This window comes from Pinus tabuliformis, chromosome 7 (assembly GCF_031772625.1).
Source record: "Pinus tabuliformis cultivar Carrire ecotype Pingquan chromosome 7, CPIR1, whole genome shotgun sequence".
Taxonomy (NCBI): Eukaryota; Viridiplantae; Streptophyta; class Pinopsida; order Pinales; family Pinaceae; genus Pinus; species Pinus tabuliformis.
This window is the reverse complement of record NC_142293.1, coordinates 114,578,084-114,705,381: the sequence shown is the minus strand read 5'-3', so window position 1 is coordinate 114,705,381 and position 127,298 is coordinate 114,578,084. Positions and strand designations below refer to the sequence as shown.

General features: G+C 53.9%; 108 non-coding genes and 4 pseudogenes across 108 annotated transcripts; all 112 read left to right on the top strand.

Moving 5' to 3' along the window:
- The first annotated feature begins 27,868 nt into the window (after positions 1-27,868).
- Positions 27,869-27,987, top strand: LOC149245968 (5S ribosomal RNA). Its single transcript, XR_016268158.1, has one exon. It is a non-coding gene; the product is annotated as a 5S ribosomal RNA (ribosomal RNA).
- Positions 27,988-28,583: 596 nt separating this feature from the next.
- LOC149245967 (5S ribosomal RNA) lies at positions 28,584-28,702 on the top strand. Its single transcript, XR_016268157.1, has one exon. It is a non-coding gene; the product is annotated as a 5S ribosomal RNA (ribosomal RNA).
- A 596-nt stretch (positions 28,703-29,298) lies between these two features.
- On the top strand, positions 29,299-29,417 carry LOC149245966 (5S ribosomal RNA). The gene has a single exon (XR_016268156.1). It is a non-coding gene; the product is annotated as a 5S ribosomal RNA (ribosomal RNA).
- Positions 29,418-30,013: 596 nt separating this feature from the next.
- Positions 30,014-30,132, top strand: LOC149245965 (5S ribosomal RNA). The gene has a single exon (XR_016268154.1). It is a non-coding gene; the product is annotated as a 5S ribosomal RNA (ribosomal RNA).
- Positions 30,133-30,728: 596 nt separating this feature from the next.
- Positions 30,729-30,847, top strand: LOC149245964 (5S ribosomal RNA). Its single transcript, XR_016268153.1, has one exon. It is a non-coding gene; the product is annotated as a 5S ribosomal RNA (ribosomal RNA).
- Positions 30,848-31,443: 596 nt separating this feature from the next.
- On the top strand, positions 31,444-31,562 carry LOC149245963 (5S ribosomal RNA). Its single transcript, XR_016268152.1, has one exon. It is a non-coding gene; the product is annotated as a 5S ribosomal RNA (ribosomal RNA).
- Positions 31,563-32,158: 596 nt separating this feature from the next.
- Positions 32,159-32,277, top strand: LOC149245962 (5S ribosomal RNA). Its single transcript, XR_016268151.1, has one exon. It is a non-coding gene; the product is annotated as a 5S ribosomal RNA (ribosomal RNA).
- A 596-nt stretch (positions 32,278-32,873) lies between these two features.
- On the top strand, positions 32,874-32,992 carry LOC149245961 (5S ribosomal RNA). The gene has a single exon (XR_016268150.1). It is a non-coding gene; the product is annotated as a 5S ribosomal RNA (ribosomal RNA).
- Positions 32,993-33,588: 596 nt separating this feature from the next.
- On the top strand, positions 33,589-33,707 carry LOC149245960 (5S ribosomal RNA). Its single transcript, XR_016268149.1, has one exon. It is a non-coding gene; the product is annotated as a 5S ribosomal RNA (ribosomal RNA).
- Positions 33,708-34,303: 596 nt separating this feature from the next.
- Positions 34,304-34,422, top strand: LOC149245959 (5S ribosomal RNA). Its single transcript, XR_016268148.1, has one exon. It is a non-coding gene; the product is annotated as a 5S ribosomal RNA (ribosomal RNA).
- Positions 34,423-35,018: 596 nt separating this feature from the next.
- Positions 35,019-35,137, top strand: LOC149245958 (5S ribosomal RNA). Its single transcript, XR_016268147.1, has one exon. It is a non-coding gene; the product is annotated as a 5S ribosomal RNA (ribosomal RNA).
- Positions 35,138-35,733: 596 nt separating this feature from the next.
- LOC149245957 (5S ribosomal RNA) lies at positions 35,734-35,852 on the top strand. Its single transcript, XR_016268146.1, has one exon. It is a non-coding gene; the product is annotated as a 5S ribosomal RNA (ribosomal RNA).
- Positions 35,853-36,448: 596 nt separating this feature from the next.
- On the top strand, positions 36,449-36,567 carry LOC149245956 (5S ribosomal RNA). Its single transcript, XR_016268145.1, has one exon. It is a non-coding gene; the product is annotated as a 5S ribosomal RNA (ribosomal RNA).
- A 596-nt stretch (positions 36,568-37,163) lies between these two features.
- On the top strand, positions 37,164-37,282 carry LOC149245955 (5S ribosomal RNA). Its single transcript, XR_016268143.1, has one exon. It is a non-coding gene; the product is annotated as a 5S ribosomal RNA (ribosomal RNA).
- Positions 37,283-37,878: 596 nt separating this feature from the next.
- Positions 37,879-37,997, top strand: LOC149245954 (5S ribosomal RNA). Its single transcript, XR_016268142.1, has one exon. It is a non-coding gene; the product is annotated as a 5S ribosomal RNA (ribosomal RNA).
- Positions 37,998-38,593: 596 nt separating this feature from the next.
- LOC149245953 (5S ribosomal RNA) lies at positions 38,594-38,712 on the top strand. The gene has a single exon (XR_016268141.1). It is a non-coding gene; the product is annotated as a 5S ribosomal RNA (ribosomal RNA).
- A 596-nt stretch (positions 38,713-39,308) lies between these two features.
- LOC149245952 (5S ribosomal RNA) lies at positions 39,309-39,427 on the top strand. The gene has a single exon (XR_016268140.1). It is a non-coding gene; the product is annotated as a 5S ribosomal RNA (ribosomal RNA).
- A 596-nt stretch (positions 39,428-40,023) lies between these two features.
- On the top strand, positions 40,024-40,142 carry LOC149245951 (5S ribosomal RNA). Its single transcript, XR_016268139.1, has one exon. It is a non-coding gene; the product is annotated as a 5S ribosomal RNA (ribosomal RNA).
- Positions 40,143-40,738: 596 nt separating this feature from the next.
- On the top strand, positions 40,739-40,857 carry LOC149245950 (5S ribosomal RNA). Its single transcript, XR_016268137.1, has one exon. It is a non-coding gene; the product is annotated as a 5S ribosomal RNA (ribosomal RNA).
- A 596-nt stretch (positions 40,858-41,453) lies between these two features.
- LOC149245949 (5S ribosomal RNA) lies at positions 41,454-41,572 on the top strand. The gene has a single exon (XR_016268136.1). It is a non-coding gene; the product is annotated as a 5S ribosomal RNA (ribosomal RNA).
- Positions 41,573-42,168: 596 nt separating this feature from the next.
- On the top strand, positions 42,169-42,287 carry LOC149245948 (5S ribosomal RNA). Its single transcript, XR_016268135.1, has one exon. It is a non-coding gene; the product is annotated as a 5S ribosomal RNA (ribosomal RNA).
- Positions 42,288-42,883: 596 nt separating this feature from the next.
- On the top strand, positions 42,884-43,002 carry LOC149245947 (5S ribosomal RNA). Its single transcript, XR_016268134.1, has one exon. It is a non-coding gene; the product is annotated as a 5S ribosomal RNA (ribosomal RNA).
- A 596-nt stretch (positions 43,003-43,598) lies between these two features.
- LOC149245946 (5S ribosomal RNA) lies at positions 43,599-43,717 on the top strand. Its single transcript, XR_016268133.1, has one exon. It is a non-coding gene; the product is annotated as a 5S ribosomal RNA (ribosomal RNA).
- Positions 43,718-44,313: 596 nt separating this feature from the next.
- Positions 44,314-44,432, top strand: LOC149245945 (5S ribosomal RNA). The gene has a single exon (XR_016268131.1). It is a non-coding gene; the product is annotated as a 5S ribosomal RNA (ribosomal RNA).
- Positions 44,433-45,028: 596 nt separating this feature from the next.
- Positions 45,029-45,147, top strand: LOC149245944 (5S ribosomal RNA). The gene has a single exon (XR_016268130.1). It is a non-coding gene; the product is annotated as a 5S ribosomal RNA (ribosomal RNA).
- A 596-nt stretch (positions 45,148-45,743) lies between these two features.
- Positions 45,744-45,862, top strand: LOC149245943 (5S ribosomal RNA). The gene has a single exon (XR_016268129.1). It is a non-coding gene; the product is annotated as a 5S ribosomal RNA (ribosomal RNA).
- Positions 45,863-46,458: 596 nt separating this feature from the next.
- Positions 46,459-46,577, top strand: LOC149245942 (5S ribosomal RNA). The gene has a single exon (XR_016268128.1). It is a non-coding gene; the product is annotated as a 5S ribosomal RNA (ribosomal RNA).
- A 596-nt stretch (positions 46,578-47,173) lies between these two features.
- LOC149245941 (5S ribosomal RNA) lies at positions 47,174-47,292 on the top strand. Its single transcript, XR_016268127.1, has one exon. It is a non-coding gene; the product is annotated as a 5S ribosomal RNA (ribosomal RNA).
- A 596-nt stretch (positions 47,293-47,888) lies between these two features.
- LOC149245940 (5S ribosomal RNA) lies at positions 47,889-48,007 on the top strand. The gene has a single exon (XR_016268126.1). It is a non-coding gene; the product is annotated as a 5S ribosomal RNA (ribosomal RNA).
- Positions 48,008-48,603: 596 nt separating this feature from the next.
- Positions 48,604-48,722, top strand: LOC149245939 (5S ribosomal RNA). Its single transcript, XR_016268125.1, has one exon. It is a non-coding gene; the product is annotated as a 5S ribosomal RNA (ribosomal RNA).
- Positions 48,723-49,318: 596 nt separating this feature from the next.
- On the top strand, positions 49,319-49,437 carry LOC149245938 (5S ribosomal RNA). The gene has a single exon (XR_016268124.1). It is a non-coding gene; the product is annotated as a 5S ribosomal RNA (ribosomal RNA).
- Positions 49,438-50,033: 596 nt separating this feature from the next.
- Positions 50,034-50,152, top strand: LOC149245937 (5S ribosomal RNA). Its single transcript, XR_016268123.1, has one exon. It is a non-coding gene; the product is annotated as a 5S ribosomal RNA (ribosomal RNA).
- A 596-nt stretch (positions 50,153-50,748) lies between these two features.
- LOC149245936 (5S ribosomal RNA) lies at positions 50,749-50,867 on the top strand. Its single transcript, XR_016268122.1, has one exon. It is a non-coding gene; the product is annotated as a 5S ribosomal RNA (ribosomal RNA).
- A 596-nt stretch (positions 50,868-51,463) lies between these two features.
- LOC149245935 (5S ribosomal RNA) lies at positions 51,464-51,582 on the top strand. Its single transcript, XR_016268120.1, has one exon. It is a non-coding gene; the product is annotated as a 5S ribosomal RNA (ribosomal RNA).
- A 596-nt stretch (positions 51,583-52,178) lies between these two features.
- LOC149245934 (5S ribosomal RNA) lies at positions 52,179-52,297 on the top strand. The gene has a single exon (XR_016268119.1). It is a non-coding gene; the product is annotated as a 5S ribosomal RNA (ribosomal RNA).
- A 596-nt stretch (positions 52,298-52,893) lies between these two features.
- LOC149245933 (5S ribosomal RNA) lies at positions 52,894-53,012 on the top strand. The gene has a single exon (XR_016268118.1). It is a non-coding gene; the product is annotated as a 5S ribosomal RNA (ribosomal RNA).
- Positions 53,013-53,608: 596 nt separating this feature from the next.
- On the top strand, positions 53,609-53,727 carry LOC149245932 (5S ribosomal RNA). Its single transcript, XR_016268117.1, has one exon. It is a non-coding gene; the product is annotated as a 5S ribosomal RNA (ribosomal RNA).
- A 596-nt stretch (positions 53,728-54,323) lies between these two features.
- On the top strand, positions 54,324-54,442 carry LOC149245931 (5S ribosomal RNA). Its single transcript, XR_016268116.1, has one exon. It is a non-coding gene; the product is annotated as a 5S ribosomal RNA (ribosomal RNA).
- Positions 54,443-55,038: 596 nt separating this feature from the next.
- On the top strand, positions 55,039-55,157 carry LOC149245930 (5S ribosomal RNA). Its single transcript, XR_016268115.1, has one exon. It is a non-coding gene; the product is annotated as a 5S ribosomal RNA (ribosomal RNA).
- A 596-nt stretch (positions 55,158-55,753) lies between these two features.
- LOC149245929 (5S ribosomal RNA) lies at positions 55,754-55,872 on the top strand. The gene has a single exon (XR_016268114.1). It is a non-coding gene; the product is annotated as a 5S ribosomal RNA (ribosomal RNA).
- A 596-nt stretch (positions 55,873-56,468) lies between these two features.
- Positions 56,469-56,587, top strand: LOC149245928 (5S ribosomal RNA). Its single transcript, XR_016268113.1, has one exon. It is a non-coding gene; the product is annotated as a 5S ribosomal RNA (ribosomal RNA).
- Positions 56,588-57,183: 596 nt separating this feature from the next.
- LOC149245927 (5S ribosomal RNA) lies at positions 57,184-57,302 on the top strand. Its single transcript, XR_016268112.1, has one exon. It is a non-coding gene; the product is annotated as a 5S ribosomal RNA (ribosomal RNA).
- Positions 57,303-57,898: 596 nt separating this feature from the next.
- Positions 57,899-58,017, top strand: LOC149245926 (5S ribosomal RNA). The gene has a single exon (XR_016268111.1). It is a non-coding gene; the product is annotated as a 5S ribosomal RNA (ribosomal RNA).
- Positions 58,018-58,613: 596 nt separating this feature from the next.
- LOC149245925 (5S ribosomal RNA) lies at positions 58,614-58,732 on the top strand. The gene has a single exon (XR_016268109.1). It is a non-coding gene; the product is annotated as a 5S ribosomal RNA (ribosomal RNA).
- A 596-nt stretch (positions 58,733-59,328) lies between these two features.
- LOC149245924 (5S ribosomal RNA) lies at positions 59,329-59,447 on the top strand. The gene has a single exon (XR_016268108.1). It is a non-coding gene; the product is annotated as a 5S ribosomal RNA (ribosomal RNA).
- Positions 59,448-60,043: 596 nt separating this feature from the next.
- LOC149245923 (5S ribosomal RNA) lies at positions 60,044-60,162 on the top strand. The gene has a single exon (XR_016268107.1). It is a non-coding gene; the product is annotated as a 5S ribosomal RNA (ribosomal RNA).
- Positions 60,163-60,758: 596 nt separating this feature from the next.
- Positions 60,759-60,877, top strand: LOC149245922 (5S ribosomal RNA). The gene has a single exon (XR_016268106.1). It is a non-coding gene; the product is annotated as a 5S ribosomal RNA (ribosomal RNA).
- A 596-nt stretch (positions 60,878-61,473) lies between these two features.
- Positions 61,474-61,592, top strand: LOC149245921 (5S ribosomal RNA). Its single transcript, XR_016268105.1, has one exon. It is a non-coding gene; the product is annotated as a 5S ribosomal RNA (ribosomal RNA).
- Positions 61,593-62,188: 596 nt separating this feature from the next.
- Positions 62,189-62,307, top strand: LOC149245920 (5S ribosomal RNA). The gene has a single exon (XR_016268104.1). It is a non-coding gene; the product is annotated as a 5S ribosomal RNA (ribosomal RNA).
- Positions 62,308-62,903: 596 nt separating this feature from the next.
- Positions 62,904-63,022, top strand: LOC149245919 (5S ribosomal RNA). Its single transcript, XR_016268103.1, has one exon. It is a non-coding gene; the product is annotated as a 5S ribosomal RNA (ribosomal RNA).
- A 596-nt stretch (positions 63,023-63,618) lies between these two features.
- Positions 63,619-63,737, top strand: LOC149245918 (5S ribosomal RNA). Its single transcript, XR_016268102.1, has one exon. It is a non-coding gene; the product is annotated as a 5S ribosomal RNA (ribosomal RNA).
- A 596-nt stretch (positions 63,738-64,333) lies between these two features.
- Positions 64,334-64,452, top strand: LOC149245917 (5S ribosomal RNA). Its single transcript, XR_016268101.1, has one exon. It is a non-coding gene; the product is annotated as a 5S ribosomal RNA (ribosomal RNA).
- A 596-nt stretch (positions 64,453-65,048) lies between these two features.
- Positions 65,049-65,167, top strand: LOC149245916 (5S ribosomal RNA). The gene has a single exon (XR_016268100.1). It is a non-coding gene; the product is annotated as a 5S ribosomal RNA (ribosomal RNA).
- Positions 65,168-65,763: 596 nt separating this feature from the next.
- On the top strand, positions 65,764-65,882 carry LOC149245915 (5S ribosomal RNA). The gene has a single exon (XR_016268098.1). It is a non-coding gene; the product is annotated as a 5S ribosomal RNA (ribosomal RNA).
- Positions 65,883-66,478: 596 nt separating this feature from the next.
- LOC149245914 (5S ribosomal RNA) lies at positions 66,479-66,597 on the top strand. Its single transcript, XR_016268097.1, has one exon. It is a non-coding gene; the product is annotated as a 5S ribosomal RNA (ribosomal RNA).
- A 596-nt stretch (positions 66,598-67,193) lies between these two features.
- LOC149245913 (5S ribosomal RNA) lies at positions 67,194-67,312 on the top strand. The gene has a single exon (XR_016268096.1). It is a non-coding gene; the product is annotated as a 5S ribosomal RNA (ribosomal RNA).
- A 596-nt stretch (positions 67,313-67,908) lies between these two features.
- LOC149245912 (5S ribosomal RNA) lies at positions 67,909-68,027 on the top strand. Its single transcript, XR_016268095.1, has one exon. It is a non-coding gene; the product is annotated as a 5S ribosomal RNA (ribosomal RNA).
- A 596-nt stretch (positions 68,028-68,623) lies between these two features.
- On the top strand, positions 68,624-68,742 carry LOC149245911 (5S ribosomal RNA). Its single transcript, XR_016268094.1, has one exon. It is a non-coding gene; the product is annotated as a 5S ribosomal RNA (ribosomal RNA).
- A 596-nt stretch (positions 68,743-69,338) lies between these two features.
- Positions 69,339-69,457, top strand: LOC149245910 (5S ribosomal RNA). Its single transcript, XR_016268093.1, has one exon. It is a non-coding gene; the product is annotated as a 5S ribosomal RNA (ribosomal RNA).
- Positions 69,458-70,053: 596 nt separating this feature from the next.
- LOC149245909 (5S ribosomal RNA) lies at positions 70,054-70,172 on the top strand. The gene has a single exon (XR_016268092.1). It is a non-coding gene; the product is annotated as a 5S ribosomal RNA (ribosomal RNA).
- Positions 70,173-70,768: 596 nt separating this feature from the next.
- Positions 70,769-70,887, top strand: LOC149245908 (5S ribosomal RNA). Its single transcript, XR_016268091.1, has one exon. It is a non-coding gene; the product is annotated as a 5S ribosomal RNA (ribosomal RNA).
- A 596-nt stretch (positions 70,888-71,483) lies between these two features.
- On the top strand, positions 71,484-71,602 carry LOC149245907 (5S ribosomal RNA). The gene has a single exon (XR_016268090.1). It is a non-coding gene; the product is annotated as a 5S ribosomal RNA (ribosomal RNA).
- A 596-nt stretch (positions 71,603-72,198) lies between these two features.
- LOC149245906 (5S ribosomal RNA) lies at positions 72,199-72,317 on the top strand. Its single transcript, XR_016268089.1, has one exon. It is a non-coding gene; the product is annotated as a 5S ribosomal RNA (ribosomal RNA).
- A 596-nt stretch (positions 72,318-72,913) lies between these two features.
- Positions 72,914-73,032, top strand: LOC149245905 (5S ribosomal RNA). The gene has a single exon (XR_016268087.1). It is a non-coding gene; the product is annotated as a 5S ribosomal RNA (ribosomal RNA).
- A 596-nt stretch (positions 73,033-73,628) lies between these two features.
- On the top strand, positions 73,629-73,747 carry LOC149245904 (5S ribosomal RNA). The gene has a single exon (XR_016268086.1). It is a non-coding gene; the product is annotated as a 5S ribosomal RNA (ribosomal RNA).
- A 595-nt stretch (positions 73,748-74,342) lies between these two features.
- On the top strand, positions 74,343-74,461 carry LOC149245903 (5S ribosomal RNA). The gene has a single exon (XR_016268085.1). It is a non-coding gene; the product is annotated as a 5S ribosomal RNA (ribosomal RNA).
- A 594-nt stretch (positions 74,462-75,055) lies between these two features.
- LOC149245902 (5S ribosomal RNA) lies at positions 75,056-75,174 on the top strand. The gene has a single exon (XR_016268084.1). It is a non-coding gene; the product is annotated as a 5S ribosomal RNA (ribosomal RNA).
- Positions 75,175-75,771: 597 nt separating this feature from the next.
- LOC149245901 (5S ribosomal RNA) lies at positions 75,772-75,890 on the top strand. The gene has a single exon (XR_016268083.1). It is a non-coding gene; the product is annotated as a 5S ribosomal RNA (ribosomal RNA).
- A 596-nt stretch (positions 75,891-76,486) lies between these two features.
- On the top strand, positions 76,487-76,605 carry LOC149245900 (5S ribosomal RNA). Its single transcript, XR_016268082.1, has one exon. It is a non-coding gene; the product is annotated as a 5S ribosomal RNA (ribosomal RNA).
- A 604-nt stretch (positions 76,606-77,209) lies between these two features.
- On the top strand, positions 77,210-77,328 carry LOC149245899 (5S ribosomal RNA). Its single transcript, XR_016268081.1, has one exon. It is a non-coding gene; the product is annotated as a 5S ribosomal RNA (ribosomal RNA).
- A 597-nt stretch (positions 77,329-77,925) lies between these two features.
- Positions 77,926-78,044, top strand: LOC149245898 (5S ribosomal RNA). The gene has a single exon (XR_016268080.1). It is a non-coding gene; the product is annotated as a 5S ribosomal RNA (ribosomal RNA).
- Positions 78,045-78,638: 594 nt separating this feature from the next.
- LOC149245897 (5S ribosomal RNA) lies at positions 78,639-78,757 on the top strand. Its single transcript, XR_016268079.1, has one exon. It is a non-coding gene; the product is annotated as a 5S ribosomal RNA (ribosomal RNA).
- A 602-nt stretch (positions 78,758-79,359) lies between these two features.
- LOC149245896 (5S ribosomal RNA) lies at positions 79,360-79,478 on the top strand. The gene has a single exon (XR_016268078.1). It is a non-coding gene; the product is annotated as a 5S ribosomal RNA (ribosomal RNA).
- Positions 79,479-80,075: 597 nt separating this feature from the next.
- Positions 80,076-80,194, top strand: LOC149245895 (5S ribosomal RNA). The gene has a single exon (XR_016268076.1). It is a non-coding gene; the product is annotated as a 5S ribosomal RNA (ribosomal RNA).
- Positions 80,195-80,802: 608 nt separating this feature from the next.
- Positions 80,803-80,921, top strand: LOC149245894 (5S ribosomal RNA). The gene has a single exon (XR_016268075.1). It is a non-coding gene; the product is annotated as a 5S ribosomal RNA (ribosomal RNA).
- A 609-nt stretch (positions 80,922-81,530) lies between these two features.
- Positions 81,531-81,649, top strand: LOC149245893 (5S ribosomal RNA). The gene has a single exon (XR_016268074.1). It is a non-coding gene; the product is annotated as a 5S ribosomal RNA (ribosomal RNA).
- Positions 81,650-82,921: 1,272 nt separating this feature from the next.
- On the top strand, positions 82,922-83,040 carry LOC149245892 (5S ribosomal RNA). The gene has a single exon (XR_016268073.1). It is a non-coding gene; the product is annotated as a 5S ribosomal RNA (ribosomal RNA).
- Positions 83,041-83,647: 607 nt separating this feature from the next.
- Positions 83,648-83,766, top strand: LOC149245891 (5S ribosomal RNA). The gene has a single exon (XR_016268072.1). It is a non-coding gene; the product is annotated as a 5S ribosomal RNA (ribosomal RNA).
- Positions 83,767-84,351: 585 nt separating this feature from the next.
- Positions 84,352-84,470, top strand: LOC149245890 (5S ribosomal RNA). Its single transcript, XR_016268071.1, has one exon. It is a non-coding gene; the product is annotated as a 5S ribosomal RNA (ribosomal RNA).
- Positions 84,471-85,066: 596 nt separating this feature from the next.
- LOC149245889 (5S ribosomal RNA) lies at positions 85,067-85,185 on the top strand. The gene has a single exon (XR_016268070.1). It is a non-coding gene; the product is annotated as a 5S ribosomal RNA (ribosomal RNA).
- A 606-nt stretch (positions 85,186-85,791) lies between these two features.
- LOC149245888 (5S ribosomal RNA) lies at positions 85,792-85,910 on the top strand. Its single transcript, XR_016268069.1, has one exon. It is a non-coding gene; the product is annotated as a 5S ribosomal RNA (ribosomal RNA).
- Positions 85,911-86,514: 604 nt separating this feature from the next.
- On the top strand, positions 86,515-86,633 carry LOC149245887 (5S ribosomal RNA). The gene has a single exon (XR_016268068.1). It is a non-coding gene; the product is annotated as a 5S ribosomal RNA (ribosomal RNA).
- A 608-nt stretch (positions 86,634-87,241) lies between these two features.
- On the top strand, positions 87,242-87,360 carry LOC149245886 (5S ribosomal RNA). Its single transcript, XR_016268067.1, has one exon. It is a non-coding gene; the product is annotated as a 5S ribosomal RNA (ribosomal RNA).
- A 609-nt stretch (positions 87,361-87,969) lies between these two features.
- LOC149245885 (5S ribosomal RNA) lies at positions 87,970-88,088 on the top strand. The gene has a single exon (XR_016268065.1). It is a non-coding gene; the product is annotated as a 5S ribosomal RNA (ribosomal RNA).
- Positions 88,089-88,694: 606 nt separating this feature from the next.
- LOC149245884 (5S ribosomal RNA) lies at positions 88,695-88,813 on the top strand. The gene has a single exon (XR_016268064.1). It is a non-coding gene; the product is annotated as a 5S ribosomal RNA (ribosomal RNA).
- Positions 88,814-89,409: 596 nt separating this feature from the next.
- On the top strand, positions 89,410-89,527 carry LOC149245883 (5S ribosomal RNA; annotated as a pseudogene).
- Positions 89,528-90,838: 1,311 nt separating this feature from the next.
- On the top strand, positions 90,839-90,957 carry LOC149245882 (5S ribosomal RNA). Its single transcript, XR_016267406.1, has one exon. It is a non-coding gene; the product is annotated as a 5S ribosomal RNA (ribosomal RNA).
- Positions 90,958-91,563: 606 nt separating this feature from the next.
- On the top strand, positions 91,564-91,682 carry LOC149245881 (5S ribosomal RNA). The gene has a single exon (XR_016267483.1). It is a non-coding gene; the product is annotated as a 5S ribosomal RNA (ribosomal RNA).
- A 607-nt stretch (positions 91,683-92,289) lies between these two features.
- On the top strand, positions 92,290-92,408 carry LOC149245880 (5S ribosomal RNA). Its single transcript, XR_016268063.1, has one exon. It is a non-coding gene; the product is annotated as a 5S ribosomal RNA (ribosomal RNA).
- Positions 92,409-93,013: 605 nt separating this feature from the next.
- Positions 93,014-93,132, top strand: LOC149245879 (5S ribosomal RNA). The gene has a single exon (XR_016267502.1). It is a non-coding gene; the product is annotated as a 5S ribosomal RNA (ribosomal RNA).
- A 607-nt stretch (positions 93,133-93,739) lies between these two features.
- On the top strand, positions 93,740-93,858 carry LOC149245878 (5S ribosomal RNA). The gene has a single exon (XR_016268062.1). It is a non-coding gene; the product is annotated as a 5S ribosomal RNA (ribosomal RNA).
- Positions 93,859-94,463: 605 nt separating this feature from the next.
- LOC149245877 (5S ribosomal RNA) lies at positions 94,464-94,582 on the top strand. The gene has a single exon (XR_016267501.1). It is a non-coding gene; the product is annotated as a 5S ribosomal RNA (ribosomal RNA).
- A 1,321-nt stretch (positions 94,583-95,903) lies between these two features.
- LOC149245876 (5S ribosomal RNA) lies at positions 95,904-96,022 on the top strand. The gene has a single exon (XR_016268061.1). It is a non-coding gene; the product is annotated as a 5S ribosomal RNA (ribosomal RNA).
- A 607-nt stretch (positions 96,023-96,629) lies between these two features.
- On the top strand, positions 96,630-96,748 carry LOC149245875 (5S ribosomal RNA). Its single transcript, XR_016267506.1, has one exon. It is a non-coding gene; the product is annotated as a 5S ribosomal RNA (ribosomal RNA).
- Positions 96,749-97,355: 607 nt separating this feature from the next.
- Positions 97,356-97,474, top strand: LOC149245874 (5S ribosomal RNA). The gene has a single exon (XR_016268060.1). It is a non-coding gene; the product is annotated as a 5S ribosomal RNA (ribosomal RNA).
- Positions 97,475-98,078: 604 nt separating this feature from the next.
- Positions 98,079-98,197, top strand: LOC149245873 (5S ribosomal RNA). The gene has a single exon (XR_016267500.1). It is a non-coding gene; the product is annotated as a 5S ribosomal RNA (ribosomal RNA).
- A 606-nt stretch (positions 98,198-98,803) lies between these two features.
- Positions 98,804-98,922, top strand: LOC149245872 (5S ribosomal RNA). The gene has a single exon (XR_016268059.1). It is a non-coding gene; the product is annotated as a 5S ribosomal RNA (ribosomal RNA).
- Positions 98,923-99,527: 605 nt separating this feature from the next.
- On the top strand, positions 99,528-99,646 carry LOC149245871 (5S ribosomal RNA). The gene has a single exon (XR_016267498.1). It is a non-coding gene; the product is annotated as a 5S ribosomal RNA (ribosomal RNA).
- Positions 99,647-100,962: 1,316 nt separating this feature from the next.
- Positions 100,963-101,081, top strand: LOC149245870 (5S ribosomal RNA). The gene has a single exon (XR_016267404.1). It is a non-coding gene; the product is annotated as a 5S ribosomal RNA (ribosomal RNA).
- Positions 101,082-101,687: 606 nt separating this feature from the next.
- On the top strand, positions 101,688-101,806 carry LOC149245869 (5S ribosomal RNA). The gene has a single exon (XR_016267453.1). It is a non-coding gene; the product is annotated as a 5S ribosomal RNA (ribosomal RNA).
- A 606-nt stretch (positions 101,807-102,412) lies between these two features.
- Positions 102,413-102,531, top strand: LOC149245868 (5S ribosomal RNA). The gene has a single exon (XR_016267413.1). It is a non-coding gene; the product is annotated as a 5S ribosomal RNA (ribosomal RNA).
- A 604-nt stretch (positions 102,532-103,135) lies between these two features.
- LOC149245867 (5S ribosomal RNA) lies at positions 103,136-103,254 on the top strand (annotated as a pseudogene).
- A 604-nt stretch (positions 103,255-103,858) lies between these two features.
- LOC149245866 (5S ribosomal RNA) lies at positions 103,859-103,976 on the top strand. Its single transcript, XR_016267537.1, has one exon. It is a non-coding gene; the product is annotated as a 5S ribosomal RNA (ribosomal RNA).
- Positions 103,977-104,579: 603 nt separating this feature from the next.
- LOC149245865 (5S ribosomal RNA) lies at positions 104,580-104,698 on the top strand. The gene has a single exon (XR_016267489.1). It is a non-coding gene; the product is annotated as a 5S ribosomal RNA (ribosomal RNA).
- Positions 104,699-104,883: 185 nt separating this feature from the next.
- LOC149245864 (5S ribosomal RNA) lies at positions 104,884-105,002 on the top strand. Its single transcript, XR_016267551.1, has one exon. It is a non-coding gene; the product is annotated as a 5S ribosomal RNA (ribosomal RNA).
- Positions 105,003-105,608: 606 nt separating this feature from the next.
- LOC149245863 (5S ribosomal RNA) lies at positions 105,609-105,727 on the top strand. The gene has a single exon (XR_016267405.1). It is a non-coding gene; the product is annotated as a 5S ribosomal RNA (ribosomal RNA).
- Positions 105,728-106,331: 604 nt separating this feature from the next.
- On the top strand, positions 106,332-106,450 carry LOC149245862 (5S ribosomal RNA). Its single transcript, XR_016268058.1, has one exon. It is a non-coding gene; the product is annotated as a 5S ribosomal RNA (ribosomal RNA).
- A 606-nt stretch (positions 106,451-107,056) lies between these two features.
- LOC149245861 (5S ribosomal RNA) lies at positions 107,057-107,175 on the top strand. Its single transcript, XR_016267552.1, has one exon. It is a non-coding gene; the product is annotated as a 5S ribosomal RNA (ribosomal RNA).
- A 604-nt stretch (positions 107,176-107,779) lies between these two features.
- Positions 107,780-107,898, top strand: LOC149245860 (5S ribosomal RNA). The gene has a single exon (XR_016267530.1). It is a non-coding gene; the product is annotated as a 5S ribosomal RNA (ribosomal RNA).
- Positions 107,899-108,504: 606 nt separating this feature from the next.
- LOC149245859 (5S ribosomal RNA) lies at positions 108,505-108,622 on the top strand. Its single transcript, XR_016267536.1, has one exon. It is a non-coding gene; the product is annotated as a 5S ribosomal RNA (ribosomal RNA).
- A 603-nt stretch (positions 108,623-109,225) lies between these two features.
- On the top strand, positions 109,226-109,344 carry LOC149245858 (5S ribosomal RNA; annotated as a pseudogene).
- Positions 109,345-109,948: 604 nt separating this feature from the next.
- Positions 109,949-110,067, top strand: LOC149245857 (5S ribosomal RNA; annotated as a pseudogene).
- Positions 110,068-127,298: the final 17,231 nt, after the last annotated feature.

Here is a 127,298-nt window from a genome sequence, read left to right as displayed (position 1 = left end):
GGTGGTCAAAAATTTTGCTCAAAATTCAAAGTTGTCGGATCAGTGTGGAACCTGAACGGCTGTGTAGTGCTCATCAACTTGAATTTGGCGCAACTCGTTTCGTGTGAAACAGACTTTGTATGCTCCCATAAACATGTTCTGTTTGTTTTCCTAAACACGCGAATTTAAAAAAAATGCAGACAACCCAGTTAGCAGTTTGCATTGCTGACGTGGTGCTAATTGGCATGCCTACATGGCAGGGTGATTATGTAAGTGATTGTTGACCTCTGATGAATGGTGTGGTGCCAAGTGGCACAATATTATTGGTGCAATTTGGATGAGTTCCATTGTTTGGTTGGTGTCCAATCATAGGCTACCACGTGGCCCAGCCAGGGGCTGCCACATGGTAGCCCGAGGGCCACCAAAAATCAGGTTAAGGTCCAAGCAGTAGCGATCGGGGGTCAAACCCGCGACCTCCAAGCAATAATTCCAAGCCTCCTACCAACATGTCATACATTAGTTCTTATTATATATGGTTGGCGGCACATATTTAATGTTTAAACTTGGCGCATTCTGGGGAAAGGGCCAACCTTGGGTGCGTGCCACCCCACGGGACCACAATCGAGTGGAGTGGGGGCCTGGCTAGTGGGGGTGGGCCGTTGGCCTTAGCCCTAGGCACGTGGCCCCCCACATGTCCAAAATTTTCGGATTTTAGGCCTTATAGGACATTTAATGTGTTCAACAATTTTGCTCGGAGTTAGGCGAAATCAATGCTCGATTAGCGAAATTGGAGGCAAATTTGTAGGATGGTGCCAGATTTTGGGGAAATTAAGGTGCGATTAGTAGAAAGACTTGAGGAAGTCATAACTTCTTCAGTTTTTTACCAAATCAGGAGCAAAAAGAGGCTAAACAAGCATTTTTGGGCATTTGGAGCCATTGGAACAGGTTTTAGAGCTATCTGAGCATTGTAAACTGATGTATTCACACTTTTGAGCATAATAGAGAGGGCCAAGCCATTCGAAGTTGGACCAAGGAGACGTAGCCTAGGCGAGTGAACTCCTTCATCATGTGTTGTTGTGATATTGTTTTGGTGATGTTCATGTATGTTATATGTTGTTGTTCAGTCATTTGTTTATGTTAATTTATACATGAAATTTACATAAAAGCACTCAAAAACTCATGTTAAAACTTGCAATTAACCCCATGAATCCTTAAACACTTTTACATATTCTGAAGAGGAATTTAGCACAACAAAACTAATTTTCTTATTCAAATCAGGGTCATGGAACCTTTGGGGGGTGCAGATCTTTGACCGTCTCCATGATGAGCAGAAGCAACAGTATGTTAATTCAGGGTGGTCGTGGCATTGGTGTAGGTGGCAGAGGATAGGGTCGCAGTCGTGCTATGGCCTCTCAAGGTCAGTGCAACAGTCAAGGTCATCTAAGGTCAGCAGGTCGTGCTCCTTCCAAGAATTCTAGGACTTCCATGGCGATTCAGGAGCTGGTTCAATCTGTCATTTCGCGGTTAGAAGCTCTCGATAGAGCCCGAAGGGAGGAGCATGAGGTTGTCATGGCAAAACTTGAACAATTCCAATACTTCCAATGCCATGTTCGTGAAAGGGTTGTGGTTGTCTGGCGTGGGCAAAATCTGTTGACGGAGAAAGTTGAAAAGCTGGAAACTTGGCTTGCTCACTTTGAGCATCATGTCAATTGCATGTATTGCCCTCCTCCTCCTCCAAGTACAGGGCCAGATAATCCTGCTTCAATTACCTTAGACAATTGATTATGATCACTGGTGTCTTTCTTGTTCTTCTAGTTTTCTGGTATGTTAGGCCTCTAAGGCTATGGACCTCTCAGCTGGGCATTTCACTTTTTGTATGTTGTATGGTTATCACATTGGTCAACAAACCTAGTTGGGGTGAGACCACATGCATTTTGTCATCTCTGTATATGTTTTTTATTAATAGAAACTCTTCGACTTACAAAAAATAAAAAATCAAATCCTTTCCATCCATTAAAAAAAATAAAAATCTACAAGCCCACATCCACAATGAATTGAAATAGAAATGCCTATAGGTGTATTGAAGTTAGTTGAGCAAAGGAATTTAATGTGCTTTTATTATTTTTAATTTTGTTTTATTGGCGCAAAACCTTTTTTTTTTTAATCATGAAAATTCATAATTAGAGTGTTCATGTATTTAAAAAATATCAATATTTGAGCTAAGGAATTTGAAGTGATTTATAAATCATGATAATCCACACTTTGTATGATTGAGATATTTAAAAGATTTAAATTATAATTTATTAAATATTTGATTGTTCATATATTAAATATATCAATATTTGAGTAAAGGAATTTAAAGTGATTTCTCAAACATCTATTTTTAAACCATGAAAACCCATGAATGTTTTTTGGAATAGTTTTAATTCCTCCAAAGTGGTTTCCATCCACAATCCCTTTTAATGAGGTTTGAACCTGAGACCTAGCAAGAACTAAACCACACAAACCTACTAATCTACACCTCATGGATACTTTTAATCTTATTATAATAAGATAAATTTACTTGGAAATTGAACTCAAATATAAAATGCAAAACTTACCTCCCCACCACGTGAGTTATTTGTTAGGATATTCCGACACATAGGAAATAGTTAAGTACAACTTGGTCTAGTGTAGAGTTAGGTAAAGTGTGTTTCTTTACCGTTGTACATTTTGTAACTTACAATCCGACGGTTCATTCTCTCCTCGGTATTACCGACACTTGATCTGTGGCTTGACACCCGATTGGTCCATGAATTCTATTTAAAGCGCATGGAGGGTCATTTGTAGGGTAATCCGTGCATGAGAGAAACATATGTAAATTTTCATTCTTTTATTAATAAATTGCCTGAAGTGGCCGCGTTGGCTCAGGCCGTGGACTGTTTCCCTCTTTGAGGGTTTTAACCACGTCAAAATACTGGTGTATTGATCTGCGATCTGGTTGTGAGCGGTGTCCTTTTGGTGTTCTGTCTAAGGAACTTACCCTGTAAATTCCTACATGGTATCAGAGCTATTTGAGGGCCGCGTCCGTTGGTGATCCAAATCTGAAGCCGGTAGAACTGCATCCGACTGCCGTTTCCTAGATCTGTTGTTTCTGACTGCTTTCGGGCCGAGAGGACTGCTCTGTTGTGTTGGGAGCATCTGTTCCAGTGAGGAACCCCTTTCGTTTCACACGAAAAGGTTTCCGGTAGCCCTAGCTGCGTCATTTTTAAGATCTGGAGGTATACAGTGTTTATTTGCAGTTTACTGTTATTTTCTCTCTGTTTATTTCGGTTTCGGTTTATTTAGCCTTTTTATTATCGGATCTATACCTTTCATTTCTGCGTATGCTCTTTGCCCTGCGACTCTATGCAATCTGGGCAAATCAGAAACAGAAAGGAAGGATTTTTCTCATGCGTATGCTCTTTTCCCTGCGCCTTAGGGTGATCTCGGAAAATCAGAAACATTGAGGAAAATACTTAGTTTCCGGCCAAAGCTAACTTTGAGCCGCAAGGTTCATTTTTGAAAATATTTAGTTTTTCAGCTAAAGCTAACTTCGAGCCATAAGGTTCGTTTTCTTTGCATGTCCGTGTTGGGTTTTGTGTTTTTTGTTTTGTAGGGAAAAAGAGCTTTCTCAAAGCAAGCACGCAACTCAAAGGCCCCCCCCCCGCTCTCTCTCTCTCTCTCAAATTTTTTGTATAGATCAATTGGGTCAAAACTATTTTAAGAGAGTAGAGGTCTTGGGTTCAAGTCTCCATTTTGTGGGGGCAGACTTTTTCATTTCCGCACATTCCCGCACTTCGTCGGCAACTTCAACAACTTTTTTTCAAAAAGCCATAACTTCTTCATCCGGAAGCTGTTTTCAGAGCCGTTTTTTTAAACCAACCTAATTTTTCGAGATCTATCCATTGAAACACTTATTTTCAGCATCTTTAGCTTCAGTTTCCATTGAAATGGAAAGTCAATACCAAGTTACCCTTGACAGCACCAACTACTTCCAATGGTTGGCTTACATTGAAGATTTACTTAGAAGTAAAGGTCTCTACAGAATAGCCTTAGGCCAAGAAAAGAAACCGAAGGATGAAGATAAGGCTGCTAAATGGGAAAATAGGCAAGATCAAGCACGTGGATTGATAGGGATGTCTATTTCTCCATATCTTAGATTCCATATTACAGAAATTGATACTCCTGATGAAGCAATGAAACAAATCAATAAAGTTTTTGGGATTAAAAATGAAATTAGAGCCCATCAACTTGAAAATGAGTTGCTTACATTGGACCCTAATAATTTTTCTTGCATTGAAGATTTCTTGTCCAAGTTCAAGACTCTTAGATATCTTTTGGAAGGTGTTAAAGTTAAGAAAGAAGATAGTAACCTTATCTATTCCATTCTTACAAAGTTGGGACCAGCCTACTCTGTGTTTGTTTCCACCTTCCATTCTACAAGAGAAGCCTTTATTTATCAAGGAACAGACTACAAGCTCCCTTCCTTTGACTCTTTTTGTGATTCTTTAATAAGAGAACAAGAAAAACTCTTACACCTTGGTCTTCTTAATCTTGGAAACTCTTCCAAGAAAGCGTTAGCCGCCCAGCAGCAACCAAATTCAAAGAATCCTAAGAATTCATATCCTAAAAAGAATGGTCCTAAACCAAACAAGGGTCCTAAGCAATTTCAGCCCCAAAATGAAAAATCATTTCAACAAAATGATAAGACAAATAAAAACAAAGGGAAGAAGACTGATAGACATTGCAATTTTTGTAATCGAGATGGCCACTTAGAATCAAAATGCTTTAAGAAGATGGAAGCCTTGGAAGCAGCAATGAAGAAGCATAACATCCATTTGGGGCAATCTTCAACTTCAACTTCATCTTCAGGAATGGCACTTTCTGCATGTGGTTGTCAAGCATCTCGGTCTGGTTATGCATTAAATGTATCTTCTTCTTCTCATTCTTATGAGTGGCTCATTGATTCTGGAGCTTCTTATCACATGGCCAAAAACAAAGCCATGTTTTCTTCTTTAAATGATTGTAACACCAAAAATATATATGTTGGTGATGATAGATCTCTTAATGTTGTAGGGACTGGAACTATTCATCTAGACAATGGTCAGTTTAATGATGTATTATGTGTTCCAACCTTATCCTGCAACCTTCTATCTGTATATCAGATAACTCATTCAGGTGAAGGTAAAATCGTTGAATTTTCACCTCATGATGTTGTAATCAAGGACTTAAGAGATCCTAAACAGATTTTGGCTACTGGCATTGCTGATGATTCTACAAGGTTGTATAAGTTTCACAACTTTGGGTCATCAAATCTTCCCTCAGTATTTGTTGCTCATAACAATGAAGTGAGCAAACTTTGGCATGAGCGATTTGGTCACTTAAACTATCGCTCCCTTCAGCATCTATGTAAAGAAAATATGGTGACAGGTCTTCCTATGGTATCTTGCAGAGATGGTGTTTGTTCCGGATGTGTACTCGAAAAACATCATCGAGACAGTTTTGAAAAACGTGCCTCTTGGCACGCCTCAGCCCCTTTACAGCTTGTGCATAGTGATTTATGTGGTCCACTTCCAGTTGTGTCATTCTCTGGCTGCAAGTATTTCTTAACCTTCATTGATGATTTCTTCAGACGCACTTGGGTATACTTCTTAAAAGTCAAGAGTGAAGTATTTAACACTTTTTTGGCCTTCAAGGCCTTTGTTGAAAAACAATCTGGACATCAAATTCTTAAGTTAAGATCTGATAATGGCGGAGAATATGTTAAAAACACATTCATCAACTATTGCACTGAGAATGGAATTCAAATGCAACATATTGTTCCATATACTCCACAACAAAATGGTGTAGCTGAAAGGAAGAATCGCACCTTAAAGGAAATGGCTAATTGTATGCTACAATCTAAAGGACTTGGTCTTAGTTTTTGGGCAGAAGCAATTAACTGTGCAAATTACATAATAAATCGCACTCCTACTAAGGCTTTAAAGAATATCACTCCAGAAGAAGCATGGAGCTCAATCAAACCAGATGTAAGTCACTTTCGTGTTTTTGGAAGTGAAGCGTGGGCCCATATTCCAGATGAAAAGCATAAAGCTTTAGAACCTAAGAGTGAAAAATGTACTTTTGTTGGATATTCTGAAGATGTCAAAGGCTATAGACTTATTCCATTTAAGTCCAAAAATGTTATCATTAGAAGAGATGTAAAATTTGATGAAAATATATCGGCCTGCGAGCCTAGTCCGGCGGTTGTGCCACCTCTCCCTATCTCTTCTACTTTTGAAAACATTTCTTCTTCAGATGATGAAAGTGAGGATGACATTCCTCCCCCACCATCTCAGGATCCTCCTTCAGCTCCTGAGCTTCCAAAATGGGTTCGTGCTACTCGAGATGCAGCAGGTGATCTTGCTGGTGATCCTACAGATCAGCGACGCACACGTTCTCAGTTCGAGAGAGCCTCTTCTTTACTAGCTCAAGCTCCAGTAAATTATGATCCTGACACCTTTGCAGAAGCTTCAGGCCATCCAGATTGGGAAGCAGCTATGAATGAAGAATATCATTCATTATTGGCAAATGATACATGGGATCTTGTTCCTCTACCAAAGGGACGAAAACTTGTTAGATGCAAATGGGTTTACAGAACCAAGTATGGACCAGATGGGAAAGTTGATAAACATAAAGCTTGTCTTGTTGCTAAAGGTTTTTCACAGGTTGAAGGCATTGATTACACTGAAACCTTCTCCCCTGTTGCCAAAATGAACTCTATCCGCCTTGTTCTTTCCCTTGCTGCCTCTTTCAAATGGGAAGTCCATCAGATGGATGTTAAATCTGCCTTCTTGCATGGGGACTTGCATGAAGAAATCTATATGGAACAACCCATTGGCTTCATACAAACAGACTCCAGCCTTGTATGTTGACTTAAGAAATCCCTTTATGGTCTCAAGCAAGCTCCTCGGGCTTGGTATGCCAAAATGGATAGCTTTCTTTTAGAATCTGGCTTTTCTAGGTGTCATTCTGACAATATTGTCTACACCAAGAAAGTGGGCAACTCTCTTATCATCCTTGTTCTTTATGTTGATGATCTTATCCTTACTGGTAGTGATCCCAACCTTATAAACCATGTGAAGTCTAGCCTTAAAAGGAAATTTGAAATGACAGACTTAGGACACTTACACTATTTTCTCGGTCTTCAAGTCTTGCAATCCAAGGAGGGTATTTCCCTTTCCCAGTCCAAGTATGCTTGTGATATTCTACGTCATTTTCACATGGAAGACTGTAAGCCAGCCCCTTCTCCCTTTTAGTCTGGAGTCAAACTTTCAGTCACTTGTAATTCTCTTGAAGTTGATGCTACCTTATACCGTCAACTTGTAGGAAAACTTTTGTATCTAACCCATACTCGTCCTGACCTTTCCTTTGTTGTTGGCCTTGTTGCTCGGTTCATGCAAAACCCCCGTGAAAGTCATTGGAAAGCAGCTAAAAGAATACTTCGTTATGTTCGAGGTACAGTTCAGTTTGGGATTCATTACAGTGCCGAAGCAGCTCCTCTATTGGTTGGTTTCACTGATTCCTATTGGGCTGGTGACCCTGATGATCGGAAGTCTACTGCCGGTTATGTGTTCACTCTTGGTTCAGGACCTATTACATGGGCTTGTAAGAAACAAGCTGCCATTTCTCTTTCATCAGCAGAAGCAGAGTATCGTGGTGCCGTAGAAGCTAGTAAGGAAGCCTTATGGCTTCGTCAGATCCTGTCAGAGTTTGGCTTTCAGCAGCAGCATCCGACTACACTTTGGTGTGATAATCAAAGTGCCATTCAGCTATGCAAAGATCCAGTCCAACATCAGCGCAGCAAACACATTGAACTGCACATGCACTTCATCAGAAAGCTCATTCACGACCATGTTCTTGAAGTGCAATATTGTTCAACAGATGATCAAGTTGCAGACATCTTCACAAAGGCTCTCACAGAGGCGAAGTTCACTAAACTTCGATTTATGGTTGGAGTTCAGGAAGTTGTCACTAAGGGGGGATAGGCTCTAGTGCCTCCTTCCTTCTCCTATTGTGTCATATTTGTAAATCCTTCAATCCTATCCCAAGTTGTTCTTAAGGGGGGATGTTAGGATATTTCGACACATAGGAAATAGTTAAGTACAACTTGGTCTAGTGTAGAGTTAGGTAAAGTGTGTTTCTTTACCATTGTACATTTTGTAACTTACAATCCGACGGTCACGATATGTAGTGATCCGACGGTTCATTCTCTCCTCGGTATTACCGACACTTGATCCGTGGCTTGACACCCGATTGGTCCATGAATTCTATTTAAAGCGCATGGAGGGTCATTTGTAGGGTAATCCGTGCATGAGAGAAACATATGTAAATTTTCATTCTTTTATTAATAAATTGCTTGAAGTGGCCGCGTTGGCTCAGGCCGTGGACTGTTTCCCTCTTTGAGGGTTTTAACCACGTCAAAATACTGGTGTATTGATCTGCGATCTGGTTGTGAGCGGTGTCCTTTTGGTGTTCTGTCTGAGGAACTTACCCTGTAAATTCCTACAAGTTATTATCACTTGAGAATCAATCAATTTTTTTTTCTTATTAATAGTTTACATATCATAAAAAAAAAAAAACAAAAAACTATTATGAAATTCCATCTAAAACTTGCAATTCTTTCAAATATTATACATCTCATGAAGTCTCATTATATTATTTTGGTTTAGCGTAGAGATTAATATATAAACAAGGGAAATAGCTGCAAAGAAGGTAGTCCCTACCTTTATACCATGATTTGTAATTTTGTTTTGAAATTCGATAAGAGGAAAAAAAAAAACTATGTTACAATTTGTTCAACCAATCATAGGATTTGAAAATTTGATAGAAGAGTAAGACAATGCAAAAAATTACATTGCACAAGCAAAGACAACATAATATAATGAGCTAGCTAATTTTTTATTTTTTTTTAGAGTTCATGCACCTAAAAACATGGAAAAATAAGCATATCATATGGATGAAAAGCATGGAGTACCAAGCATGATTTATAAGTTGTAAACAAACCATTAAACAATGATAAGTCCATATTATTATTATCCGTGTTGTAGGCAGGATATACTGTGTTGAGTTTTTTGCTTGACCAACTATTAGTTTGCTTTGACCAAAAAAATTGCACTTTTCTCTATAGTTTAACATTAGATATTGAATTTTATTGTTTTTAGATATTGCTTTAATATATTTATTTCAAATATGATTGGTTCACCCCTTATTTTGCCATGATTACATTCTACATTCTTTTTTTTTGTTATGTGCCATCAAAGTATTTGGGTTCTTGTTTTATATAACAAATAAAATAAATTACATGGTCGGAAATAGGTTCGTGGCCAATTAGCAAACAAAGATAACAACATGTGACATGACAAGATCCTGACACGGAGATATTATGCTTTAATTTCATGACATGTGATCGCCTAATCTCCCCCAGTGAGTTATAAAATATGAACCGTCTAGATCTATAGGTGCTCTTAAAATTTCTTTCGTAAATTTGAGTCGTTGGTATGTAGTAGAATGGACAGGTCATCAAATATGCTTCCGTGCACTGATTTCATATGATTTCATCCAAAATTAGTACTCGTATTTGAGATATGAACATCTTCCCACACTATTTTTTTATTATTATTAATTTTAAACTAATATTATTCGTTATTATTAATATGCGCACCCATGTATGGTAAAGTTCTTATGAATATACATGTCCCAATTAGAATAAGCCACATAATAGATAACGTGTGTCTTCACATGGCACCATTACTCCAAGCACTATGGGCAGCCTAGATTTGTAACTGCAATCGAACAGAGGAGATTTTCCTGAGTTTACCAAAGGACAGAAAACCCTAACTTCTATCTCATTTGTGCATTTGGAATTTGTTCTTGTAGATAGGCGTCGCTCTCCTCTGCTATGTTCGCCATATCTCCCTCAGTGCCATTGCTTGTTTTGTTACAAATGTTAAATCGATTTATGGGCATCTATTGATTTTCTTACATAGAGGAATGTATACAACTATCAATACTTAATCGAATGGAAATTTCACAATAGCTCTTCCTTGTTTATTTTATATTGTGATTCTTTTTTTTAAACCATTTCATACCTATTTCTGCAAATTTTCCAAGGGTATTGCAAGCAAATGAAGGATGATGATAAGAGGTTCTTGAATCCTTCTTGACGAGCACTTCCAAAAAGGGGGAAATTCTCCATTCCAGCACAAAGGGGTAAATTCTCCATCCAACATATTTTTAGCTCAAGATTTTACTTTCTCTCTACTTTATGTATCTCATTGAATTCCAAGGGTTTTTATAATGTGTCTTGTTCATTGTGAACAAGTATTAGTGCGATACCTACTTTTGCTCTCTCAAGTATTTTTTTATTAAGGGCATATTGGGTAAGTTAATGTCACTGTTATTTTATCATTTTCCTACAGAATGGAGGTCATATCCAATTATGGAGTTTTTTTCCATCATGCGTCATTCAAGGTTGTGAGAAGATTTCACTTTTAATTCTAGCCAGTAGATTGAATCTTCTCCTCTCTTTTTTTCGTGGACTTTTTCGTTACTCGTAGTCATGTCTTGAAGGTTATAAAAGAGTATTCTTTTGATTTCAAGATGGTACCTATGGTTTTGATATCAGCCCTAACTTTTATTACCCTCTACGCTAGCAGTGGTTTGTGGCATTTCGCCAAATTGTTCTCTGGCACTATTTAATTATCTCTTTTATCCCTTATAATTACTTGGGTTTCTTTTGTGATTTCTATAGGATGATAGCACTGAAGGAGATGTGTTCTTCAAGTTAAGGTAACCATTACTTCATTCTCTGATTTTTTTTCTTTTCCTTGTATCTATATATCCAATTTATACTTTGAACCCCTCATTTCTCTAATTCAGCCTGAGTTTTTTTTTTCCATAAGTATGACTCAATATATTGAGTGTCTTTGCTCCAGGTTCATATGTCTTCAACATTTCTCATCTATGTGCTAGATTGAAAGACTTACTCTCGCTCTTCCTGGTTTGCTACTCTTTACACATGTCCGAGGCATATCACATAGTATCAAAACTTCATATATATATATGGCTGCATAGAGAGTTATTTGGTTTCTAGGTTATTTTTACCATTTAATGGTGTACCATTATATTAATATTGAAGGCTAAAAGTCTGTTACTTCATGGAAATTTTTGTCATTCTCAAGATTTTGTTTAAGGATTAATTAGTTCAATAACTATTAAATAACTTGAAACTATGTCTTTTTTTTGTAATATGAATCTCTTTTCCCTCTAAAAAAAAAGAAAAAAACAAACAAACAAACAAACAAACAAACAAACAAACAAAAAAAACAACAACAACAAAAACAAAAAAAACAAAAACAAAAACAAAAACAAAAACAAAAACAAAAAAACAAAAACAAAAAAACTTACAATCATAAAGACATGTATAATGTGCAAGCTCATTTTTAAGTGTATTTCATTAGAAGAGCACAATTTATCACAGCCCAATTGCAACATGTAACTGTTCTTTGATGGTCATTGAAGTTTCAGATGTTTGTACTTGTAATTGAGAAACCTTTTATATAGTGTTTTTCTGCAAATTCAGTATCCCTTGAATTTTAATTTTGCTGCATATTTGACTTACATGTGATTTATTTGTTATCTATCTTTAACAGGGTTGCCTCGAGTATGTTTTGTACTACCAGATTCATATGTTGACCCTACTAATAAGGATTACGGAGGTTGGAATTTGAAACTCCATCATTTCTTCTTTCGCTTATGCAGGAATATAGCTTCTTGAAGAATTAGGAAAAATGATTGCGTAAGTATTCAAACTTTCTTCTTAGTCTCCCTCACTAAGAGGGAGACAAATAATTGGTAAACCTCCTGAGAGCACTACTTGTACTACTTGTTTTATTTGTGAAAGAAGAATAAATGAATCGAGCATTCACGATGATTATTCTTTTATCAACTTGCATATCTTTGTTGAAAGGTCAACCACTAGATAATAATAATAAATATTGTTTTGATTTATTTTTGTTTAAAGGTCAATAATTGTGTTGCAGTAAATGGCAACTGATTTAGGGTGGTTCTTGGAGTACCATATCTGAGCTTAAATATAATCATATATAACCATAAATTGTTCATATGTGATTGGTATTTTAGTTCAAGGTTTCATTTTTATAGGAATTAGTGGCAAACTTGCTTTATGACCTCATTTCGGTTAAGGATTATGCCTACATTTTATTAACTTCTTAGCATTTTGTGCTACTCTTAGTAAACATTAGTATTAAGAGTATTAAACATTGTTATTAAGACTATTAAACATTATTGGATTTTATCTTTAATTAGTAATAAAGATCATTATTATTGAGTATTTTCTCTTAGTATAATTGCTTGTTATTTTTATTTTAAAAAAATCATCAAAAACTGATTAATTGGTTATGTATAAGGGTTTTTAAGATTTTTGAGTTATTAATCTATCTCTTTATATTTAAAGAAGATGACTCTTAGTCAATTTTAAGTTAGTCTCTATTGTTGCAATATATATACATAATACAAATGTGTAACGACCCTCGTTAAAATTCCATGTAATAAAAGTTAATAAAGGCAAAATAATAACCACGGTTGATGGGACACTTTTTTCAAGCTGAATGTTAGGCAAGACATCCTAGTGTGGGTGTTCATTTGGTTATTATGGCTAACAAAATTAACAAAGGCAATGGTAAAGACTTTGGAGAGGAAAAGTGGAATTTTGGCATTTTATTTATGGAAATAATGGAAATTAGGAGAAAATTAAGGTGAAAGGTCACAGGTTGCATGTGAGGAGGAAAATGAAGGAAAATAATGGAAAATGAAGAAAATAGAGGCCTCATTCATAAAAAGGCTTCTGAGGATCAGTACACAAACTTTTGTAATTCAGTTTTGGAACTCTCTCATTATTCTATCTCTCTCTCTCTCTCTCACACATTCTTGGATACTTATGAGTTTCTTGGAGCATTCTTGGAGAGTGTGGCATACTTGGAGTTTTGGAACAAGAAGGCAAAGGAAGAGTAGGAAAGCGCAAGAGGACATCGGGATCAATAGCTACAACGAATTTGGATTGCAAGTACCGAGTTGCATGTATGTTTTCCTCACTAGTTTTGGCATGCATGGCATATGCATGTGGACTATTGGTCATGATATGTCACTGGCATGGAGGATTGCCTTGATTGACAGTGGATTGCCTAGCCTTGCCATTTTCTGGATAGCCATGGAGATTGTGGGTTTATTTCCTTGTTTTTTTGTTGGTTGGTTCTCATGTTTCCTTTAGCTTGCGTTGAGTTATTAGTTCTTGGAAACCCTGGTTGGACAAATGCTCTAGAAGCCCTGTAACAGCTTGGGTTGAGTTAGTAGTCTTGGAAACCTTGGTTGGAAAAATTCTTTGGAATCCCTGTAACAGATTGGGTTGAGTTACTAGTCCTAAAAACCTTGGTTGGAAAAATGATTTGGAAGCCCTTGGTGGGTTGAGATACTAGTCCTAGAAGCCCTGGTTGAATAAACGCTCTGGAAGCCTTGCGCCAGTTGTGGGTTGAGTTACTAGTCCTCGAAGCCTTGGTTTGAACAAACGCTCTAGAGCGCTGGAAGCCTTGGGTAGAGACTAATATGATGATGTTTTTTGTTGTCCGGCTGTGAGGTGAAATCATTGTTTGATGGGTTGATGTGGTTGCCTCTGGAAGCCCTTGATGGTTTTGGATTGATGTGTTCTATGAGATCCCACATTCATGCTTGGAATTGTTGATTTCTAGTAGCATCGAATGTGCTCTAAGTCTCAAATTTTGCAGGGAGGCTTGGGCACATGTATTCCAAAGAAACCAGAAAGCGTTTTTGGAAATTCCACCCAAACACAATTTTATTAAAATAATTAATTATTTTTAATGGGTCCCTAAGTCTAAACTTAGGAAATTAAAATAATTAATGGGTATTAATCTAACTGTGGGTGTAACTTCTAGAAGAAGATGAGGATCAAGCATAAATGATCTTATCCATTGATTAGATTCTAATATGGGTCATTGAATGTCAATAAGAAGATTATTTAAGGAGGCTTAAGGGTCATTTGCAAAACGCATTGAGAGTTGATCAGTCAGATCGAATTGCTGAAGCTAGAGGCAGCACAATGATTTGTAGTGATCACGTAGAGAGGGGCAGATTGACTCGAGGATATTCTCCAAAGCCAAGAATACTCAGCAGAGAGGCAGAGAGACACACAGAAGAGGCAGTGTAGAGGCCAGAGAGGGTGACGCAGATCTGGGAAGGGCTCACGCAGGCGCCACGTAGAGCAGTGCAAAAGCCTTCACACGAAAGTCCAAATTTGTTGAGGGGGCTGATGTTTCTGAGCCAAGAGGGCTGGAATCAGCTCCAGAAGGCAAATCGATTCCCAACAGAGGTGACACAATTCCTTAGAGGTTGACGCGGGCCCGCGCAGGGGAAACGCAAAAGTAATCGGGGACTCGTTGGTTCAGTTGCCGGATCAACAAGGATTTGCAGTGTAGAGTGAGGTAATCTCATTAATTTCTTCTATCGAGTAATGTTCTCTGTACTAGATTGCTAGTAAGGCATCCAGAGATTGTATTCAGAAATAACTTTAGCTTAATAATAAAAAACCCTCAGATCTGTTGCACCGGTTTTCTCGCATTGGGTTTTTCAAGGAATGTTTGTCCAAAAACAACTGTGTCATTTGTGTTGTATCTTTCTCTATTGTTCAGTTTCTTGTTTCAGCATATTATTTTAATGGTTTAAGTTGCAGTGTATTTATTTCAATGTTTGTTGTAGGAAACTACAAATAAATTATTCATGTAAATCTAACAAGTAGGAGAAATATCATCAGTTGCTACAATAGGGATTCCCGATTTGAGGAATTTTCACTTGGTATCAGAGCAGTTCATGTGAAGCAAGAAGAACAGTGCCAGAGAACCCAATGTTGAGTAAAAAAGGAGATTGAAATAGGTGTAGGAGGCAACAGTTCCAATCCCCATAGTGGTTTGTGCAGTCTAAGGCAGGAGGGCTAAATTTTCGAGGCAACCTATCTCTGAGTGAATTGACAAAGAGGAAGGGCTTCCAAATCGAAATTTTGTCATGGCAGAGGGAGCAGCACTGAGCCTCAGCATCAGGAAGAGCTGGCGGGACGTAGTTTTTCTGCAGGTCATTTTTCTAGGTAGAAAGACATCAGAAGAGAAAAGAGAAGCATAACGAGGGAAATTTTCCTCAGTAGACTTCCCGCCAAGAAGTTTGTTTTCTTATTGGTTGAGCAACAATAGTAAGAGAAGAGAGGAGCAGTTCGACATTTTCGTGGCAGAGATGGCAACTAGTGGGCTAAGAGATCAGGACAAGTTGAATGGAGCATACAACTATGTCATTTAGAAGGCAAGGATGTCATTCCTTCTAAATGAGCATTCTCTCAAGACCTATGTCGACATCGTGGTGGTTGTGCCTACAGATCAAGATCTGCTGAAGAAGTACCAAGCAGAAATGGAGAAGGCAAAGAGGATGATCCTGGATGGAGTAAAGGATCATGTAGTTTATCACATCGCTAGCAGAGGGACTGCTAAAGAGATGTGGGATGCCTTGGCAATGCTATATCAAGGATCTTTTGAGCAGTGGAAGATGTACTTAGAGAAAAAATTAAGATCTGCATAGATGTAGAATGGGAAGCACATAGATTCGTTCATCATGAAGCTTCAAGAGACTCGGGACAAGTTAGCAGCCATGGGGTCTACACCCTTAGGGTTTGAGTTGGTTAGATTGGCCCTCAATTCAGTCTTAGATGAGTGGAAAGTCTTTGTCTAGAGTATCCTGGGCAGGGTGACTTTGCCAAATTGGGATGATATGTGGGAAACTCTTAAGCAAAAGGATCTCAGGAGAGACTTGGCAAAGTGTAAGCTTGATGGAAGCAACAATAATGGGTCGAAGCCCAAGGAGGAGAAATAAAATGCAACCCTTGCATCTAAGGGGCAGAAGGAGCAGCGGAGGCAGAAGAAGGATGTCTCGAAGATCAAATGCTTCAGGTGTGGTGAAATGGGTCATTATGCAACACAGTGTCCTCTCAGGAATAAGGACAAAGATGAGAAGCATGATTTGAAGGTTGCACCTACAAAGATCGAGGAGGAGGAGTTTTCCATGAAAGTTGAGATACCTCCACGAGGGAGGTGGGATGATTTAGAGTTGTAGTTTGAAAGAGCTATAGATGGGCAGGATCCTTGAGGAGCCCACCTCTCGGATGAATTACTTGCTAGAGGAGCCCAGATCAGAAGTAGAAGAATGGACCAGTGTCAGTTGGTGGAGAGGAGTGTTGGAGAGACAGATGGAGTGGCTAGAATGCCAAGTCTGAGCAGTGTAGTGCAGAGTTGCAGCAGTGCAAGGAAGCACAAAGCAGTAGTAGCAGCAGCACATTGGCTTCAGAGGGATAACATGGGACTAGCAACATTCAGATCTTCAACATCGAGATGCATCTATGCTGAGCACTTGTTCAAATTTTGGGATGTTTTTTCAATTGCAGTGCAGATGAAGTGTTAGCAGTGACAGTGCTAGCAACAACACAGATGCAGCACTTAAGAGGGGGTTGTAGTACGGATGCAGTGTTGACAGTGGCAGTGTCAACAACAGTACAGTTGCAGCAGCAGCGTAGTAGTTGGTGGGCAGCATAAGCAGCGTAGAGGACGATGTTATGAAGTTGGGGTGATGCTTCAGTATGAGGCATTACTAGAGCACATTCCTCGCTAAGAGGGGGTGTTGATTTTTGGTAGCATCGGATGTGCTCTAAGTCTCAAATTTTGTAAGGAGGCTTAGGCACATGTATTCCAAAGAACTAAGAAAGAGTTTTGGGAAATTCCACCCGGAGACAGTTTTATAAATTAGTTAATTATTTTTAATGGGTCCCTAAGTCTAAACTTAGGAAATAAAAATAATTAATCTAACTATGGGTGTAACTCTAAAATAAGATGAGGATCAAGCATAAATGATCTTATCCATTGATCGGATTCTAATATGAGTCGTTGAATGTCAATGAGAAGATTATTTAAGGAGGCTTGAGGGTCATTTGGAAAACACACAGAGAATTGATCAGTCAGATTGAATTGTTGAAGCTAGAGGCAACGCAATGATTTGTAGTGATCGCACAGAGAGGGGTAGAGGGAGTTTTGGCTGAAGTATCTTCTATGGAGCCAAGAATACTCAGTAGAGAGGTAGAGAGACACACATAAGAGGCAGTGCAGAGGCCAGAGAGGGTGACGTAGAGCCAGGAAGGGCTCACGCATGCCCCATGTGGAAGTTCGAATTTGCTGAGGGGGCTGGCGTTTTTTAGCCAAGAGAGCTAGAATCAGCTCCAGAAGGAAAATCAATTCCCAACAAAGGTGACACATTGCCTTAAAGGCTGACGCAGGCCCAAGCAGGGGCAGCGCAGAAGTAGTCGGGGAGTCGTTGGTTCAGATGCCGGATCAGCCAGGACTTGTAGTGTAAAGTGAGGTAATCTCACTAATTTCTTATGTCGAGTGATATTCTTTGTATTGGATTGCCAGCAAGGCATCTAGAGATTGTATTCAAAAATAACTTCAGCATAATAATAAAAAATCCTCAGATCTACTGCACGGGTTTTCCCGCATTGGGTTTTTTCTAGAGACGTTTGTCCAAAAACAACTGTGTCATTTGTGTTGTATCTTTCTCTATTGTTCAGTTTCTTGTTTCGGCATATTATTTTGATGGTGTAGGCTATAGTGTATGTATTTCGATGTTTGCTGTAGGAAACTACAAATAACTTGTTCATGTAAATCTAACAAGTAGGAGAAATAACATCAGTAGTTGTAGTAGGTATTCCCGGTTTGAGGATTTTTCATAGGAATATGGCACGGGAGTGAATGGATGAAGAGAGATTTGGCTCAGCCATTCTACGGTAGGGTGGAATGTGGAAGTCCCATCCCGGGTTTGGATTTTGCATCATTAATAATATGAGGTTATTTTTCCTTGTATTTCTATGAGTATTACACTGGTTTATATGTGGATTATATGGTTGTGATTTCCTTGGTATTTTTGTTGCTATTATGTTGGTTATGCATATGTTTTATGAAAATATATATGTATGGATCTCATCATGTTTTTACTTGTAAATGGATGAACAATGTATCTATGACCTAATGGATGAAATGGCAGCTAATGTGTTGAGGCATCAATGCTTCTTAGCGATTCTCAGCTAAGTATGAGACCCCTATGCTTAAATATGTTATTTACACCTATAGATTACATATTCGTGATATGTTTGACGAAATGCATGTCATGGCTAGTAGGGGTCCTGTCAAGGGCTTGTTCAAGTATTTGCTTTTGCCTCATTGTCTCCTTGTTATATTTCTGTTCTGAAGGTGTCCTTCAGTTCTGGGCCTGAAAAAGTGGCTCAAATCCCAGGGACGTTGGCACAACACTAAGCAAAATATTCCTTAGACATTGGCATGCCTTGTCATTAGAGCTCCTAGGGCCTCCTAAACGCTGACATGCCTATAACATGGGAGCATCTGAGGGACAAGTGGTCTAAAATCTCAGTGGGACCCAGGGACTGATTTGAAGAAAGGTTGGGATGGTTCTTGAGGGTCCTAATGTTGATGTTGAAGGTTTGTATGGTGTGTTTTTGTTGATTCCACTTCCTTGATGTGACTTAGGAGGTTGAATCATATCATAGTGGGCTCTCGTCACATGTTTACCCTAGTTGTACGGTTACTTGGGTAGATGTGGTAGGAGGGTGTTAAAAAGTGGTATCAGAGCCAAGTTCACCCCTCAGACCGGATGGGCAGGGTGTTGGTCATGCATGCATGTCAGTTGCGTGAGTGTGTCTTGTGTTGTTAGACCATGTGCTTGTTGCATTAGCATGGTGTTGATCATGTTTGTAGTGATGTTGTCATGTGAAAGTTGATGTTGTTATTGTGGAGTGTATTGTCATGAATGTGTGACTGGTTACATGTCGTTATATGTCTCTTACATGTATCATTATTTTATGCTTGGTTAGATGTTGCTACATGTTGTTACAAGTATTTCTTGTTTATGCTTGATCATATGTGTTTTTGTGTGTGTGTTGTCCATGGTTATGTTTGTGTGTTGTTCATATATGTGTTGGTGTATCGCCTAAGTTTATGGTTGTGCATTGTCCACATACGTTGGTGTGATTATGTCGTCATGCATGAGGTCATGGTATGTGTGGCTGACATGGTCATGCATCAGTTATTGGACTCTAACAAGAATGATGGCTATAGGGTTATATGCTTACGAGTTATATTTCTATATGCTGTTGTGACTATGTTATACATGCATTAAGCTGATTGGTTGATCTTGTAGATGATATATCCTCCCCGAACTATGGTAAGATACTTTGGTTTAGCTAACATGATGTACCTTGCAGGAAGAATAAAAAAGATGACTACGAAGATGGTAGACTACAGTTCCCGAGAGTCTCCCTACGGATCAAATGAGCAACATGGTGTTGGGCACTATTCTGATCCAGCAGACACATTTAGAATCTTAAAGGAAGAAATAAGGAGTTATAAGCCAAAAAATGACAGAATCATACAGTCACAGGAGAAACAAGCAGAGGTAAATGCAATGATACTTCATAGTTTGTCAAATTTGCAATGACAGGTTCCACGTCGGATCAACCATGAGCAGGAGGAAATAACTAATGGGGCATATGGTAGTAGGTCATGTGGTGGTCATAAGTCAGATAGAGATGACATAGTGAGAGATGGAAAATTGTTGGACACTCCTGATAGGAGAGGGGATAGACACAAGTACTATTCTAGTTCTGGTTCAGATAGGCATTATGATCGTCATTGTTATCATCCTTATCGGAGGAGTGATAGGGGATACTTTCCAGATGAGTTTAAGAAAGCAAAGCCACCTATTTTTGGATGGAGAGACGAAGAAACCACAGGATGAAGAGGCATGGTTACTTGGCATGAGGAAGTTATTCTGGTTACATGATTATTTAGAGAACATGAAAGCCAAAGTAGTTACATTCAGTCTCAAATGTAAAGCAGGCATTTGGTGGGAATATGTGAAGAATGTCAGAGGTATAGATGAGGAAGACTTGACTTGGAGTGAGTTTGAGAAGCTATTCAAGAAGAAGTATCTATTGGAGAGATACTTTGATGACAAGAAAATTAATTCTATGAGCTAAAGATGGGATCTATGACAGATGATGAGTACACTAGCAAGTTCTTGGAGCTACTGAGGTATGTGCCTTACCTCAAGGAGGAGAAGGCCAAGATTCAAAGATTCACTAGTGGGTTACCGATGGCATTCAAAGACATAATTGAGTTCGATGAGCCTAGATCATTGGAGGAGGCCATCTGAAAGCTAAAGCATTGCTATGAACAATTGAAGCACAGATCCAAGACTAAACTAGACTGGAAAGGTAATGCAAAGAACAAAGGAAAATGGGACAAGAAGCAAGTAAGACCTCAGGGCACAGGTAATAAAGAGAATGCAACGCCATCAAAGAAGTTCAATGCATCTGACAGAGGACAGGGATTTTGATCAGAAGAACAGAATAAGGATGCAAGCTGGAAGCCTATAGAGTGTTGGACTTGTGGCAAAGATCATAGCAGGAGAGATTGTCCACAAAATTAGGGTGGTAGGCCTCAGATATATGGTGCGCAGGAGGCACAAACTGTTGGGGATGTTTGTCAGAGTGTTCCTTGTATCTATCTAGCATTGGATAACAAATAGGCAAACCATCAAGCATCTATCATTGAGATGGATGGTAATCTTTGTGATTAAGTTATTTCTATTTTGATTAACTCTAGATCTAATTGTGGCTATGTTAGTCATGACTTGGTGGATAAGTGTGGTTTGAGAAAGAAATTGCATGCATAATCTTGGTTAGTGTAGTTGGCTATAGATACAAAGAAGTGAGTTCATCATTGGGTGATAGCTTGTGCATTTTATTTGAATGGTATGCCTATCGCAACACATTTGAATGTATTACCGTTGGGATCATACAATATGTTGTTGGGCATGGATTGGTTGTACCTTCATAGAACCAAGGTTATGAAAAAACTATTGAGTGCTTAGATGACAATGTAGAACCCAGAGTCTTATAGGGAAAGAAGAAAGCCACATCAGTTAGGATGGTGATGACTACACAGACAAAGCGTAGTCGTAGGAAAGGGCTTGCGATATTTGTAGTGCACATTTCTAGTGATAAAGGTAAGGAAGTTGAGGATGCAGATGTTTTGAGCAGGTACCTAGTTTTATAGCAGTTCCAAGATTTATTTCCTGAGGATATTTTAGAGTTTCCACCTGATAGGGAAGTAGAATTTTCTATTGAGTTGGCGCCAGGGGCAGCTCCGACATCAAAAGCACCTTACAGGATGAGCACACCTGAGTTGTTAGAGTTAAAGTTACAGCTGAAAGAGATGCTTGACAAGGGATACATTAGGCCAGGTATATCGCCTTGGGGTGCACTGATAATGTTTATGAAGAAGAAAGATGGTACTCTTAGATTATGCATTAACTACAGGTAGTTGAACAAAGTGACCACCAAGAAAAGGTATCCATTACTGAGGATTGGTGACTTGTTTGATCAATTGAAGGGAGCAAAAGTGTTCTCGAAGATTGATTTGAGATTCAGATATCATCAGGTCTGCATCAAAGAGGAGGAAATTTACAAGATAACCTTTCGGACCAGGTATGGGCATTATGAGTTTGTTGTAGTTCCATTCAGTTTGACTAATGCTTCAACTACTTTTATGTGCTTGATGAATAGTGTGTTGCATCCGTACTTGTGTAAGTTTGTTAATATTTTCATTGATTACATATTGGTATATTTTAAAAATGAGGAAGAGCATGTCGAGCATTTAGCAGCAGTGTTGAGGTTGTTGAGAGAGCATCAATTGTATGCTAAGCTTAGCAAGTGCAGTTTCTTCCAGAATGAGGTACATTACATGGGACATGTTATCTCCAAGGAGGGCATTACAGTAGATCCAGAAAAGATAAGGGCCATCATGGAGTGGGTAGTGTTGGAGAGGTAAATCCCCTCTACGGATAGAGGCGATCCCTACTAGCCCAGCAAGGGTCTAGCAACAATCAAACAATGCTGCTATGCATGTTCCTAATTACAATTAAACAAGAGGTAAAGAGCACCTACTTGGATTCCAGCGCTGTCGTTTGATGAAGAGATGTTGCCTTCGCTCCTTCGTTTTGGCTGATCACGATCCTCCGCGATCTCCGCGAATAGATACCTGCACACACGAAGAGGAAACAAACGCAAGCGTGAAATCTAGTAAAAGCAACCATACATCGGTCAGAAAAAATGTAATTCACATTTAACCATTGCAAGTGCAAATGAGAATGGAACAATAATAACAGTCATCTATTATTAATCAGAATAGAGAAGAGTACAACCAAATGTTCTGACGTCGGTAACCTTCTCAGGAGGGGCCAGTCAGCATGTATCTCAAGCATTCACCTTTGAGGATGATTCTCCCAAGACAAACAACTCTCTCTCACACACAAGCAACACAAAACAACCTTCCCTAAGCAATCAATCACTTCCACACCTAGCACACCAAATACCTATAGTAGCAGCAATCTGAGCACTATAAGCTCTATACAATCCAAGCTATGTCTAACTAGCTGCTCATGGTAATGGTGGAAGTATATGTAGGAGAAGGAGTCTCCTAAAAGGGTGGAAGGATGAGCTTATCCTTGAGGGAAATGGTTGCAAAGGGTCGAACAGACATGCCATAGAAGGGAGTCGACATTCACAAAGCTAACAACCAAGCCTGGAGTTATCTGGAAGGCTGGTTGTTTGAACAAAATCGCCCAAACTGGATCAGCGCGGATTATGAGGCAACTGACGCGATGTCGCCGCGTCTACATAACTAGGAAAGTCATGTCAGCGCGGAAGAACACGGGAAAGGCGCGCTGGCGACCAGCGCGGAAAAGTGATGTCCTTCCGAGCTGGCAGCGCGCGGAATACACTATGGAGCGCCAGTCATCGCGAGTATTTTGCAAACAGACGCGCTGATGAATAGAACTTTAGAAAAATGGGTTTTTCAGCCAGTTCAGAAGGCATGAACTTAGTGATTGGCACAGCAGGGTGACTGACAGGAAGGCAGTGACAAATTACTGTGTAACAGGTAGCTCCTAGGAATGTATATTAGGTAAGATCTTTCATGGGGTTGACAGGCTATTATAGGAGGTTCATCATGAACTTCTCACAGATTTCTTATCCTATCACATCATTGCATAGAAAATGCAAGAATTTTGATGGAAAGAGGATTGTGAGGCTAGTTTTGAGAAACTTAAGCAATTGTTAACACATACACCAGTGTTAAATATTGCAGATCTGGATAAAAGAGTTTTTAGTATGCACAAATGCTTGCAAGAAGGGACTTGGTGGATCCCTTATGCAGGATGGACAGGTGGTATGCTATGAATCACAAAAACTGAATGAGCACGAGCATAACTACCCCACACATGATGTTGAGTTGGCAGTGATCATACATGCATTGAAGATGTGGGAGCACTATCTTTTGGGCAAGAGGTTTACATTCATGAGTGATCACAGTGGGTTGTGGTATCTATTAGATCAATTGAACCTAAATGGTTGGCAGGCTCGGTGGTTGGCCATGACCAATGAGTTCGATTTCGAGATCAAATATATCAAAGGTAAAGAGAATAGGTTGGCAGATGTTCTTAGCAGGCGGATACAGGTAAATCACTTAGCAGTTATGAGCTCCTATGGGATAGACTTACAGGTTAGGATCTTGCAAGCAGGTCAACAGGATGTCAGGTATATGGATATTGTGTACAGGTTGCAGCAGATCACATGTACATGTGTGTTGGGAATCACAATTTCTATTAGACAAAAACCCACAAGTGTTAGTCAACGATTGCATCGCCAGAGATAAGGATCCATGAGAGGCGGTTAGTCCATGTCGTGAAACACATGAGGAGCGTTGGTTTATCCAATGTCCAAGAATCTCCCCCCCAACGCGAGTCGGTGTGTATCGAACTCATGACCTACGCTCTGATACCACTTGTTGGGAATCACTATTGTCGTTAGACCAAAACCCACAGGTGTTACTCAATGATCACATCACTAGAGATAAGGATCCACGAGAGGTGGTTAGTCCATGTTGTGAAACACACGGGGGGTGTTGGTTTATCCAATGTCCAACAATGTGGTGGTACAAGTACATGTACATGTAGTAGTACTAGTACAGGTCCAAGTACATGTAGTAGTACAAGTAGTGGTACAGGTACAAGTGCAGGTGCATAAGATGTGGACTATTGCCTTACAACAGATGGAATAGTTAGATTCAAAGACATGATATATGTGCCGGATAGCAGTGAGCTCAAGAAGGTGATCTTGAGAGAGTTTCATGCGAAACCATATTCAGGTTACCTAGGTTATTAGAAGACACTGACAATAGTGAAGAAATTTTATTATTGGTCGAATCTAAAGAAGGATGTAGCAGAGTTTGTGGTTGTCAACGTGTGAAGGCAGAGTGTAAGTATCCAGGTGGACTGCTACAACCGGTTGAGATTCCATAATGGAAATGGGAGTTCATTTCCATGGACTTCATCACAGGTTTGCCGAGGACAGTGAGAAAATAAGATTCCATCATGGTTGTTTTGGAGAGGTTGACAAAGGTTGCACACTTCATTCCAGTGAAGTCTACTCTCTCAACTAGCAATGTAGCATAGGTATTCATCAGAGATGTGGTTAGAATGCATGTTTTTACGAAGAATATTGTGTCAGACATGGATGCAAAGTTCACTTCCAAGTTTTGGAAAGAGTTGTTTGCAGGTTTGGACACAGAGTTGGCCTTCAGTACAATTTATCATCAGCAGACAAATGGACATATTGAGAGGGTCAACAAGATATTGGAGGACATGTTGAGGATGTAAGTGATGCATCAACAACGAAAGTGGGAAGAGTATCTTCCACTGGTAGAGTTCGATTACGACAATGGGTATCAAGAATCTTTCAGGATGAGTCTGTTTGAGGCATTGTATGGGCGAAGTTGCAATACTCATATCAGTTGGAGTGGTCCAGTTAACAAGGTGTTAATTGAATCGGACATGTTGGCAGACATGGAATAAGAAATGCAGGTTATAAAGAAGAATCTAAAGGCAACACAGGATAGGCAAAAATGCTATGCAGATTAGAATAGGTTGTTCAAGGAGTTCCAGGTTGGGGAATAGGTGTACTTATGCATCAAACCAAATAAGAGTTCCTTATGGATTGGATCATGTGCCAAGATGGCACCACAGTTTTGTGGGTCCTTCACTATTATTGAGAGGATTGGGCCAGTGGCCTATCGACTTGCACTACCTCTGACAGTGAAAGTCCATGATGTTTTCCATGTGTCATTACTTAAGAAGTATGTTAAAGATCTTGATCATGTGATTGATTGGTTTGTATTACAGGTGGAACCAGATGGAGAATTCCAGTCGAAGCCTCAGTGTATTTTGCAGAAAAATGTTTTCATGCTCTGAAACCGAGCAATCGAGAAAGTTAAGGTGCAATGGAAGCATTTTGGGCTCGATGAAGCTACGTGGGAGATGGCAGATCAAATGCGGCCTATGTATCCTTCTTTGTTTTCTGGTTGAGGCAAAGTAGTTTTGGTATATGTTTTGGTACATTCTTTGGTGATGTTTGGTATATGTACATATGTATATGGATGTAAATACTACCATGAGCTATGTTATAAAGCTCCAATAAGTGTTATGGGTATGACGTCATTATGATGTTATGTTTGTTATGTTTTCATGTTGGTTTGTTTCTCAACGGGTTGATCATTGTAAATACTACAATGAGCTAAGTTATAAAGCTCCATCGATAATATGTTTTAATTACAACAGTCTTGTGGTTATAGGTGTTGTTGAACATCGAGGATGGTGTTCCCCCAAGGGGGAGGTTTCTATAACAACCCTTATGAAAATTCCATGTAATAAAAATTAATAAAGACAAAATAATAACCACGGTTGATGGGACACTTATTCCAAGTTGAATGTTGGGCAAGACATCCTAGTGTGGGTTTTCATTTGGTTATTATCACTAAAGAAATTGGCAAAGGCAACGATAAAGGCTTTGGAGAGGCAAAGTGGCATTTTGGCATTTTATTTATGGAAATAATGGAAATTAGGAGAAAATGGAGGTGAAACGTCACATGTTGCATGTGACGAGGAAAATAAAGGAAAATAATGGAAAATAGAGGCTTCATACATAAAAAGGCTTTCGAGGATCAGTACACAGACTTTTGTCAGTTCAGTTTTAGAGCTCCCTCATTATTCTCTCTCTCTCTCTCATTCTTGGATACTTAGATTTTCTTGGAGCACTATTAGAGAGTGTGGCATGATTGGAGTTTTGGAACAAGAAGGCAAAGGAAGAGAAGGAAAGCGTAAGAGGACATCAGAATAAGCAACTACAATGGACTTGGCTTGTAGGTACTGAGTTGTATGTATGTTTTCCCCACTAGTTTTGGCATGCATGGCATATGCATGTGGATTATTTGTCATGATCTATCGCTAGCATGGAGGATTGCCTAGCCTTGCCATTTCCTGGATAACCATGGAGATTGTGGGTTTATTTCCTTGTTTTGTTTTAGTTGCTTCTCATTTTTCCTTTAGCTTGGGTTGATTTTTTAGTTACTGGAAGCCCTGGTTGGACAAACGCTTTGGAAGCCCTGTAACAACTTGGGTTGAGTTACTAGTCTTGGAAGCCTTGGTTGGAAAAACACTCTGGAAGCCCTTGGTGGTTTGAGGTGACAGCTATCGGTTGAGTTACTAGTCTTGGAAGCTTTGGTTAGAACAAACGCTCTGGAAGGCTTGGGAAGAGACCAATCTGATGATGGTTTCGTGATATCCGACTATGAGGTGGAATCACTGTTTTATGGGTTTAGGTGGTTGGCCTTTGGAAGCCGTAGATGGTTTCAGATTGATGTGTTTTATGAGATCCCACATTCATGCTTGGAATATGGCATGGGGCTGAATGGATGAAGAGAGATTTGGCTCAACCATTCTGTTAGAGTCGGTCTGGTCAGTCCTCCGTTAGAGATCAAAACTCTTTATGCATTTCATTTTTAGGTGTCCCGCTCCATTCACTCAGCTGCATTCCGCTAGGGGCATGCCATAATCTGATGGAGAAGGTCATACTAGTCATTTCCCCTCATGTCTGGCTCCTGTTGGCTTATGTCTTTGTGTCAAACAATCAAAAAGTCCACAACAGTCAAGGTCTGATCCTCTGAAGGGGGAGCTACGTGGGGGCTACTTGTATATCGATCTATAATGGGATCCCGCGAACGAAGAGGTCGCTGGAGCATTAGGGGGGCAGGGGGGAGCGTAGCTGAGGGAAACGGCGACTCGCTTTAAGACTGCTCCGAGGGAAATTCGAGAACGGGGTCTTTTCCCTGGTCGGAAGTCAGGGGCGGGATCACAGTGCAACGGCGGCGACGCATTTGCGGCAGTGGGCGACGAATCTAGGACCGTTCGCATCGCCGCTGCGGATATGGCACGAGGAGAGTGGGGTAAGAGGTGTAGATCACATGCACTTCCGTAGGAATTCGAATCCTGGAAGAACCGCGGAAAGGCCGCGCGCGCTCCACGGAGCGTCGTCGGTGGTCGCGGAACTTACGCCTTTTCCTTCTCTCTCTTCTTTACATTTTCGCTCGTCCGTTCTTCCGCTGGCTCCCCGCGGGGCGGGAGGCGCCGCCGAGTCGGGGAAGAGGGCGAGCCCCTGCGCCGAACCGTTTCGGATCGAGGGCCGTGGACGGGCCCCGTGGCTCGGCGGTGTCCCTTGAAGAGGGGGAGGGGGCGAGATCTTTGCGGGTGCGATCATACCAGCGTTAATGCACCGGATCCCATCAGAACTCCGCAGTTAAGCGCGCTTGGGCTAGAGTAGTACTGGGATGGGTGACCTCCCGGGAAGTCCTAGTGTTGCACCCTCCCCCCTCTTTTTGCGCGGCGTTTTGCGACGTGGGGGCTACTTGTATATCGATCTATAATGGGATCCCGCGAACGAAGAGGTCGCTGGAGCATTAGGGGGGCAGGGGGGAGCGTAGCTGAGGGAAACGGCGACTCGCTTTAAGACTGCTCCGAGGGAAATTCGAGAACGGGGTCTTTTCCCTGGTCGGAAGTCAGGGGCGGGATCACAGTGCAACGGCGGCGACGCATTTGCGGCAGTGGGCGACGAATCTAGGACCGTTCGCATCGCCGCTGCGGATATGGCACGAGGAGAGTGGGGTAAGAGGTGTAGATCACATGCACTTCCGTAGGAATTCGAATCCTGGAAGAACCGCGGAAAGGCCGCGCGCGCTCCACGGAGCGTCGTCGGTGGTCGCGGAACTTACGCCTTTTCCTTCTCTCTCTTCTTTACATTTTCGCTCGTCCGTTCTTCCGCTGGCTCCCCGCGGGGCGGGAGGCGCCGCCGAGTCGGGGAAGAGGGCGAGCCCCTGCGCCGAACCGTTTCGGATCGAGGGCCGTGGATGGGGCCCGTGGCTCGGCGGTGTCCCTTGAAGAGGGGGAGGGGGCGAGATCTTTGCGGGTGCGATCATACCAGCGTTAATGCACCGGATCCCATCAGAACTCCGCAGTTAAGCGCGCTTGGGCTAGAGTAGTACTGGGATGGGTGACCTCCCGGGAAGTCCTAGTGTTGCACCCTCCCCCCTCTTTTTGCGCGGCGTTTTGCGACGTGGGGGCTACTTGTATATCGATCTATAATGGGATCCCGCGAACGAAGAGGTCGCTGGAGCATTAGGGGGGCAGGGGGGAGCGTAGCTGAGGGAAACGGCGACTCGCTTTAAGACTGCTCCGAGGGAAATTCGAGAACGGGGTCTTTTCCCTGGTCGGAAGTCAGGGGCGGGATCACAGTGCAACGGCGGCGACGCATTTGCGGCAGTGGGCGACGAATCTAGGACCGTTCGCATCGCCGCTGCGGATATGGCACGAGGAGAGTGGGGTAAGAGGTGTAGATCACATGCACTTCCGTAGGAATTCGAATCCTGGAAGAACCGCGGAAAGGCCGCGCGCGCTCCACGGAGCGTCGTCGGTGGTCGCGGAACTTACGCCTTTTCCTTCTCTCTCTTCTTTACATTTTCGCTCGTCCGTTCTTCCGCTGGCTCCCCGCGGGGCGGGAGGCGCCGCCGAGTCGGGGAAGAGGGCGAGCCCCTGCGCCGAACCGTTTCGGATCGAGGGCCGTGGATGGGCCCCGTGGCTCGGCGGTGTCCCTTGAAGAGGGGGAGGGGGCGAGATCTTTGCGGGTGCGATCATACCAGCGTTAATGCACCGGATCCCATCAGAACTCCGCAGTTAAGCGCGCTTGGGCTAGAGTAGTACTGGGATGGGTGACCTCCCGGGAAGTCCTAGTGTTGCACCCTCCCCCCTCTTTTTGCGCGGCGTTTTGCGACGTGGGGGCTACTTGTATATCGATCTATAATGGGATCCCGCGAACGAAGAGGTCGCTGGAGCATTAGGGGGGCAGGGGGGAGCGTAGCTGAGGGAAACGGCGACTCGCTTTAAGACTGCTCCGAGGGAAATTCGAGAACGGGGTCTTTTCCCTGGTCGGAAGTCAGGGGCGGGATCACAGTGCAACGGCGGCGACGCATTTGCGGCAGTGGGCGACGAATCTAGGACCGTTCGCATCGCCGCTGCGGATATGGCACGAGGAGAGTGGGGTAAGAGGTGTAGATCACATGCACTTCCGTAGGAATTCGAATCCTGGAAGAACCGCGGAAAGGCCGCGCGCGCTCCACGGAGCGTCGTCGGTGGTCGCGGAACTTACGCCTTTTCCTTCTCTCTCTTCTTTACATTTTCGCTCGTCCGTTCTTCCGCTGGCTCCCCGCGGGGCGGGAGGCGCCGCCGAGTCGGGGAAGAGGGCGAGCCCCTGCGCCGAACCGTTTCGGATCGAGGGCCGTGGATGGGGCCCGTGGCTCGGCGGTGTCCCTTGAAGAGGGGGAGGGGGCGAGATCTTTGCGGGTGCGATCATACCAGCGTTAATGCACCGGATCCCATCAGAACTCCGCAGTTAAGCGCGCTTGGGCTAGAGTAGTACTGGGATGGGTGACCTCCCGGGAAGTCCTAGTGTTGCACCCTCCCCCCTCTTTTTGCGCGGCGTTTTGCGACGTGGGGGCTACTTGTATATCGATCTATAATGGGATCCCGCGAACGAAGAGGTCGCTGGAGCATTAGGGGGGCAGGGGGGAGCGTAGCTGAGGGAAACGGCGACTCGCTTTAAGACTGCTCCGAGGGAAATTCGAGAACGGGGTCTTTTCCCTGGTCGGAAGTCAGGGGCGGGATCACAGTGCAACGGCGGCGACGCATTTGCGGCAGTGGGCGACGAATCTAGGACCGTTCGCATCGCCGCTGCGGATATGGCACGAGGAGAGTGGGGTAAGAGGTGTAGATCACATGCACTTCCGTAGGAATTCGAATCCTGGAAGAACCGCGGAAAGGCCGCGCGCGCTCCACGGAGCGTCGTCGGTGGTCGCGGAACTTACGCCTTTTCCTTCTCTCTCTTCTTTACATTTTCGCTCGTCCGTTCTTCCGCTGGCTCCCCGCGGGGCGGGAGGCGCCGCCGAGTCGGGGAAGAGGGCGAGCCCCTGCGCCGAACCGTTTCGGATCGAGGGCCGTGGATGGGCCCCGTGGCTCGGCGGTGTCCCTTGAAGAGGGGGAGGGGGCGAGATCTTTGCGGGTGCGATCATACCAGCGTTAATGCACCGGATCCCATCAGAACTCCGCAGTTAAGCGCGCTTGGGCTAGAGTAGTACTGGGATGGGTGACCTCCCGGGAAGTCCTAGTGTTGCACCCTCCCCCCTCTTTTTGCGCGGCGTTTTGCGACGTGGGGGCTACTTGTATATCGATCTATAATGGGATCCCGCGAACGAAGAGGTCGCTGGAGCATTAGGGGGGCAGGGGGGAGCGTAGCTGAGGGAAACGGCGACTCGCTTTAAGACTGCTCCGAGGGAAATTCGAGAACGGGGTCTTTTCCCTGGTCGGAAGTCAGGGGCGGGATCACAGTGCAACGGCGGCGACGCATTTGCGGCAGTGGGCGACGAATCTAGGACCGTTCGCATCGCCGCTGCGGATATGGCACGAGGAGAGTGGGGTAAGAGGTGTAGATCACATGCACTTCCGTAGGAATTCGAATCCTGGAAGAACCGCGGAAAGGCCGCGCGCGCTCCACGGAGCGTCGTCGGTGGTCGCGGAACTTACGCCTTTTCCTTCTCTCTCTTCTTTACATTTTCGCTCGTCCGTTCTTCCGCTGGCTCCCCGCGGGGCGGGAGGCGCCGCCGAGTCGGGGAAGAGGGCGAGCCCCTGCGCCGAACCGTTTCGGATCGAGGGCCGTGGATGGGCCCCGTGGCTCGGCGGTGTCCCTTGAAGAGGGGGAGGGGGCGAGATCTTTGCGGGTGCGATCATACCAGCGTTAATGCACCGGATCCCATCAGAACTCCGCAGTTAAGCGCGCTTGGGCTAGAGTAGTACTGGGATGGGTGACCTCCCGGGAAGTCCTAGTGTTGCACCCTCCCCCCTCTTTTTGCGCGGCGTTTTGCGACGTGGGGGCTACTTGTATATCGATCTATAATGGGATCCCGCGAACGAAGAGGTCGCTGGAGCATTAGGGGGGCAGGGGGGAGCGTAGCTGAGGGAAACGGCGACTCGCTTTAAGACTGCTCCGAGGGAAATTCGAGAACGGGGTCTTTTCCCTGGTCGGAAGTCAGGGGCGGGATCACAGTGCAACGGCGGCGACGCATTTGCGGCAGTGGGCGACGAATCTAGGACCGTTCGCATCGCCGCTGCGGATATGGCACGAGGAGAGTGGGGTAAGAGGTGTAGATCACATGCACTTCCGTAGGAATTCGAATCCTGGAAGAACCGCGGAAAGGCCGCGCGCGCTCCACGGAGCGTCGTCGGTGGTCGCGGAACTTACGCCTTTTCCTTCTCTCTCTTCTTTACATTTTCGCTCGTCCGTTCTTCCGCTGGCTCCCCGCGGGGCGGGAGGCGCCGCCGAGTCGGGGAAGAGGGCGAGCCCCTGCGCCGAACCGTTTCGGATCGAGGGCCGTGGATGGGGCCCGTGGCTCGGCGGTGTCCCTTGAAGAGGGGGAGGGGGCGAGATCTTTGCGGGTGCGATCATACCAGCGTTAATGCACCGGATCCCATCAGAACTCCGCAGTTAAGCGCGCTTGGGCTAGAGTAGTACTGGGATGGGTGACCTCCCGGGAAGTCCTAGTGTTGCACCCTCCCCCCTCTTTTTGCGCGGCGTTTTGCGACGTGGGGGCTACTTGTATATCGATCTATAATGGGATCCCGCGAACGAAGAGGTCGCTGGAGCATTAGGGGGGCAGGGGGGAGCGTAGCTGAGGGAAACGGCGACTCGCTTTAAGACTGCTCCGAGGGAAATTCGAGAACGGGGTCTTTTCCCTGGTCGGAAGTCAGGGGCGGGATCACAGTGCAACGGCGGCGACGCATTTGCGGCAGTGGGCGACGAATCTAGGACCGTTCGCATCGCCGCTGCGGATATGGCACGAGGAGAGTGGGGTAAGAGGTGTAGATCACATGCACTTCCGTAGGAATTCGAATCCTGGAAGAACCGCGGAAAGGCCGCGCGCGCTCCACGGAGCGTCGTCGGTGGTCGCGGAACTTACGCCTTTTCCTTCTCTCTCTTCTTTACATTTTCGCTCGTCCGTTCTTCCGCTGGCTCCCCGCGGGGCGGGAGGCGCCGCCGAGTCGGGGAAGAGGGCGAGCCCCTGCGCCGAACCGTTTCGGATCGAGGGCCGTGGATGGGCCCCGTGGCTCGGCGGTGTCCCTTGAAGAGGGGGAGGGGGCGAGATCTTTGCGGGTGCGATCATACCAGCGTTAATGCACCGGATCCCATCAGAACTCCGCAGTTAAGCGCGCTTGGGCTAGAGTAGTACTGGGATGGGTGACCTCCCGGGAAGTCCTAGTGTTGCACCCTCCCCCCTCTTTTTGCGCGGCGTTTTGCGACGTGGGGGCTACTTGTATATCGATCTATAATGGGATCCCGCGAACGAAGAGGTCGCTGGAGCATTAGGGGGGCAGGGGGGAGCGTAGCTGAGGGAAACGGCGACTCGCTTTAAGACTGCTCCGAGGGAAATTCGAGAACGGGGTCTTTTCCCTGGTCGGAAGTCAGGGGCGGGATCACAGTGCAACGGCGGCGACGCATTTGCGGCAGTGGGCGACGAATCTAGGACCGTTCGCATCGCCGCTGCGGATATGGCACGAGGAGAGTGGGGTAAGAGGTGTAGATCACATGCACTTCCGTAGGAATTCGAATCCTGGAAGAACCGCGGAAAGGCCGCGCGCGCTCCACGGAGCGTCGTCGGTGGTCGCGGAACTTACGCCTTTTCCTTCTCTCTCTTCTTTACATTTTCGCTCGTCCGTTCTTCCGCTGGCTCCCCGCGGGGCGGGAGGCGCCGCCGAGTCGGGGAAGAGGGCGAGCCCCTGCGCCGAACCGTTTCGGATCGAGGGCCGTGGATGGGCCCCGTGGCTCGGCGGTGTCCCTTGAAGAGGGGGAGGGGGCGAGATCTTTGCGGGTGCGATCATACCAGCGTTAATGCACCGGATCCCATCAGAACTCCGCAGTTAAGCGCGCTTGGGCTAGAGTAGTACTGGGATGGGTGACCTCCCGGGAAGTCCTAGTGTTGCACCCTCCCCCCTCTTTTTGCGCGGCGTTTTGCGACGTGGGGGCTACTTGTATATCGATCTATAATGGGATCCCGCGAACGAAGAGGTCGCTGGAGCATTAGGGGGGCAGGGGGGAGCGTAGCTGAGGGAAACGGCGACTCGCTTTAAGACTGCTCCGAGGGAAATTCGAGAACGGGGTCTTTTCCCTGGTCGGAAGTCAGGGGCGGGATCACAGTGCAACGGCGGCGACGCATTTGCGGCAGTGGGCGACGAATCTAGGACCGTTCGCATCGCCGCTGCGGATATGGCACGAGGAGAGTGGGGTAAGAGGTGTAGATCACATGCACTTCCGTAGGAATTCGAATCCTGGAAGAACCGCGGAAAGGCCGCGCGCGCTCCACGGAGCGTCGTCGGTGGTCGCGGAACTTACGCCTTTTCCTTCTCTCTCTTCTTTACATTTTCGCTCGTCCGTTCTTCCGCTGGCTCCCCGCGGGGCGGGAGGCGCCGCCGAGTCGGGGAAGAGGGCGAGCCCCTGCGCCGAACCGTTTCGGATCGAGGGCCGTGGATGGGGCCCGTGGCTCGGCGGTGTCCCTTGAAGAGGGGGAGGGGGCGAGATCTTTGCGGGTGCGATCATACCAGCGTTAATGCACCGGATCCCATCAGAACTCCGCAGTTAAGCGCGCTTGGGCTAGAGTAGTACTGGGATGGGTGACCTCCCGGGAAGTCCTAGTGTTGCACCCTCCCCCCTCTTTTTGCGCGGCGTTTTGCGACGTGGGGGCTACTTGTATATCGATCTATAATGGGATCCCGCGAACGAAGAGGTCGCTGGAGCATTAGGGGGGCAGGGGGGAGCGTAGCTGAGGGAAACGGCGACTCGCTTTAAGACTGCTCCGAGGGAAATTCGAGAACGGGGTCTTTTCCCTGGTCGGAAGTCAGGGGCGGGATCACAGTGCAACGGCGGCGACGCATTTGCGGCAGTGGGCGACGAATCTAGGACCGTTCGCATCGCCGCTGCGGATATGGCACGAGGAGAGTGGGGTAAGAGGTGTAGATCACATGCACTTCCGTAGGAATTCGAATCCTGGAAGAACCGCGGAAAGGCCGCGCGCGCTCCACGGAGCGTCGTCGGTGGTCGCGGAACTTACGCCTTTTCCTTCTCTCTCTTCTTTACATTTTCGCTCGTCCGTTCTTCCGCTGGCTCCCCGCGGGGCGGGAGGCGCCGCCGAGTCGGGGAAGAGGGCGAGCCCCTGCGCCGAACCGTTTCGGATCGAGGGCCGTGGATGGGCCCCGTGGCTCGGCGGTGTCCCTTGAAGAGGGGGAGGGGGCGAGATCTTTGCGGGTGCGATCATACCAGCGTTAATGCACCGGATCCCATCAGAACTCCGCAGTTAAGCGCGCTTGGGCTAGAGTAGTACTGGGATGGGTGACCTCCCGGGAAGTCCTAGTGTTGCACCCTCCCCCCTCTTTTTGCGCGGCGTTTTGCGACGTGGGGGCTACTTGTATATCGATCTATAATGGGATCCCGCGAACGAAGAGGTCGCTGGAGCATTAGGGGGGCAGGGGGGAGCGTAGCTGAGGGAAACGGCGACTCGCTTTAAGACTGCTCCGAGGGAAATTCGAGAACGGGGTCTTTTCCCTGGTCGGAAGTCAGGGGCGGGATCACAGTGCAACGGCGGCGACGCATTTGCGGCAGTGGGCGACGAATCTAGGACCGTTCGCATCGCCGCTGCGGATATGGCACGAGGAGAGTGGGGTAAGAGGTGTAGATCACATGCACTTCCGTAGGAATTCGAATCCTGGAAGAACCGCGGAAAGGCCGCGCGCGCTCCACGGAGCGTCGTCGGTGGTCGCGGAACTTACGCCTTTTCCTTCTCTCTCTTCTTTACATTTTCGCTCGTCCGTTCTTCCGCTGGCTCCCCGCGGGGCGGGAGGCGCCGCCGAGTCGGGGAAGAGGGCGAGCCCCTGCGCCGAACCGTTTCGGATCGAGGGCCGTGGATGGGCCCCGTGGCTCGGCGGTGTCCCTTGAAGAGGGGGAGGGGGCGAGATCTTTGCGGGTGCGATCATACCAGCGTTAATGCACCGGATCCCATCAGAACTCCGCAGTTAAGCGCGCTTGGGCTAGAGTAGTACTGGGATGGGTGACCTCCCGGGAAGTCCTAGTGTTGCACCCTCCCCCCTCTTTTTGCGCGGCGTTTTGCGACGTGGGGGCTACTTGTATATCGATCTATAATGGGATCCCGCGAACGAAGAGGTCGCTGGAGCATTAGGGGGGCAGGGGGGAGCGTAGCTGAGGGAAACGGCGACTCGCTTTAAGACTGCTCCGAGGGAAATTCGAGAACGGGGTCTTTTCCCTGGTCGGAAGTCAGGGGCGGGATCACAGTGCAACGGCGGCGACGCATTTGCGGCAGTGGGCGACGAATCTAGGACCGTTCGCATCGCCGCTGCGGATATGGCACGAGGAGAGTGGGGTAAGAGGTGTAGATCACATGCACTTCCGTAGGAATTCGAATCCTGGAAGAACCGCGGAAAGGCCGCGCGCGCTCCACGGAGCGTCGTCGGTGGTCGCGGAACTTACGCCTTTTCCTTCTCTCTCTTCTTTACATTTTCGCTCGTCCGTTCTTCCGCTGGCTCCCCGCGGGGCGGGAGGCGCCGCCGAGTCGGGGAAGAGGGCGAGCCCCTGCGCCGAACCGTTTCGGATCGAGGGCCGTGGATGGGGCCCGTGGCTCGGCGGTGTCCCTTGAAGAGGGGGAGGGGGCGAGATCTTTGCGGGTGCGATCATACCAGCGTTAATGCACCGGATCCCATCAGAACTCCGCAGTTAAGCGCGCTTGGGCTAGAGTAGTACTGGGATGGGTGACCTCCCGGGAAGTCCTAGTGTTGCACCCTCCCCCCTCTTTTTGCGCGGCGTTTTGCGACGTGGGGGCTACTTGTATATCGATCTATAATGGGATCCCGCGAACGAAGAGGTCGCTGGAGCATTAGGGGGGCAGGGGGGAGCGTAGCTGAGGGAAACGGCGACTCGCTTTAAGACTGCTCCGAGGGAAATTCGAGAACGGGGTCTTTTCCCTGGTCGGAAGTCAGGGGCGGGATCACAGTGCAACGGCGGCGACGCATTTGCGGCAGTGGGCGACGAATCTAGGACCGTTCGCATCGCCGCTGCGGATATGGCACGAGGAGAGTGGGGTAAGAGGTGTAGATCACATGCACTTCCGTAGGAATTCGAATCCTGGAAGAACCGCGGAAAGGCCGCGCGCGCTCCACGGAGCGTCGTCGGTGGTCGCGGAACTTACGCCTTTTCCTTCTCTCTCTTCTTTACATTTTCGCTCGTCCGTTCTTCCGCTGGCTCCCCGCGGGGCGGGAGGCGCCGCCGAGTCGGGGAAGAGGGCGAGCCCCTGCGCCGAACCGTTTCGGATCGAGGGCCGTGGATGGGCCCCGTGGCTCGGCGGTGTCCCTTGAAGAGGGGGAGGGGGCGAGATCTTTGCGGGTGCGATCATACCAGCGTTAATGCACCGGATCCCATCAGAACTCCGCAGTTAAGCGCGCTTGGGCTAGAGTAGTACTGGGATGGGTGACCTCCCGGGAAGTCCTAGTGTTGCACCCTCCCCCCTCTTTTTGCGCGGCGTTTTGCGACGTGGGGGCTACTTGTATATCGATCTATAATGGGATCCCGCGAACGAAGAGGTCGCTGGAGCATTAGGGGGGCAGGGGGGAGCGTAGCTGAGGGAAACGGCGACTCGCTTTAAGACTGCTCCGAGGGAAATTCGAGAACGGGGTCTTTTCCCTGGTCGGAAGTCAGGGGCGGGATCACAGTGCAACGGCGGCGACGCATTTGCGGCAGTGGGCGACGAATCTAGGACCGTTCGCATCGCCGCTGCGGATATGGCACGAGGAGAGTGGGGTAAGAGGTGTAGATCACATGCACTTCCGTAGGAATTCGAATCCTGGAAGAACCGCGGAAAGGCCGCGCGCGCTCCACGGAGCGTCGTCGGTGGTCGCGGAACTTACGCCTTTTCCTTCTCTCTCTTCTTTACATTTTCGCTCGTCCGTTCTTCCGCTGGCTCCCCGCGGGGCGGGAGGCGCCGCCGAGTCGGGGAAGAGGGCGAGCCCCTGCGCCGAACCGTTTCGGATCGAGGGCCGTGGATGGGCCCCGTGGCTCGGCGGTGTCCCTTGAAGAGGGGGAGGGGGCGAGATCTTTGCGGGTGCGATCATACCAGCGTTAATGCACCGGATCCCATCAGAACTCCGCAGTTAAGCGCGCTTGGGCTAGAGTAGTACTGGGATGGGTGACCTCCCGGGAAGTCCTAGTGTTGCACCCTCCCCCCTCTTTTTGCGCGGCGTTTTGCGACGTGGGGGCTACTTGTATATCGATCTATAATGGGATCCCGCGAACGAAGAGGTCGCTGGAGCATTAGGGGGGCAGGGGGGAGCGTAGCTGAGGGAAACGGCGACTCGCTTTAAGACTGCTCCGAGGGAAATTCGAGAACGGGGTCTTTTCCCTGGTCGGAAGTCAGGGGCGGGATCACAGTGCAACGGCGGCGACGCATTTGCGGCAGTGGGCGACGAATCTAGGACCGTTCGCATCGCCGCTGCGGATATGGCACGAGGAGAGTGGGGTAAGAGGTGTAGATCACATGCACTTCCGTAGGAATTCGAATCCTGGAAGAACCGCGGAAAGGCCGCGCGCGCTCCACGGAGCGTCGTCGGTGGTCGCGGAACTTACGCCTTTTCCTTCTCTCTCTTCTTTACATTTTCGCTCGTCCGTTCTTCCGCTGGCTCCCCGCGGGGCGGGAGGCGCCGCCGAGTCGGGGAAGAGGGCGAGCCCCTGCGCCGAACCGTTTCGGATCGAGGGCCGTGGATGGGCCCCGTGGCTCGGCGGTGTCCCTTGAAGAGGGGGAGGGGGCGAGATCTTTGCGGGTGCGATCATACCAGCGTTAATGCACCGGATCCCATCAGAACTCCGCAGTTAAGCGCGCTTGGGCTAGAGTAGTACTGGGATGGGTGACCTCCCGGGAAGTCCTAGTGTTGCACCCTCCCCCCTCTTTTTGCGCGGCGTTTTGCGACGTGGGGGCTACTTGTATATCGATCTATAATGGGATCCCGCGAACGAAGAGGTCGCTGGAGCATTAGGGGGGCAGGGGGGAGCGTAGCTGAGGGAAACGGCGACTCGCTTTAAGACTGCTCCGAGGGAAATTCGAGAACGGGGTCTTTTCCCTGGTCGGAAGTCAGGGGCGGGATCACAGTGCAACGGCGGCGACGCATTTGCGGCAGTGGGCGACGAATCTAGGACCGTTCGCATCGCCGCTGCGGATATGGCACGAGGAGAGTGGGGTAAGAGGTGTAGATCACATGCACTTCCGTAGGAATTCGAATCCTGGAAGAACCGCGGAAAGGCCGCGCGCGCTCCACGGAGCGTCGTCGGTGGTCGCGGAACTTACGCCTTTTCCTTCTCTCTCTTCTTTACATTTTCGCTCGTCCGTTCTTCCGCTGGCTCCCCGCGGGGCGGGAGGCGCCGCCGAGTCGGGGAAGAGGGCGAGCCCCTGCGCCGAACCGTTTCGGATCGAGGGCCGTGGATGGGCCCCGTGGCTCGGCGGTGTCCCTTGAAGAGGGGGAGGGGGCGAGATCTTTGCGGGTGCGATCATACCAGCGTTAATGCACCGGATCCCATCAGAACTCCGCAGTTAAGCGCGCTTGGGCTAGAGTAGTACTGGGATGGGTGACCTCCCGGGAAGTCCTAGTGTTGCACCCTCCCCCCTCTTTTTGCGCGGCGTTTTGCGACGTGGGGGCTACTTGTATATCGATCTATAATGGGATCCCGCGAACGAAGAGGTCGCTGGAGCATTAGGGGGGCAGGGGGGAGCGTAGCTGAGGGAAACGGCGACTCGCTTTAAGACTGCTCCGAGGGAAATTCGAGAACGGGGTCTTTTCCCTGGTCGGAAGTCAGGGGCGGGATCACAGTGCAACGGCGGCGACGCATTTGCGGCAGTGGGCGACGAATCTAGGACCGTTCGCATCGCCGCTGCGGATATGGCACGAGGAGAGTGGGGTAAGAGGTGTAGATCACATGCACTTCCGTAGGAATTCGAATCCTGGAAGAACCGCGGAAAGGCCGCGCGCGCTCCACGGAGCGTCGTCGGTGGTCGCGGAACTTACGCCTTTTCCTTCTCTCTCTTCTTTACATTTTCGCTCGTCCGTTCTTCCGCTGGCTCCCCGCGGGGCGGGAGGCGCCGCCGAGTCGGGGAAGAGGGCGAGCCCCTGCGCCGAACCGTTTCGGATCGAGGGCCGTGGATGGGCCCCGTGGCTCGGCGGTGTCCCTTGAAGAGGGGGAGGGGGCGAGATCTTTGCGGGTGCGATCATACCAGCGTTAATGCACCGGATCCCATCAGAACTCCGCAGTTAAGCGCGCTTGGGCTAGAGTAGTACTGGGATGGGTGACCTCCCGGGAAGTCCTAGTGTTGCACCCTCCCCCCTCTTTTTGCGCGGCGTTTTGCGACGTGGGGGCTACTTGTATATCGATCTATAATGGGATCCCGCGAACGAAGAGGTCGCTGGAGCATTAGGGGGGCAGGGGGGAGCGTAGCTGAGGGAAACGGCGACTCGCTTTAAGACTGCTCCGAGGGAAATTCGAGAACGGGGTCTTTTCCCTGGTCGGAAGTCAGGGGCGGGATCACAGTGCAACGGCGGCGACGCATTTGCGGCAGTGGGCGACGAATCTAGGACCGTTCGCATCGCCGCTGCGGATATGGCACGAGGAGAGTGGGGTAAGAGGTGTAGATCACATGCACTTCCGTAGGAATTCGAATCCTGGAAGAACCGCGGAAAGGCCGCGCGCGCTCCACGGAGCGTCGTCGGTGGTCGCGGAACTTACGCCTTTTCCTTCTCTCTCTTCTTTACATTTTCGCTCGTCCGTTCTTCCGCTGGCTCCCCGCGGGGCGGGAGGCGCCGCCGAGTCGGGGAAGAGGGCGAGCCCCTGCGCCGAACCGTTTCGGATCGAGGGCCGTGGATGGGCCCCGTGGCTCGGCGGTGTCCCTTGAAGAGGGGGAGGGGGCGAGATCTTTGCGGGTGCGATCATACCAGCGTTAATGCACCGGATCCCATCAGAACTCCGCAGTTAAGCGCGCTTGGGCTAGAGTAGTACTGGGATGGGTGACCTCCCGGGAAGTCCTAGTGTTGCACCCTCCCCCCTCTTTTTGCGCGGCGTTTTGCGACGTGGGGGCTACTTGTATATCGATCTATAATGGGATCCCGCGAACGAAGAGGTCGCTGGAGCATTAGGGGGGCAGGGGGGAGCGTAGCTGAGGGAAACGGCGACTCGCTTTAAGACTGCTCCGAGGGAAATTCGAGAACGGGGTCTTTTCCCTGGTCGGAAGTCAGGGGCGGGATCACAGTGCAACGGCGGCGACGCATTTGCGGCAGTGGGCGACGAATCTAGGACCGTTCGCATCGCCGCTGCGGATATGGCACGAGGAGAGTGGGGTAAGAGGTGTAGATCACATGCACTTCCGTAGGAATTCGAATCCTGGAAGAACCGCGGAAAGGCCGCGCGCGCTCCACGGAGCGTCGTCGGTGGTCGCGGAACTTACGCCTTTTCCTTCTCTCTCTTCTTTACATTTTCGCTCGTCCGTTCTTCCGCTGGCTCCCCGCGGGGCGGGAGGCGCCGCCGAGTCGGGGAAGAGGGCGAGCCCCTGCGCCGAACCGTTTCGGATCGAGGGCCGTGGATGGGCCCCGTGGCTCGGCGGTGTCCCTTGAAGAGGGGGAGGGGGCGAGATCTTTGCGGGTGCGATCATACCAGCGTTAATGCACCGGATCCCATCAGAACTCCGCAGTTAAGCGCGCTTGGGCTAGAGTAGTACTGGGATGGGTGACCTCCCGGGAAGTCCTAGTGTTGCACCCTCCCCCCTCTTTTTGCGCGGCGTTTTGCGACGTGGGGGCTACTTGTATATCGATCTATAATGGGATCCCGCGAACGAAGAGGTCGCTGGAGCATTAGGGGGGCAGGGGGGAGCGTAGCTGAGGGAAACGGCGACTCGCTTTAAGACTGCTCCGAGGGAAATTCGAGAACGGGGTCTTTTCCCTGGTCGGAAGTCAGGGGCGGGATCACAGTGCAACGGCGGCGACGCATTTGCGGCAGTGGGCGACGAATCTAGGACCGTTCGCATCGCCGCTGCGGATATGGCACGAGGAGAGTGGGGTAAGAGGTGTAGATCACATGCACTTCCGTAGGAATTCGAATCCTGGAAGAACCGCGGAAAGGCCGCGCGCGCTCCACGGAGCGTCGTCGGTGGTCGCGGAACTTACGCCTTTTCCTTCTCTCTCTTCTTTACATTTTCGCTCGTCCGTTCTTCCGCTGGCTCCCCGCGGGGCGGGAGGCGCCGCCGAGTCGGGGAAGAGGGCGAGCCCCTGCGCCGAACCGTTTCGGATCGAGGGCCGTGGATGGGCCCCGTGGCTCGGCGGTGTCCCTTGAAGAGGGGGAGGGGGCGAGATCTTTGCGGGTGCGATCATACCAGCGTTAATGCACCGGATCCCATCAGAACTCCGCAGTTAAGCGCGCTTGGGCTAGAGTAGTACTGGGATGGGTGACCTCCCGGGAAGTCCTAGTGTTGCACCCTCCCCCCTCTTTTTGCGCGGCGTTTTGCGACGTGGGGGCTACTTGTATATCGATCTATAATGGGATCCCGCGAACGAAGAGGTCGCTGGAGCATTAGGGGGGCAGGGGGGAGCGTAGCTGAGGGAAACGGCGACTCGCTTTAAGACTGCTCCGAGGGAAATTCGAGAACGGGGTCTTTTCCCTGGTCGGAAGTCAGGGGCGGGATCACAGTGCAACGGCGGCGACGCATTTGCGGCAGTGGGCGACGAATCTAGGACCGTTCGCATCGCCGCTGCGGATATGGCACGAGGAGAGTGGGGTAAGAGGTGTAGATCACATGCACTTCCGTAGGAATTCGAATCCTGGAAGAACCGCGGAAAGGCCGCGCGCGCTCCACGGAGCGTCGTCGGTGGTCGCGGAACTTACGCCTTTTCCTTCTCTCTCTTCTTTACATTTTCGCTCGTCCGTTCTTCCGCTGGCTCCCCGCGGGGCGGGAGGCGCCGCCGAGTCGGGGAAGAGGGCGAGCCCCTGCGCCGAACCGTTTCGGATCGAGGGCCGTGGATGGGGCCCGTGGCTCGGCGGTGTCCCTTGAAGAGGGGGAGGGGGCGAGATCTTTGCGGGTGCGATCATACCAGCGTTAATGCACCGGATCCCATCAGAACTCCGCAGTTAAGCGCGCTTGGGCTAGAGTAGTACTGGGATGGGTGACCTCCCGGGAAGTCCTAGTGTTGCACCCTCCCCCCTCTTTTTGCGCGGCGTTTTGCGACGTGGGGGCTACTTGTATATCGATCTATAATGGGATCCCGCGAACGAAGAGGTCGCTGGAGCATTAGGGGGGCAGGGGGGAGCGTAGCTGAGGGAAACGGCGACTCGCTTTAAGACTGCTCCGAGGGAAATTCGAGAACGGGGTCTTTTCCCTGGTCGGAAGTCAGGGGCGGGATCACAGTGCAACGGCGGCGACGCATTTGCGGCAGTGGGCGACGAATCTAGGACCGTTCGCATCGCCGCTGCGGATATGGCACGAGGAGAGTGGGGTAAGAGGTGTAGATCACATGCACTTCCGTAGGAATTCGAATCCTGGAAGAACCGCGGAAAGGCCGCGCGCGCTCCACGGAGCGTCGTCGGTGGTCGCGGAACTTACGCCTTTTCCTTCTCTCTCTTCTTTACATTTTCGCTCGTCCGTTCTTCCGCTGGCTCCCCGCGGGGCGGGAGGCGCCGCCGAGTCGGGGAAGAGGGCGAGCCCCTGCGCCGAACCGTTTCGGATCGAGGGCCGTGGATGGGCCCCGTGGCTCGGCGGTGTCCCTTGAAGAGGGGGAGGGGGCGAGATCTTTGCGGGTGCGATCATACCAGCGTTAATGCACCGGATCCCATCAGAACTCCGCAGTTAAGCGCGCTTGGGCTAGAGTAGTACTGGGATGGGTGACCTCCCGGGAAGTCCTAGTGTTGCACCCTCCCCCCTCTTTTTGCGCGGCGTTTTGCGACGTGGGGGCTACTTGTATATCGATCTATAATGGGATCCCGCGAACGAAGAGGTCGCTGGAGCATTAGGGGGGCAGGGGGGAGCGTAGCTGAGGGAAACGGCGACTCGCTTTAAGACTGCTCCGAGGGAAATTCGAGAACGGGGTCTTTTCCCTGGTCGGAAGTCAGGGGCGGGATCACAGTGCAACGGCGGCGACGCATTTGCGGCAGTGGGCGACGAATCTAGGACCGTTCGCATCGCCGCTGCGGATATGGCACGAGGAGAGTGGGGTAAGAGGTGTAGATCACATGCACTTCCGTAGGAATTCGAATCCTGGAAGAACCGCGGAAAGGCCGCGCGCGCTCCACGGAGCGTCGTCGGTGGTCGCGGAACTTACGCCTTTTCCTTCTCTCTCTTCTTTACATTTTCGCTCGTCCGTTCTTCCGCTGGCTCCCCGCGGGGCGGGAGGCGCCGCCGAGTCGGGGAAGAGGGCGAGCCCCTGCGCCGAACCGTTTCGGATCGAGGGCCGTGGATGGGCCCCGTGGCTCGGCGGTGTCCCTTGAAGAGGGGGAGGGGGCGAGATCTTTGCGGGTGCGATCATACCAGCGTTAATGCACCGGATCCCATCAGAACTCCGCAGTTAAGCGCGCTTGGGCTAGAGTAGTACTGGGATGGGTGACCTCCCGGGAAGTCCTAGTGTTGCACCCTCCCCCCTCTTTTTGCGCGGCGTTTTGCGACGTGGGGGCTACTTGTATATCGATCTATAATGGGATCCCGCGAACGAAGAGGTCGCTGGAGCATTAGGGGGGCAGGGGGGAGCGTAGCTGAGGGAAACGGCGACTCGCTTTAAGACTGCTCCGAGGGAAATTCGAGAACGGGGTCTTTTCCCTGGTCGGAAGTCAGGGGCGGGATCACAGTGCAACGGCGGCGACGCATTTGCGGCAGTGGGCGACGAATCTAGGACCGTTCGCATCGCCGCTGCGGATATGGCACGAGGAGAGTGGGGTAAGAGGTGTAGATCACATGCACTTCCGTAGGAATTCGAATCCTGGAAGAACCGCGGAAAGGCCGCGCGCGCTCCACGGAGCGTCGTCGGTGGTCGCGGAACTTACGCCTTTTCCTTCTCTCTCTTCTTTACATTTTCGCTCGTCCGTTCTTCCGCTGGCTCCCCGCGGGGCGGGAGGCGCCGCCGAGTCGGGGAAGAGGGCGAGCCCCTGCGCCGAACCGTTTCGGATCGAGGGCCGTGGATGGGGCCCGTGGCTCGGCGGTGTCCCTTGAAGAGGGGGAGGGGGCGAGATCTTTGCGGGTGCGATCATACCAGCGTTAATGCACCGGATCCCATCAGAACTCCGCAGTTAAGCGCGCTTGGGCTAGAGTAGTACTGGGATGGGTGACCTCCCGGGAAGTCCTAGTGTTGCACCCTCCCCCCTCTTTTTGCGCGGCGTTTTGCGACGTGGGGGCTACTTGTATATCGATCTATAATGGGATCCCGCGAACGAAGAGGTCGCTGGAGCATTAGGGGGGCAGGGGGGAGCGTAGCTGAGGGAAACGGCGACTCGCTTTAAGACTGCTCCGAGGGAAATTCGAGAACGGGGTCTTTTCCCTGGTCGGAAGTCAGGGGCGGGATCACAGTGCAACGGCGGCGACGCATTTGCGGCAGTGGGCGACGAATCTAGGACCGTTCGCATCGCCGCTGCGGATATGGCACGAGGAGAGTGGGGTAAGAGGTGTAGATCACATGCACTTCCGTAGGAATTCGAATCCTGGAAGAACCGCGGAAAGGCCGCGCGCGCTCCACGGAGCGTCGTCGGTGGTCGCGGAACTTACGCCTTTTCCTTCTCTCTCTTCTTTACATTTTCGCTCGTCCGTTCTTCCGCTGGCTCCCCGCGGGGCGGGAGGCGCCGCCGAGTCGGGGAAGAGGGCGAGCCCCTGCGCCGAACCGTTTCGGATCGAGGGCCGTGGATGGGCCCCGTGGCTCGGCGGTGTCCCTTGAAGAGGGGGAGGGGGCGAGATCTTTGCGGGTGCGATCATACCAGCGTTAATGCACCGGATCCCATCAGAACTCCGCAGTTAAGCGCGCTTGGGCTAGAGTAGTACTGGGATGGGTGACCTCCCGGGAAGTCCTAGTGTTGCACCCTCCCCCCTCTTTTTGCGCGGCGTTTTGCGACGTGGGGGCTACTTGTATATCGATCTATAATGGGATCCCGCGAACGAAGAGGTCGCTGGAGCATTAGGGGGGCAGGGGGGAGCGTAGCTGAGGGAAACGGCGACTCGCTTTAAGACTGCTCCGAGGGAAATTCGAGAACGGGGTCTTTTCCCTGGTCGGAAGTCAGGGGCGGGATCACAGTGCAACGGCGGCGACGCATTTGCGGCAGTGGGCGACGAATCTAGGACCGTTCGCATCGCCGCTGCGGATATGGCACGAGGAGAGTGGGGTAAGAGGTGTAGATCACATGCACTTCCGTAGGAATTCGAATCCTGGAAGAACCGCGGAAAGGCCGCGCGCGCTCCACGGAGCGTCGTCGGTGGTCGCGGAACTTACGCCTTTTCCTTCTCTCTCTTCTTTACATTTTCGCTCGTCCGTTCTTCCGCTGGCTCCCCGCGGGGCGGGAGGCGCCGCCGAGTCGGGGAAGAGGGCGAGCCCCTGCGCCGAACCGTTTCGGATCGAGGGCCGTGGATGGGCCCCGTGGCTCGGCGGTGTCCCTTGAAGAGGGGGAGGGGGCGAGATCTTTGCGGGTGCGATCATACCAGCGTTAATGCACCGGATCCCATCAGAACTCCGCAGTTAAGCGCGCTTGGGCTAGAGTAGTACTGGGATGGGTGACCTCCCGGGAAGTCCTAGTGTTGCACCCTCCCCCCTCTTTTTGCGCGGCGTTTTGCGACGTGGGGGCTACTTGTATATCGATCTATAATGGGATCCCGCGAACGAAGAGGTCGCTGGAGCATTAGGGGGGCAGGGGGGAGCGTAGCTGAGGGAAACGGCGACTCGCTTTAAGACTGCTCCGAGGGAAATTCGAGAACGGGGTCTTTTCCCTGGTCGGAAGTCAGGGGCGGGATCACAGTGCAACGGCGGCGACGCATTTGCGGCAGTGGGCGACGAATCTAGGACCGTTCGCATCGCCGCTGCGGATATGGCACGAGGAGAGTGGGGTAAGAGGTGTAGATCACATGCACTTCCGTAGGAATTCGAATCCTGGAAGAACCGCGGAAAGGCCGCGCGCGCTCCACGGAGCGTCGTCGGTGGTCGCGGAACTTACGCCTTTTCCTTCTCTCTCTTCTTTACATTTTCGCTCGTCCGTTCTTCCGCTGGCTCCCCGCGGGGCGGGAGGCGCCGCCGAGTCGGGGAAGAGGGCGAGCCCCTGCGCCGAACCGTTTCGGATCGAGGGCCGTGGATGGGCCCCGTGGCTCGGCGGTGTCCCTTGAAGAGGGGGAGGGGGCGAGATCTTTGCGGGTGCGATCATACCAGCGTTAATGCACCGGATCCCATCAGAACTCCGCAGTTAAGCGCGCTTGGGCTAGAGTAGTACTGGGATGGGTGACCTCCCGGGAAGTCCTAGTGTTGCACCCTCCCCCCTCTTTTTGCGCGGCGTTTTGCGACGTGGGGGCTACTTGTATATCGATCTATAATGGGATCCCGCGAACGAAGAGGTCGCTGGAGCATTAGGGGGGCAGGGGGGAGCGTAGCTGAGGGAAACGGCGACTCGCTTTAAGACTGCTCCGAGGGAAATTCGAGAACGGGGTCTTTTCCCTGGTCGGAAGTCAGGGGCGGGATCACAGTGCAACGGCGGCGACGCATTTGCGGCAGTGGGCGACGAATCTAGGACCGTTCGCATCGCCGCTGCGGATATGGCACGAGGAGAGTGGGGTAAGAGGTGTAGATCACATGCACTTCCGTAGGAATTCGAATCCTGGAAGAACCGCGGAAAGGCCGCGCGCGCTCCACGGAGCGTCGTCGGTGGTCGCGGAACTTACGCCTTTTCCTTCTCTCTCTTCTTTACATTTTCGCTCGTCCGTTCTTCCGCTGGCTCCCCGCGGGGCGGGAGGCGCCGCCGAGTCGGGGAAGAGGGCGAGCCCCTGCGCCGAACCGTTTCGGATCGAGGGCCGTGGATGGGGCCCGTGGCTCGGCGGTGTCCCTTGAAGAGGGGGAGGGGGCGAGATCTTTGCGGGTGCGATCATACCAGCGTTAATGCACCGGATCCCATCAGAACTCCGCAGTTAAGCGCGCTTGGGCTAGAGTAGTACTGGGATGGGTGACCTCCCGGGAAGTCCTAGTGTTGCACCCTCCCCCCTCTTTTTGCGCGGCGTTTTGCGACGTGGGGGCTACTTGTATATCGATCTATAATGGGATCCCGCGAACGAAGAGGTCGCTGGAGCATTAGGGGGGCAGGGGGGAGCGTAGCTGAGGGAAACGGCGACTCGCTTTAAGACTGCTCCGAGGGAAATTCGAGAACGGGGTCTTTTCCCTGGTCGGAAGTCAGGGGCGGGATCACAGTGCAACGGCGGCGACGCATTTGCGGCAGTGGGCGACGAATCTAGGACCGTTCGCATCGCCGCTGCGGATATGGCACGAGGAGAGTGGGGTAAGAGGTGTAGATCACATGCACTTCCGTAGGAATTCGAATCCTGGAAGAACCGCGGAAAGGCCGCGCGCGCTCCACGGAGCGTCGTCGGTGGTCGCGGAACTTACGCCTTTTCCTTCTCTCTCTTCTTTACATTTTCGCTCGTCCGTTCTTCCGCTGGCTCCCCGCGGGGCGGGAGGCGCCGCCGAGTCGGGGAAGAGGGCGAGCCCCTGCGCCGAACCGTTTCGGATCGAGGGCCGTGGATGGGGCCCGTGGCTCGGCGGTGTCCCTTGAAGAGGGGGAGGGGGCGAGATCTTTGCGGGTGCGATCATACCAGCGTTAATGCACCGGATCCCATCAGAACTCCGCAGTTAAGCGCGCTTGGGCTAGAGTAGTACTGGGATGGGTGACCTCCCGGGAAGTCCTAGTGTTGCACCCTCCCCCCTCTTTTTGCGCGGCGTTTTGCGACGTGGGGGCTACTTGTATATCGATCTATAATGGGATCCCGCGAACGAAGAGGTCGCTGGAGCATTAGGGGGGCAGGGGGGAGCGTAGCTGAGGGAAACGGCGACTCGCTTTAAGACTGCTCCGAGGGAAATTCGAGAACGGGGTCTTTTCCCTGGTCGGAAGTCAGGGGCGGGATCACAGTGCAACGGCGGCGACGCATTTGCGGCAGTGGGCGACGAATCTAGGACCGTTCGCATCGCCGCTGCGGATATGGCACGAGGAGAGTGGGGTAAGAGGTGTAGATCACATGCACTTCCGTAGGAATTCGAATCCTGGAAGAACCGCGGAAAGGCCGCGCGCGCTCCACGGAGCGTCGTCGGTGGTCGCGGAACTTACGCCTTTTCCTTCTCTCTCTTCTTTACATTTTCGCTCGTCCGTTCTTCCGCTGGCTCCCCGCGGGGCGGGAGGCGCCGCCGAGTCGGGGAAGAGGGCGAGCCCCTGCGCCGAACCGTTTCGGATCGAGGGCCGTGGATGGGGCCCGTGGCTCGGCGGTGTCCCTTGAAGAGGGGGAGGGGGCGAGATCTTTGCGGGTGCGATCATACCAGCGTTAATGCACCGGATCCCATCAGAACTCCGCAGTTAAGCGCGCTTGGGCTAGAGTAGTACTGGGATGGGTGACCTCCCGGGAAGTCCTAGTGTTGCACCCTCCCCCCTCTTTTTGCGCGGCGTTTTGCGACGTGGGGGCTACTTGTATATCGATCTATAATGGGATCCCGCGAACGAAGAGGTCGCTGGAGCATTAGGGGGGCAGGGGGGAGCGTAGCTGAGGGAAACGGCGACTCGCTTTAAGACTGCTCCGAGGGAAATTCGAGAACGGGGTCTTTTCCCTGGTCGGAAGTCAGGGGCGGGATCACAGTGCAACGGCGGCGACGCATTTGCGGCAGTGGGCGACGAATCTAGGACCGTTCGCATCGCCGCTGCGGATATGGCACGAGGAGAGTGGGGTAAGAGGTGTAGATCACATGCACTTCCGTAGGAATTCGAATCCTGGAAGAACCGCGGAAAGGCCGCGCGCGCTCCACGGAGCGTCGTCGGTGGTCGCGGAACTTACGCCTTTTCCTTCTCTCTCTTCTTTACATTTTCGCTCGTCCGTTCTTCCGCTGGCTCCCCGCGGGGCGGGAGGCGCCGCCGAGTCGGGGGAGAGGGCGAGCCCCTGCGCCGAACCGTTTCGGATCGAGGGCCGTGGATGGGGCCCGTGGCTCGGCGGTGTCCCTTGAAGAGGGGGAGGGGGCGAGATCTTTGCGGGTGCGATCATACCAGCGTTAATGCACCGGATCCCATCAGAACTCCGCAGTTAAGCGCGCTTGGGCTAGAGTAGTACTGGGATGGGTGACCTCCCGGGAAGTCCTAGTGTTGCACCCTCCCCCCTCTTTTTGCGCGGCGTTTTGCGACGTGGGGGCTACTTGTATATCGATCTATAATGGGATCCCGCGAACGAAGAGGTCGCTGGAGCATTAGGGGGGCAGGGGGGAGCGTAGCTGAGGGAAACGGCGACTCGCTTTAAGACTGCTCCGAGGGAAATTCGAGAACGGGGTCTTTTCCCTGGTCGGAAGTCAGGGGCGGGATCACAGTGCAACGGCGGCGACGCATTTGCGGCAGTGGGCGACGAATCTAGGACCGTTCGCATCGCCGCTGCGGATATGGCACGAGGAGAGTGGGGTAAGAGGTGTAGATCACATGCACTTCCGTAGGAATTCGAATCCTGGAAGAACCGCGGAAAGGCCGCGCGCGCTCCACGGAGCGTCGTCGGTGGTCGCGGAACTTACGCCTTTTCCTTCTCTCTCTTCTTTACATTTTCGCTCGTCCGTTCTTCCGCTGGCTCCCCGCGGGGCGGGAGGCGCCGCCGAGTCGGGGAAGAGGGCGAGCCCCTGCGCCGAACCGTTTCGGATCGAGGGCCGTGGATGGGGCCCGTGGCTCGGCGGTGTCCCTTGAAGAGGGGGAGGGGGCGAGATCTTTGCGGGTGCGATCATACCAGCGTTAATGCACCGGATCCCATCAGAACTCCGCAGTTAAGCGCGCTTGGGCTAGAGTAGTACTGGGATGGGTGACCTCCCGGGAAGTCCTAGTGTTGCACCCTCCCCCCTCTTTTTGCGCGGCGTTTTGCGACGTGGGGGCTACTTGTATATCGATCTATAATGGGATCCCGCGAACGAAGAGGTCGCTGGAGCATTAGGGGGGCAGGGGGGAGCGTAGCTGAGGGAAACGGCGACTCGCTTTAAGACTGCTCCGAGGGAAATTCGAGAACGGGGTCTTTTCCCTGGTCGGAAGTCAGGGGCGGGATCACAGTGCAACGGCGGCGACGCATTTGCGGCAGTGGGCGACGAATCTAGGACCGTTCGCATCGCCGCTGCGGATATGGCACGAGGAGAGTGGGGTAAGAGGTGTAGATCACATGCACTTCCGTAGGAATTCGAATCCTGGAAGAACCGCGGAAAGGCCGCGCGCGCTCCACGGAGCGTCGTCGGTGGTCGCGGAACTTACGCCTTTTCCTTCTCTCTCTTCTTTACATTTTCGCTCGTCCGTTCTTCCGCTGGCTCCCCGCGGGGCGGGAGGCGCCGCCGAGTCGGGGAAGAGGGCGAGCCCCTGCGCCGAACCGTTTCGGATCGAGGGCCGTGGATGGGCCCCGTGGCTCGGCGGTGTCCCTTGAAGAGGGGGAGGGGGCGAGATCTTTGCGGGTGCGATCATACCAGCGTTAATGCACCGGATCCCATCAGAACTCCGCAGTTAAGCGCGCTTGGGCTAGAGTAGTACTGGGATGGGTGACCTCCCGGGAAGTCCTAGTGTTGCACCCTCCCCCCTCTTTTTGCGCGGCGTTTTGCGACGTGGGGGCTACTTGTATATCGATCTATAATGGGATCCCGCGAACGAAGAGGTCGCTGGAGCATTAGGGGGGCAGGGGGGAGCGTAGCTGAGGGAAACGGCGACTCGCTTTAAGACTGCTCCGAGGGAAATTCGAGAACGGGGTCTTTTCCCTGGTCGGAAGTCAGGGGCGGGATCACAGTGCAACGGCGGCGACGCATTTGCGGCAGTGGGCGACGAATCTAGGACCGTTCGCATCGCCGCTGCGGATATGGCACGAGGAGAGTGGGGTAAGAGGTGTAGATCACATGCACTTCCGTAGGAATTCGAATCCTGGAAGAACCGCGGAAAGGCCGCGCGCGCTCCACGGAGCGTCGTCGGTGGTCGCGGAACTTACGCCTTTTCCTTCTCTCTCTTCTTTACATTTTCGCTCGTCCGTTCTTCCGCTGGCTCCCCGCGGGGCGGGAGGCGCCGCCGAGTCGGGGAAGAGGGCGAGCCCCTGCGCCGAACCGTTTCGGATCGAGGGCCGTGGATGGGCCCCGTGGCTCGGCGGTGTCCCTTGAAGAGGGGGAGGGGGCGAGATCTTTGCGGGTGCGATCATACCAGCGTTAATGCACCGGATCCCATCAGAACTCCGCAGTTAAGCGCGCTTGGGCTAGAGTAGTACTGGGATGGGTGACCTCCCGGGAAGTCCTAGTGTTGCACCCTCCCCCCTCTTTTTGCGCGGCGTTTTGCGACGTGGGGGCTACTTGTATATCGATCTATAATGGGATCCCGCGAACGAAGAGGTCGCTGGAGCATTAGGGGGGCAGGGGGGAGCGTAGCTGAGGGAAACGGCGACTCGCTTTAAGACTGCTCCGAGGGAAATTCGAGAACGGGGTCTTTTCCCTGGTCGGAAGTCAGGGGCGGGATCACAGTGCAACGGCGGCGACGCATTTGCGGCAGTGGGCGACGAATCTAGGACCGTTCGCATCGCCGCTGCGGATATGGCACGAGGAGAGTGGGGTAAGAGGTGTAGATCACATGCACTTCCGTAGGAATTCGAATCCTGGAAGAACCGCGGAAAGGCCGCGCGCGCTCCACGGAGCGTCGTCGGTGGTCGCGGAACTTACGCCTTTTCCTTCTCTCTCTTCTTTACATTTTCGCTCGTCCGTTCTTCCGCTGGCTCCCCGCGGGGCGGGAGGCGCCGCCGAGTCGGGGAAGAGGGCGAGCCCCTGCGCCGAACCGTTTCGGATCGAGGGCCGTGGATGGGCCCCGTGGCTCGGCGGTGTCCCTTGAAGAGGGGGAGGGGGCGAGATCTTTGCGGGTGCGATCATACCAGCGTTAATGCACCGGATCCCATCAGAACTCCGCAGTTAAGCGCGCTTGGGCTAGAGTAGTACTGGGATGGGTGACCTCCCGGGAAGTCCTAGTGTTGCACCCTCCCCCCTCTTTTTGCGCGGCGTTTTGCGACGTGGGGGCTACTTGTATATCGATCTATAATGGGATCCCGCGAACGAAGAGGTCGCTGGAGCATTAGGGGGGCAGGGGGGAGCGTAGCTGAGGGAAACGGCGACTCGCTTTAAGACTGCTCCGAGGGAAATTCGAGAACGGGGTCTTTTCCCTGGTCGGAAGTCAGGGGCGGGATCACAGTGCAACGGCGGCGACGCATTTGCGGCAGTGGGCGACGAATCTAGGACCGTTCGCATCGCCGCTGCGGATATGGCACGAGGAGAGTGGGGTAAGAGGTGTAGATCACATGCACTTCCGTAGGAATTCGAATCCTGGAAGAACCGCGGAAAGGCCGCGCGCGCTCCACGGAGCGTCGTCGGTGGTCGCGGAACTTACGCCTTTTCCTTCTCTCTCTTCTTTACATTTTCGCTCGTCCGTTCTTCCGCTGGCTCCCCGCGGGGCGGGAGGCGCCGCCGAGTCGGGGAAGAGGGCGAGCCCCTGCGCCGAACCGTTTCGGATCGAGGGCCGTGGATGGGGCCCGTGGCTCGGCGGTGTCCCTTGAAGAGGGGGAGGGGGCGAGATCTTTGCGGGTGCGATCATACCAGCGTTAATGCACCGGATCCCATCAGAACTCCGCAGTTAAGCGCGCTTGGGCTAGAGTAGTACTGGGATGGGTGACCTCCCGGGAAGTCCTAGTGTTGCACCCTCCCCCCTCTTTTTGCGCGGCGTTTTGCGACGTGGGGGCTACTTGTATATCGATCTATAATGGGATCCCGCGAACGAAGAGGTCGCTGGAGCATTAGGGGGGCAGGGGGGAGCGTAGCTGAGGGAAACGGCGACTCGCTTTAAGACTGCTCCGAGGGAAATTCGAGAACGGGGTCTTTTCCCTGGTCGGAAGTCAGGGGCGGGATCACAGTGCAACGGCGGCGACGCATTTGCGGCAGTGGGCGACGAATCTAGGACCGTTCGCATCGCCGCTGCGGATATGGCACGAGGAGAGTGGGGTAAGAGGTGTAGATCACATGCACTTCCGTAGGAATTCGAATCCTGGAAGAACCGCGGAAAGGCCGCGCGCGCTCCACGGAGCGTCGTCGGTGGTCGCGGAACTTACGCCTTTTCCTTCTCTCTCTTCTTTACATTTTCGCTCGTCCGTTCTTCCGCTGGCTCCCCGCGGGGCGGGAGGCGCCGCCGAGTCGGGGAAGAGGGCGAGCCCCTGCGCCGAACCGTTTCGGATCGAGGGCCGTGGATGGGGCCCGTGGCTCGGCGGTGTCCCTTGAAGAGGGGGAGGGGGCGAGATCTTTGCGGGTGCGATCATACCAGCGTTAATGCACCGGATCCCATCAGAACTCCGCAGTTAAGCGCGCTTGGGCTAGAGTAGTACTGGGATGGGTGACCTCCCGGGAAGTCCTAGTGTTGCACCCTCCCCCCTCTTTTTGCGCGGCGTTTTGCGACGTGGGGGCTACTTGTATATCGATCTATAATGGGATCCCGCGAACGAAGAGGTCGCTGGAGCATTAGGGGGGCAGGGGGGAGCGTAGCTGAGGGAAACGGCGACTCGCTTTAAGACTGCTCCGAGGGAAATTCGAGAACGGGGTCTTTTCCCTGGTCGGAAGTCAGGGGCGGGATCACAGTGCAACGGCGGCGACGCATTTGCGGCAGTGGGCGACGAATCTAGGACCGTTCGCATCGCCGCTGCGGATATGGCACGAGGAGAGTGGGGTAAGAGGTGTAGATCACATGCACTTCCGTAGGAATTCGAATCCTGGAAGAACCGCGGAAAGGCCGCGCGAGCTCCACGGAGCGTCGTCGGTGGTCGCGGAACTTACGCCTTTTCCTTCTCTCTCTTCTTTTCATTTTCGCTCGTCCGTTCTTCCGCTGGCTCCCCGCGGGGCGGGAGGCGCCGCCAAGTCGGGGGAGAGGGCGAGCCCCTGCGCCGAACCGTTTCGGATCGAGGGCCGTGGATGGGGCCCGTGGCTCGGCGGTGTCCCTTGAAGAGGGGGAGGGGGCGAGATCTTTGCGGGTGCGATCATACCAGCGTTAATGCACCGGATCCCATCAGAACTCCGCAGTTAAGCGCGCTTGGGCTAGAGTAGTACTGGGATGGGTGACCTCCCGGGAAGTCCTAGTGTTGCACCCTCCCCCCTCTTTTTGCGCGGCGTTTTGCGACGTGGGGGCTACTTGTATATCGATCTATAATGGGATCCCGCGAACGAAGAGGTCGCTGGAGCATTAGGGGGGCAGGGGGGAGCGTAGCTGAGGGAAACGGCGACTCGCTTTAAGACTGCTCCGAGGGAAATTCGAGAACGGGGTCTTTTCCCTGGTCGGAAGTCAGGGGCGGGATCACAGTGCAACGGCGGCGACGCATTTGCGGCAGTGGGCGACGAATCTAGGACCGTTCGCATCGCCGCTGCGGATATGGCACGAGGAGAGTGGGGTAAGAGGTGTAGATCACATGCACTTCCGTAGGAATTCGAATTCCGGAAGAACCGCGGAAAGGCCGCGCGAGCTCCACGCAGCGTCGTCGGTGGTCGCGGAACTTACGCCTTTTCCTTCTCTCTCTTCTTTTCATTTTCGCTCGTCCGTTCTTCCGCTGGCTCCCCGCGGGGCGGGAGGCGCCGCCAAGTCGGGGGAGAGGGCGAGCCCCTGCGCCGAACCGTTTCGGATCGAGGGCCGTGGATGGGGCCCGTGGCTCGGCGGTGTCCCTTGAAGAGGGGGAGGGGGCGAGATCTTTGCGGGTGCGATCATACCAGCGTTAATGCACCGGATCCCATCAGAACTCCGCAGTTAAGCGCGCTTGGGCTAGAGTAGTACTGGGATGGGTGACCTCCCGGGAAGTCCTAGTGTTGCACCCTCCCCCCTCTTTTTGCGCGGCGTTTTGCGACGTGGGGGCTACTTGTATATCGATCTATAATGGGATCCCGCGAACGAAGAGGTCGCTGGAGCATTAGGGGGGCAGGGGGGAGCGTAGCTGAGGGAAACGGCGACTCGCTTTAAGACTGCTCCGAGGGAAATTCGAGAACGGGGTCTTTTCCCTGGTCGGAAGTCAGGGGCGGGATCACAGTGCAACGGCGGCGACGCATTTGCGGCAGTGGGCGACGAATCTAGGACCGTTCGCATCGCCGCTGCGGATATGGCACGAGGAGAGTGGGGTAAGAGGTGTAGATCACATGCACTTCCGTAGGAATTCGAATCCTGGAAGAACCGCGGAAAGGCCGCGCGCGCTCCACGGAGCGTCGTCGGTGGTCGCGGAACTTACGCCTTTTCCTTCTCTCTCTTCTTTTCATTTTCGCTCGTCCGTTCTTCCGCTGGCTCCCCGCGGGGCGGGAGGCGCCGCCAAGTCGGGGGAGAGGGCGAGCCCCTGCGCCGAACCGTTTCGGATCGAGGGCCGTGGATGGGGCCCGTGGCTCGGCGGTGTCCCTTGAAGAGGGGGAGGGGGCGAGATCTTTGCGGGTGCGATCATACCAGCGTTAATGCACCGGATCCCATCAGAACTCCGCAGTTAAGCGCGCTTGGGCTAGAGTAGTACTGGGATGGGTGACCTCCCGGGAAGTCCTAGTGTTGCACCCTCCCCCCTCTTTTTGCGCGGCGTTTTGCGACGTGGGGGCTACTTGTATATCGATCTATAATGGGATCCCGCGAACGAAGAGGTCGCTGGAGCATTAGGGGGGCAGGGGGGAGCGTAGCTGAGGGAAACGGCGACTCGCTTTAAGACTGCTCCGAGGGAAATTCGAGAACGGGGTCTTTTCCCTGGTCGGAAGTCAGGGGCGGGATCACAGTGCAACGGCGGCGACGCATTTGCGGCAGTGGGCGACGAATCTAGGACCGTTCGCATCGCCGCTGCGGATATGGCACGAGGAGAGTGGGGTAAGAGGTGTAGATCACATGCACTTCCGTAGGAATTCGAATCCTGGAAGAACCGCGGAAAGGCCGCGCGCGCTCCACGGAGCGTCGTCGGTGGTCGCGGAACTTACGCCTTTTCCTTCTCTCTCTTCTTTACATTTTCGCTCGTCCGTTCTTCCGCTGGCTCCCCGCGGGGCGGGAGGCGCCGCCGAGTCGGGGAAGAGGGCGAGCCCCTGCGCCGAACCGTTTCGGATCGAGGGCCGTGGATGGGGCCCGTGGCTCGGCGGTGTCCCTTGAAGAGGGGGAGGGGGCGAGATCTTTGCGGGTGCGATCATACCAGCGTTAATGCACCGGATCCCATCAGAACTCCGCAGTTAAGCGCGCTTGGGCTAGAGTAGTACTGGGATGGGTGACCTCCCGGGAAGTCCTAGTGTTGCACCCTCCCCCCTCTTTTTGCGCGGCGTTTTGCGACGTGGGGGCTACTTGTATATCGATCTATAATGGGATCCCGCGAACGAAGAGGTCGCTGGAGCATTAGGGGGGCAGGGGGGAGCGTAGCTGAGGGAAACGGCGACTCGCTTTAAGACTGCTCCGAGGGAAATTCGAGAACGGGGTCTTTTCCCTGGTCGGAAGTCAGGGGCGGGATCACAGTGCAACGGCGGCGACGCATTTGCGGCAGTGGGCGACGAATCTAGGACCGTTCGCATCGCCGCTGCGGATATGGCACGAGGAGAGTGGGGTAAGAGGTGTAGATCACATGCACTTCCGTAGGAATTCGAATCCTGGAAGAACCGCGGAAAGGCCGCGCGCGCTCCACGCAGCGTCGTCGGTGGTCGCGGAACTTACGCCTTTTCCTTCTCTCTCTTCTTTTCATTTTCGCTCGTCCGTTCTTCCGCTGGCTCCCCGCGGGGCGGGAGGCGCCGCCAAGTCGGGGGAGAGGGCGAGCCCCTGCGCCGAACCGTTTCGGATCGAGGGCCGTGGATGGGGCCCGTGGCTCGGCGGTGTCCCTTGAAGAGGGGGAGGGGGCGAGATCTTTGCGGGTGCGATCATACCAGCGTTAATGCACCGGATCCCATCAGAACTCCGCAGTTAAGCGCGCTTGGGCTAGAGTAGTACTGGGATGGGTGACCTCCCGGGAAGTCCTAGTGTTGCACCCTCCCCCCTCTTTTTGCGCGGCGTTTTGCGACGTGGGGGCTACTTGTATATCGATCTATAATGGGATCCCGCGAACGAAGAGGTCGCTGGAGCATTAGGGGGGCAGGGGGGAGCGTAGCTGAGGGAAACGGCGACTCGCTTTAAGACTGCTCCGAGGGAAATTCGAGAACGGGGTCTTTTCCCTGGTCGGAAGTCAGGGGCGGGATCACAGTGCAACGGCGGCGACGCATTTGCGGCAGTGGGCGACGAATCTAGGACCGTTCGCATCGCCGCTGCGGATATGGCACGAGGAGAGTGGGGTAAGAGGTGTAGATCACATGCACTTCCGTAGGAATTCGAATCCTGGAAGAACCGCGGAAAGGCCGCGCGAGCTCCACGCAGCGTCGTCGGTGGTCGCGGAACTTACGCCTTTTCCTTCTCTCTCTTCTTTTCATTTTCGCTCGTCCGTTCTTCCGCTGGCTCCCCGCGGGGCGGGAGGCGCCGCCAAGTCGGGGAAGAGGGCGAGCCCCTGCGCCGAACCGTTTCGGATCGAGGGCCGTGGATGGGGCCCGTGGCTCGGCGGTGTCCCTTGAAGAGGGGGAGGGGGCGAGATCTTTGCGGGTGCGATCATACCAGCGTTAATGCACCGGATCCCATCAGAACTCCGCAGTTAAGCGCGCTTGGGCTAGAGTAGTACTGGGATGGGTGACCTCCCGGGAAGTCCTAGTGTTGCACCCTCCCCCCTCTTTTTGCGCGGCGTTTTGCGACGTGGGGGCTACTTGTATATCGATCTATAATGGGATCCCGCGAACGAAGAGGTCGCTGGAGCATTAGGGGGGCAGGGGGGAGCGTAGCTGAGGGAAACGGCGACTCGCTTTAAGACTGCTCCGAGGGAAATTCGAGAACGGGGTCTTTTCCCTGGTCGGAAGTCAGGGGCGGGATCACAGTGCAACGGCGGCGACGCATTTGCGGCAGTGGGCGACGAATCTAGGACCGTTCGCATCGCCGCTGCGGATATGGCACGAGGAGAGTGGGGTAAGAGGTGTAGATCACATGCACTTCCGTAGGAATTCGAATCCTGGAAGAACCGCGGAAAGGCCGCGCGCGCTCCACGGAGCGTCGTCGGTGGTCGCGGAACTTACGCCTTTTCCTTCTCTCTCTTCTTTACATTTTCGCTCGTCCGTTCTTCCGCTGGCTCCCCGCGGGGCGGGAGGCGCCGCCGAGTCGGGGAAGAGGGCGAGCCCCTGCGCCGAACCGTTTCGGATCGAGGGCCGTGGATGGGGCCCGTGGCTCGGCGGTGTCCCTTGAAGAGGGGGAGGGGGCGAGATCTTTGCGGGTGCGATCATACCAGCGTTAATGCACCGGATCCCATCAGAACTCCGCAGTTAAGCGCGCTTGGGCTAGAGTAGTACTGGGATGGGTGACCTCCCGGGAAGTCCTAGTGTTGCACCCTCCCCCCTCTTTTTGCGCGGCGTTTTGCGACGTGGGGGCTACTTGTATATCGATCTATAATGGGATCCCGCGAACGAAGAGGTCGCTGGAGCATTAGGGGGGCAGGGGGGAGCGTAGCTGAGGGAAACGGCGACTCGCTTTAAGACTGCTCCGAGGGAAATTCGAGAACGGGGTCTTTTCCCTGGTCGGAAGTCAGGGGCGGGATCACAGTGCAACGGCGGCGACGCATTTGCGGCAGTGGGCGACGAATCTAGGACCGTTCGCATCGCCGCTGCGGATATGGCACGAGGAGAGTGGGGTAAGAGGTGTAGATCACATGCACTTCCGTAGGAATTCGAATCCTGGAAGAACCGCGGAAAGGCCGCGCGCGCTCCACGGAGCGTCGTCGGTGGTCGCGGAACTTACGCCTTTTCCTTCTCTCTCTTCTTTTCATTTTCGCTCGTCCGTTCTTCCGCTGGCTCCCCGCGGGGCGGGAGGCGCCGCCAAGTCGGGGGAGAGGGCGAGCCCCTGCGCCGAACCGTTTCGGATCGAGGGCCGTGGATGGGGCCCGTGGCTCGGCGGTGTCCCTTGAAGAGGGGGAGGGGGCGAGATCTTTGCGGGTGCGATCATACCAGCGTTAATGCACCGGATCCCATCAGAACTCCGCAGTTAAGCGCGCTTGGGCTAGAGTAGTACTGGGATGGGTGACCTCCCGGGAAGTCCTAGTGTTGCACCCTCCCCCCTCTTTTTGCGCGGCGTTTTGCGACGTGGGGGCTACTTGTATATCGATCTATAATGGGATCCCGCGAACGAAGAGGTCGCTGGAGCATTAGGGGGGCAGGGGGGAGCGTAGCTGAGGGAAACGGCGACTCGCTTTAAGACTGCTCCGAGGGAAATTCGAGAACGGGGTCTTTTCCCTGGTCGGAAGTCAGGGGCGGGATCACAGTGCAACGGCGGCGACGCATTTGCGGCAGTGGGCGACGAATCTAGGACCGTTCGCATCGCCGCTGCGGATATGGCACGAGGAGAGTGGGGTAAGAGGTGTAGATCACATGCACTTCCGTAGGAATTCGAATCCTGGAAGAACCGCGGAAAGGCCGCGCGCGCTCCACGGAGCGTCGTCGGTGGTCGCGGAACTTACGCCTTTTCCTTCTCTCTCTTCTTTACATTTTCGCTCGTCCGTTCTTCCGCTGGCTCCCCGCGGGGCGGGAGGCGCCGCCGAGTCGGGGAAGAGGGCGAGCCCCTGCGCCGAACCGTTTCGGATCGAGGGCCGTGGATGGGGCCCGTGGCTCGGCGGTGTCCCTTGAAGAGGGGGAGGGGGCGAGATCTTTGCGGGTGCGATCATACCAGCGTTAATGCACCGGATCCCATCAGAACTCCGCAGTTAAGCGCGCTTGGGCTAGAGTAGTACTGGGATGGGTGACCTCCCGGGAAGTCCTAGTGTTGCACCCTCCCCCCTCTTTTTGCGCGGCGTTTTGCGACGTGGGGGCTACTTGTATATCGATCTATAATGGGATCCCGCGAACGAAGAGGTCGCTGGAGCATTAGGGGGGCAGGGGGGAGCGTAGCTGAGGGAAACGGCGACTCGCTTTAAGACTGCTCCGAGGGAAATTCGAGAACGGGGTCTTTTCCCTGGTCGGAAGTCAGGGGCGGGATCACAGTGCAACGGCGGCGACGCATTTGCGGCAGTGGGCGACGAATCTAGGACCGTTCGCATCGCCGCTGCGGATATGGCACGAGGAGAGTGGGGTAAGAGGTGTAGATCACATGCACTTCCGTAGGAATTCGAATCCTGGAAGAACCGCGGAAAGGCCGCGCGCGCTCCACGGAGCGTCGTCGGTGGTCGCGGAACTTACGCCTTTTCCTTCTCTCTCTTCTTTACATTTTCGCTCGTCCGTTCTTCCGCTGGCTCCCCGCGGGGCGGGAGGCGCCGCCGAGTCGGGGAAGAGGGCGAGCCCCTGCGCCGAACCGTTTCGGATCGAGGGCCGTGGATGGGGCCCGTGGCTCGGCGGTGTCCCTTGAAGAGGGGGAGGGGGCGAGATCTTTGCGGGTGCGATCATACCAGCGTTAATGCACCGGATCCCATCAGAACTCCGCAGTTAAGCGCGCTTGGGCTAGAGTAGTACTGGGATGGGTGACCTCCCGGGAAGTCCTAGTGTTGCACCCTCCCCCCTCTTTTTGCGCGGCGTTTTGCGACGTGGGGGCTACTTGTATATCGATCTATAATGGGATCCCGCGAACGAAGAGGTCGCTGGAGCATTAGGGGGGCAGGGGGGAGCGTAGCTGAGGGAAACGGCGACTCGCTTTAAGACTGCTCCGAGGGAAATTCGAGAACGGGGTCTTTTCCCTGGTCGGAAGTCAGGGGCGGGATCACAGTGCAACGGCGGCGACGCATTTGCGGCAGTGGGCGACGAATCTAGGACCGTTCGCATCGCCGCTGCGGATATGGCACGAGGAGAGTGGGGTAAGAGGTGTAGATCACATGCACTTCCGTAGGAATTCGAATCCTGGAAGAACCGCGGAAAGGCCGCGCGCGCTCCACGGAGCGTCGTCGGTGGTCGCGGAACTTACGCCTTTTCCTTCTCTCTCTTCTTTTCATTTTCGCTCGTCCGTTCTTCCGCTGGCTCCCCGCGGGGCGGGAGGCGCCGCCAAGTCGGGGGAGAGGGCGAGCCCCTGCGCCGAACCGTTTCGGATCGAGGGCCGTGGATGGGGCCCGTGGCTCGGCGGTGTCCCTTGAAGAGGGGGAGGGGGCGAGATCTTTGCGGGTGCGATCATACCAGCGTTAATGCACCGGATCCCATCAGAACTCCGCAGTTAAGCGCGCTTGGGCTAGAGTAGTACTGGGATGGGTGACCTCCCGGGAAGTCCTAGTGTTGCACCCTCCCCCCTCTTTTTGCGCGGCGTTTTGCGACGTGGGGGCTACTTGTATATCGATCTATAATGGGATCCCGCGAACGAAGAGGTCGCTGGAGCATTAGGGGGGCAGGGGGGAGCGTAGCTGAGGGAAACGGCGACTCGCTTTAAGACTGCTCCGAGGGAAATTCGAGAACGGGGTCTTTTCCCTGGTCGGAAGTCAGGGGCGGGATCACAGTGCAACGGCGGCGACGCATTTGCGGCAGTGGGCGACGAATCTAGGACCGTTCGCATCGCCGCTGCGGATATGGCACGAGGAGAGTGGGGTAAGAGGTGTAGATCACATGCACTTCCGTAGGAATTCGAATCCTGGAAGAACCGCGGAAAGGCCGCGCGCGCTCCACGGAGCGTCGTCGGTGGTCGCGGAACTTACGCCTTTTCCTTCTCTCTCTTCTTTACATTTTCGCTCGTCCGTTCTTCCGCTGGCTCCCCGCGGGGCGGGAGGCGCCGCCGAGTCGGGGAAGAGGGCGAGCCCCTGCGCCGAACCGTTTCGGATCGAGGGCCGTGGATGGGCCCCGTGGCTCGGCGGTGTCCCTTGAAGAGGGGGAGGGGGCGAGATCTTTGCGGGTGCGATCATACCAGCGTTAATGCACCGGATCCCATCAGAACTCCGCAGTTAAGCGCGCTTGGGCTAGAGTAGTACTGGGATGGGTGACCTCCCGGGAAGTCCTAGTGTTGCACCCTCCCCCCTCTTTTTGCGCGGCGTTTTGCGACGTGGGGGCTACTTGTATATCGATCTATAATGGGATCCCGCGAACGAAGAGGTCGCTGGAGCATTAGGGGGGCAGGGGGGAGCGTAGCTGAGGGAAACGGCGACTCGCTTTAAGACTGCTCCGAGGGAAATTCGAGAACGGGGTCTTTTCCCTGGTCGGAAGTCAGGGGCGGGATCACAGTGCAACGGCGGCGACGCATTTGCGGCAGTGGGCGACGAATCTAGGACCGTTCGCATCGCCGCTGCGGATATGGCACGAGGAGAGTGGGGTAAGAGGTGTAGATCACATGCACTTCCGTAGGAATTCGAATCCTGGAAGAACCGCGGAAAGGCCGCGCGCGCTCCACGCAGCGTCGTCGGTGGTCGCGGAACTTACGCCTTTTCCTTCTCTCTCTTCTTTTCATTTTCGCTCGTCCGTTCTTCCGCTGGCTCCCCGCGGGGCGGGAGGCGCCGCCAAGTCGGGGGAGAGGGCGAGCCCCTGCGCCGAACCGTTTCGGATCGAGGGCCGTGGATGGGGCCCGTGGCTCGGCGGTGTCCCTTGAAGAGGGGGAGGGGGCGAGATCTTTGCGGGTGCGATCATACCAGCGTTAATGCACCGGATCCCATCAGAACTCCGCAGTTAAGCGCGCTTGGGCTAGAGTAGTACTGGGATGGGTGACCTCCCGGGAAGTCCTAGTGTTGCACCCTCCCCCCTCTTTTTGCGCGGCGTTTTGCGACGTGGGGGCTACTTGTATATCGATCTATAATGGGATCCCGCGAACGAAGAGGTCGCTGGAGCATTAGGGGGGCAGGGGGGAGCGTAGCTGAGGGAAACGGCGACTCGCTTTAAGACTGCTCCGAGGGAAATTCGAGAACGGGGTCTTTTCCCTGGTCGGAAGTCAGGGGCGGGATCACAGTGCAACGGCGGCGACGCATTTGCGGCAGTGGGCGACGAATCTAGGACCGTTCGCATCGCCGCTGCGGATATGGCACGAGGAGAGTGGGGTAAGAGGTGTAGATCACATGCACTTCCGTAGGAATTCGAATCCTGGAAGAACCGCGGAAAGGCCGCGCGAGCTCCACGGAGCGTCGTCGGTGGTCGCGGAACTTACGCCTTTTCCTTCTCTCTCTTCTTTTCATTTTCGCTCGTCCGTTCTTCCGCTGGCTCCCCGCGGGGCGGGAGGCGCCGCCGAGTCGGGGAAGAGGGCGAGCCCCTGCGCCGAACCGTTTCGGATCGAGGGCCGTGGATGGGGCCCGTGGCTCGGCGGTGTCCCTTGAAGAGGGGGAGGGGGCGAGATCTTTGCGGGTGCGATCATACCAGCGTTAATGCACCGGATCCCATCAGAACTCCGCAGTTAAGCGCGCTTGGGCTAGAGTAGTACTGGGATGGGTGACCTCCCGGGAAGTCCTAGTGTTGCACCCTCCCCCCTCTTTTTGCGCGGCGTTTTGCGACGTGGGGGCTACTTGTATATCGATCTATAATGGGATCCCGCGAACGAAGAGGTCGCTGGAGCATTAGGGGGGCAGGGGGGAGCGTAGCTGAGGGAAACGGCGACTCGCTTTAAGACTGCTCCGAGGGAAATTCGAGAACGGGGTCTTTTCCCTGGTCGGAAGTCAGGGGCGGGATCACAGTGCAACGGCGGCGACGCATTTGCGGCAGTGGGCGACGAATCTAGGACCGTTCGCATCGCCGCTGCGGATATGGCACGAGGAGAGTGGGGTAAGAGGTGTAGATCACATGCACTTCCGTAGGAATTCGAATCCTGGAAGAACCGCGGAAAGGCCGCGCGCGCTCCACGGAGCGTCGTCGGTGGTCGCGGAACTTACGCCTTTTCCTTCTCTCTCTTCTTTACATTTTCGCTCGTCCGTTCTTCCGCTGGCTCCCCGCGGGGCGGGAGGCGCCGCCGAGTCGGGGGAGAGGGCGAGCCCCTGCGCCGAACCGTTTCGGATCGAGGGCCGTGGATGGGGCCCGTGGCTCGGCGGTGTCCCTTGAAGAGGGGGAGGGGGCGAGATCTTTGCGGGTGCGATCATACCAGCGTTAATGCACCGGATCCCATCAGAACTCCGCAGTTAAGCGCGCTTGGGCTAGAGTAGTACTGGGATGGGTGACCTCCCGGGAAGTCCTAGTGTTGCACCCTCCCCCCTCTTTTTGCGCGGCGTTTTGCGACGTGGGGGCTACTTGTATATCGATCTATAATGGGATCCCGCGAACGAAGAGGTCGCTGGAGCATTAGGGGGGCAGGGGGGAGCGTAGCTGAGGGAAACGGCGACTCGCTTTAAGACTGCTCCGAGGGAAATTCGAGAACGGGGTCTTTTCCCTGGTCGGAAGTCAGGGGCGGGATCACAGTGCAACGGCGGCGACGCATTTGCGGCAGTGGGCGACGAATCTAGGACCGTTCGCATCGCCGCTGCGGATATGGCACGAGGAGAGTGGGGTAAGAGGTGTAGATCACATGCACTTCCGTAGGAATTCGAATCCTGGAAGAACCGCGGAAAGGCCGCGCGCGCTCCACGGAGCGTCGTCGGTGGTCGCGGAACTTACGCCTTTTCCTTCTCTCTCTTCTTTACATTTTCGCTCGTCCGTTCTTCCGCTGGCTCCCCGCGGGGCGGGAGGCGCCGCCGAGTCGGGGAAGAGGGCGAGCCCCTGCGCCGAACCGTTTCGGATCGAGGGCCGTGGATGGGGCCCGTGGCTCGGCGGTGTCCCTTGAAGAGGGGGAGGGGGCGAGATCTTTGCGGGTGCGATCATACCAGCGTTAATGCACCGGATCCCATCAGAACTCCGCAGTTAAGCGCGCTTGGGCTAGAGTAGTACTGGGATGGGTGACCTCCCGGGAAGTCCTAGTGTTGCACCCTCCCCCCTCTTTTTGCGCGGCGTTTTGCGACGTGGGGGCTACTTGTATATCGATCTATAATGGGATCCCGCGAACGAAGAGGTCGCTGGAGCATTAGGGGGGCAGGGGGGAGCGTAGCTGAGGGAAACGGCGACTCGCTTTAAGACTGCTCCGAGGGAAATTCGAGAACGGGGTCTTTTCCCTGGTCGGAAGTCAGGGGCGGGATCACAGTGCAACGGCGGCGACGCATTTGCGGCAGTGGGCGACGAATCTAGGACCGTTCGCATCGCCGCTGCGGATATGGCACGAGGAGAGTGGGGTAAGAGGTGTAGATCACATGCACTTCCGTAGGAATTCGAATCCTGGAAGAACCGCGGAAAGGCCGCGCGCGCTCCACGGAGCGTCGTCGGTGGTCGCGGAACTTACGCCTTTTCCTTCTCTCTCTTCTTTACATTTTCGCTCGTCCGTTCTTCCGCTGGCTCCCCGCGGGGCGGGAGGCGCCGCCGAGTCGGGGAAGAGGGCGAGCCCCTGCGCCGAACCGTTTCGGATCGAGGGCCGTGGATGGGGCCCGTGGCTCGGCGGTGTCCCTTGAAGAGGGGGAGGGGGCGAGATCTTTGCGGGTGCGATCATACCAGCGTTAATGCACCGGATCCCATCAGAACTCCGCAGTTAAGCGCGCTTGGGCTAGAGTAGTACTGGGATGGGTGACCTCCCGGGAAGTCCTAGTGTTGCACCCTCCCCCCTCTTTTTGCGCGGCGTTTTGCGACGTGGGGGCTACTTGTATATCGATCTATAATGGGATCCCGCGAACGAAGAGGTCGCTGGAGCATTAGGGGGGCAGGGGGGAGCGTAGCTGAGGGAAACGGCGACTCGCTTTAAGACTGCTCCGAGGGAAATTCGAGAACGGGGTCTTTTCCCTGGTCGGAAGTCAGGGGCGGGATCACAGTGCAACGGCGGCGACGCATTTGCGGCAGTGGGCGACGAATCTAGGACCGTTCGCATCGCCGCTGCGGATATGGCACGAGGAGAGTGGGGTAAGAGGTGTAGATCACATGCACTTCCGTAGGAATTCGAATCCTGGAAGAACCGCGGAAAGGCCGCGCGAGCTCCACGCAGCGTCGTCGGTGGTCGCGGAACTTACGCCTTTTCCTTCTCTCTCTTCTTTTCATTTTCGCTCGTCCGTTCTTCCGCTGGCTCCCCGCGGGGCGGGAGGCGCCGCCGAGTCGGGGAAGAGGGCGAGCCCCTGCGCCGAACCGTTTCGGATCGAGGGCCGTGGATGGGGCCCGTGGCTCGGCGGTGTCCCTTGAAGAGGGGGAGGGGGCGAGATCTTTGCGGGTGCGATCATACCAGCGTTAATGCACCGGATCCCATCAGAACTCCGCAGTTAAGCGCGCTTGGGCTAGAGTAGTACTGGGATGGGTGACCTCCCGGGAAGTCCTAGTGTTGCACCCTCCCCCCTCTTTTTGCGCGGCGTTTTGCGACGTGGGGGCTACTTGTATATCGATCTATAATGGGATCCCGCGAACGAAGAGGTCGCTGGAGCATTAGGGGGGCAGGGGGGAGCGTAGCTGAGGGAAACGGCGACTCGCTTTAAGACTGCTCCGAGGGAAATTCGAGAACGGGGTCTTTTCCCTGGTCGGAAGTCAGGGGCGGGATCACAGTGCAACGGCGGCGACGCATTTGCGGCAGTGGGCGACGAATCTAGGACCGTTCGCATCGCCGCTGCGGATATGGCACGAGGAGAGTGGGGTAAGAGGTGTAGATCACATGCACTTCCGTAGGAATTCGAATCCTGGAAGAACCGCGGAAAGGCCGCGCGAGCTCCACGCAGCGTCGTCGGTGGTCGCGGAACTTACGCCTTTTCCTTCTCTCTCTTCTTTTCATTTTCGCTCGTCCGTTCTTCCGCTGGCTCCCCGCGGGGCGGGAGGCGCCGCCGAGTCGGGGGAGAGGGCGAGCCCCTGCGCCGAACCGTTTCGGATCGAGGGCCGTGGATGGGGCCCGTGGCTCGGCGGTGTCCCTTGAAGAGGGGGAGGGGGCGAGATCTTTGCGGGTGCGATCATACCAGCGTTAATGCACCGGATCCCATCAGAACTCCGCAGTTAAGCGCGCTTGGGCTAGAGTAGTACTGGGATGGGTGACCTCCCGGGAAGTCCTAGTGTTGCACCCTCCCCCCTCTTTTTGCGCGGCGTTTTGCGACGTGGGGGCTACTTGTATATCGATCTATAATGGGATCCCGCGAACGAAGAGGTCGCTGGAGCATTAGGGGGGCAGGGGGGAGCGTAGCTGAGGGAAACGGCGACTCGCTTTAAGACTGCTCCGAGGGAAATTCGAGAACGGGGTCTTTTCCCTGGTCGGAAGTCAGGGGCGGGATCACAGTGCAACGGCGGCGACGCATTTGCGGCAGTGGGCGACGAATCTAGGACCGTTCGCATCGCCGCTGCGGATATGGCACGAGGAGAGTGGGGTAAGAGGTGTAGATCACATGCACTTCCGTAGGAATTCGAATCCTGGAAGAACCGCGGAAAGGCCGCGCGAGCTCCACGGAGCGTCGTCGGTGGTCGCGGAACTTACGCCTTTTCCTTCTCTCTCTTCTTTTCATTTTCGCTCGTCCGTTCTTCCGCTGGCTCCCCGCGGGGCGGGAGGCGCCGCCGAGTCGGGGAAGAGGGCGAGCCCCTGCGCCGAACCGTTTCGGATCGAGGGCCGTGGATGGGGCCCGTGGCTCGGCGGTGTCCCTTGAAGAGGGGGAGGGGGCGAGATCTTTGCGGGTGCGATCATACCAGCGTTAATGCACCGGATCCCATCAGAACTCCGCAGTTAAGCGCGCTTGGGCTAGAGTAGTACTGGGATGGGTGACCTCCCGGGAAGTCCTAGTGTTGCACCCTCCCCCCTCTTTTTGCGCGGCGTTTTGCGACGTGGGGGCTACTTGTATATCGATCTATAATGGGATCCCGCGAACGAAGAGGTCGCTGGAGCATTAGGGGGGCAGGGGGGAGCGTAGCTGAGGGAAACGGCGACTCGCTTTAAGACTGCTCCGAGGGAAATTCGAGAACGGGGTCTTTTCCCTGGTCGGAAGTCAGGGGCGGGATCACAGTGCAACGGCGGCGACGCATTTGCGGCAGTGGGCGACGAATCTAGGACCGTTCGCATCGCCGCTGCGGATATGGCACGAGGAGAGTGGGGTAAGAGGTGTAGATCACATGCACTTCCGTAGGAATTCGAATCCTGGAAGAACCGCGGAAAGGCCGCGCGCGCTCCACGGAGCGTCGTCGGTGGTCGCGGAACTTACGCCTTTTCCTTCTCTCTCTTCTTTTCATTTTCGCTCGTCCGTTCTTCCGCTGGCTCCCCGCGGGGCGGGAGGCGCCGCCAAGTCGGGGGAGAGGGCGAGCCCCTGCGCCGAACCGTTTCGGATCGAGGGCCGTGGATGGGGCCCGTGGCTCGGCGGTGTCCCTTGAAGAGGGGGAGGGGGCGAGATCTTTGCGGGTGCGATCATACCAGCGTTAATGCACCGGATCCCATCAGAACTCCGCAGTTAAGCGCGCTTGGGCTAGAGTAGTACTGGGATGGGTGACCTCCCGGGAAGTCCTAGTGTTGCACCCTCCCCCCTCTTTTTGCGCGGCGTTTTGCGACGTGGGGGCTACTTGTATATCGATCTATAATGGGATCCCGCGAACGAAGAGGTCGCTGGAGCATTAGGGGGGCAGGGGGGAGCGTAGCTGAGGGAAACGGCGACTCGCTTTAAGACTGCTCCGAGGGAAATTCGAGAACGGGGTCTTTTCCCTGGTCGGAAGTCAGGGGCGGGATCACAGTGCAACGGCGGCGACGCATTTGCGGCAGTGGGCGACGAATCTAGGACCGTTCGCATCGCCGCTGCGGATATGGCACGAGGAGAGTGGGGTAAGAGGTGTAGATCACATGCACTTCCGTAGGAATTCGAATCCTGGAAGAACCGCGGAAAGGCCGCGCGAGCTCCACGGAGCGTCGTCGGTGGTCGCGGAACTTACGCCTTTTCCTTCTCTCTCTTCTTTTCATTTTCGCTCGTCCGTTCTTCCGCTGGCTCCCCGCGGGGCGGGAGGCGCCGCCGAGTCGGGGAAGAGGGCGAGCCCCTGCGCCGAACCGTTTCGGATCGAGGGCCGTGGATGGGGCCCGTGGCTCGGCGGTGTCCCTTGAAGAGGGGGAGGGGGCGAGATCTTTGCGGGTGCGATCATACCAGCGTTAATGCACCGGATCCCATCAGAACTCCGCAGTTAAGCGCGCTTGGGCTAGAGTAGTACTGGGATGGGTGACCTCCCGGGAAGTCCTAGTGTTGCACCCTCCCCCCTCTTTTTGCGCGGCGTTTTGCGACGTGGGGGCTACTTGTATATCGATCTATAATGGGATCCCGCGAACGAAGAGGTCGCTGGAGCATTAGGGGGGCAGGGGGGAGCGTAGCTGAGGGAAACGGCGACTCGCTTTAAGACTGCTCCGAGGGAAATTCGAGAACGGGGTCTTTTCCCTGGTCGGAAGTCAGGGGCGGGATCACAGTGCAACGGCGGCGACGCATTTGCGGCAGTGGGCGACGAATCTAGGACCGTTCGCATCGCCGCTGCGGATATGGCACGAGGAGAGTGGGGTAAGAGGTGTAGATCACATGCACTTCCGTAGGAATTCGAATCCTGGAAGAACCGCGGAAAGGCCGCGCGCGCTCCACGGAGCGTCGTCGGTGGTCGCGGAACTTACGCCTTTTCCTTCTCTCTCTTCTTTACATTTTCGCTCGTCCGTTCTTCCGCTGGCTCCCCGCGGGGCGGGAGGCGCCGCCGAGTCGGGGAAGAGGGCGAGCCCCTGCGCCGAACCGTTTCGGATCGAGGGCCGTGGATGGGGCCCGTGGCTCGGCGGTGTCCCTTGAAGAGGGGGAGGGGGCGAGATCTTTGCGGGTGCGATCATACCAGCGTTAATGCACCGGATCCCATCAGAACTCCGCAGTTAAGCGCGCTTGGGCTAGAGTAGTACTGGGATGGGTGACCTCCCGGGAAGTCCTAGTGTTGCACCCTCCCCCCTCTTTTTGCGCGGCGTTTTGCGACGTGGGGGCTACTTGTATATCGATCTATAATGGGATCCCGCGAACGAAGAGGTCGCTGGAGCATTAGGGGGGCAGGGGGGAGCGTAGCTGAGGGAAACGGCGACTCGCTTTAAGACTGCTCCGAGGGAAATTCGAGAACGGGGTCTTTTCCCTGGTCGGAAGTCAGGGGCGGGATCACAGTGCAACGGCGGCGACGCATTTGCGGCAGTGGGCGACGAATCTAGGACCGTTCGCATCGCCGCTGCGGATATGGCACGAGGAGAGTGGGGTAAGAGGTGTAGATCACATGCACTTCCGTAGGAATTCGAATCCTGGAAGAACCGCGGAAAGGCCGCGCGAGCTCCACGGAGCGTCGTCGGTGGTCGCGGAACTTACGCCTTTTCCTTCTCTCTCTTCTTTTCATTTTCGCTCGTCCGTTCTTCCGCTGGCTCCCCGCGGGGCGGGAGGCGCCGCCAAGTCGGGGAAGAGGGCGAGCCCCTGCGCCGAACCGTTTCGGATCGAGGGCCGTGGATGGGGCCCGTGGCTCGGCGGTGTCCCTTGAAGAGGGGGAGGGGGCGAGATCTTTGCGGGTGCGATCATACCAGCGTTAATGCACCGGATCCCATCAGAACTCCGCAGTTAAGCGCGCTTGGGCTAGAGTAGTACTGGGATGGGTGACCTCCCGGGAAGTCCTAGTGTTGCACCCTCCCCCCTCTTTTTGCGCGGCGTTTTGCGACGTGGGGGCTACTTGTATATCGATCTATAATGGGATCCCGCGAACGAAGAGGTCGCTGGAGCATTAGGGGGGCAGGGGGGAGCGTAGCTGAGGGAAACGGCGACTCGCTTTAAGACTGCTCCGAGGGAAATTCGAGAACGGGGTCTTTTCCCTGGTCGGAAGTCAGGGGCGGGATCACAGTGCAACGGCGGCGACGCATTTGCGGCAGTGGGCGACGAATCTAGGACCGTTCGCATCGCCGCTGCGGATATGGCACGAGGAGAGTGGGGTAAGAGGTGTAGATCACATGCACTTCCGTAGGAATTCGAATCCTGGAAGAACCGCGGAAAGGCCGCGCGCGCTCCACGGAGCGTCGTCGGTGGTCGCGGAACTTACGCCTTTTCCTTCTCTCTCTTCTTTACATTTTCGCTCGTCCGTTCTTCCGCTGGCTCCCCGCGGGGCGGGAGGCGCCGCCGAGTCGGGGAAGAGGGCGAGCCCCTGCGCCGAACCGTTTCGGATCGAGGGCCGTGGATGGGGCCCGTGGCTCGGCGGTGTCCCTTGAAGAGGGGGAGGGGGCGAGATCTTTGCGGGTGCGATCATACCAGCGTTAATGCACCGGATCCCATCAGAACTCCGCAGTTAAGCGCGCTTGGGCTAGAGTAGTACTGGGATGGGTGACCTCCCGGGAAGTCCTAGTGTTGCACCCTCCCCCCTCTTTTTGCGCGGCGTTTTGCGACGTGGGGGCTACTTGTATATCGATCTATAATGGGATCCCGCGAACGAAGAGGTCGCTGGAGCATTAGGGGGGCAGGGGGGAGCGTAGCTGAGGGAAACGGCGACTCGCTTTAAGACTGCTCCGAGGGAAATTCGAGAACGGGGTCTTTTCCCTGGTCGGAAGTCAGGGGCGGGATCACAGTGCAACGGCGGCGACGCATTTGCGGCAGTGGGCGACGAATCTAGGACCGTTCGCATCGCCGCTGCGGATATGGCACGAGGAGAGTGGGGTAAGAGGTGTAGATCACATGCACTTCCGTAGGAATTCGAATCCTGGAAGAACCGCGGAAAGGCCGCGCGAGCTCCACGCAGCGTCGTCGGTGGTCGCGGAACTTACGCCTTTTCCTTCTCTCTCTTCTTTTCATTTTCGCTCGTCCGTTCTTCCGCTGGCTCCCCGCGGGGCGGGAGGCGCCGCCAAGTCGGGGGAGAGGGCGAGCCCCTGCGCCGAACCGTTTCGGATCGAGGGCCGTGGATGGGGCCCGTGGCTCGGCGGTGTCCCTTGAAGAGGGGGAGGGGGCGAGATCTTTGCGGGTGCGATCATACCAGCGTTAATGCACCGGATCCCATCAGAACTCCGCAGTTAAGCGCGCTTGGGCTAGAGTAGTACTGGGATGGGTGACCTCCCGGGAAGTCCTAGTGTTGCACCCTCCCCCCTCTTTTTGCGCGGCGTTTTGCGACGTGGGGGCTACTTGTATATCGATCTATAATGGGATCCCGCGAACGAAGAGGTCGCTGGAGCATTAGGGGGGCAGGGGGGAGCGTAGCTGAGGGAAACGGCGACTCGCTTTAAGACTGCTCCGAGGGAAATTCGAGAACGGGGTCTTTTCCCTGGTCGGAAGTCAGGGGCGGGATCACAGTGCAACGGCGGCGACGCATTTGCGGCAGTGGGCGACGAATCTAGGACCGTTCGCATCGCCGCTGCGGATATGGCACGAGGAGAGTGGGGTAAGAGGTGTAGATCACATGCACTTCCGTAGGAATTCGAATCCTGGAAGAACCGCGGAAAGGCCGCGCGCGCTCCACGGAGCGTCGTCGGTGGTCGCGGAACTTACGCCTTTTCCTTCTCTCTCTTCTTTTCATTTTCGCTCGTCCGTTCTTCCGCTGGCTCCCCGCGGGGCGGGAGGCGCCGCCAAGTCGGGGAAGAGGGCGAGCCCCTGCGCCGAACCGTTTCGGATCGAGGGCCGTGGATGGGCCCCGTGGCTCGGCGGTCTCCCTTGAAGAGGGGGAGGGGGCGAGATCTTTGCGGGTGCGATCATACCAGCGTTAATGCACCGGATCCCATCAGAACTCCGCAGTTAAGCGCGCTTGGGCTAGAGTAGTACTGGGATGGGTGACCTCCCGGGAAGTCCTAGTGTTGCACCCTACCCCCCTTTTTGCGCGGCGTTTTGCGACGTGGGGGCTACTTGTATATCGATCTATAATGGGATCCCGCGAACGAAGAGGTCGCTGGAGCATTAGGGGGGCAGGGGGGAGCGTAGCTGAGGGAAACGGCGACTCGCTTTAAGACTGCTCCGAGGGAAATTCGAGAACGGGGTCTTTTCCCTGGTCGGAAGTCAGGGGCGGGATCACAGTGCAACGGCGGCGACGCATTTGCGGCAGTGGGCGACGAATCTAGGACCGTTCGCATCGCCGCTGCGGATATGGCACGAGGAGAGTGGGGTAAGAGGTGTAGATCACATGCACTTCCGTAGGAATTCGAATCCTGGAAGAACCGCGGAAAGGCCGCGCGAGCTCCACGCAGCGTCGTCGGTGGTCGCGGAACTTACGCCTTTTCCTTCTCTCTCTTCTTTTCATTTTCGCTCGTCCGTTCTTCCGCTGGCTCCCCGCGGGGCGGGAGGCGCCGCCAAGTCGGGGGAGAGGGCGAGCCCCTGCGCCGAACCGTTTCGGATCGAGGGCCGTGGATGGGGCCCGTGGCTCGGCGGTGTCCCTTGAAGAGGGGGAGGGGGCGAGATCTTTGCGGGTGCGATCATACCAGCGTTAATGCACCGGATCCCATCAGAACTCCGCAGTTAAGCGCGCTTGGGCTAGAGTAGTACTGGGATGGGTGACCTCCCGGGAAGTCCTAGTGTTGCACCCTCCCCCCTCTTTTTGCGCGGCGTTTTGCGACGTGGGGGCTACTTGTATATCGATCTATAATGGGATCCCGCGAACGAAGAGGTCGCTGGAGCATTAGGGGGGCAGGGGGGAGCGTAGCTGAGGGAAACGGCGACTCGCTTTAAGACTGCTCCGAGGGAAATTCGAGAACGGGGTCTTTTCCCTGGTCGGAAGTCAGGGGCGGGATCACAGTGCAACGGCGGCGACGCATTTGCGGCAGTGGGCGACGAATCTAGGACCGTTCGCATCGCCGCTGCGGATATGGCACGAGGAGAGTGGGTAAGAGGTGTAGATCACATGCATGTGCTTCCGTAGGAATTCGAATTCCGGAAGAACCGTGGAAAGGCCGCGCGAACGGAGCGTCGTCGGTGGTCGCGGAACTTACGCCTTTTCCTTCTCTCTCTTCTTTTCATTTTCGCTCGTCCGTTCTTCCGCTGGCTCCCCGCGGGGCGGGAGGCGCCGCCGAGTCGGGGAAGAGGGCGAGCCCCTGCGCCGAACCGTTTCGGATCGAGGGCCGTGGATGGGGCCCGTGGCTCGGCGGTGTCCCTTGAAGAGGGGGAGGGGGCGAGATCTTTGCGGGTGCGATCATACCAGCGTTAATGCACCGGATCCCATCAGAACTCCGCAGTTAAGCGCGCTTGGGCTAGAGTAGTACTGGGATGGGTGACCTCCCGGGAAGTCCTAGTGTTGCACCCTCCCCCCTCTTTTTGCGCGGCGTTTTGCGACGTGGGGGCTACTTGTATATCGATCTATAATGGGATCCCGCGAACGAAGAGGTCGCTGGAGCATTAGGGGGGCAGGGGGGAGCGTAGCTGAGGGAAACGGCGACTCGCTTTAAGACTGCTCCGAGGGAAATTCGAGAACGGGGTCTTTTCCCTGGTCGGAAGTCAGGGGCGGGATCACAGTGCAACGGCGGCGACGCATTTGCGGCAGTGGGCGACGAATCTAGGACCGTTCGCATCGCCGCTGCGGATATGGCACGAGGAGAGTGGGGTAAGAGGTGTAGATCACATGCACTTCCGTAGGAATTCGAATCCTGGAAGAACCGCGGAAAAGGCCGCGCGCGCTCCACGGAGCGTCGTCGGTGGTCGCGGAACTTACGCCTTTTCCTTCTCTCTCTTCTTTTCATTTTCGCTCGTCCGTTCTTCCGCTGGCTCCCCGCGGGGCGGGAGGCGCCGCCGAGTCGGGGAAGAGGGCGAGCCCCTGCGCCGAACCGTTTCGGATCGAGGGCCGTGGATGGGCCCCGTGGCTCGGCGGTGTCCCTTGAAGAGGGGGAGGGGGCGAGATCTTTGCGGGTGCGATCATACCAGCGTTAATGCACCGGATCCCATCAGAACTCCGCAGTTAAGCGCGCTTGGGCTAGAGTAGTACTGGGATGGGTGACCTCCCGGGAAGTCCTAGTGTTGCACCCTCCCCCCTCTTTTTGCGCGGCGTTTTGCGACGTGGGGGCTACTTGTATATCGATCTATAATGGGATCCCGCGAACGAAGAGGTCGCTGGAGCATTAGGGGGGCAGGGGGGAGCGTAGCTGAGGGAAACGGCGACTCGCTTTAAGACTGCTCCGAGGGAAATTCGAGAACGGGGTCTTTTCCCTGGTCGGAAGTCAGGGGCGGGATCACAGTGCAACGGCGGCGACGCATTTGCGGCAGTGGGCGACGAATCTAGGACCGTTCGCATCGCCGCTGCGGATATGGCACGAGGAGAGTGGGGTAAGAGGTGTAGATCACATGCACTTCCGTAGGAATTCGAATCCTGGAAGAACCGCGGAAAGGCCGCGCGCGCTCCACGGAGCGTCGTCGGTGGTCGCGGAACTTACGCCTTTTCCTTCTCTCTCTTCTTTACATTTTCGCTCGTCCGTTCTTCCGCTGGCTCCCCGCGGGGCGGGAGGCGCCGCCGAGTCGGGGAAGAGGGCGAGCCCCTGCGCCGAACCGTTTCGGATCGAGGGCCGTGGATGGGGCCCGTGGCTCGGCGGTGTCCCTTGAAGAGGGGGAGGGGGCGAGATCTTTGCGGGTGCGATCATACCAGCGTTAATGCACCGGATCCCATCAGAACTCCGCAGTTAAGCGCGCTTGGGCTAGAGTAGTACTGGGATGGGTGACCTCCCGGGAAGTCCTAGTGTTGCACCCTCCCCCCTCTTTTTGCGCGGCGTTTTGCGACGTGGGGGCTACTTGTATATCGATCTATAATGGGATCCCGCGAACGAAGAGGTCGCTGGAGCATTAGGGGGGCAGGGGGGAGCGTAGCTGAGGGAAACGGCGACTCGCTTTAAGACTGCTCCGAGGGAAATTCGAGAACGGGGTCTTTTCCCTGGTCGGAAGTCAGGGGCGGGATCACAGTGCAACGGCGGCGACGCATTTGCGGCAGTGGGCGACGAATCTAGGACCGTTCGCATCGCCGCTGCGGATATGGCACGAGGAGAGTGGGGTAAGAGGTGTAGATCACATGCACTTCCGTAGGAATTCGAATCCTGGAAGAACCGCGGATCCGCGGAAAGGCCGCGCGAGCTCCACGGAGCGTCGTCGGTGGTCGCGGAACTTACGCCTTTTCCTTCTCTCTCTTCTTTTCATTTTCGCTCGTCCGTTCTTCCGCTGGCTCCCCGCGGGGCGGGAGGCGCCGCCAAGTCGGGGGAGAGGGCGAGCCCCTGCGCCGAACCGTTTCGGATCGAGGGCCGTGGATGGGGCCCGTGGCTCGGCGGTGTCCCTTGAAGAGGGGGAGGGGGCGAGATCTTTGCGGGTGCGATCATACCAGCGTTAATGCACCGGATCCCATCAGAACTCCGCAGTTAAGCGCGCTTGGGCTAGAGTAGTACTGGGATGGGTGACCTCCCGGGAAGTCCTAGTGTTGCACCCTCCCCCCTCTTTTTTGTGCGGCGTTTTGCGACGTGGGGCTACTTGTATATCGATCTATAATGGGATCCCGCGAACGAAGAGGTCGCTGGAGCATTAGGGGGGCAGGGGGGAGCGTAGCTGAGGGAAACGGCGACTCGCTTTAAGACTGCTCCGAGGGAAATTCGAGAACGGGGTCTTTTCCCTGGTCGGAAGTCAGGGGCGGGATCACAGTGCAACGGCGGCGACGCATTTGCGGCAGTGGGCGACGAATCTAGGACCGTTCGCATCGCCGCTGCGGATATGGCACGAGGAGAGTGGGGTAAGAGGTGTAGATCACATGCACTTCCGTAGGAATTCGAATCCTGGAAGAACCGCGGAAAAGGCCGCGCGCGCTCCACGGAGCGTCGTCGGTGGTCGCGGAACTTACGCCTTTTCCTTCTCTCTCTTCTTTTCATTTTCGCTCGTCCGTTCTTCCGCTGGCTCCCCGCGGGGCGGGAGGCGCCGCCAAGTCGGGGAAGAGGGCGAGCCCCTGCGCCGAACCGTTTCGGATCGAGGGCCGTGGATGGGCCCCGTGGCTCGGCGGTGTCCCTTGAAGAGGGGGAGGGGGCGAGATCTTTGCGGGTGCGATCATACCAGCGTTAATGCACCGGATCCCATCAGAACTCCGCAGTTAAGCGCGCTTGGGCTAGAGTAGTACTGGGATGGGTGACCTCCCGGGAAGTCCTAGTGTTGCACCCTACCCCCCTTTTTGCGCGGCGTTTTGCGACGTGGGGCTACTTGTATATCGATCTATAATGGGATCCCGCGAACGAAGAGGTCGCTGGAGCATTAGGGGGGCAGGGGGGAGCGTAGCTGAGGGAAACGGCGACTCGCTTTAAGACTGCTCCGAGGGAAATTCGAGAACGGGGTCTTTTCCCTGGTCGGAAGTCAGGGGCGGGATCACAGTGCAACGGCGGCGACGCATTTGCGGCAGTGGGCGACGAATCTAGGACCGTTCGCATCGCCGCTGCGGATATGGCACGAGGAGAGTGGGGTAAGAGGTGTAGATCACATGCACTTCCGTAGGAATTCGAATTCCGGAAGAACCGTGGAAAGGCCGCGCGAGCTCCACGCAGCGTCGTCGGTGGTCGCGGAACTTACGCCTTTTCCTTCTCTCTCTTCTTTTCATTTTCGCTCGTCCGTTCTTCCGCTGGCTCCCCGCGGGGCGGGAGGCGCCGCCAAGTCGGGGGAGAGGGCGAGCCCCTGCGCCGAACCGTTTCGGATCGAGGGCCGTGGATGGGGCCCGTGGCTCGGCGGTGTCCCTTGAAGAGGGGGAGGGGGCGAGATCTTTGCGGGTGCGATCATACCAGCGTTAATGCACCGGATCCCATCAGAACTCCGCAGTTAAGCGCGCTTGGGCTAGAGTAGTACTGGGATGGGTGACCTCCCGGGAAGTCCTAGTGTTGCACCCTCCCCCCTCTTTTTTGTGCGGCGTTTTGCGACGTGGGGCTACTTATACAGTGATTTTATAATGGAATCCCGCGAACGAAGAGATCGCTGGAGCATTAAGGGGGCGGGGGGAGCGTAGCCGAGGGAAACGGCGACTCGCTTTAAGACTGCGCCGAGGGAAATTCGAGAACAGGTTCTTTTCCCTGGTCGGAAGTCACGGGCGGGATCACAGTGCAACGGAGGCGACGTATTGCGGCAGTGGGCGATGAATCTAGGAGTCACCGTTCGCATCACCGCTGCGAATATGGCACGAGGAGAGTGGGTAAGAGGTGTAGATCGTATGTATGTGCTTTTGTAGGAATTCGAATTCCGGAAGAACCGTGGAAAGGCCGCGCGAGCTCCACGCAGCGTCGTCGGTGGTCGCGGAACTTACGCCTTTTCCTTCTCTCTCTTCTTTTCATTTTCGCTCGTCCGTTCTTCCGCTGGCTCCCCGCGGGGCGGGAGGCGCCGCCAAGTCGGGGGAGAGGGCGAGCCCCTGCGCCGAACCGTTTCGGATCGAGGGCCGTGGATGGGGCCCGTGGCTCGGCGGTGTCCCTTGAAGAGGGGGAGGGGGCGAGATCTTTGCGGGTGCGATCATACCAGCGTTAATGCACCGGATCCCATCAGAACTCCGCAGTTAAGCGCGCTTGGGCTAGAGTAGTACTGGGATGGGTGACCTCCCGGGAAGTCCTAGTGTTGCACCCTCCCCCCTCTTTTTTGTGCGGCGTTTTGCGACGTGGGGCTACTTGTATATCGATCTATAATGGGATCCCGCGAACGAAGAGGTCGCTGGAGCATTAGGGGGGCAGGGGGGAGCGTAGCTGAGGGAAACGGCGACTCGCTTTAAGACTGCTCCGAGGGAAATTCGAGAACGGGGTCTTTTCCCTGGTCGGAAGTCAGGGGCGGGATCACAGTGCAACGGCGGCGACGCATTTGCGGCAGTGGGCGACGAATCTAGGACCGTTCGCATCGCCGCTGCGGATATGGCACGAGGAGAGTGGGGTAAGAGGTGTAGATCACATGCACTTCCGTAGGAATTCGAATCCTGGAAGAACCGCGGAAAAGGCCGCGCGCGCTCCACGGAGCGTCGTCGGTGGTCGCGGAACTTACGCCTTTTCCTTCTCTCTCTTCTTTTCATTTTCGCTCGTCCGTTCTTCCGCTGGCTCCCCGCGGGGCGGGAGGCGCCGCCAAGTCGGGGGAGAGGGCGAGCCCCTGCGCCGAACCGTTTCGGATCGAGGGCCGTGGATGGGGCCCGTGGCTCGGCGGTGTCCCTTGAAGAGGGGGAGGGGGCGAGATCTTTGCGGGTGCGATCATACCAGCGTTAATGCACCGGATCCCATCAGAACTCCGCAGTTAAGCGCGCTTGGGCTAGAGTAGTACTGGGATGGGTGACCTCCCGGGAAGTCCTAGTGTTGCACCCTCCCCCCTCTTTTTTGTGCGGCGTTTTGCGACGTGGGGCTACTTGTATATCGATCTATAATGGGATCCCGCGAACGAAGAGGTCGCCGGAGCATTAGGGGGGCAGGGGGGAGCGTAGCTGAGGGAAACGGCGACTCGCTTTAAGACTGCTCCGAGGGAAATTCGAGAACGGGGTCTTTTCCCTGGTCGGGAGTCAGGGGCGGGATCACAGTGCAACGGCGGCGACGCATTTTGCGGCAGTGGGCGATGAATCTAGGACCGTTCGCATCGCCGCTGCGGATATGACACGAGGAGAGTGGGGTAAGAGGTGTGGATCATATGCACTTCCGTAGGAATTCGAATTCTGGAAGAACCGCGGATCGTTCGCGGAAAGGCCGCGCGCGCTCCACGGAGCGTCGTCGGTGGTCGCGGAACTTACGCCTTTTCCTTCTCTCTCTTCTTTTCATTTTCGCTCGTCCGTTCTTCCGCTGGCTCCCCGCGGGGCGGGAGGCGCCGCCAAGTCGGGGGAGAGGGCGAGCCCCTGCGCCGAACCGTTTCGGATCGAGGGCCGTGGATGGGGCCCGTGGCTCGGCGGTGTCCCTTGAAGAGGGGGAGGGGGCGAGATCTTTGCGGGTGCGATCATACCAGCGTTAATGCACCGGATCCCATCAGAACTCCGCAGTTAAGCGCGCTTGGGCTAGAGTAGTACTGGGATGGGTGACCTCCCGGGAAGTCCTAGTGTTGCACCCTCCCCCCTCTTTTTTGTGCGGCGTTTTGCGACGTGGGGCTACTTATATAGTGATTCTATAATGGAATCCCGCGAACGAAGAGATCGCTGGAGCATTAAGGGGGCGGGGGGAGCGTAGCCGAGGGAAACGGCGACTCGCTTTAAGACTGCGCCGAGGGAAATTCGAGAACAGGTTCTTTTCCCTGGTCGGAAGTCACGGGCGGGATCACAGTGCAACGGAGGCGACGTATTGCGGCAGTGGGCGATGAATCTAGGAGTCACCGTTCGCATCACCGCTGCGAATATGGCACGAGGAGAGTGGGTAAGAGGTGTAGATCACATGCACTTCCGTAGGAATTCGAATTTTGGAAGAACCGCGGATCGTTCACGGAAAGGCCGCGCGAGCTCCACGCAGCGTCGTCGGTGGTCGCGGAACTTACGCCTTTTCCTTCTCTCTCTTCTTTTCATTTTCGCTCGTCCGTTCTTCCGCTGGCTCCCCGCGGGGCGGGAGGCGCCGCCAAGTCGGGGGAGAGGGCGAGCCCCTGCGCCGAACCGTTTCGGATCGAGGGCCGTGGATGGGGCCCGTGGCTCGGCGGTGTCCCTTGAAGAGGGGGAGGGGGCGAGATCTTTGCGGGTGCGATCATACCAGCGTTAATGCACCGGATCCCATCAGAACTCCGCAGTTAAGCGCGCTTGGGCTAGAGTAGTACTGGGATGGGTGACCTCCCGGGAAGTCCTAGTGTTGCACCCTCCCCCCTCTTTTTTGTGCGGCGTTTTGCGACGTGGGGCTACTTGTATATCGATCTATAATGGGATCCCGCGAACGAAGAGGTCGCTGGAGCATTAGGGGGGCAGGGGGGAGCGTAGCTGAGGGAAACGGCGACTCGCTTTAAGACTGCTCCGAGGGAAATTCGAGAACGGGGTCTTTTCCCTGGTCGGGAGTCAGGGGCGGGATCACAGTGCAACGGCGGCGACGCATTTTGCGGCAGTGGGCGATGAATCTAGGACCGTTCGCATCGCCGCTGCGGATATGACACGAGGAGAGTGGGGTAAGAGGTGTGGATCATATGCACTTCCGTAGGAATTCGAATTCTGGAAGAACCGCGGATCGTTCGCGGAAAGGCCGCGCGCGCTCCACGGAGCGTCGCCGGTGGTCGCGGAACTTACGCCTTTTCCTTCTCTCTCTTCTTTTCATTTTCGCTCGTCCGTTCTTCCGCTGGCTCCCCGCGGGGCGGGAGGCGCCGCCGAGTCGGGGAAGAGGGCGAGCCCCTGCGCCGAACCGTTTCGGATCGAGGGCCGTGGACGGGCCCCGTGGCTCGGCGGTGTCCCTTGAAGAGGGGGAGGGGGCGAGATCTTTGCGGGTGCGATCATACCAGCGTTAATGCACCGGGATGGGTGACCTCCCGGGAAGTCCTAGTGTTGCACCCTCCCCCCTCTTTTGCGCGGCGTTTTGCGACGTGGGGCTACTTGTATATCGATTTATAATGGGATCCCGCGAACGAAGAGATCGCTGGAGCATTAGGGGGGCAGGGGGGAGCGTAGCTGAGGGAAACGGCGACTCGCTTTAAGACTGCTCCGAGGGAAATTCGAGAACGGGGTCTTTTCCCTGGTCGGGAGTCAGGGGCGGGATCACAGTGCAACGGCGGCGACGCATTTTGCGGCAGTGGGCGATGAATCTAGGACCGTTCGCATCGCCGCTGCGGATATGACACGAGGAGAGTGGGGTAAGAGGTGTAGATCATATGCACTTCCGTAGGAATTCGAATCGCGGATCGTTCGCGGAAAGGCCGCGCGCGCTCCACTGAGCGTCGTCGGTGGTCGCGGAACTTACGCCTTTTCCTTCTCTCTCTTCTTTGCATTTTCGCTCGTCCGTTCTTCCGCTGGCTCCCCGCGGGGCGGGAGGCGCCGCCGAGTCGGGGAAGAGGGCGAGCCCCTGCGCCGAACCGTTTCGGATCGAGGGCCGTGGACGGGCCCCGTGGCTCGGCGGTGTCCCTTGAAGAGGGGGAGGGGGCGAGATCTTTGCGGGTGCGATCATACCAGCGTTAATGCACCGGATCCCATCAGAACTCCGCAGTTAAGCGCGCTTGGGCTAGAGTAGTACTGGGATGGGTGACCTCCCGGGAAGTCCTAGTGTTGCACCCTCCCCCCTCTTTTGCGCGGCGTTTTGCGACGTGGGGCTACTTGTATATCGATTTATAATGGGAGCCCGAGAGCGAAGAGATCGCCGGAGCATTAGGGGGGGCAGGGGGGAGCGTAGCTGAGGGAAACGGCGACTCGCTTTAAGACTGCTCCGAGGGAAATTCGAGAACGGGGTCTTTTCCCTGGTCGGGAGTCAGGGGCGGGATCACAGTGCAACGGCGGCGACGCATTTTGCGGCAGTGGGCGATGAATCTAGGACCGTTCGCATCGCCGCTGCGGATATGACACGAGGAGAGTGGGGTAAGAGGTGTGGATCATATGCACTTCCGTAGGAATTCGAATTCTGGAAGAACCGCGGATCGTTCGCGGAAAGGCCGCGCGCGCTCCACGGAGCGCCGCCGGTGGTCGCGGAACTTACGCCTTTTCCTTCTCTCTCTTCTTTTCATTTTCGCTCGTCCGTTCTTCCGCTGGCTCCCCGCGGGGCGGGAGGCGCCGTCGAGTCGGGGAAGAGGGCGAGCCCCTGCGCCGAACCGTTTCGGATCGAGGGCCGTGGACGGGCCCCGTGGCTCGGCGGTGTCCCTTGAAGAGGGGGAGGGGGCGAGATCTTTGCGGGTGCGATCATACCAGCGTTAATGCACCGGATCCCATCAGAACTCCGCAGTTAAGCGCGCTTGGGCTAGAGTAGTACTGGGATGGGTGACCTCCCGGGAAGTCCTAGTGTTGCACCCTCCCCCCTCTTTTGCGCGGCGTTTTGCGACGTGGGGCTACTTGTATATCGATTTATAATGGGAGCCCGAGAGCGAAGAGATCGCCGGAGCATTAGGGGGGGCAGGGGGGAGCGTAGCTGAGGGAAACGGCGACTCGCTTTAAGACTGCTCCGAGGGAAATTCGAGAACGGGGTCTTTTCCCTGGTCGGGAGTCAGGGGCGGGATCACAGTGCAACGGCGGCGACGCATTTTGCGGCAGTGGGCGATGAATCTAGGACCGTTCGCATCGCCGCTGCGGATATGACACGAGGAGAGTGGGGTAAGAGGTGTGGATCATATGCACTTCCGTAGGAATTCGAATCGCGGATCGTTCGCGGAAAGGCCGCGCGCGCTCCACGGAGCGCCGCCGGTGGTCGCGGAACTTACGCCTTTTCCTTCTCTCTCTTCTTTTCATTTTCGCTCGTCCGTTCTTCCGCTGGCTCCCCGCGGGGCGGGAGGCGCCGTCGAGTCGGGGAAGAGGGCGAGCCCCTGCGCCGAACCGTTTCGGATCGAGGGCCCCGTGGCTCGGCGGTGTCCCTTGAAGAGGGGGAGGGGGCGAGATCTTTGCGGGTGCGATCATACCAGCGTTAATGCACCGGATCCCATCAGAACTCCGCAGTTAAGCGCGCTTGGGCTAGAGTAGTACTGGGATGGGTGACCTCCCGGGAAGTCCTAGTGTTGCACCCTCCCCCTCTTTTTGCGCGGCGTTTTGCGACGTGGGGCTACTTGTATATCGATTTATAATGGGATCCCGCGAACGAAGAGATCGCTGGAGCATTAGGGGGGGCAGGGGGGAGCGTAGCTGAGGGAAACGGCGACTCGCTTTAAGACTGCTCCGAGGGAAATTCGAGAACGGGGTCTTTTCCCTGGTCGGGAGTCAGGGGCGGGATCACAGTGCAACGGCGGCGACGCATTTTGCGGCAGTGGGCGATGAATCTAGGACCGTTCGCATCGCCGCTGCGGATATGACACGAGGAGAGTGGGGTAAGAGGTGTGGATCATATGCACTTCCGTAGGAATTCGAATTCTGGAAGAACCGCGGATCGTTCGCGGAAAGGCCGCGCGCGCTCCACGGAGCGCCGCCGGTGGTCGCGGAACTTACGCCTTTTCCTTCTCTCTCTTCTTTTCATTTTCGCTCGTCCGTTCTTCCGCTGGCTCCCCGCGGGGCGGGAGGCGCCGTCGAGTCGGGGAAGAGGGCGAGCCCCTGCGCCGAACCGTTTCGGATCGAGGGCCCCGTGGCTCGGCGGTGTCCCTTGAAGAGGGGGAGGGGGCGAGATCTTTGCGGGTGCGATCATACCAGCGTTAATGCACCGGATCCCATCAGAACTCCGCAGTTAAGCGCGCTTGGGCTAGAGTAGTACTGGGATGGGTGACCTCCCGGGAAGTCCTAGTGTTGCACCCTCCCCCCTCTTTTGCGCGGCGTTTTGCGACGTGGGGCTACTTGTATATCGATTTATAATGGGAGCCCGCGAGCGAAGAGATCGCCGGAGCATTAGGGGGGGCAGGGGGGAGCGTAGCTGAGGGAAACGGCGACTCGCTTTAAGACTGCTCCGAGGGAAATTCGAGAACGGGGTCTTTTCCCTGGTCGGGAGTCAGGGGCGGGATCACAGTGCAACGGCGGCGACGCATTTTGCGGCAGTGGGCGATGAATCTGGACCGTTCGCATCGCCGCTGCGGATATGACACGAGGAGAGTGGGGTAAGAGGTGTGGATCATATGCACTTCCGTAGGAATTCGAATTCTGGAAGAACCGCGGATCGTTCGCGGAAAGGCCGCGCGCGCTCCACGGAGCGTCGTCGGTGGTCGCGGAACTTACGCCTTTTCCTTCTCTCTCTTCTTTTCATTTTCGCTCGTCCGTTCTTCCGCTGGCTCCCCGCGGGGCGGGAGGCGCCGCCAAGTCGGGGGAGAGGGCGAGCCCCTGCGCCGAACCGTTTCGGATCGAGGGCCGTGGATGGGGCCCGTGGCTCGGCGGTGTCCCTTGAAGAGGGGGAGGGGGCGAGATCTTTGCGGGTGCGATCATACCAGCGTTAATGCACCGGATCCCATCAGAACTCCGCAGTTAAGCGCGCTTGGGCTAGAGTAGTACTGGGATGGGTGACCTCCCGGGAAGTCCTAGTGTTGCACCCTCCCCCCTCTTTTGCGCGGCGTTTTGCGACGTGGGGCTACTTGTATATCGATTTATAATGGGATCCCGCGAACGAAGAGATCGCTGGAGCATTAGGGGGGCAGGGGGAGCGTAGCTGAGGGAAACGGCGACTCGCTTTAAGACTGCTCCGAGGGAAATTCGAGAACGGGGTCTTTTCCCTGGTCGAAAGTCAGGGGCGGGATCACAGTGCAACGGCGGCGACGCATTTGCGGCAGTGGGCGATGAATCTAGGACCGTTCGCATCGCCGCTGCGGATATGACACGAGGAGAGTGGGGTAAGAGGTGTGGATCATATGCACTTCCGTAGGAATTCGAATTCTGGAAGAACCGCGGATCGTTCGCGGAAAGGCCGCGCGCGCTCCACGGAGCGTCGTCGGTGGTCGCGGAACTTACGCCTTTTCCTTCTCTCTCTTCTTTTCATTTTCGCTCGTCCGTTCTTCCGCTGGCTCCCCGCGGGGCGGGAGGCGCCGCCGAGTCGGGGAAGAGGGCGAGCCCCTGCGCCGAACCGTTTCGGATCGAGGGCCGTGGACGGGCCCCGTGGCTCGGCGGTGTCCCTTGAAGAGGGGGAGGGGGCGAGATCTTTGCGGGTGCGATCATACCAGCGTTAATGCACCGGATCCCATCAGAACTCCGCAGTTAAGCGCGCTTGGGCTAGAGTAGTACTGGGATGGGTGACCTCCCGGGAAGTCCTAGTGTTGCACCCTCCCCCCTCTTTTTGCGCGGCGTTTTGCGACGTGGGGCTACTTGTATATCGATTTATAATGGGATCCCGCGAACGAAGAGATCGCCGGAGCATTAGGGGGGGCAGGGGGGAGCGTAGCTGAGGGAAACGGCGACTCGCTTTAAGACTGCTCCGAGGGAAATTCGAGAACGGGGTCTTTTCCCTGGTCGGGAGTCAGGGGCGGGATCACAGTGCAACGGCGGCGACGCATTTTGCGGCAGTGGGCGATGAATCTAGGACCGTTCGCATCGCCGCTGCGGATATGACACGAGGAGAGTGGGGTAAGAGGTGTGGATCATATGCACTTCCGTAGGAATTCGAATTCTGGAAGAACCGCGGATCGTTCGCGGAAAGGCCGCGCGCGCTCCACGGAGCGTCGTCGGTGGTCGCGGAGCTTACGCCTTTTCCTTCTCTCTCTTCTTTTCATTTTCGCTCGTCCGTTCTTCCGCTGGCTCCCCGCGGGGCGGGAGGCGCCGCCAAGTCGGGGGAGAGGGCGAGCCCCTGCGCCGAACCGTTTCGGATCGAGGGCCGTGGATGGGGCCCGTGGCTCGGCGGTGTCCCTTGAAGAGGGGGAGGGGGCGAGATCTTTGCGGGTGCGATCATACCAGCGTTAATGCACCGGATCCCATCAGAACTCCGCAGTTAAGCGCGCTTGGGCTAGAGTAGTACTGGGATGGGTGACCTCCCGGGAAGTCCTAGTGTTGCACCCTCCCCCCTCTTTTTTGCGCGGCGTTTTGCGACGTGGGGCTACTTGTATATCGATTTATAATGGGATCCCGCGAACGAAGAGATCGCCGGAGCATTAGGGGGGGCAGGGGGGAGCGTAGCTGAGGGAAACGGCGACTCGCTTTAAGACTGCTCCGAGGGAAATTCGAGAACGGGGTCTTTTCCCTGGTCGGGAGTCAGGGGCGGGATCACAGTGCAACGGCGGCGACGCATTTTGCGGCAGTGGGCGATGAATCTAGGACCGTTCGCATCGCCGCTGCGGATATGACACGAGGAGAGTGGGGTAAGAGGTGTGGATCATATGCACTTCCGTAGGAATTCGAATTCTGGAAGAACCGCGGATCGTTCGCGGAAAGGCCGCGCGCGCTCCACGGAGCGCCGCCGGTGGTCGCGGAACTTACGCCTTTTCCTTCTCTCTCTTCTTTTCATTTTCGCTCGTCCGTTCTTCCGCTGGCTCCCCGCGGGGCGGGAGGCGCCGCCGAGTCGGGGAAGAGGGCGAGCCCCTGCGCCGAACCGTTTCGGATCGAGGGCCGTGGACGGGCCCCGTGGCTCGGCGGTGTCCCTTGAAGAGGGGGAGGGGGCGAGATCTTTGCGGGTGCGATCATACCAGCGTTAATGCACCGGATCCCATCAGAACTCCGCAGTTAAGCGCGCTTGGGCTAGAGTAGTACTGGGATGGGTGACCTCCCGGGAAGTCCTAGTGTTGCACCCTCCCCCCTCTTTTTTGCGCGGCGTTTTGCGACGTGGGGCTACTTGTATATCGATTTATAATGGGATCCCGCGAACGAAGAGATCGCTGGAGCATTAGGGGGGCAGGGGGAGCGTAGCTGAGGGAAACGGCGACTCGCTTTAAGACTGCTCCGAGGGAAATTCGAGAACGGGGTCTTTTCCCTGGTCGGAAGTCAGGGGCGGGATCACAGTGCAACGGCGGCGACGCATTTGCGGCAGTGGGCGATGAATCTAGGACCGTTCGCATCGCCGCTGCGGATATGACACGAGGAGAGTGGGGTAAGAGGTGTAGATCATATGCACTTCCGTAGGAATTCGAATTCTGGAAGAACCGCGGATCGTTCGCGGAAAAGCCGCGCGCGCTCCACGGAGCGTCGTCGGTGGTCGCGGAACTTACGCCTTTTCCTTCTCTCTCTTCTTTTCATTTTCGCTCGTCCGTTCTTCCGCTGGCTCCCCGCGGGGCGTGAGGCGCCGCCAAGTCGGGGAAGAGGGCGAGCCCCTGCGCCGAACCGTTTCGGATCGAGGGCCGTGGATGGGGCCCGTGGCTCGGCGGTGTCCCTTGAAGAGGGGGAGGGGGCGAGATCTTTGCGGGTGCGATCATACCAGCGTTAATGCACCGGATCCCATCAGAACTCCGCAGTTAAGCGCGCTTGGGCTAGAGTAGTACTGGGATGGGTGACCTCCCGGGAAGTCCTAGTGTTGCACCCTCCCCCCTCTTTTTGCGTGGCGTTTTGCGACGTGGGGCTACTTGTATATCGATTTTATAATGGGATCCCGCGAACGAAGAGATCGCTGGAGCATTAGGGGGGCAGGGGGGAGCGTAGCTGAGGGAAACGTCGACTCGCTTTAAGACTGCTCCGAGGGAAATTCGAGAATGGGGTCTTTTCCCTGGTCGGAAGTCAGGGGCGGGATCACAGTGCAACGGCGGCGACGCATTTGCGGCAGTGGGCGATGAATCTAGGACCGTTCGCATCGCCGCTGCGGATATGACACGAGGAGAGTGGGGTAAGAGGTGTAGATCACATGAACTTCCGTAGGAATTCGAATCCTGGAAGAACCGCGGATCGTTCGCGGAAAGGCCGCGCGCGCTCCACAGAGCGTCGTCAGTGGTCGCGGAGCTTACGCCTTTTCCTTCTCTCTCTTCTTTACATTTTCGCTCGTCCGTTCTTCCGCTGGCTCCCCGCGGGGCGGGAGGCGCCGCCGAGTCGGGGAAGAGGGCGAGCCCCTGCGCCGAACCGTTTCGGATCGAGGGCCCCGTGGCTCGGCGGTGTCCCTTGAAGAGGGGGAGGGGGCGAGATCTTTGCGGGTGCGATCATACCAAGTTAATGCACCGGATCCCATCAGAACTCCGCAGTTAAGCGCGCTTGGGCTAGAGTAGTACTGGGATGGGTGACCTCCCGGGAAGTCCTAGTGTTGCACCCTCCCCCCTCTTTTGCGCGGCGTTTTGCGACGTGGGGCTACTTGTATATCGATTTATAATGGGATCCCGCGAACGAAGAGATCGCTGGAGCATTAGGGGGGCAGGGGGAGCGTAGCTGAGGGAAACAGCGACTCACTTTAAGACTGCTCCGAGGGAAATTCGAGAACGGGGTCTTTTCCCTGGTCGGAAGTCAGGGGCGGGATCACAGTGCAACGGCGGCGACGCATTTGCGGCAGTGGGCGATGAATCTGGGACCGTTGCATCGCCGCTGCGGATATGAGACGAGGAGAGTGGGGTAAGAGGTGTAGATCACATGCACTTCCGTAGGAATTCGAATCATGGAAGAACCGCGGATCGTTCGCGGAAAGGCCGCGCGCGCTCCACGGAGCGTCGTCGGTGGTCGCGGAACTTACGCCTTTTCCTTCTCTCTCTTCTTTTCATTTTCGCTCGTCCGTTCTTCCGCTGGCTCCCCGCGGGGCGGGAGGCGCCGCCAAGTCGGGGGAGAGGGCGAGCCCCTGCGCCGAACCGTTTCGGATCGAGGGCCGTGGATGGGGCCCGTGGCTCGGCGGTGTCCCTTGAAGAGGGGGAGGGGGCGAGATCTTTGCGGGTGCGATCATACCAGCGTTAATGCACCGGATCCCATCAGAACTCCGCAGTTAAGCGCGCTTGGGATGGGTGACCTCCCGGGAAGTCCTATTGTTGCACCCTCCCCCTCTTTTTGTGCGGCGTTTTGCGACGTGGGGCTACTTATATAGTGATTTTATAATGGAATCCCGCGAACGAAGAGATCGCTGGAGCATTAAGGGGGCGGGGGGAGCGTAGCCGAGGGAAACGGCGACTCGCTTTAAGACTGCGCCGAGGGAAATTCGAGAACAGGTTCTTTTCCCTGGTCGGAAGTCACGGGCGGGATCACAGTGCAACGGCGGCGACGCATTTGCGGCAGTGGGCGATGAATCTGGGACCGTTCGCAACGCTGCTGCGGATATGACACGAGGAGAGTGGGGTAAGAGGTGTAAATCACATGCGCTTCCGTAGGAATTCGAATCCTGGAAGAACCGCGGATCGTTCGCGGAAAGGCCGCGCGCGCTCCACGGAGCGTCGTCGGTGGTCGCGGAGCTTACGCCTTTTCCTTCTCTCTCTTCTTTACATTTTCGCTCGTCCGTTCTTCCGCTGGCTCCCCGCGGGGCGGGAGGCGCCGCCGAGTCGGGGAAGAGGGCGAGCCCCTGCGCCGAACCGTTTCGGATCGAGGGCCGTGGACGGGCCCCGTGGCTCGGCGGTGTCCCTTGAAGAGGGGGAGGGGGCGAGATCTTTGCGGGTGCGATCATACCAGCGTTAATGCACCGGATCCCATCAGAACTCCGCAGTTAAGCGCGCTTGGGCTAGAGTAGTACTGGGATGGGTGACCTCCCGGGAAGTCCTAGTGTTGCATCCTCCCCCCTCTTTTTGCGCGGCGTTTTGCGACGTGGGGCTACTTGTATATCGATTTATAATGGGATCCCGCGAACGAAGAGGTCGCTGGAGCATTAGGGGGGCAGGGGGGAGCGGAGCTGAGGGAAACGACGACTCGCTTTAAGACTGCTCCGAGGGAAATTCGAGAACGGGGTCTTTTCCCTGGTCGCAAGTCAGGGGCGGGATCACAGTGCAACGGCGGCGACGCATTTGCGGCAGTGGGCGATGAATCTAGGACCGTTCGCATCGCCGCTGCGGATATGACACGAGGAGAGTGGGGTAAGAGGTGTAGATCACATGCACTTCCGTAGGAATTCGAATCCTGGAAGAACCGCGGATCGTTCGCGGAAAGGCCGCGCGCGCTCCACGGACCGTCGTCGGTGGTCGCGGAACTTACGCCTTTTCCTTCTCTCTCTTCTTTAGATTTTCGCTCGTCCGTTCTTCCGCTGGCTCCCCGCGGGGCGGGAGGCGCCGCCGAGTCGGGGAAGAGGGCGAGCCCCTGCGCCGAACCGTTTCGGATCGAGGGCCGTGGACGGGCCCCGTGGCTCGGTGGTGTCCCTTGAAGAGGGGGAGGGGGCGAGATCTTTGCGGGTGCGATCATACTAGCGTTAATGCACCGGATCCCTTCAGAACTCTGTAGTTAAGCACGCTAGGGCTAGAGTAGTACTGGGATGGGTGACCTCCCGGGAAGTCCTAGTGTTGCACCCTCCCCCCTCTTTTTGCGCGGCGTTTTGCGACGTGGGGCTACTTGTATATCGATTTATAATGGGATCCCGCGAACGAAGAGATCGCTGGAGCATTAGGGGGGGCAGGGGGGAGCGTAGCTGAGGGAAACGGCGACTCGCTTTAAGACTGCTCCGAGGGAAATTCGAGAACGGGGTCTTTTCCCTGGTCGGAAGTCAGGGGCGGGATCACAGTGCAACGGCGGCGACGCATTTTGCGGCAGTGGGCGATGAATCTAGGACCGTTCGCATCGCCGCTGGGATATGACACGAGGAGAGTGGTGTAAGAGGTGTAGATCACATGCACTTCCGTAGGAATTAGAATCCTGGAAGAACCGCGGATCGTTCGCGGAAAGGCCGCGCGCGCTCCACGGAGCGTCGTCGGTGGTCGAGGAGCTTACGCCTTTTCCTTCTCTCTCTTCTTTACATTTTCGCTCGTCCGTTCTTCCGCTGGCTCCCCGCGGGGCGTGAGGCGCCGCCGAGTCGGGGAAGAGGGCGAGCCCCTGCGTCGAACCGATTCGGATCGAGGGCCATGGACGGGCCCCGTGGATCGGCGGTGTCCCTTGAAGAGGGGGAGGGGGCGAGATCTTTGCGGGTGCGATCATACCAGCGTTAATGCACCGGATCCCATCAGAACTCCGCAGTTAAGCGCGCTTGGGCTAGAGTAGTACTGGGATGGGTGACCTCCCGGGAAGTCCTAGTGTTGCACCCTCCCCCCTCTTTTTGCGTGGCGTTTTGCGACGTGGGGCTACTTGTATATCGATTTATAATGGGATCCCGCGAACGAAGAGGTCGCTGGAGCATTAGGGGGGCAGGGGGGAGCGTAGCTGAGGGAAACGTCGACTCGCTTTAAGACTGCTCCGAGGGAAATTCGAGAATGGGGTCTTTTCCTGGTCGGAAGTCAGGGGCGTGATCACAGTGCAACGGCGGCGACGCATTTGCGGCAGTGGGCGATGAATCTAGGACCGTTCGCATCGCCGCTGCGGATATGACACGAGGAGAGTGGGGTAAGAGGTGTAGATCACATGAACTTCCGTAGGAATTCGAATCCTGGAAGAACCGCGGATCGTTCGCGGAAAGGCCGCGCGCACTCCACGGAGCGTCGTCGGTGGTCGAGGAGCTTACGCCTTTTCCTTCTCTCTCTTGTTTACATTTTCGCTCGTCCGTTCTTCCGCTGGCTCCCCGCGGGGCGGGAGGCGCCGCTGAGTCGGGGAAGAGGGCGAGCCCCTGTGCCGAACCGTTTCGGATCGAGGGCCGTGGACGGGCCCCGTGGCTCGGCGGTGTCCCTTGAAGAGGGGGAGGGGGCGAGATCTTTGCGGGTGCGATCATACCAAAGTTAACGCACCGGATCCCATCAGAACTCCGCAGTTAAGCGCGCTTGGGCTAGAGTAGTACTGGGATGGGTGACCTCCCGGGAAGTCCTAGTGTTGCACCCTCCCCCCTCTTTTTTGCGCGGCGTTTTGCGACGTGGGGCTACTTGTATATCGATTTATAATGGGATCCCGCGAACGAAGAGATCGCTGGAGCATTAGGGGGGCAGGGGGGAGCGTAGCTGAGGGAAACGGCGACTCACTTTAAGACTGTTCCGAGGGAAATTCGAGAACGGGGTCTTTTCCCTGGTCGGAAGTCAGGGGCGGGATCACAGTGCAACGGCGGCGACGCATTTGCGGCAGTGGGCGATGAATCTGGGACCGTTTGCATCGCCGCTGCGGATATGAGACGAGGAGAGTGGGGTAAGAGGTGTAGATCACATGCACTTCCGTAGGAATTCGAATCATGGAAGAACCGCGGATCGTTCGCGGAAAAGCCGCGCGCGCTCCACGGAGCGTCGTCGGTGGTCGAGGAGCTTACGCCTTTTCCTTCTCTCTCTTCTTTACATTTTCGCTCGTCCGTTCTTCCGCTGGCTCCCCGCGGGGCGTGAGGCGCCGCCGAGTCGGGGAAGAGGGCGAGCCCCTGCGTCGAACCGTTTCGGATCGAGGGCCGTGGACGGGCCCCGTGGATCGGCGGTGTCCCTTGAAGAGGGGGAGGGGGCGAGATCTTTGCGGGTGCGATCATACCAGCGTTAATGCACCGGATCCCATCAGAACTCCGCAGTTAAGCGCGCTTGGGCTAGAGTAGTACTGGGATGGGTGACCTCCCGGGAAGTCCTAGTGTTGCACCCTCCCCCCTCTTTTTGCGTGGCGTTTTGCGACGTGGGGCTACTTGTATATCGATTTATAATGGGATCCCGCGAACGAAGAGGTCGCTGGAGCATTAGGGGGGCAGGGGGGAGCGTAGCTGAGGGAAACGTCGACTCGCTTTAAGACTGCTCCGAGGGAAATTCGAGAATGGGGTCTTTTCCTGGTCGGAAGTCAGGGGCGTGATCACAGTGCAACGGCGGCGACGCATTTGCGGCAGTGGGAGATGAATCTAGGACCGTTCGCATCGCCGCTGCGGATATGACACGAGGAGAGTGGGGTAAGAGGTGTAGATCACATGAACTTCCGTAGGAATTCGAATCCTGGAAGAACCGCGGATCGTTCGCGGAAAGGCCGCGCGCACTCCACGGAGCGTCGTCGGTGGTCGAGGAGCTTACGCCTTTTCCTTCTCTCTCTTGTTTACATTTTCGCTCGTCCGTTCTTCCGCTGGCTCCCCGCGGGGCGGGAGGCGCCGCCGAGTCGGGGAAGAGGGCGAGCCCCTGTGCCGAACCGTTTCGGATCGAGGGCCGTGGACGGTCCCCGTGGCTCGGCGGTGTCCCTTGAAGAGGGGGAGGGGGCGAGATCTTTGCGGGTGCGATCATACCAAAGTTAACGCACCGGATCCCATCAGAACTCCGCAGTTAAGCGCGCTTGGGCTAGAGTAGTACTGGGATGGGTGACCTCCCGGGAAGTCCTAGTGTTGCACCCTCCCCCCTCTTTTTTGCGCGGCGTTTTGCGACGTGGGGCTACTTGTATATTGATTTATAATGGGATCCCGCGAACGAAGAGATCGCTGGAGCATTAGGGGGGCAGGGGGGAGCGTAGCTGAGGGAAACAGCGACTCACTTTAAGACTGCTCCGAGGGAAATTCGAGAACGGGGTCTTTTCCCTGGTCGGAAGTCAGGGGCGGGATCACAGTGCAACGGCGGCGACGCATTTGCGGCAGTGGGCGATGAATCTGGGACCGTTTGCATCGCCGCTGCGGATATGAGACGAGGAGAGTGGGGTAAGAGGTGTAGATCACATGCACTTCCGTAGGAATTCGAGTTTTGGAAGAACCGTGGATCGTTCACGGAAAGGCCGCGCGAGCTCCACGCAGCGTCGTCGGTGGTCGCGGAACTTACGCCTTTTTCTTCTCTCTCTTCTTTTCATTTTCGCTCGCCCGTTCTTCCGCTGGCTCCCCGCGGGGCGGGAGGCGCCGCCAAGTCGGGGAAGAGGGCGAGCTCCTGCGCCGCACCGCTTCGGATCGAGGGCCATGGATGGGCCCCGTGGCTCGGCGGTCTCCCTTGAAGAGGGGGAGGGGGCGAGATCTTTGCGGGTGCGATCATACCAGCGTTAATGCACCAGATCCCATCAGAACTCCGCAGTTAAGCGCGCTTGGGATGGGTGGGTGACCTCCCGGGAAGTCCTAGTGTTGCACCCTGCCCCCTCTTTTTGCGCGGCGTTTTGCGACGTGGGGCTACTTGTATATCGATTTATAATGGGATCCCGCGAACGAAGAGATCGCTGGAGCATTAGGGGGGCAGGGGGGAGCGTAGCTGAGGGAAACGACGACTCGCTTTAAGACTGCTCCGAGGGAAATTCGAGAACAGGGTCTTTTCCCTGGTTGGAAGCCAGGGGCGGGATCACAGTGCAACGGCGGCGACGCATTTTGCGGCAGTGGGCGATGAATCTAGGACCGTTCGCAACGCCGCTGCGGATATGACACGAGGAGAGTGGGGTAAGAGGTGTGGATCATATGCACTTCCGTAGGAATTCGAATTCTGGAAGAACCGCGGATCGTTCGCGGAAAGGCCGCGCGCGCTCCACGGAGCGCCGCCGGTGGTCGCGGAACTTACGCCTTTTCCTTCTCTCTCTTCTTTTCATTTTCGCTCGTCCGTTCTTCCGCTGGCTCCACGCAGGGCGGGAGGCGCCGCCAAGTCGGGGAAGAGGGCGAGCCCCTGCGCCGAACCGTTTCGGATCGAGGGCCATGGATGGGCCCCATGGCTCGGCGGTCTCCCTTGAAGAGGGGGAGGGGGCGAGATCTTTGCGGGTGCGATCATACCAGCGTTAATGCACCGGATCCCATCAGAACTCCGCAGTTAAGCGCGCTTGGGCTAGAGTAGTACTGGGATGGGTGACCTCCCGGGAAGTCCTAGTGTTGCACCCTCCCCCCTCTTTTTTGCGCGGCGTTTTGCGACGTGGGGCTACTTATACAGTGATTTTATAATGGAATCCCGCGAATGAAGAGATCGCTGGAGCATTATGGGGGCGGGGGGAGCGTAGCCGAGGGAAACGGCGACTCGCTTTAAGACTGCTCCGAGGGAAATTCGAGAACGGGGTCTTTTGCCTGGTCGGAAGTCAGGGGCGGGATCACAGTGCAACGGCGGCGACGCATTTGCGGCAGTGGGCGATGAATCTAGGACCGTTCGCACCGCCGCTGCGGATATGACACGAGGAGAGTGGGGTAAGAGGTGTAGATCATATGCACTTCCGTAGGAATTCTAATCCTGGAAGAACCGCGGATCGTTCGCGGAAAGGCCGCGCGCGCTCCACGGACCGTCGTCGGTGGTCGCGGAACTTACGCCTTTTCCTTCTCTCTCTTCTTTAGATTTTCGCTCGTCCGTTCTTCCGCTGGCTCCCCGCGGGGCGGGAGGCGCCGCCGAGTCGGGGAAGAGGGCGAGCCCCTGCGCCGAACCGTTTCGGATCGAGGGCCGTGGACGGGCCCCGTGGCTCGGTGGTGTCCCTTGAAGAGGGGGAGGGGGCGAGATCTTTGCGGGTGCGATCATACTAGCGTTAATGCACCGGATCCCTTCAGAACTCTGTAGTTAAGCGCGCTAGGGCTAGAGTAGTACTGGGATGGGTGACCTCCCGGGAAGTCCTAGTGTTGCACCCTCCCCCCTCTTTTGCGCGGCGTTTTGCGACGTGGGGCTACTTGTATATCGATTTATAATGGGATCCCGCGAACGAAGAGGTCGCTGGAGCATTAGGGGGGGCAGGGGGGAGCGTAGCTGAGGGAAACGGCGACTCGCTTTAAGACTGCTCCGAGGGAAATTCGAGAACGGGGTCTTTTCCCTGGTCGGAAGTCAGGGGCGGGATCACAGTGCAACGGCGGCGACGCATTTTGCGGCAGTGGGCGATGAATCTAGGACCGTTCGCATCGCCGCTGGGGATATGACACGAGGAGAGTGGTGTAAGAGGTGTAGATCACATGCACTTCCGTAGGAATTAGAATCCTGGAAGAACCGCGGATCGTTCGCGGAAAGGCCGCGCGCGCTCCACGGAGCGTCGTCGGTGGTCGAGGAGCTTACGCCTTTTCCTTCTCTCTCTTCTTTACATTTTCGCTCGTCCGTTCTTCCGCTGGCTCCCCGCGGGGCGTGAGGCGCCGCCGAGTCGGGGAAGAGGGCGAGCCCCTGCGTCGAACCGATTCGGATCGAGGGCCATGGACGGGCCCCGTGGATCGGCGGTGTCCCTTGAAGAGGGGGAGGGGGCGAGATCTTTGCGGGTGCGATCATACCAGCGTTAATGCACCGGATCCCATCAGAACTCCGCAGTTAAGCGCGCTTGGGCTAGAGTAGTACTGGGATGGGTGACCTCCCGGGAAGTCCTAGTGTTGCACCCTCCCCCCTCTTTTTGCGTGGCGTTTTGCGACGTGGGGCTACTTGTATATCGATTTATAATGGGATCCCGCGAGCGAAGAGATCGCTGGAGCATTAGGGGGGCAGGGGGAGCGTAGCCGAGGGAAACGTCGACTCGCTTTAAGACTGCTCCGAGGGAAATTCGAGAATGGGGTCTTTTCCTGGTCGGAAGTCAGGGGCGTGATCACAGTGCAACGGCGGCGACGCATTTGCGGCAGTGGGCGATGAATCTAGGACCGTTCGCATCGCCGCTGCGGATATGACACGAGGAGAGTGGGGTAAGAGGTGTAGATCACATGAACTTCCGTAGGAATTCGAATCCTGGAAGAACCGCGGATCGTTCGCGGAAAGGCCGCGCGCACTCCACGGAGCGTCGTCGGTGGTCGAGGAGCTTACGCCTTTTCCTTCTCTCTCTTGTTTACATTTTCGCTCGTCCGTTCTTCCGCTGGCTCCCCGCGGGGCGGGAGGCGCCGCTGAGTCGGGGAAGAGGGCGAGCCCCTGTGCCGAACCGTTTCGGATCGAGGGCCGTGGACGGGCCCCGTGGCTCGGCGGTGTCCCTTGAAGAGGGGGAGGGGGCGAGATCTTTGCGGGTGCGATCATACCAAAGTTAACGCACCGGATCCCATCAGAACTCCGCAGTTAAGCGCGCTTGGGCTAGAGTAGTACTGGGATGGGTGACCTCCCGGGAAGTCCTAGTGTTGCACCCTCCCCCCTCTTTTTGCGCGGCGTTTTGCGACGTGGGGCTACTTGTATATCGATTTATAATGGGATCCCGCGAACGAAGAGGTCGCTGGAGCATTAGGGGGGCAGGGGGGAGCGTAGCTGAGGGAAACGGCGACTCACTTTAAGACTGTTCCGAGGGAAATTCGAGAACGGGGTCTTTTCCCTGGTCGGAAGTCAGGGGCGGGATCACAGTGCAACGGCGGCGACGCATTTGCGGCAGTGGGCGATGAATCTGGGACCGTTTGCATCGCCGCTGCGGATATGAGACGAGGAGAGTGGGGTAAGAGGTGTAGATCACATGCACTTCCGTAGGAATTCGAATCATGGAAGAACCGCGGATCGTTCGCGGAAAAGCCGCGCGCGCTCCACGGAGCGTCGTCGGTGGTCGAGGAGCTTACGCCTTTTCCTTCTCTCTCTTCTTTACATTTTCGCTCGTCCGTTCTTCCGCTGGCTCCCCGCGGGGCGTGAGGCGCCGCCGAGTCGGGGAAGAGGGCGAGCCCCTGCGTCGAACCGTTTCGGATCGAGGGCCGTGGACGGGCCCCGTGGATCGGCGGTGTCCCTTGAAGAGGGGGAGGGGGCGAGATCTTTGCGGGTGCGATCATACCAGCGTTAATGCACCGGATCCCATCAGAACTCCGCAGTTAAGCGCGCTTGGGCTAGAGTAGTACTGGGATGGGTGACCTCCCGGGAAGTCCTAGTGTTGCACCCTCCCCCCTCTTTTTGCGTGGCGTTTTGCGACGTGGGGCTACTTGTATATCGATTTATAATGGGATCCCGCGAACGAAGAGGTCGCTGGAGCATTAGGGGGGCAGGGGGGAGCGTAGCTGAGGGAAACGTCGACTCGCTTTAAGACTGCTCCGAGGGAAATTCGAGAATGGGGTCTTTTCCTGGTCGGAAGTCAGGGGCGTGATCACAGTGCAACGGCGGCGACGCATTTGCGGCAGTGGGAGATGAATCTAGGACCGTTCGCATCGCCGCTGCGGATATGACACGAGGAGAGTGGGGTAAGAGGTGTAGATCACATGAACTTCCGTAGGAATTCGAATCCTGGAAGAACCGCGGATCGTTCGCGGAAAGGCCGCGCGCACTCCACGGAGCGTCGTCGGTGGTCGAGGAGCTTACGCCTTTTCCTTCTCTCTCTTGTTTACATTTTCGCTCGTCCGTTCTTCCGCTGGCTCCCCGCGGGGCGGGAGGCGCCGCCGAGTCGGGGAAGAGGGCGAGCCCCTGTGCCGAACCGTTTCGGATCGAGGGCCGTGGACGGTCCCCGTGGCTCGGCGGTGTCCCTTGAAGAGGGGGAGGGGGCGAGATCTTTGCGGGTGCGATCATACCAAAGTTAACGCACCGGATCCCATCAGAACTCCGCAGTTAAGCGCGCTTGGGCTAGAGTAGTACTGGGATGGGTGACCTCCCGGGAAGTCCTAGTGTTGCACCCTCCCCCCTCTTTTTTGCGCGGCGTTTTGCGACGTGGGGCTACTTGTATATCGATTTATAATGGGATCCCGCGAACGAAGAGGTCGCTGGAGCATTAGGGGGGCAGGGGGGAGCGTAGCTGAGGGAAACAGCGACTCACTTTAAGACTGCTCCGAGGGAAATTCGAGAACGGGGTCTTTTCCCTGGTCGGAAGTCAGGGGCGGGATCACAGTGCAACGGCGGCGACGCATTTGCGGCAGTGGGCGATGAATCTGGGACCGTTTGCATCGCCGCTGCGGATATGAGACGAGGAGAGTGGGGTAAGAGGTGTAGATCACATGCACTTCCGTAGGAATTCGAATCATGGAAGAACCGTGGATCGTTCGCGGAAAGGCCGCGCGCGCTCCACGGAGCGTCGTCGGTGGTCGCGGAACTTACGCCTTTTCCTTCTCTCTCTTCTTTACATTTTCGCTCGGCCGTTCTTCCGCTGGCTCCCCGCGGGGCGGGAGGCGCCGCCGAGTCGGGGAAGAGGGCGTGCCCCTGCGCCGAACCGTTTCGGATCGAGGGCCGTGGACGGGCCCCGTGGCTCGGCGGTGTCCCTTGAAGAGGGGGAGGGGGCGAGATCTTTGCGGGTGCGATCATACCAGCGTTAATGCACCAGATCCCATCAGAACTCCACAGTTAAGCGCGCTTGGGATGGGTGACCTCCCGGGAAGTCCTAGTGTTGCACCCTGCCCCCTCTTTTTGCGCGGCGTTTTGCGACGTGGGGCTACTTGTATATCGATTTATAATGGGATCCCGCGAACGAAGAGGTCGCTGGAGCATTAGGGGGGCAGGGGGGAGCGTAGCTGAGGGAAACGACGACTCGCTTTAAGACTGCTCCGAGGGAAATTCGAGAACAGGGTCTTTTCCCTGGTTGGAAGCCAGGGGCGGGATCACAGTGCAACGGCGGCGACGCATTTGCGACAGTGGGCGATGAATCTAGGACCGTTCGCACCGCCACTGCGGATATGACACGAGGAGAGTGGGGTAAGAGGTGTAGATCATATGCACTTCCGTAGGAATTCGAATCCTGGAAGAACCGCGGATCGTTCGCGGAAAGGCCGCGCGCGCTCCACGGAGCGTCGTCGGTGGTCGCGGAACTTACGCCTTTTCCTTCTCTCTCTTCTTTACATTTTCGCTCGTCCGTTCTTCCGCTGGCTCCACGCAGGGCGGGAGGCGCCGCCGAGTCGGGGAAGAGGGCGAGCCCCTGCGCCGAACCGTTTCGGATCGAGGGCCGTGGACGGGCCCCATGGCTCGGCGGTGTCCCTTGAAGAGGGGGAGGGGGCGAGATCTTTGCGGGTGCGATTATACCAGCGTTAATGCACCGGATCCCATCAGAACTCCGCAGTTAAGCGCGCTTGGGCTAGAGTAGTACTGGGATGGGTGACCTCCCGGGAAGTCCTAGTGTTGCACCCTCCCCCCTCTTTTTGCGCGGCGTTTTGCGACGTGGGGCTACTTGTAGATCTATTTATAATGGGATCCCGCGAATGAAGAGGTCGCTGGAGCATTATGGGGGCAGGGGGGAGCGTAGCTGAGGGAAACGGCGACTCGCTTTAAGACTGCTCCGAGGGAAATTCGAGAACGGGGTCTTTTGCCTGGTCGGAAGTCAGGGGCGGGATCACAGTGCAACGGCGGCGACGCATTTGCGGCAGTGGGCGATGAATCTAGGACCGTTCGCACCGCCGCTGCGGATATGACACGAGGAGAGTGGGGTAAGAGGTGTAGATCATATGCACTTCCGTAGGAATTCTAATCCTGGAAGAACCGCGGATCGTTCGCGGAAAGGCCGCGCGCGCTCCACGGACCGTCGTCGGTGGTCGCGGAACTTACGCCTTTTCCTTCTCTCTCTTCTTTACATTTTCGCTCGTCCGTTCTTCCGCTGGCTCCCCGCGGGGCGGGAGGCGCCGCCGAGTCGGGGAAGAGGGCGAGCCCCTGCGCCGAACCGTTTCGGATCGAGGGCCGTGGACGGTCCCCGTGGCTCGTCGGTGTCCCTTGAAGAGGGGGAGGGGGCGAGATCTTTGCGGGTGTGATCATACCAGCGTTAATGCACCAGATCCCATCAGAACTCCGCAGTTAAGCGCGCTTGGGCTAGAGTAGTACTGGGATGGGTGACCTCCCGGGAAGTCCTAGTGTTGCACCCTCCCCCCTCTTTTTGTGCGGCGTTTTGCGACGTGGGGCTACTTGTATATCGATTTATAATGGGATCCCGCGAACGAAGAGGTCGCTGGAGCATTAGGGGGGCAGGGGGGAGCGTAGTTGAGGGAAACGGCGACTCGCTTTAGGACTGCTCCGAGGGAAATTCGAGAACGGGGTCTTTCTCCTGGTCGGAAGTCAGGGGCGGGATCACAGTGCAACGGCGGCGACACATTTGCGGCAGTGGGCGATGAATCTAGGACCATTCGCACCGCCGCTGCGGATATGACACGAGGAGATTGGGGTAAGAGGTGTAGATCATATGCACTTCCGTAGGAATTCGAATCCTGGAAGAACCGCGGATCGTTCGCGGAAAGGCCGCGCGCGCTCCACGGAGCGTCGTCGGTGGTCGCGGAACTTACGCCTTTTCCTTCTCTCTCTTCTTTAAATTTTCGCTCGTCCGTTCTTTCGCTGGCTCCCCCCGGGGCGGGAGGCGCCGCCGAGTCGGGGAAGAGGGCGAGCCCCTGCGCCGAACCGTTTCGGATCGAGGGCCGTGGACGGGCCCCGTGGCTCGGCGGTGTCCCTTGAAGAGGGGGAGGGGGCGAGATCTTTGCGGGTGCGATCATACTAGCGTTAATGCACCGGATCCCATCAGAACTCCGCAGTTAAGCGCGCTTGGGCTAGAGTAGTACTGGGATGGGTGACCTCCCGGGAAGTCCTAGTGTTGCACCCTCCCCCCTCTTTTGCGCGGCGTTTTGTGACGTGGGGCTACTTGTATATCGATTTATAATGGGATCCCGCGAACGAAGAGATCGCTGGAGCATTAGGGGGGCAGGGGGAGCGTAGCTGAGGGAAACGGCGACTCGCTTTAAGACTGCTCCGAGGGAAATTCGAGAACGGGGTCTTTTCCCTGGTCGGAAGTCAGGGGCAGGATCACAGTGCAACGGCGGCGACGCATTTGCGGCAGTGGGCGATGAATCTAGGACCGTTCGCATCGCCGCTGCGGATATGACACGAGGAGAGTGGGGTAAGAGGTGTAGATCATATGCACTTCCGTAGGAATTCGAATTCTGGAAGAACCGCGGATCGTTCGCGGAAAGGCCGCGCGCGCTCCACAGAGCGTCGTCCCTGGTCGCGGAACTTACGCCTTTTCCTTCTCTCTCTTCTTTTCATTTTCGTTCCTCCGTTCTTCCGCTGGCTCCCCACGGGGCGGGAGGCACCGCCGAGTCGGGGAAGAGGGCGAGCCCCTGCGCCGAACCGTTTCGGATCGAGGGCCGTGGACGGGCCCAGTGGCTCGGCGGTGTCCCTTGAAGAGGGGGAGGGGGCGAGATTTTTGCGGGTGCGATTATACCAGCGTTAATGCACCGGATCCCATCAAAACTCCGCAGTTAAGCGTGCTTGGGCTAGAGTAGTACTGGGATGCGTGACCTCCCGGGAAGTCCTAGTGTTGCACCCTCCCCCCTCTTTTGCGCGGCGTTTTGCAACGTGGGGCTACTTTTATATCGATTTATAATGGGATCCCGCGAACGAAGAGATCGTTGGAGCGTTAGGGGGGCAGGGGGAGCGTAGGTGAGGGAAACAGCGACTCACTTTAAGACTGCTCCGAGGGAAATTCGAGAACGGGGCCTTTTCCCTGGTCGGAAGTTAGGGGCGGGATCACAGTGCAACAGCGGCGACGCATTTGTGGCAGTGGGAGATGAATCTAGGATCGTTCGCATCACCGCTGCGGATATGACACGAGGAGAGTGGGGTAAGAGGTGTAGATCATATGCACTTCCGTAGGAATTCGAATTCTGGAAGAACCGCGGATCGTTCGCAGAAAGGCCGCGCGCGCTCCACAGAGCGTCGTCGGTGGTCGTTGAACTTATGCCTTTTCCTTCTCTCTCTTCTTTTCATTTTCGCTCGTCTGTTCTTCCGCTGGCTCCCCGCAGGTCGGGAGGCGCCGCCGAGTCGGGGAAGAGGGCGAGCCCCTACGCCGAACCGTTTCGGATCGAGGGCTGTGGACGGGCCCTGTGGCTCGGCGATGTCCCTTGAAGAGGAGGAGGGTGCGAGATCTTTGCGGGTGCGATCATACCAGCGTTAATGCATCGGATCCCATCAGAACTCCGCAGTTAAGCGTGCTTGGGCTAGAGTAGTACTGGGATGGGTGACCTCCCGGAAGTCCTAGTGTTGCACCCTCCCCCCTCTTTTGCGCGGCGTTTGGGACGTGGGGCTACTTATATATCGATTTATAATGGGATCCCGCGAACGAAGAGATCGTTGGAGCATTAGGGGGGCAGGGGGAGCGTAGCTGAGGGAAACGACGACTCGCTTTAAGACTGCTCCGAGGGAAATTCGAGAACGGGGCCTTTTCCCTGGTCGGAAGTCAGGGGCGGGATCATAGTGCAACGGCGGCGACGCATTTGCGGCAGTGGGCGCTGAATCTAGGACCGTTCGCATCACCGCTGCGGATATGACACGAGGAGAGTGGGGTAAGAGGTGTAGATCATATGCACTTCCGTGGGAATTCAAATTCTGGAAGAACCGTAAATCGTTTGCGGAAAGGCCGCGCGCGCTCCACGGAGCGTCATCGGTGGTCGCGGAACTTACGCCTTTTCCTTCTCTCTCTTCTTTACATTTTCGCTCGTCTGTTCTTCCGCTGGCTCCCCGCGGGGTAGGAGGCACCGCCAAGTCGGGGAAGAGGGCGAGCCCCTGCGTCAAACCGTTTCGGATCGAGGGCCGTGGACGGGCCCCGTGGCTCGACGGTGTTCCTTGAAGAGGGGGAGGGGGCGAGATCTTTGCGGGTGCGATCATACCAGTGTTAATGCACTAGATCCCATCAGAACTCCACAGTTAAGCGCGCTTGGGCTAGAGTAGTACTGGGATGGGTGACCTCCCGGGAAGTCCTAGTGTTGCACCCTCCTTCTCTCTCTTCTTTTCATTTTTGCTCGTCCGTTCTTCCGCTGGCTCCCCGCGGGGCTGGAGGCGCCGCCGAGTCGGGGAAGAGGGCGAGCCCCTGCGCCGAACCGTTTCGGATCGAGGGCCGCGGACAGGCCCTGTGGCTCGGCGGTGTCCGTTGAAGAGGGGGAGGGGGCGAGATCTTTGCGGGTGCGATCATACCAGCGTTAATGCACCGGATCCCATCAGAACTCCGCAATGAAGCGCACTTGGGCTAGAGTAGTACTGGGATGGGTGACCTCTCGGGAAGTCCTAGTGTTGCACCCTCCCCCACCTTTGCGCGGCGTTTTGCGACGTGGGGCTACTTGTATATCGATTTATAATGGTATCCCGCGAACGAAGAGATCGCTGGAGCATTAGGGGGGCAGGGGGAGAGTCGCTGAGGGAAACGACGACTCGCTTTAAGACTGCTCCGAGGGAAATTCGAGAACGGGGTCTTTTCCCTGGTCGGAAGTCAGGGGCAGGATCACAGTGCAACGACGGCGACGCATTTGCGGCACTGGGCGATGAATCTAGGACAGTTCGCATCACCGCTGCGTATATGACACGAGGAGAGTGGGGTAAGAGGTGTAGATCATCATATGTACTTCCGTAGGAATTCGAATTCTGTAAGAACACTGGATCGTTCGCAGAAAGGCCGCGCGCGCTCCACGGAACGTCGTCGGCGGTTGCGGAACTTACGCCTTTTCCTTCTCTCTCTTCTTTTCATTTTCGCTCGTCCGTTCTTCCGCTGGCTCCCCGCGGGGCGGGAGGCGCCGCCGAGTCGGGGAAGAGGGCGAGCCCCTGCGCCGAACCGTTTCGGATCGAGGGTCGTGGACGGGCCCCGTGGCTCGTCGGTGTCCCTTGAAGAGGGGGAGGGGTTGAGATCTTTGCGGGTGCGATCATACCAGCGTTAATGCACCGGATCCCATCAGAACTCCGCAGTTAAGTGCGCTTGGGCTAGAGTAGTACTGGGATGGGTGACCTCCCGGGAAGTCCTAGTGTTGCACCCTCCCCCCTCTTTTGCGCGGCGTTCTGCGACGTGGGGCTACTTGTATATCGAGTTATAATTAGATCTCGCGAACGAAGGGATCGCTGGGGCATTAGGGGGGCAGGGGGAGCGTAGGTGAGGGAAACGGCGACTCGCTTTAAGACTGCTCCGAGGGAAATTCGAGAATGGGGTCTTTTCCCTGGTCGGAAGTCAGGGGCAGGATCACAGTGCAACGACGGCGACGCATTTGCGGCAGTGGGCGATGAATCTAGGACCGTTCGCATCACCGCTGCGGATATGACACGAGGAGAGTGGGGTAAGAGGTGTAGATCATATGCACTTTCGTAGGAATTCGAATTCTGGAAGAACCGCGGATCGTTCGCGGAAAGGCCGCGCGCGCTCCACGGAGCGTCGTCGGCGGTCGCGGAACTTACACCTTTTCTTTCTCTCTCTTGTTTTCATTTTCGCTCGTCCGTTCTTCCGCTGGCTCCCCGCGGGGCTGGAGGCACCACCGAGTCGGGGAAGAGGGTGAGCCCCTGCGCCGAACCGTTTCGGATTGAGGGCCGCGGACAGGCCCCGTGGCTCAGCAGTGTTCCTTGAAGAGGGGGAGGGGGCGAGATCTTTGCGGGTGCGATCATACCAGCGTTAATGCACCGGATCCCATCAGAACTCCGCAGTTAAGCGCGCTTGGGCTAGAGTAGTACTGGGATGGGTGACCTCCCGGGAAGTCCTAGTGTTGCACCCTCCCCCCTCTTTTGCGCGGCGTTTTGCAACGTGGGGCTACTTGTATATCAATTTATAATGGGATCCCGCGAACGAAGAGATCGCTGGAGCATTAGGGGGGCAGGGGGAGCGTAGCTGAGGGAAACGGCGACTCGCTTTAAGACTGCTCTGAGGGAAATTCGAGAAAGGGGCCTTTTCCCTGGTCGCAAGTCAGGGGCGGGATCACAGTGCAACTGCGGTGACGCATTTGCGGCAGTGGGCGATGAATCTAGGACCGTTCGCATCACTGCCACGGATATGACACGAGGAGAGTGGGGTAAGAGGTGTAGATCATTATATGCACTTCCGTAGGAATTCGAATTTTGGAAGAACCGCAGATCGTTCGCGGAAAGGCCGTGTGCGCTCCACAGAGCGTCGTCGGTGGTCGCGGAACTTACGCCTTTTCCTTCTCTCTCTTCTTTTCATTTTCGTTCATCCGTTCTTCTGCTGGCTCCCCGTGGGGTGGGAGGCGCTGCCGAGTTGGGGAAGAGGGCGAGCCCTGCGCCGAACTGTTTCGGATCGAGGGCCGTGGACAGGCCCAGTGGCTCGGCGGTGTCCCTTGAAGAGGGGGAGGGGGCGAGATCTTTGCGGGTGCGATTATACCAGCGTTAATGCACCGGATCCCATCAGAACTCCGCAGTTAAGCGTGCTTGGGCTAGAGTAGTACTGGGATGGGTGACCTCCTTGGAAGTCCTAGTGTTACACCCTCCCCCCTCTTTTGCGCGGCGTTTTGCAACGTGGGGCTAATTGTATATCGATTTATGATGGGATCTCGCGAACGAAGAGATCGCTGGAGCATTAGGGGGGCAGGGGGAGCATAGCTGAGGGAAATGGCGACTCGCTTTAATACTGCTCCGAGGGAAATTCGAGAACGGGGCCTTTTCCCTGGTCGGAAGTCAGGGGCGGGATCACAGTGCAACGACGGCGATGCATTTGCGACAGTGGGAGATGAATCTAGGACCGTTCGCATCACCGCTGCGGATATGACACGAGGAGAGTGGGGTAAGAGGTGTAGATCATATGCACTTCTGTAGGAATTCGAATTCTGGAAGAACCGCAGATCGTTTGCGAAAAGGCCGCGCGCGCTCCACGGAGCGTTGTCGGCGGTCGCGGAACTTACGCCTTTTCCTTCTCTCTCTTCTTTTCATTTTCGCTCGTCCGTTCTTCCACTGGCTCCACGCGGGGCTGGAGGTTCCGCCGAGTCGGGGAAGAGGGCGAGCCCCTGCGCCGAACCGTTTCGGATCGAGGGCCGCGGACGGGCCCCGTGGCTCGGCGGTGTCCCTTGAAGAGGGGGAGGGGGCGAGATCTTTGCGGGTGCGATCATACCAGCGTTAATGCACTGGATCCCATCAGAACTCCGCAGTTAAGCGCGCTTGGGCTAGAGTAGTACTGGGATGCGTGACCTCCCGGGAAATCCTAGTGTTGCACCCTCCCCCCTCTTTTGCGCGGCGTTTTGCGACGTGGGGCTACTTGTATATCGATTTATAATGGGATCCTGCGAACGAAGAGATCGTTGGAGCATTAGGGGGGCAGGGGGAGCGTAGCTGAGGGAAACGGCGACTCGCTTTAAGACTGCTCCGAGGGAAATTCGAGAAAGGGGCCTTTTCCTTGGTTGGAAGTCAGGGGCGGGATCACAGTGCGATGACGGCGACGCATTTGCGGCAGTGGGCGATGAATCTAGGACCGTTCGCGTCACCGCTGCGAATATGACACGAGGAGAGTGGCGTAAGAGGTGTAGATCATTATATGCACTTCCGTAGGAATTTGAATTCTGGAAGAACCGCGGATCGTTCGCGGAAAGGCCGCGCGCGCTCCACGGAGCGTCGTCGGTGGTCGTTGAACTTATGCCTTTTCCTTCTCTCTCTTCTTTTCATTTTCGCTCGTCTGTTCTTCCGTGGCTCCCCGCAGGTCGGGAGGCGCCGCCGAGTCGGGGAAGAGGGCGAGCCCCTACGCCGAACCGTTTCGGATCAAGGGCTGTGGACGGGCCCTGTGGCTCGACGATGTCCCTTGAAGAGGGGGAGGGGGCGAGATCTTTGCGGGTGCGATCATACCAGCGTTAATGCATCGGATCCCATCAGAACTCCGCAGTTAAGCGTGCTTGGGCTAGAGTAGTACTGGGATGGGTGACCTCCCGGAAGTCCTAGTGTTGCACCCTCCCCCCTCTTTTGCGCGGCGTTTGGGACGTGGGGCTACTTATATATCGATTTATAATGGGATCCCGCGAACGAAGAGATCGTTGGAGCATTAGGGGGGCAGGGGGAGCGTAGCTGAGGGAAACGACGACTCGCTTTAAGACTGCTCCGAGGGAAATTCGAGAACGGGGCCTTTTCCCTGGTCGGAAGTCAGGGGCGGGATCATAGTGCAACGGCGGCGACGCATTTGCGGCAGTGGGCGCTGAATCTAGGACCGTTCGCATCACCGCTGCGGATATGACACGAGGAGAGTGGGGTAAGAGGTGTAGATCATATGCACTTCCGTGGGAATTCAAATTCTGGAAGAACCGTAAATCGTTTGCGGAAAGGCCGCGCGCGCTCCACGGAGCGTCATCGGTGGTCCCGGAACTTACGCCTTTTCCTTCTCTCTCTTCTTTACATTTTCGCTCGTCTGTTCTTCCGCTGGCTCCCCGCGGGGTAGGAGGCACCGCCAAGTCGGGGAAGAGGGCGAGCCCCTGCGTCAAACCGTTTCGGATCGAGGGCCGTGGACGGGCCCCGTGGCTCGACGGTGTTCCTTGAAGAGGGGGAGGGGGCGAGATCTTTGCGGGTGCGATCATACCAGTGTTAATGCACTAGATCCCATCAAAACTCCACAGTTAAGCGCGCTTGGGCTAGAGTAGTACTGGGATGGGTGACCTCCCGGGAAGTCCTAGTGTTGCACCCTCCCCTCTCTTTTGCGCGGCGTTTTGCGACGTGGGGCTACTTGTATATCGATTTATAATGGGATCCCGCGAACGAAGAGATTGCTGGAGCATTAGGGGGGCAGGGGGAGCGTAGCTGAGGGAAACGACGACTCGCTTTAAGACTGCTCCGAGGGAAATTCGAGAACGGGGCCTTTTCCCTGGTCGGAAGTCAGGGGCGGGATCACATTGCAACGGCGGCGACGCATTTGCGGCAGTGGGCGATGAATCTAGGACCGTTCGCATCACCGCTGCGGATATGACACGAGGAGAGTGGGGTAAGAGGTGTGGATCATATGCACTTCCGTAGGAATTCGAATTCTGGAAGAACCGCGGATCGTTCGCGGAAAGGCCGCGCGCGCTCCACGGAGCGTCGCCGGTGGTCGCGGAACTTACGCCTTTTCCTTCTCTCTCTTCTTTTCATTTTCGCTCGTCCGTTCTTCCGCTGGCTCCCTGCGGGGCGGGAGGCGCCGCCGAGTCGGGGAAGAGGGCGAGCCCCTGCGCCGAACCGTTTCGGATCGAGGGCCGTGGACGGGCCCCGTGGCTCGGCGGTGTCCCTTGAAGAGGGGGAGGGGGGGAGATCTTTGTGGGTGCGATCATACCAGCTTTAATGCACCAGATCCCATCAGAACTCCGCGGTTAAGCGCGCTTTGGCTAGAGTAGTACTGGGATAGGTGACCTCCTGGGAAGTCCTAGTGTTGCACCCTCCCCCCTCTTTTGCGCGGCGTTTTGCGACGTGGGGCTACTTATATATCGATTTATAATGGGATCCCGCGAACGAAGAGATCGCTGGAGCATTGGGGGGGACAAAAGTCATTTTTGGTCATTAGGTCCAGGGATTGCTCAATTTGGTCTTTAAATATGTTTAGTAAAGCCATGCATGGCCAGAGGGATGCTCTTGCAACGTAATGATCCGCAGAGTTTCACCATCATATTGACAAACTTCGACTATTCTTCAAAACTCTGTTTTGAAGAAAAGTCAAATAGTGTCATTTGTGACAAAATTTTCGAAAAAGAGTCGACAATTGATTACTTCAGGTGCAGTCATGGTTTCTGTGGCCAAAGTTCTCTGTCATGCAATCCCTGCGAAAAGTGTCGAAAATTTCATCATTTGAGCCCGAAATTCAGAGAAAAGGTGAAAATCAGGGTTATATTAAAGTCAGTGAAAGGTGTTGAACAAGACATTAGAAAAGTGGGTTTTAAAAAAAGTTAATTTAAAAATATGACCTCCAAGCCTATATACACAAATATCATCATAAAACAAGTTCATTGTGCAAGCAAAGCATTGGAGGAAGGTTGCAAGGTCGTGAGTTGAAGGTTGGAGCGATTTGGAGCAGCTTGGAGGCAGTTTCACAGAGCGCGGCGCATATACTCAGGGGTGCGGTGCACTCACTGGGCGCGGCGCACACAGAGCCTGCCCGTAGTTCAAACTTTACACAGGCGCGACGCATACCCAGCGCGCGGTGCACTGGGCTTTGCGCACAGCGCACAGGGGTAAAACTCCCAGGAACCATCTATTTCACCCAAAAAAATTTGTGGAGCTCATCCAATTGAAAGGTAGGAAACCTACCTCCACTTGTGCATCAAATTTGAAAGAGATATGATGGTTTTATGATTATAATCAAATGCAAAATTTTTTATAAAACAAACACAAGAAGACATCAAGAAAACCATGATGCTAGGGTTTGTGCTACAGTGATATTGCTGCTAAGGTGTTTTTCCTACCCTACCCCTATTACTCATTCCCCTATGCCATTTTCCCCATAATCACTACCCTAACACTATTAAAATCATACTCCCTTTCCCCCTCCTCCTATTGCTCAAAAAACCCAAACCCTACCTTGCCAACAACACAAACACTACCCTATCAAAATACCCCAAAACCCCTTGTATATCCCTAAATAAAATTTTCCTATAAACCCCTATTCCCATTATATTATCCCCCATCCTAATGCTCCCTTTTTAATTGTCCCCTTGGTGGCAGATTGTCAAAGCAACTACCAGCTTCATTTAAATCAAAGGGCAGCCTAAATTCAGTTTACAAAACAACAGTTATGGCATCCGAGGTTTCATCAGAATATGAGGAGGAGACCCACAGTGATACAGCTTCAGGAGAACAGGCCCCCAGGAGACATCACCGGAGTGGCAAACATGTTAGAGATGAGCCAAACACCCTCACTGAGTTGCAGGCATGCCCTCTTGCTATGTCATGTTTCCAGCACTTAGCATGTTTTGAATTTTGTCAGAGGGTGGCAAATGTAAGAGTTCATCATGAGTTGGCCCGTTTTTTTGCACTTCACCTACATGGAGGACAGTCTATATTAGCTGGGGTCACTTTCACATTGACACCCAAAACCATATCAGTGGCAACAGGCATACCAAACATTGGAGAACAGTGGCATAAGAAGAAGAAGGTGGAGAGGCATCATTATGAGCCTTACATTAAGGCCAGTTGTTTGAGTCAGCTCACGAGAGTTTTCCCGTTCAGATTTTTGAGAGATGAGTATGCTCTGCTCATGAAACTGATCATGAAATACTTCAGTTGTGAGGGGAGGTTTTCTCGCCTTTATGCCTATCACATCAGGTTGCTCATGCACTTTACCAGGGTGCGAATGATGAACCTCCCATTTTTCATCTGCGGGAACATAGAGAGGATGAAAAATTTCATGCAGCGCAAGACCCCTCGACAACAGCTCAACAGTGTTTATCACTTTGCTCTGATCCAGATTTTGGTGGACCATCAGTTGGGATTGCAGGGTATTGCTTGGGAGGACTTCATCTCCCGTGACTTCTTCAGCGCTCCACAGGTAGTATCAGAGGCATAACATGAGATAGGTGGCCCATCTCATCAGTATGAGCGACATGAGACTACTACTATGCCAGTATACATCACCTATCAGAGAGGCAGTAGACCCTTATTTGCAGCAGCAAAGCGAGTGTTATCTCCACCCAGGGTGGAAGGGGCCTCGCTTCTGACATTAGCATCACATGAGCAGGGCAGGGGTAAGGAGCCAGTGCAGGAGGAAGGGCCATCAGGTGAATGAGAGATCGAATTCGTTCTCCTCCACGATGATGAGACAAATGCAGAACCAACAAATGCAGAGCTTACAGAGATCATCTAGGAGCAGCAATCAGTGATTGAGTCCTTATCCCTTGACTTGGAGAGGGCCAAGTGGAACATGAAGTACCTGGAGCAGAGAAACAAGCAGCTTGAGGACCAGCGGGCGATCATGGAGCTGCAAAACATTCGTGAGCATCACCAAGCTGCTCAAAGAAGAAGGGTTGAGCTCACATCTTTGGAGCAAGAAATCAATGAGGATCGGGAGGCCAAACTTGAGAGGGTCAACATGCATTTGGAGAGGCTGCTGGATAAGGCCGACCAGGACCTTGCTCTACTGAGACACATGGCTTTCCATTACAGGGTGCGAAACATGAGTGCACAGGCCCGAATAAGGAGTTTGAAAGCGAAATTGAGGAAAGCAACAAGAAAGGCAAAAGAGGCAAAGGAGCAAGATCGGCTTCGAATCTTGGCTGAGGCTTCATTGGCCCATCATAACACCCTGTTACACAGTAATTTGTCACCGTTTGTCACCGTCCCTGTTACCCCTCTCCTACACCTTGGAGGACTCATTCCGGGACTTGTGAGAAGTGACAAGACTTGAAACCACTTGCATCATTCCCCTCTGAATATGAGCATCACATGCCCTGAAGACATCTCCTGCAGCTTGCCCATAAAAATAGCCCTTTTTGCATTAGCACGGGTTCACTATGTACTGCCCGCGCCAATGGGGAAAATCCTCCAAAGAGAGCGCGCCAGTTGGCGCTCTGTCACAGAGTCGCAATCGCGCCAACCTACTTGGGCAAAGTTTTTAACAAATCAACTTCCGAAAGTTCTCTCCAACTCATTCACCAACTGAGTCTATGTTAGGCGAGGATGGTTTGGCTTCGAATCTCTTTGAATGGGAAGTAGTTTGCCACCCTTCAATGGAAGTTTCCAAGTGATAATGCCAAATCCATGATTAATGTGATTGATCTTATCTTTCCCTCCTTCATCTATAAAAGCTTGTCTCCATACCTTGAGCAAGCTAGTAGTAATGGTAGTGGTAATGTTGATGCTGTAAGGAAGATATCAAGAGATCAAGAAGAGTTGCAAGAGCTTTCCTTGTGTCCATAAGGCTTAATCTAAGTAAGGAGATCTTGTTACCAAAGAGAGAGAGAGGCTTGTTCCCCATCCCCTCATGCTTTGCAAGACTTGTGTAGCTGAGCACCCAGCCAAAGGAGGACTCAACGTTAGAACATTGGTTGTATTCTCTTTTGTTGATTATTAATAATAGATGACTACTATTATGGTTCCACTCTCATTTGTCTTTGTAATGGTTAATGGGATTTATGTCCTTTCTGACTGATGTATAATTGCATTTACTAGATTTTACGCTTGTTTTCGTGTTGTTCTTTGCATGTGCAGGTATCCTATCACGAAGATCGTGCGGATCGTGACCGGCCAAAGAAAAGGAACAAAGGCGACATCTCTTCGACGAACACTAGCGTTGGAATCCAAGTAGGTTCTCACCATCTACTTTGTATTTGCAATTAGGAACTTGCGTGATAGCATTGTGTGATTGTTGCTAGACCCGGTCTGGGCTAGTAGGGATCGTCTCTGTCCGCAGAGAGGATTTACCTCCCCAACAATTTGGCGACTCAGCTGGGGAGAGTCGATGCCTCCTGCGCCGTTGTCGTCCCCTCCTAGTTTTCATCCACCAGTTGCATCTCCCCCACCACAGATCAACTACGTGGCCACCTATCCCATGCCTGGATCCAGTGATGCCGCCGTCGTGGATAGTGTCCTGGAGGCATTGGGTCCCGATTTCCAAGATGTGACCCTTCCATCGGGAATGGCACTCTTGGACGCCTCGACTTCCTGTTCATTATGATGAAGTTTGGATGGAGCATAGTTCCTTTCCGATGTCAAGCTCCTTAAAGAATGAAACTAGGTTTGGTGGAGCATAGTTCCTTTCCGGTGTCAAGCTCCTTAAAAAATGAAACTAGGTTTGGTGGAGCATAGTTCCTAATCTTGTGTCAAGCTCCTTAAAAAATGAAACTAGGTCTGGTGGAGCATAGTTCGTTTTCCTATGTCAAGCTCCTTACAAAAATGAAACTAGGTCTGGCGGAGCATAGTTCGTTTTCCTATGTCAAGCTCCTTAAAAGATGCAACGAGGTTTGTCCGAGGATAGTTTTGATCTTATGTCGACCTCGTTAAAAAATAAAACAAGGGTTATGAGGATACTTCTTTTACTGTGTCAACCTCATTAAAAAATGAAACAACCCCTTTTCCCAATTGAGTCTTTGATTAAGATCTCGTAAAATCCAAGTCGAGTCTTTCCAAGATCTCGAAAGTGAACCTTCATTCCATCCACTGTGTTGAATGTAATGAAGCTTGGGGGGCATGTACCTCGTTTTGCTTCATTATGCTGGGGGCATGCGAACTTATAACAAGCATAGTTTTTCGTTTCAAGCTTGTGTAAACATGAAACAGAATCCAAGCAGAGTTCTCCATGGTTCAAACTTGTGTAAAAATGAACCCATACCCGATTTACATCTCGTGATTGCCATTTTTATCTGCTGAATTCTGCTAGATGAGCCTTGGTTGTTTCATTCCATCGCCACCATCTCTTTGGCTGATCGTATGCTCTCACTTGGTTGTTTATCCTTTCCTGAGGAACCGCAGCGATGAGTGGTTTTATTAGCCAGCCTCTTGACCATTACATGTTTTGAGCAGTTCCACCATTTCTGGAACCAGTTGCTCCCTTTTATACCACTCATTCCTCTAGGACGAGTCACCTTTAAGCTCTTTTCTGACTCGTAAAATGTGAAAAGATTGCCGAGTATTTTTCCCTTTTTGACTCGTTAAAGAGAATAAAAATGGAGGTCTGCTTTTAGCTCTTTTCTGATCGTTTAAAGATGAAACGATTGCCGAGTTCCCTCTTGACTCGTTAAATGAAAATAAGAGGCGGTCGTCTTTAAACTCTTTTCCGACCATGTAAAAATGAAAAGATCGTCGGACCCTTGTCGTTTCCGGTTCGTAAATGGTTACGAAACGACGTGATGTTGATCGCTTTTCTACTTTTTTGGATCGATGTCACTATAATTGAAAAGTACTCCTCGATCGTAATGGTCGGGCGGTTCTTTCGAGCATTGTTTTATACTTTTTCGGGCTCGGGAGACACAACTTTACGAAAAAGGACCCCCCTAGAGTTTTTCTTTTTGTTGTCTTTTCAGACTCTCTAAATAAGAAAAGACGCTGAGTTTTTCCTTTGTCAGACTCGTTAAAACTTAATGACATCGGATTCTATCGTAATGACGCTCACAAGCATATGCTATCCCCATCAAGCTTGTTAAAAATAACTGGGGTACTCGCCAGAAATGGTGGGGAAAATGGATCCATACTTGTCATCGTGTCGGCAGTATGTCGCTCTTGAACATGGCACTCGTCTGCATTCGTGTCGGGGTGGGGACATCTCATCTTGTTTTACACTAGCCTCCATGGGTTTGGGTTATCCTATTTGGCCTCTCATCTGCTCATTGCCTTGTCATCATGACCCTTGCTCATTTGATGTCAAATACTGCCAAATCCACTGTCGTGCCGCTGATATGTTCAAGAGAAGTTGACCTCTGCAGAATTACAACCTCCCTCTGATACCTCACATAATTTTGCATCACCACAACATCTTTCCTCTGTCTCGTGTCAATGATGTGGGAAACATTATGGCCCACCTTTGATCAAGGTCACTTCTTGTCGACTTCAGCTCCTTATCCAGGTAGCTGATCTAGAGACTCCCTACCGGTGCCTTGGAGCCTGCATGCCTCAATGGCAGGTTCTTCGTGTTTGACGAGAGGTTTTCATCATTGGCCTCCGATCGAATGATTCTACGGGTGTTCGATGCCAGCTCATTGATTCGCACGCCGTAGATTGTACCTATAGTACCTTGAGGGCCATTGTCATTATTGGTGGTACCTCTCGCATCTGTTAACAGTTTTCATCATTGACTGGTAATCAGACGATGTTCATGCATGTTCGACTTCAACTCATATATATTCACATGCTTGAACTTGTACTCTGTTCGGGTCGAGATGGAGCGCAAGACCCTGGGTTTTGTATTTTAGAATCCAGGCTGCGATTTGTGGCTTATTATGATTGCATGACTCATTCACTGGATGGCTGCGACCATGCCTGAGTCTACTTTTCGATCCTCTCTGGATGGCTGCGTCCATGCCTTGGATCTAGATTATTATATACTCTGTTATGGATGGCTGCACCCATACCACTTATATCATGTACTTGAGATATCAGTTGTACTTCTTTACGCAGGTTCTCTGGCAGCCGTGTTTCAGTCACGCATGTTCTTGTAAAGCACTTCACCCCTCTCTCTCCCTCGGGCCTCATGCTTTAGGGGGCATCTGTTACACAGTAATTTGTCACCGTTTGTCACCGTCCCTGTTACCCCTCTCCTACACCTTGGAGGACTCATTCCGGGACTTGTGAGAAGTGACAAGACTTGAAACCACTTGCATCATTCCCCTCTGAATATGAGCATCACATGCCCTGAAGACATCTCCTGTAGCTTGCCCATAAAAATAGCCCTTTTTGCATTAGCGCGGGTTCACTATGTACTGCCCGCGCCAATGGGGAAAATCCTCCAAAGAGAGCGCGCCAGTTGGCGCTCTGTCATAGAGTCGCAATCGCGCCAACCTACTTGGGCAAAGTTTTTAACAAATCAACTTCCGAAAGTTCTCTCCAACTCATTCACCAACTGAGTCTATGTTAGGCGAGGATGATTTGGCTTCGAATCTCTTTGAATGGGAAGTAGTTTGCCACCCTTCAATGGAAGTTTCCAAGTGATAATGCCAAATCCAAGATTAATGTGATTGAGCTTATCTTTCCCTCCTTCATCTATAAAAGCTTGTCTCCATACCTTGAGCAAGCTAGTAGTAATGGTAGTGGTAATGTTGATGCTGTAAGGAAGATATCAAGAGATCAAGAAGAGTTGCAAGAGCTTTCCTTGTGTCCATAAGGCTTAATCTAAGTAAGGAGATCTTGTTACCAAAGAGAGAGAGAGGCTTGTTCCCCATCCCCTCATGCTTTGCAAGACTTGTGTAGCTGAGCACCCAGCCAAAGGAGGACTCAACGTCAGAACATTGGTTGTATTCTCTTTTGTTGATTATTAATAATAGATGACTACTATTATGGTTCCACTCTCATTTGTCTTTGTAATGGTTAATGGGAGTTATGTCTTTTCTGACTGATGTATAATTGCATTTACTAGATTTTACGCTTGTTTTTGTGTTGTTCTTTGCATGTGTAGGTATCCTATCACGGAGATCGTGCGGATCGTGACCGGCCAAAGCAAAGGAACGAAGGCGACATCTCTTCGACGAACACTAGCGTTGGAATCCAAGTAGGTTCTCACCATCTACTTTGTATTTGCAATTATGAACTTGCGTGATAGCATTGTGTGATTGTTGCTAGACCCGGTCTGGGCTAGTAGGGATCGTCTCTGTCTGCAGAGAGGATTTACCTCCACAACACGCCCCATAGGGAACCTCCAGCCCAAATTTCAGAAAATTTGGGGAATTTTTGGTCACTTCACAAATTTTTGGGCAAAAAACAGGGTTTTTCTCCCTGTGTGGCGCGGCACTAAAATTCTAGAGCCCCAAATGAGGAATCGTTTGCATTTTTGGATTCAGCATGGAAAATCACGACTACTGGTGTCCAGACAAGAAATTTTGGCAAGGTATGAGTGTTACCGGGAAAAGTGTCTATTTAGAACTGCTCTATCCCACTAAGGTGTGACAGCTGCCTTAGAAACAAACAGAGAAAAACTACTTTTGTATTTCCTTTATGAATTATAAATAGAGAGGAATAGAAAGAACCAACCTGTGTCTTGCGCTAATCCTTTGATCCAATCCCTCTCTTCTTTGATAGTCTCCAGCTACCTGCTCCCCTACTTGCACAGCTTCACAAAGTACCTATAAGATCACAGAAGAAGAGCACTATACAAAGACATGGATCTATATTCATAAATAACTTAGGATCAGATTTAAGTTAACCATACAAAATGTAACAAGCATCAATGATACAAAAGCATGGAGGAAAACTCAAATAGTCTTTATTGATAAACAAGAAAAGATCCAGGAGGAGTTACAACCAGTGGTTCCGACCCAGCATCAACCTCCCAGCAAAGAAGCCCCTCTTCACCTCAAACAAAGCATAAATCACCCAACAATTTGATGTTTTGTCTCTAGAAACCAATAGCAATTCCTTACAATATGCAAAATTCCAGCCCCTGGATCTCTGGGATGAGGGATCCATATATAGATATCTGTAAGGAGGATGAGTCAGCTTGTGATTTGATTAGTGTCTTCTCTCTGTCAGTTCTTGCTTCCACTTGGAGACTGAAGGCCTCTTACTCATCCTTGGTCGAATTCAGTGAGGCAAGTGTCACAGGAGAAGATTCTGGAAGCTTCCATTGTCTCTCCACCTCGCGGAATGACACTGCCATTTGTCATTTCTCGCCCATCGCACCCCACAGAAGGGACTTTTGAAATGCAACGCACCCTCACAGTGTATTTAGGTGCAATGCAATGCACTTAGCCAGTGGAGCAGCTGAAATGATCCTGTTTTGACCAATTCTGAGCAGTTTCTGGTGGAGAACTTCTGGGAGAAGCTGTAATCTGTTGACCTTGTTCCTTTAGGGGTTAGAACAACACTTTTAGGGACTTAGGAGCCCTTGGTTTATGGACATTTCATGCTTGGAGTTGTAGGGCACAAAAATGTCTATAACAGTTGCCCCCTAAAGTATGAGGCCGTTAACCTTTTGGTGTCGGGTGAAATGCTTTATTATGAGGATCCGAAGTTCTTTCAATGCTGGGAGGAGACCTGTAATAAGATACAATACAATACATTACTTTCATACTGTTTTCATGATCTAGCTGAGGCGGGCATTCCCATGCTCAACTTTATAAATTCATTTCCATGTACATAGGATAGACAATCGTCTGAGTGTAGACTGATGATTCTGGTAGAGCCATCATCCTTTTGAGTGGATGATTATCTGTGCAGCAATGATGTACATTTAATGTCTTTATTTCCCTAAATATATATCGCAGCCCGGATGGATGAAGCTAGATCCGGGGTCTTCAATCTCGTCCAATCTTCACTCAAAGTACAAGTCGATCCATGTGAGAAATGTTCTGAAGTCGAACATGGAAAGACATCGCTTGATTACCAGTCAATGATGTAAACTGTTAACAAGCGCGAGAGGAATCACCGATAATGATAATGATCCTCAAGGTACTGCAGTACAATTCACATGGTGTGAATAAAGGACTTGGCGTCGAACACCACGCAAAATCTTTCGGTCGAAGGTCATTGATGTAAACCTGTCGCCGGAAGTGAGAAACTTGCCATTGAGGCATGCAAGCTTCAAGGTACTGAATGAGGTGTTCCTAGATCAACTTCTTGGATAATGAGCTGATGTCGACAAGAAGTGATCCGTCACAGGAGGGCCTTAATGAATCCCACATCAATGACACAGAACGGAGCAAATGATTTTGATGGAGGTGAAAACGATCTGATGATATAAGGTTCAGGGTGGCGGTCATGAAAGAATGGAGTATAATGTATGGTAGTGGGTGAGACACAGGTGACTTCTCTGGATGACTTCTCTTGAACATATCGGCGACACTGATGTGATGGATTGGTAGCATTAACCCCAAATGTGGATGGTATGGCGTGACCATGGTGATGTGACCGGTGAATGAAACAACCCAACCCGACTCGGACACGGAGTGGAAGTGTCATGTTCAAGAGCGACTTGCTACCAACAAAGTTTCTTTGAGTTTTCTTCCCAATTTTTCCCCAGTCATTGCTGACCAGTACCTCTTTATTTTTGTCAAGCTTGAGGAGGATAACATATGCTTGTTCTATAATTTGCCCTTCGGGCAAACCCATCGCTATGTTTTAACGAGCCTAGCGATAGTGAAACTCGTTCTCGTCTAAAGACAAGTTTGTCGCTATTAATCTTTTTAACGAGTTTAACGACAAAGATAACTCGGTCCTTTTCAATTTTAGAGAGTCTGAAAAGGAACGTAAAGGTAACTCCAAAATTCCTTTTTCGTCATCTAATCCCTTAAGTCCGAAAAAGTATAAAACAATACAGAAGGGATGAATTTTTGATAGTTTTAACGAGCCGAACAAAACAAGCGCTCGATCTTTTTGTGTAATAATCCCTCAGGTCCAAAAAGATTAAAATCTAGAGGAGGGATAGCACTTCCTGTCCCTTTAACGAGCTGGAAAGGCCAAGGACTCGGCAATCTTTTCATATTTTACGAGTCAGTTGAAAAGAGCTTAAAGGAGACTCGTCTTTTGAGGAACGAGTGATAAAACGGGTAGCAGCTGATTCCAGGTAAGGTTTGGAATTTTCCAATCATGGCAGTGTCACAAGGATGGCTAGTGAAATCACTCTTCGCAGCTGTTCCTCAAAATGGGTAAACAATCAAATGGAGGTGAATGATCGGCCAATGAAAAAGTGGAGGTGACGGTGCAAACACGACCAAGGCTTTAACGGCTGAAGTACTACATTCACGATGGTTATTTACCGGGGAATAGTTCATTTTTTAATGAGCTTAAACGCGGGTGGAAACATTTGCTCATGTCTTATGTTTATTTTTTAACGAGCTTGAACTATGTGCTAAAACTGCTCGATTGAATGGTCCTTTTTTGATTCTACTATAAATAGCTTAGTTCTTTCAAAGATTGTACTGCATTTTCAGCTGCTTCATCAAACTAGTCATAAATGATCAATATATGCTTGAAAACGAGTTAGAACACTAATATTTTACTTTGAACTACGTAAAAAGTAATGAAAAAGTGTTTTTACCTCTCATTTTACCATTTCATTTGAACTTTGGTTTGTTGGAGCTTTGGAGGTGCTTTTCCCCCTTGATTTTCATCAGCTGATTTCGGGAGATTTTGTGGACGATTCTCGGCGCCGTCTGGACCAGGTAGGAGCTAAACCTGAGCTCTTTCATTTCATGGTTTCCATTTTGCATTCTGAGCTTGATTCCTAGTTTTTCTGAGCCCCTGGGGTTTGAAAAACTCGTTCTGCCTTCAGCGCACCCTCTGTGTATCGAAAGGTGCGTTGAATGTTGGCCATTGTGAAGGCCATCTGACATGCAACGCACCCAGAGTACTGCTGCAGGTGCGATGGGCGCAGAGAAGGAATTCTGTGCACAATTTTTGATGGAAATTTTCCCTGTTTCTTGCCAAAATCAGGATCTAACTCTTCTCTTATTTGTTTTTCAGAGATCTTTGGAGTAAGATGACCATTACATGGTGAGAACGTGAGCATGAAGAAGAGGACATGCTTTCCCTACATGATCCAGTTACAGTGAACGCGCTGCGGAACTGTGGCTTGCTGAAGTTCTTCCGCATTTCTAGCATGAGACAACAGATCAACTTACTGCAGTATTTGCTCGATGCTTGGGATCCTACCAATCAGGTCTTCCAGATCAGGGGCAAATCTATCCCCTTGACTATAGTAGACATCTATTTCTTGACTGGCTTGTCGAGGCGGGGTGCCCCCATCTCTTTGTCAGGTTCGGCTCGAGGAGGCGATTCTGTGAGAGATTATGTCCGCCGGTACTGCAGAGAAGGATCTCAGCCGAGTAAAGACGGCAAGATCATTATCCGTGATGTCACTGACAGGTCCCTCAGGACTATTCTGTTTACTTTTGGTAGGATGGCCGGTGGTGCGGCTCTTCATGTAGCCAATCGATCTTACATGCAGCATGCCTTGGAATGCCTCCAACCGAAGGTGTTCAACTGGTGCGACGCAGTACTTCTTGTGATGAAAGAACAGTTGACCAAGATAAAGAGCAGGAGGTTGAAGAACTTTGGGTATGGTTCTATTTTGACCGCCTTTACCTTGGAGAAGATACCACTGATGCAGCTGCAGTACATTGCACTCGATTTACCTTCTCCTACTGAACCACGTATGCAGAGATGGGTTGACCATATGTCTAGGCATGCTGGCCAGTCTCAGATTTCATTTTCTGATACCTTCTTCAGGTGGTTTTATCGTCAGGAGATGGTTTATTCTGAGTATCCATACGCTGGCATGGACTTCCGGGGTGATCCAGATTTAGTACTGCCAGATGGCAAGCAGTGGGGCGCCATTGGTAAAATCTTTGACCATATTCCTATTTATCGTTTTTTGTTTATAATGTCCTTGTGCTTTATTCTATCAAGACTTTAATCAAACTCATGTGTACATGCAGATGTTGGTCCTGTTCGTCCAGTAGTTCGCCTGAGAGTACCAGCTGCTGCCCCAGCAGGAGAGGCCGTCGGAAGGGCTATTCTTCGTGACCTCGATGTGGCCGAGAGTCTCACAGCATTACAGGAGCAGATTGAGGGCCTCACTCTCGGTATTCCAGATGTGAGGACTGACGAGCTACCTTTGAGGTTACAACGACATACTACTGGTGTGCCCAGACGATGGACTCGTCTCTTACGCATGATCACACAGGCTGTGACTTGCTATCATGAGCATCATTAGACTAGGGTGCCCCCTAGCATTTTGAGTTTTTGGGTCATTTGACCGATTTTGTCTTGGTTACAGAACATTATGTGTAAACCATAAACAGTTATATATATTTTTGATTTTCGGGGTTTTATTTTGGTTGAGCTACATGATCCACATGCAAAACATTGATGATATGTTTCTTTTTATAAATGTTGCAAATGTCTATCTAACACATAGTTTGCTAATGAGTCAGTTAATGTGTTTAAGTTTCTGGAAATATGTTGATATTGAATAAGATCAAATTGTCTTTCCAAAATCTTAACCCTTAGGAACATGCGATAAATAGCTGGGTTTCAGACGGAATATATACCATTGAGTTGTAGTATTACGAGTTGTGAGTCTAGCCTGACAATTAGTCGGCGTATACCATGTGTGATGGCATCAGAGAGAAGTTCTATCAACGCGCTATATTCAGCGATGTTATTCGTTGATCGACCAATACATACACCTCTGAAACTTACTAACTCGCCGCTTGGATCAAAAATGGCCCAAGCTGCGGAGGATAGGTTCCGCGAACTACGACTCGCTCCGTCGGCATATCCAACACATGACTCCAATAGGTTTGACATCTGCGACAAATGTAAAAAGCGGATTACTTGACCAAAATAAACACTTTAGCGAAAACAAAAATATAACAAAAGCACACAGGTTACCATTACGCATAGTAACGCTTGAGGTACAACCCATTACGAGGTTGCGCCAGCGGAATTCTGTCATAATCCATTAACTCGTAGGCTCCTTTTGCTAACACTCGTTTAACAATATAGGGGCCCATCCATAGAGACTTAAATTTACCTGCTCCCAATTTATCGGATTCTTGGTCGTAAAGCAAGACTAAGTCACCTTCTGAGAAGACACGGGGTTTGACATTTTTGTCGAACTGCGCCTTGACTCGTTTCTTATGGGCTTCGTTAGCCAAAGCGGCATCCTGACGGGTTTCATCCAATTGGATTAATTCCAAGAAACGAGCTTCTTCTTCTGAAGTTCCGGGAGGAGATCAATTGCGAGTTTGAGAGACGAGATTTCACACTGGATTGGTAAGACTGCTTCCAGGCCATATACCAGTTGGAAAGGTGTGAACCCGGTTGCATTCCTTACCGATGTTCGGTAAGCCCACAAAGCTGAGTACAGGATTAGGTTCCATCTTCTTTTGTGAACTCCAATCATCCTTTGCAGCATGCATTTGAGGACCTTGTTGATTGCTTCAACTTGTCCGTTGGCTTGCGGATAATATGGAGTAGAGCTGTCGTGAGACAACCCTAGTTTGGCAGCTAATTCGACCATCATGTGATTGCGAAAATGCGATCCATGATCTGTGACTATAGCTTGCGGCACACCGAATCTGGCGACTACATGATTAAAAAAGAAGAGGGCAGCTGTTTCACCAGTATTATCTAATGTAGGCATCGCCTCGGCCCATTTGGTAAAATAGTCCACTGCGACTATGATGTACCCATGCCCCCCGGTCGAGGTGGGGTTACATGTCATGAAATCAATGCCCCATTTGGCGAATGGCCCAACAACAACTATTGGTTGCAGAGGTGCGGGTGGTCTTCTGGTTTTGCTATCGAAAATTTGACAAGCATGGCAATTTCTGACTGCGGTTATGCAATCTTTGAACATTGTTGGCCAGAAGTATCCTGCTTGTAAGATTTTTTGTGCCGTAGCATATCCAGATTGATGTCCCCCACACGCACCTGAATGACAATCATTCAGGACTTTTTCGGCCTCCTCATGGGTGAGGCACCTTCTCAGAACTGTATCGATACCGCGACGGTAAAGTGTATCACCGACGATCATGTAGTCTTTTGCTTGGTATCGAATACGTTTTTGTTCAGAGTGGGAGGTGTTGGGCCTATATTTTTGGGTTTGGAGATAAATGATTATATCCCCATACCACTCATTGCTTGTAGATATCAGAAACAAATTTTCGTCCACGATTGTTTCTTCGGATGTGTCATCGTTGGACGACGATGGGAGATCGCACAATAATTCTGCGAAAACTAGAGCTTTCTTTGACTTGGATTTTACAAATTCCAGATCAAACTCTTGTAGGATTGCTATCCATTTTGAGTATTTCCCCCCAGCAACTGTCGCGACAATATATAAGTCATGGGGTTGCAATCTGACAGAATGGTAGTTTTCCGAAAGAGGACATAGTGTCAAAATCTCTGTATCGCTTGAACAGCTGCGAGTGCTAGCTTTTCAACGTACGAATACTTGCTTTCTGTATCATTTAAGTTTTTACTTAAATAATATATAGGATGTTCAATTCCATCGACTTCTTGAACTAAAACCATTGCGATGGTCGTATCTGCTGCAACCATATACAGGTTAAAATCTTTTTGATAATCAGGGGCGTACATTAATGATGCTTTCATTAGGGAATCTTTTAAAGCATCAAAGGAAGCTTGCGCAACCTGATCCCAGACAAAGGGTACCTCCTTTTTCAAAAGACGTGTATAACCTTTAGCAAGTTCGGCGTAATTTGGAATGAACCTCCTCAGAAAGTTTGCTTTCCCTTGGAGTTTCTGAATCTGAAGCAAATTCGAAGGTGGAGGCAAATTTATGATTGCCTGGACCTTACATGGGTCGAGACGAATCCCGTCCTTCGAGACTACAAAGCCAAGTAAACGACCAGAACTGACGCAAAATACACATTTGTGTGGATTGAGTCGTATCTTGTAGTGTCGGCAACGTAGAAATATCGCTCTTAAATGCTGCGGGTGATCAGTCCGCTTTTGCGAATGAGCCGGAAGGTCGTCGAGGTATGGTTGAATGATGTTTTTGATGTCATGGAAGGCATAATTCATTGCCCTCTGAAATGTCGCCCCTGCGTTCTTTAATCCAAAGGGTAATTTTCGATATGCGAATGTGCCCCACGGACAAATAAATGCAGTCTTTGACTGGTCTTGTGGGCGGATATTTATTTGATTATACCCGGAGAATCCATCCATGAATGAAAAGATTTCGCATCCGGCGCATTCATCAATTATCTGGTCAATGAAGGGTGTAGGGTAGTTGTCCTTTGGACAAGCTTGATTTACATCCCTATAATCGATGCACACTCTAATTGTTCCTTGTTTTTTCATAACAGGACAATATTCGATACCCAATCGGTTAGAGGAACCGGGTAGATGAAACCAGCATGGAGGAGTTTTTCAACTTCTGCCTTAATGGCAGTGGCTTTCTTGGGGTGCACCTGCTGTAGCCGTTGTCGTACTGGTTTGACATCTGGATACATCTTAATTTCGTGTTCAACGATACTCGAGTCAATGCCTGGCATTTCATCATATGACCAAGCAAAGACATCTCTGAATTCGCGAAAAAGAGCGTTGTATATTTCTAGTTCTGAAGGAGAACAACATTTGCCGACATGAATATTCTCTACAACATCTGTTTTGGTCGAGATATTTATGGTGATAGTCTCTTCAATATTGGACAAGTTTCGCTCGGAATCCACCGTGTTTACAGTATTTGATAGGAATTCAAAAACTGAAGGATGATACAGGTCATTTTGATTATCTTCTCCACAATCCGGAAGAAGGGAACGATGGTGGGAATCATTCCATGGTGTCCCTTCAATTACCATAGATTGGACAATTCCTTCGTCGGTGACATGCACTCGCGACCAAGGATCTGAAGGGGTACCATATTATCTAGACCTATCTATCCAAACGCTTGATGAGCGTTGATTTGGGTTTGCCTCCCATGCTAGGAACATTGATTGCTACAATATTTCCATTGGGCTTGGGGGAAAAACCACTGCATGATCCATGTCGATATCGTTTTCTGAGATCTTTTTAGAAGATATCATGTTGCAGGTTCCTATCGACACTACTTCTGCCAGATTGATTGGAGGTGGAAGAGCGAAAGTTCCCATTAGTATAGGATCTTTTAGTAGGCCTACTCCGATATTCTGAAGCTAATGGGGGCTTCCAGTAACTTGAGAACCATTGGGGAGGAAGTTTTGTTGATCGACGATTGTAATCCCTCCTTGAAAGGGAAATGCAATCTTTCTAAAATATGTCGACACAACAGCTGCCATGGCATATATCCATGGTCTTCCTAGTAGGATGTTGTAATCAAGATTCCCATCGATGACTTCAACATCTATTTCTACCGTTTTCCCTCCTAGTTCAACTTTCAAGTTACTTAGGATACCATATGGGGTATATGTCCTTCCGTCGAATGCTTTTAATGTCGTCGAAGATCGCGACAAGGTTGGAGATCCTAAAGTTTTCCAGCAACTCATCGACATAATGCATGTAGATGCCCCCTCATCAATAATCGTTCGA